The following is a 113,897-nucleotide window of genomic DNA, read 5'->3' on the forward strand; positions in this document are numbered from 1 at the left end:
CATACTTTGCAATACGTTTATCCATATTACCTGGCACAGTACTGCAATAGAAGGGTAATGTGGAAGAAATGAACTAATGGCTAACTAGCATGGGGAACAATGCCAGCATCAACGTGCCAGTTGTTAACTAGCCAGGAGGCTGGTGAAACAGCAATAATCCAGTAATCCTATATTGCTGGTCTCACATCTGTGAACAGTTTTGACACATGCAAATCACAAAAAAAGAAATCAAAGGGAAAAGAGAATGCTCAACAGTCTGAGCAGGACAAAGTCTTCATATCTGTCTGTTAAAATAAATTGTTGCAATAAACTTCTACTCCTTCAGAACCATAGGGTTTGGATTTTGTTTTTGCCTTTTAAATTGACTATTTTCAGAAGAACGTATTTAATATTTTCACAGTGAGTGTCATCCCCTGTATGACTATGGGGGAGGAAACAGAGTATTATTAATGCTGCTCAATAGTACTTTGATTGAGAAAAGATTTATGAACAAGCAAATCAAATGGCACGGAAGTTGCCTAGAAATGTATGCTGCAGCGTTTTGTATTGCAGCATTCTGGGCTGCCTATGAGCTCTGTACATTTGGGTGATTTTCATTGAAATTCAGCACATTACATTGCAGGCAGTGAAGCCTGCCAACGATTTTATTTTTAAGATGCAGCAGCTACATGACCCATTTATGCCTTCGACAACCAGCAACTTCTCCCTCAAAAGGAAAAAAAAAAAAGAAAGAAGACCAGTGCAGATTTTGGTACCTGTTCTGTGTTTTACTTTCTGCTCTTACCACACAGATGATGTGGAAAAGCAGCAAGGATTGACAGTGGACAGCTATTGAGATCTGGCTGTTTTCCTTTTTCATTCTTACATTTTTCATCTCCACATGTCCAGAAGAAAAAGTGAAAGACTATGAGCCAATCTACTTTGTTAACTGCCAAATGAATTAGCATGTGCCTATTGTTTGATGAGGCCGTTGCAAAAAGAGAGATCTTGTCCGACAGCATCAGGTTAACAATGGCATTTGCCATCCCCTCCAAAACAGCAGGGTGCTCTTCTATCCCTGTACGTCCCAGTTATGGCTTTGGCTGCATGTCGGTCAGCTGGTCCTCTCACTGCAGAGATGGCAGAGGTCTCAGGAGCCCATAATTTATATAACGCGACAGTGGAGGAGAACAGGCTGTTCCTTAGGCTTCCTATGGCTCACGCTTCCAGGAAGAATTGCACTCGCTGCCCGTGGGAAAGCAGAAAGGCGGCTTGTCCAATTCCTCGAGCTGGGATGGACGTGGCAAAGTCAGAAAGCATGAGGGGTTGGCAGTGGGGGAAAAAAAAAAAAAAAATTAGAACCCCACAGCAGATACAGAGCTAACAGAAATGACTGACTGTGCTGCGGGAAAGTATGTCTTGCTCTGCACATCAGTGGGGAAAGCAAACGTGCTTCTTATGCATCCCTGGGACAAAAATACCTGTATGGGGCAGTCTGACTCATCATGACTCCCCACCGGAGTCCTCTAGCACATACGGTAAGCTAACTCACATTTCTAAAACCAGTATTACTAATGTCAAACCTTTAAAACCCTCCAGTGCCCCCCTTTATAATAGACTGTTCTTTATAAAAGATTGGTTTTATAGTTACAGTTTTTCACCTGCTTGGAAACTGTCAGATTCATATTTTCCAGCTTCTCTGTACTGCAATCCGCACACATGGATTTATTTGTTATTACTTTTTTTTTTTTTAAGCTGAAAACTGGGACTCCAAGTGTTTGGTAACTGCAGGAAGAAGCCAAGCTCACAAAAGTTTTTGCAGGAAGTGCAGGTATGCTTATTCCCACTGCTTCAAGACAGAAATCTCAAGAGTTAAATTTTGTGTATCTGCCAAGGTAAATCATTATATCTGATTATTTAACACTGCAATAAAGAAGTACTCCAGTCTTCCTAGACAAGAAGAGTAGACGCTTGCCCCATGATTTACAGATTTACAAGGAATTAACCAGATAGACAGTACAACTCCAGCTGCCAAAGGGTGGAACTGCTTGTGGCTGTTTATGCATACTCTAAAACCCCAGAGGACACTCAAGATCAGTGAATGGGCATGAATGTAAGAGTATCTTAGCAGAAATTAAGGTTACGGATTATCCCAAAACTAGAGATTTGGGACAGGTTTCTTGCTGTATGCCTGCATTTGCCCTCTGTTGCACATACAATGTCCTCATGATAATTCTATTAGCTGCACAAGCACACATGTAAAGGAAGAGCTAGGCCTTATTTATGATCCAAATGTGTCAAAAACAATATCACATTTTTGAGCAGATTAACAAGAGAGTCCTTACTTGATTTTTCCACTGTACTTCTATAGAGAGGATTTGGACTCAACTTGAGATTAACACTTCATGTTGTCTGCTTGTCTTGACTAGAGCTCCAAGCAAAAACAATTTATATACATACATATACATGCACATGTATGAAAGCATATTAAAACATAAAAATCAGGAAGGCCATTGCAGTGGATGACTTTCCAGGAACACATTTGGCCGATGTTGTGAAAACTGACAGGACAACATGAAACAAGGCTAAAGCAGCCCAATTGAAACAGAAGGAACCCTTCTAACCAAAAAGAATCTGAATTAATTCACTTGTTACTTCTTGGAGGTTACTTTGCATCTTTACCATTAGTTCCTATCTTTAAGCAACCAGGCCTTTTTTTTTTTTTTTTTTACCTCAGAGTACAGCCACTATGATTTTTTTTGTTGTTGTTATTGTTTGATTCCATAAGGGAACTTTCTTAAATAATTTCTTTCTTAAAATATAGTAAAATATCTTATCCAAACCTACAAATTTCCCAATTTCCCGATACAGATCTTGGAGATCATAGTGTTCATCCTCCACCCTAACTCTCAGGGCAGTCCTATGTTCAGAGGCATTCCAGTGGTCCACACTCTACAGTTGCAGTTGTGAAAAGTTGCTTACTGCCTCAAATGTTGCTGTGTATAAAAGGAAAACCTCCTGCATGATATTCCCCTTTCTATCAGACTTTTCTAGCAACTTTCCACTGCATTTGCCACTACGATGGTTAAGAGGCAGCCTTCCTAGGAGCAACAATATACATGCACGATGGTGTCTGCGAATCCAGATAGACTGAACATCACTTGAAGCAGTTCCATAAAAAGATCAAGGGACATAAAGATCAGTACAACAGGGCTTGGACTAATAATAGTCAATCCACTACTGGGATGAAGTGAATCAGATCTTCAGAGAGCTTTAACAACTTTTTCAGTCTTTCTATGCTGCTGAATGTCTTTCACAAAGTCAGAAAAATGCAAGGAGGAAAAGGAGGACACTGACTTTGGATTCAAGATAGGAGCTACCAAAGTCCCAAAATACAGACAAAACACCTTAGTCACTTTATAGAAGAAACTGTAGCATTTAAAAATACATCTCTAAATTCACAGAATCACTGACAAAAAGGAGTATTTTGGAAAATTTTACTTGCAAAGCTTAGTTTAATCTGGATAGAAAGCAGAAGCGACATCGGAAACCAGTTGTAAGAAATAATGGCTGAAGAATACAGCCATTTCTACAACAAATCAATGGGCCAGAAATCCTGGTAATTTATTCTGTGATAGCCCATGAGTTTTTGTGTTCCTGGGGTTGTGAGCCAAGGAATTTGGGGGCCTCTGTGCATAGCAGCCAGAACAGAGAATCTCCTTTGTGTTTGTAGGAGTGCTTGCTCTTTTTATTTGCTGTTTTGAGATGGAAGAGCACAAAGAAAGCTAGTGACATAGGCTGTGGCACAAATTATTTTGGTAAATTGTCTCCAGCAAACAAAACCATCCTTGCTTTGGCTGGCTAAGCCTAGAAATCTCTTGATCAACTACTGGACCAAGGACACTAAGGAGTCCTGTGAATGGCAAAACTAAGACGATTCTGTGTCCTGTGACCTCTGACTATTCCTTCTATTCCTGCACAATTCTGTTCCCCACAAGTTCCTTGCTTGAACTCTAAACACAATTATACCAAGATTTTCCATTAACTTCAAATATACCTATGAAATATCTTAAAGAAAAAATCCTTGTAATTGCTATATAGTAACTTAAGGCAGTCACTTAATATTCACCCTTATTGAGTAACCGTTAATTTAATGAGCCCATTTCAAGTGTCTAAACACTCAAATTACAGAGCACCAGTTCTTTTCCTCAAAAACCCTGCAGTAATCTGATTTTCATCATATCCTTGGGTAATCAAGTAACGTTTCATTGTATTTTAAACTAAAACACACTCTGAAAAAGGAAGAGATCACAAAGCAATAGTCTCAAATGGATTCAATCAAGTTCCTGCAGTGAAACTAGTTTAGTTAATGATTACTTTAATCTTATCCATATTCCCTTTCATGTAAAACATTTATTTGCTCTGTGCTACTAAAACAACAACAACAAAGGGGTTTGGTATTTTGTTTTACTTTGTCTTTTCTTCTTTCTGCAAAACTCCCATGTTTCCATTACAAGAACTCTTCAGGAACAAAAATACATTTTACTCCTGAGAACGCTTTCTTTTAGCAAGCAGATTATACACTACAGCATTGAATTCTGAAAGCTGGTTGAATAGTTTGCCTCTATCAATTCTGCCCTTAAAATTCCCACATTCAGTTAACGAAGCTGGTGGAATGAGGTATCCAGGTAAATGTAAAGACACTTTTTTTTTTAAAAAAAAAAAAAAGAAATTCTAGTGGCACAATACAGGGATACAGAAGACATCCAAGCACTGGATCAGCAACAGTGATAAGACACCCTGGGACCACAGGCAAAGGAGACTTGCACACAGAGAAAACATGCAAAAAATTGGAGAGCAAGTGTGCGCCTTTTTTTCAGAGGAAACTATCTGTTGTCTGGCTCAGCTGGATGTAAGAGAACTGACAAAAAGCAGCAGGGACAGCCTGTCAGCAAGCAAAGAGGCTGCAAGTACATAGGAGGCCACTAACTACTTAACAGCCAACACTTTCCCGTTCACAGTACGCTTAGGACAAGCACTAGCCTGTGCAATGCTCAGAGCTCCCATCAAGTAATCAAAATATATCAGAACCAAGAGGACTGCCTAGATGTGAATTGACAAAAATACGACGACTAGCGTAGCTCTAGGCCAGGCAGAGAAGTGCAGAAACACTCCTGCTGTTGAGTCACAGCAACAGGGAGCTGTGAGTAGGTGTGAAGCAGTTAGAAAACCACAAACCTACCACAGGATGATGATTTTCAGAGATGACTAGTGATTTTTGCTATAAAACAGTTTGTAAGCGACCAGTGCAAAAATCTGAACGCTGCCATTTCTTTTAAAGAGAATGCTTGGCACCTTTTAGAGATCAGGTCCCTTTGGCTATGGCAGGTGACTGAAGTCACAGTGAAATACCGGTGAAATACAGGAGGTCAAGATGACTCAACATGAGATCTCTTAACAGGACTTATAGCTCATGACCAGCTGCTACTTTTGTAATAAATATGCAAATTTAAGCATTGAACCACAGTAACAAGTACCTGTTGAAGTGACCCCAGACTTTTTCTAGTATGGAAATATCCATTTTAAAGCAGAGAACAAATGATGGGTTACATGGAGGGGATTTGCTTGAGCCATAACAATGCCACACAGTGAGATACTGCTTGCTGCACATTACACAGCACTGCTCCAAGACTATAGGATTATCTTTCACCCAACAGAAGCATTGAATACCCATGTAACTTGGTCTTCGGAATGCCATGACACTCCTGGCTGTGCAATTCAAGTAAGTACCAACAGGGAAGCATTTAAAAAAAAAAAAAAAAAGTTCCTCAGTTTCTCCAAGTACGCAAACCACGTCCCTGGCTTTTTGCTGCTGGAGATTACTCCTACTAATCTCATGGAAAAGAAAGTCATTCCCCTCCACTCTCCACCACCTGCCAAAATTAGGACAGACCAATAGGTGAATCTAGCAAATATATTAGAAAATAATTGGATCGGAACATTTTCAGACGTAGTCCAGGATGCATTTGCTTGTATAAGGAAAGTAAGTTTAAAATTTTGTCTTAAAAATAGAAATCCTGAGACACGGTCATGGCCAGATATGAAGGGGAAACGGATGTGTTTGGTGGAAGTTGCTTTATATATCACATTAAGAAGTTGAACCCATTAGATACTCATTTTAAATATAAAACTTACTGGACAGACCGAAAGAAATAGTGCCTGGCACCCCAAAGCAATACACTAGATTGACGTTATAAAAAAAAAAAAAAAAGGATGGAATTCATACCCCACTCAGTCATTATGGAAAGAGCTATTTGCATTCATCCTGGACATACCAGTAAAGTGGAAAATTCAAACCAACCTGGATGCTTTTCTGCTTTTAAAGCCACAGAAGAAGAATGGATTTTTTAGATAGATCTTGGAAGAACAGTTGCATCTGGATAAACTGTGCAATCCTTCATATGTTGCTTTTACCCAGAAAAGAAAAAAAAAAGACTAGACATTTCATAAAATGCTTTTCAGCCACCAGGAGTTGTTTGATACTAGATCTGTTGAAACATACGGCATAACAGTGCCTCCTAAACAGAGGTATTTATTAAAGAAAATGGTTATAAATATAGATCCAGATAAACAGCTTTCAATGTGGAAAAAAACCTCCAGCTTTAGCTCCTTTGTTTACCCAGGCTAGCTCTTCCTTAGAGCACTGTATACCACATAGCTAATGGCTGAATGCAAATCATTACGGAGCACCATTATTGTTAGCTTAAAACTGACTTTACAGGTTCGCCTATTGCTATCTGCTTTGGCTCCCTTTTCCAAGAGCACATGCCATGCTCCCAGTGCCACTTTCAGTGTGCTGGCTATTCTCTAACTTAACCCATTTCACTTGGGAAAAAAAAAAAAGGAAAAAAACCAACCCGAAAACACCAGAGAACCCAAGAACCCAAACCACTGTTTACTGCAAAGGGGATAATGAGAAAGAGAAAGGGTAGACTGACTGCTGGCATGGGCAATAGTTCCATGAGCAGACATGGCACACTGGCCAAGGTTAGCAACCCCAACCAGTTGACCCACACCTACTATACAATGGACTGCAAACATCTATGAATTAGCTGTCTAAATCCTCGATTTATAGCACAGCATTGGTTTAGTGTCAGTCATCACTGATGTGCGTTAAAAGGCAAGTGTGTTAAACTGCAGCAGTTCAGCAATGAAAGCAGGGGGACAGGCCAGATCACCAGGGGGTTTGACCTTTCTGGTCTTGCTATTCCCACCCATGTACCAGAACCAAAACATTTCGAGAATCCAAGTTCAACAGCTTGCTCTTTAAAAGATTTGCCATGAATCTTGGATATTTCACTGAGTGGTTTTGTGAACCAGCATGAGCAACCCTGCAGTGTTTCACTGGTATATTGGGGGTAGGGGACAAATACTGCTAAGGCCTGAGCTGCTCTGGAAATAGATAAGTCCAATACCAAGAGAAATGTAAAATGTACATTTGCAATCCAGCTTTATCACCATTCCAGATTTTACAAGCATGTTGTGTAAATTAAACCAAAGGATTTGGAATAAGGCGTCTGCCTTACCATAGCAGCCTGACTGCAGTCCCATGACAGCGTTGCAGCAAGCCAGAGTAATTGATGACTTAGTCTTATCATAGCAACCAATTTTTTTTTTTTTTTTTTTATTTTGCTAAAATGGGATTGGGTTTGGAAGGATTGGACACCTGCCACTTTTCCCTGTCCTTCACTTATTGCCCATCTGCAGCTGACAAAAAGTGTTAAAGAATACAAATAACAGAGGGAAGAAAAGCAGCAAAAGCAGAGAAGCAGATCTTTTCTTTGATTTGCATAGTTACTCCAGACACAAATTCAGTAAAAGGCACAGATTTCCTCTCGCTTATGCTTGTCTCTGTAGTCCAATAATTTGCCAAAAAGCTACTTCTAGAAGAATGGAGCTTCTTATCCTTGGTATCAAGGGCATCTCAAAGGTTTCAACCTTTAATGCAGCGTGAACTTCAGTATTAACTTCACACAGAGGTATAGCAGAACTGACGCGTATAAAGCTGCAAAATCCCAAATGGCCGGATCAAACAAACACTTACTCTTTAATTTATAAGGATGTGGATGTTAAGCAGAAAGTCTCAGGCCCTCTGTAAACAAGACATGAGTTTAGGACTCGTGAGACAAAAGATCAAATACCGCCTCTCCTCACCTAAGGCGTGACCTACAGCATCTTAAATTAGGCCTCCTCTTCTCATCTATCTACACTTGCTCTGTTGTAAGTAGCTAACAAAGCGAGCTTGACTCTGCCCTTTATTTTATATACAGACAGTTCTGACTGAAGAAGAATTTTTTTTGTTTGCTTTTTTTAATAATAACGGGAAATACACATGGATTTTTTTTCCTCTCAAAAGACTCAGACTGGTAGTTAGGGCACTCCCATGGACTGTGGGATGGTGCCACACCGCACAAGGATTTTAACCAGATTCTCAGGCGAATGCCCTCATCAGTAGAGTACTGACTACACCCAAGTGGGGGTCTCCTAACTTCCATCATCCCCTTTTTTTTTTTAAAAAAAAAAAAGCTTATTTTACAGTATTTATTATCACAACAGGGAACAAGTCCAAAGTTAAGTCCCCAATGCATGTTCAAAGATCTGTTAAATTCGCCTTGTGGTCTCTTACTTCTAGCACTTACATTATGAATAATTGAAGACTGCTCCTGCCGCAGCGGACAGTACTCCATCACGGGCCGCCTGTCCAGCCTACACCGTGCTTTGCAGGTGTTATTTTTGAAGCTGTGTTTCGCATGTTTATAACAACTTAGCACGTTGGTTTACACAGAGCAATGTGACCATTTAGGCATCAGGAACCTAAACCATCTTAAAGACTTGCCATTACAGAATAGCCAGTCTGGAGTACTTTTACTATGAAATAAGTTCCCTAGGCAACTTCGCTTGCAAACTTTTGTATTCAGCATTATGACAGTTATCATCTGATTCTGTGAGCTATAGAAGAGATGGCACTCGGTACGAGTGGGCAAAAGAACAGGGACACCTGGAGAATTCAAGGTTAGGACATGCACATCTTTCAGATTTCCTTCCCTGCTGTCACACAATAAATCTGTTTGGATCTTAAGCTCAGCCCTGCTGCTCTGTCCCCAAAGCGGATAAAAATGACCTCCATGATCTCATGATTCTTATGACCAAAAGCAGAGCCTGGAAATCTCTCTCTCAAGCATGGTCCAGGGTCCTAGAGACAGTCCATATAAACACTTTTATATCTTAGCCTGCCATTTCAGTATTTTCACCATGACTTTTAGGTACTGGTGTTAGTCAGAACTAGCCCAAGCAATGCACAGCCCTTGACATACTCCTTCAGAGATCTAAAGTCTCAACCGAGCGCTTACTTGCTTTTGAGCGAGACTTTATTGTTGCTCCGAATACGGACATACCTACAAAACCACACGAGAGGCATAACTGAGAAATAGTCCTAACAGCACCTATTAAAACTGGCAATCCAGATGCAGGCTGACCCAGAAAGTCCTTAAATTGCTGACTGCTAGAAGCTAAGAGAGCAGTCCAGGAGAGTTCTTGCTGTTCTTCCCCCAGCGCTTAAAAGCCACTGTAGAGAATAAAGATAACTGTATCTCATCTGAGAGTGTGCTTACTTTGTCTCATCTCCAGCCACACCTTTTGAGGACAGGGACCATCTTTTTGGTCTGTACCTTGCTTTGTGCCTTCCGTACTCAGTGTCAAGGAACAGACCACGTGGTGGTGGGGAAATAACAGACTTTTCCACACTCCCAAAGAACAGACAAAAAATCTCCTTCACATTCCTAAGATCTGGCCCAAATTCTGAATAGTTCCCTTTTTAAAAATTGGAATAAAATCAGATTTACAGTTTTTCTTACCATACAAGTCACTGTAATCCCCCCATTAAAAAAAGGAAGGGGAACAAAAAAAAGAGCTTGACATACATCAGACAATCAAACGAAAAATAAACACGCTAGTTTTCCAAAAGGCCAGAATCTCAGCACCTCCAGCTCTTGCAAGCTAAGCTGAGTGCACAGCACTACGACAATATCCTCCTGGCACGTTGTTTAAGGCCAAAAGAAACCAGAAAGCATTCGTGCGAGCTCTGGGAACACAGCAGTTCCTGCACCTACTGTCTAGCTGAAGCCGAGAATCTCTTTGGAAAATACTGACTCTTCAACAAAATCTCCTGGTTCCCCAACAAGGTCTACAAACAGAGCACACACAGCCTGCCATACTCTGATGATAACCAGAAACACGCAGACCTACAACCATCTTCAAATTCATCACACGAAGAACCTTCTGCTGAGATAATTCCTTAAACTCGATTTATTATCAACCTGTCTCCAAGGATTCTACCAGCAAGAGGCTGAAGCACAAAGTTTCAGCTTCTGAATGTCTCCTTATGGCAAAAGGCTCACATCTAAGTGACTTACCTGTGACAAAGATAAACACATTCAGCTGGACTTCTACTGATAGCCAGATTCCCAGGTAGGACCAATCTTTTTTTCCTGTGACAGCTATAAAGAGTATGTCTGTGTAGGAATTTAGGCTAATTCTTGATTAAACATTACTGAATGTGACTGACAAGCATATTGGACATAGTTTGCCAGTCTTTACCAAATAAATTTAAGCTTATATATGCAATGCGCTGGTTTTCTGTTCAGGTTTTCGTTCCACTAAATGCACAGTAAAGACCATAGGGTACTTCCTGCACAAACTATTCTATGTTTTTATTACCTGGAAATATCAATGTAATTCTCTATTCACGGAGCCTTTCTACACAATTATGATAAAATTGAGCACTTTCCTTCCCCCCTGTACAGAAATAATCTTTCGGCCTGTGGCTCCAAATCCACTTGCTCCTCTGCATTTCTTGGCTGTTTCTAAAATCGTATTTATTATGCCTATGGAATTGATTTTGTGCCTTACAATTACTGCCGGGTTTGCCACTCACTATGCCTAGTCATCATCTAGGCTGGCAAATATTCTCTATCTGGAGCTATAAATATAAATACAGATAAGTAAGAAAGACTTGCAATTCTAGCAACAGCAAGCCAGTGATGAATTGAAGGCAAAACTCATAGTAAGCCAGGCAGCCTTGCCACAAGGTCTCACAGCAGAACAAAGAAATATATGACTTCCAACGCAGATTTGCACATTTATTTTTAATCCTTTAGTATCACCTGCCTGGCACCTCGCAACAACTGCTGTGTATGACCGAATCATCGTGGCAAAACCCCTCCTATTTCCTAATACAAGCAGTCCTTCTAAGGCTGGTAAGCATATTCAAGAGAGGTTAATATTAACCTGTTAAAAAGGTAACTATGTGCAACATCTTTCAGTATGCAAAGCTTCAGGCAAAATGTCTGTCGGCAAAATGTAAACTCATCTCTGCTTTATCTCAGGGGTGGAACTATTCCTAGCAAAGCTCGATGAAATGTTAAGCCTTGTTTTCTTGTTCAGTTTACATGGACGCCTCTCTTGGAGACCAGGCACTTCACAGCTAACAATTACGTCCCCAAAATTTTCACATGCTGCTCACAGGCACTTCAAGGAACTGCCAAGAACCAGTCAAGGAATCCCTCCCTCCCCCCCCGCCCCCGAGAATCATGTCTAATGCCCAAATTCTTACAATTACTTTTTATAAAATGGTAAGTTAAGGTCTTTTTAATCATGTAATGTTGTTCTGGAATTAAAAGGGGAAACAAAAAAGGGAAAGACAACAGAGTTCTTTCCTTCCCATCCCACTCAAAATAATCACAAGACTCAAAAAATTAGGGTTTAAGGGTCTAAGGAAAAAACCACTTATTTAAAATACCAAGACCTAGTAACAGAATTCAGATTTGCACTTACTGGAGCAGAGGGCCATACGTGCTTGCAAAGCTTTTAAAACAGCAGAACTTTTAATATTACTAAGATCCAAGTCTCAGGAGAAAAACTAATAATTGAGGATTGAAATTCCAGGCAAACACAAAAAAACATATACTTTTGTGTAGTGCCAAAGATATGTACAATTCCTCAGCTTTTGTCTTCTGTAACAACACAGGCTTGTTAAGTCTAATTTTCTTAAACCACAATGATGTGGGGCTATACTGTTACTTTAATTAAACAAAAACAGAACACCACAGTTCTTTTCCCATAAAGTGCATTTTGTTATTGTAAAACCTTTCCCCCCCAGCATAAGAACAACTCCATCTTCCTTCCCCTGACTCAGGCAATAGATTCAGATGTAGTCGTGGGTGACTTTATGCCTAAAAGTTTTAAGGAATTAAGAATGACCTATAAGACATAAAAATCTTGCTTTCTACTCTTGTGTCTTTAGAACCAAGAGCAAAGTAGGCTTTAGATCCCTACCAGCTTACAAAACCAAACCAACCAACCAACACCAGCCACACACTGAAAACCACATTGTCAAGATTACACCGACTGCTCATGGCATCTACTGTGGATTTTGCGGATGCGTATGATCCTCTAACTTTGTGATATAGGTAATTTAATTTTGCCACCTCACCATGAGATTTTTGGCCTATGTTTTGCAGCATGCACTACATAAAAAGTCATGCAAGATGTGCATACTTAAATCAGCACCACTTCAAGAAACTTAAGACTTTCATTTTAGGCTTCTATACATACAAATTTACCATAAAGTTAGCAAACGTAAACTAAGAACACTGAAATTAACTGCTCATTCAAACTCTTTGCTGTAGTTTGCTTAAAATGTTAACTTCGTCCTGACCTTAAGAACCATAATAATGCAATATTAAAGCAATGGCTTAGGAAAATTCAGCCATGCAACTGTGTATTTTTCTCAGTTAATAAATAACTTCACTGTCTTAAAGATAAGCCATGCATTAGAGAAAGGTATATGTTGCTACTCATTGCCTACATCTCTTCATAAATTGGTTCTACCCCATGCCAACACACACAGATCCAAACGGAGACAGTCCAGAAACAGAGCGTTTCTCTAGTACGTAAAACAGCAATCCATGGTTAACCTCAGAAATTCTGTAATGGATTGTATCTATTCCTTAACACACACTATATTAAACATTAGCAGTAATGTCACGCATGAGTTATTCTTGTACAGGAGCAAATTCTTCTCCGGCCCACAGAGAAAGACTGGAGTGACATCTGCTGTTTTGCAAGCACTTGTAGGAGCAAGATTTTTCATTTAGCAGCCATTTTGATGAAGCAGAGGCAATGGATCTTCTCAACACCTAAACCCAGGATGCACATTCATTTGCTTACGGTCCTCTTGGAACGCTGCTGTTCTGTTGAACACCGATATAAAGGGGTCCTTGAGGAGGTTTTACATTCACAAAGACATCAAGTGCAGACAGCTTTTTTTATTTGACATTACAATATTTCAGTACTCAAAGGAGGATTTTACACAGCAATTTTCATTATTAAAAAATCTAAACTAATTTCTCTGCTGCTTTACTTTGGAGATGAATATTTTATTTGGGAAGGCCTGCACCATACCAATAACAAAAAAGACGACTGGATTACTCAATGGAGCGTTCAAGTATTCCACTTTCTTAGCATTTTGTATTATATTCTTCTAGTTACCGACACATATAAACCAATTTGTTTCAAAGGTAAGAGACAGCAGGGACATCTTCAACTATTTTAGCTACTGCCTGATTAATCATGTTTCAGCTGAGAGCAACTTTCAATTAGAAATGTTCCCAGCTGGGGAACATTAACACATTTGAGTGGCCAGACCAAACACTTCAGTGCCTGTGTATAATACTGAAAAAAGCATAATTCACAGACAAATTCATGTTTACAAGTAAAGCAGTTCAAGACCTGATTCAGCAAAGGTATCTGGGCCAAACCAAGCACGGAAGAGCGCAACGCCGATCACAGAACTACACGACACTTCAGCAATACAGGCACAGGCAGTTGCAGGAGACACTTTCTAGGATCACAATTTTAAACACCCCAAAAGAACTCGGGTACAAATTAAAAATGTAATTTTCCTTTTCTCACCTCTGTTGGCTGACCCCAACAAAAAAGTAAAACAGGAGGCCAAGGCTAAGGCATGTAAAACCTATTTGTCCTACTTTTGTTAGCTACAGAAGAAATAGTTTTGCTTGCTTGCTTAAAAATGAAGCGATGGAAAGAAAAAAAAAAAAAAAGACAAAAAAGGCTGGCACAGACAGACTGCCATGCCACACACATCCCCGTTTAGTAGGCACCGTGCCAGTACCAAGTAAATACAGAAAAACTCACTTTTTGGAGTCACTTCATGGATTGCAACGCTCACGGGATGACAGCAGGGCTGCGGGTCGATCCTCTGCCTCCGTCGCGTACACGCTCGTACCCTCAGAGCACGCTCAGGGAGGCTTCCATGGCTGCGGGAAGGCGGTCTTCCCGTCTGAACTCCAGCCAAGGACCCCACACAAAGCGGCTCTCGGGCCGTTCCCCTTCTCAAAAATACCAGGAAGCCACCTCAGCCTTCCCAGAAAGCGCCCATTTCAGGAAGCTCCGTCAGTCCTTAACCTCGAACCCTTGTTCCTCCACAAGCAGGTCCCAGCGATCTGGCTCCTGGGGGAGCATGGCTCCCTGCCACGCCTGCCCTGGATAATGGCCGTCAGCAACCACACCTTTACACCATCCGCATCCAAGAGAAGGTGGGGCTTTCCTTGCCCCTGCTGCCTGTTTTTTGAGGTCAGTCCTTTTGGCTGGTTGATCTCCAGGAGCAGCCCACATGCCTCCTGAAGCAAAAAAATCTCTTTTTCCCAGCACCTCCTCCAGGATTAGGCTTTGCTAACATCTCTAGTGCTCTTCCTTGGCTCCAAGTTTCTTTAAAAACCATCAATTTTTTTCCACATCTTTCAACAACGACGAAGAGAGGGCTCGCAAAATGGCACCCTGCGAGGTATTTCGGAGGCTTCGGCGGGGAGACGCCATTTCCAGCAGCTGCACCACAGGGCACAGCCCAGCCCCTCAGCCATGCCGGTGGCTTCTCTGCACAAACGGGTTGGAAAAAAGGGCAAAACACCGCTCGGCAGCAAGGAGCGAGGCAGGGGGAAAGCGAGAAATGCAGGGGGGAGGGGTTTCTCTTGACCCAGGAGGGTTTTCATCCCGTTACTCTCCCTTACAGTCACCTGCAACAGCGCACTCGTAATCCCATCAAATCTACCAGGAACGCTAAGACAAACCCTGCTGAGCTTAGGGTCCGCTGGCACGTGAACAAGGAGTAATAAACGAGGGTAGAATCGTTTCGCTTCTGCCTCTCAAAGCCACATAGTCTTTCAAGAACTGGAACTCCCACAGTCCTTACAATTCCCTGAAAATCACTGTCATCACCCTTGGGGACACTGACTGAGAGTCTTTTCCAAGTCATCATTACAGACTGAGGAACTCATTTTTCCCCTAACCTCCTATTTTTTTTTTTTACCCAATACTCACCATGTGTAACCAGTCAGACTACCAATATCATAAGCCTTAAGGGAGAAGATACTAAGGATGGCTTTTAAAGATTAAAGACAGGTGATTTGGTTTCTCTACTTGGAAAAAGACTTAATGGTTTATAAAAAGAATTATTGATAAGGAATAGCTGTTGATGATGGGGTACGCTGCCACACAAATGCTTAGCAGACAACATGTAATAGTGTTATAATAATAAGCAGCTAGTATTTAATGTGTATTTAATGTGTACCTGAAGAGAGCTAACGTTGTCAGGACAGAAAATAACAAAGACACCAGTAATCACTTTGCAGAAGCCAGACGGTACACAGCTGTGGTCTTCGAGGCACACAATGAAAGCTGGAATAAAAGGTTTTCATGTGCAAACAGATTCAAAATTTCAAGTTTATAAAGATGTTTGTAGTGAGGTATGAAAAGAAAATTCTGCAGGAGGTACGTCTACAAGGTATTTATGTATGTTTAATGTAAATCTAGGTCAAGAATAATGGAAGTCAGCACAGTTAAAGATAACAGTGCCCAGCCAAATGCTGGAACCTATTCTGCAATTAATTTTATTGGTGTCTGGACTAATGACATGGTGGCTCTATCTACATATGCTGTGACTACATTTCTGCTTCCAGCGTAAAGAATAAATCTATATATACTTTTGAGCTTACAATGTGCATGACTAATTTATACAGCGCAATGTATGTATATAGACAAAAAGTAAAGGTATTTCTTAACTGAGAATTTAAGATCACAGCGTTACTGGCCATAAAGTTGTTTCATAGTACTGTGCCACTTGTCACTGCTGACAAGTGAGTAGAAATAACTCGTATTTACATTACAGGATAAAAGCTACTAAAATTCTCAAAATAAACATTGTAATGTGACTAGCAACTGGCTTCTCAAAAAGCCTGTCTGCACAGATTATATGCATGCTGGAGGCAGTCTCTTTGCAACAGAAACAGACTGTTTCTGCATCTTCAGAAGAGTAGTAAATGCAAATCCAGTTAAAGTTCTTCCTATGACATTGACTGACTCACGGATATTGATTTTTCCGAGATTGAAGAGTGTAGTACTTGCATGACAGTTCACGTGGCACTGCAGAAAATGTGACAAATACTACATTTTGCTACTCAGCACAGCAAAATAAGGGCACAAGTAAAATTGAGAAGTTCAGGTTTTGGTTAAGGTGAATTGTTTTGTACATGCTCTACTGCACTTGCGATATTCCAGGCAGTATTTTTCTTACAAGCTTTGACAACAATAAATACTCTCTTCCCTTACTAGGACAGATCTAACACTGTAACAGCTGGTTAGCCTAAAAATGCCCAAACACTTTGGGGGGGGGGAGGGTGTGAGGAATCAGTGTTACCCTACCAATACAGTAAGGTTAAGTTTCCCAAACTCATAAATCTGTTTCTTACCCTGTCTTCAAGGATTAGCGTCATCTGAACATCTGGTCTGAAACACATGCAGAGCACAGACTCTGAAGACATACACGATACAGTAAGGATTGCTGAGGTGTCTGACAATGCTCGTCTTGAAGTTCAACCATTCCTGCACAGGGCGTTAAGGTCACATTTCTCTTGGTATGTGTACTGAAGATGCAAGGCAATAAGTTAGGTTACTGTTAGCAGCAGTAATATACTGTTGCCGAAATTTCAGAGAAAAAGAAAATGCATCCAGGTTCAACATACAGGGAGAACAGGGGAGTTTTACTTGGCAGACTAGTTTAAGGAGTCTACATAAATCCTGGCCAAAGTTCCCTTAATGAAATGACTATAATATTTTAGCAAGGATTTGAGTTTGTTTTGAATTATTTATTGCTTTGTTCCTGTGCAACAAATAGTACTTGACTTTACATCTGGATCTTACTTAGAACTCTTCACCCACAAACCTCCATGCCTTAAGAAGAGTTATCCTTGTTCCCAATTTTATAGATAGGAAAATAGACAGAAAAAGACTTCAGATATGGCTCAGAGTGACTCTACAAATTCACAAATCGGTAGCAGAATCAGTGAAAAGCAGGTATTCCGCATTCTTTGCCAATGCCAAACTAGCAATGTTTAATGGTATGTCGACTTGAAATAGGATGCAATAATAGAAATATTAAAGATCCCTAAATTAATTAGCATTTTCAGGTCTTCCTCTCTTTGAAGTTTTAAATACCAAATGGGAACTGAAATACCAAATGAAAACTGAAATGCTGAACTGTGGAGCAAGTGTATTAAACCAGCATCTTACTTAATATGCTGACCTGAGTGATTATAATATCAGCACTTCTTTTTTGCTCCTGCTAGGCCTGGAGCACCAACACAGCTGAGGAGGCTCGAGATGAATGTTCTTACTTCTTGTGCATTACCTGTAGAATTATTAAAATTTAAATTATTAGCCTCTGAGCAATCTGTGGAAGTCAACAGACATGACTGAGGTCATGATCAAAAAACACTTGTCTCTTAATAATACTTGTGTAATGCTAATTTTTCCCACTGAACAAACTTTAAATTCTAAGGGGAGCAGGAATAAAACCATAGTGGTTTCGCAGAGGACTTACAACCAGGGATATTTCATTTTATCGATTTCAAAACACAGCAGGGGAAACCCCACCATTTTTGCACCTAAGTTTTATCAGGAAACATGGGAGTTAGGCAAATTTATTTTTATGTTGCTCTTGGACTAGGAGTCAAAATTCTATTTACTTGCATTTTAAACAGTATCCAAAGTTGTATTCCTCCCATAAAACATAGGGTAACACTAACCACTAAAGTTTCAGGAAGACAGTAGCACAACTGAGAACTGAACCTGAACTGCCCATAAGCAGCAGTGCCAGCTGCTTATTTATCCTTTTCAGTCACATTGGGAAACAAAAATTCAGTGTTATTAAAACTGTCTATATATGAAACAATCTTTGGTTCAGGTATAAATGAATTTTTACCTAGTTGCCAAAAATTAATTTTTTCACAATTTTGTAATGTGTGATTTTCTTAAACCAGGGGGGATGGGACAAATGACACACAGAATCAGAGGTAACAAAGGTTTTATAGGAGCTGTGAACCAACCTTCAGATACCAAAAGAACACTAGCAACTACTTCTACTTAAATATTGTTTTAATTTTCACTTCACAGCTGTAGTCACTAAACTCAACATTTTTGCACTGCACAACAAGCTGCTATTATAGGAAGTGAAATACTCTTAATGCAACACTGAGTTAGAGACATATAATTAGATGAAGTATTACCAAGATTCTTCAGTGCCTTAATATATACACCATCATTTGGCTTCATTATTCCTGATGTTTTCACATGGTTCACGGTATATGGGAGGATCAAGATATGAAGGCAGCCTTTTTAGTGAGCAACTATGAACAGCCTCCATCTCAACCCCTGTAACATTCTTCCACAAATTCTCAAAGGATGCCTTATAGCACTGAAGCAATCATTTCAGGTCATAAAAAGATAAAGAACTTTAAATAACTTTTCATTTTTTCCAGTGAGAAAATGATTATTTATGCTCTTAAAATGAAAAGGACTTTGTACAAAAGGTCTGGAAAGATCTGTTTTTAATTACATATTTCAAAACTGAGTTATACAAAACAATTCTACTGCTTATAGTCAGTAAATATATTAAAAACTTAAGAGACCAGGAAACAAATAAGCACACTAGTCTATAACTAAGATGTTTTCTGGAAAACCATGTCACGAACAATTTGTCCCTTGTGACTGAAAACAAAGAGAGAGAAGAAAAGGGGCAAAGAAAATGAGTTTAAGCAAGAAACTGTAACACCCCTTTTGATCTTGCATGCAAGCTGAATATGAGAAAGTTTCACTCATTCAGTCTACAGCCTTATTTAAAGATCAAACCAAGCCCGAGCAGCTTAAAGCCTTACTTCATTAAAAGAAAAGAAACTACGCACAGTCAGAGTTAATTGAATGGTAAGTAGGACATTTTCTTGGAGCTTTGCTTAAATGATAGAAACATCATTATTTATAAACTGTCCTGTACTCCACAGAAGACAATCAAGGTCCACTTTACAAAAGTTTTTTTCCCACACAGTCTGCCATTTCTTTTCCAATCTTCTATTACCTACCTGCTACCTTAAGATCTCCAAGTTGAGCTTTAGTAAGTTGCTAAATAAATTACGTACATGAATTAAAATCTTCCAGACATTTAGAAACAGAAACTGCATACAGTATATGGTGACAAGATCTTCAGAACAAAATTTGAAAACAAGTGGCTCAAGATATTTGCTAAGGAAAGCCCTCCTTTTTACCTACAAAATTAAAAATACCAGTAATAAAGTTCTGCTGCAATACAAATGTCTGTTTGAATGTGTAAAGCTTTTGCTGAGACTACATAAATTCTAATCCGTAACACATGTTTTCTCAGCAAGTGAATCCATTTTTTCCCCCATTCCTTTGAAGATGCCACACAGCTAACAGAAACATCCAAAACTTTGCTTAACACAGGGGGAATATCATATGGAACTCCTGAAATTCAGCACGCACTTACTGAAGGAGAACATTCAAATATCCCAGAAGGACACAAGAAACTCAATTTTTGAAGTGTCATTCACTCTTTTGAGTACACTAATTTGAATACTTGTAAGTCATATGTTACTGTGATTCATTATTTATTTGGCTAATTGTTTAACAGTTCCTAACCAAATGTTAAACACTTGAAAACGCTGGAGGGTACAGCAGATTAACAATCAGAAGAGTATGTCATGGCCAACTGTTTGATTTAAAATTTCTGTCTGTTGTCCATATTCTAACCATTTAAAGTATCTTAACATGATATATATTACTCTGTTTTCAATTAAGTATCTGGCTGTGCAACACAGTTCACACAAGATCAGAGCTAATTTTGATCTTCAATTACATATGAGAGATCCAAAATCAGATTGGCTGTCTCCAGAGCTACTTGTAGGCCACTACACTTTGCAGCAAAACAGTCCAGTGTCAGAAAGTCAGCAACCCTTAGTGAGGGGTCCTTAAGGCCACCCTGTATAATAGGAGAGCCAAACTGGCCTTGCAAAAGCCTCCAGTTGAGATTCTCAGTGTTACCATTAATCCCACAGCCACATTTTGAAACTAAATCTGACCAATTAGAGACAGAGGGAAAACCTGATGGAACAAACCAACAGTGTCCATAAACCATGTCTGTAAGAATTTCTCCACCATCATGATTCAGAGAGCAAGCTACAGACTCCAGGGAACGACAAAAACTATCAGCAACCAACTGGTATTGTGTCTGAGAACAATCCATATCTTTAAAACTGCTGGTGGACACACTGCAACTCTAAAAAAACAAAAGCAGAAAATTAGAACACTCACAGAAATAATTTTAAACAAACACATAGTACTGTTGCTTTCTTTTAAACAGATGGTTTAGTCTTAACTAAAAAAAAGTTCACGTGATTATTGTTCCACAATAGGAAAGATTTCTAGACAAGTCAAAGCTGATTTCTGCACGATTATCTTTCAATATAAAAATTCTACATTTTTATTTTAATACTTAAAAAATAAGCATTTACTATAATAGATACATAAAGATTAACAAGTACAAATACAGTATTAACAAAAGTCTGAAAAGGAGTAAGAGAGTTAAGTGAGTGTATCTGAATTTGTTTTCTGTGCAAATGACTTTTCATATATTAATATTATGTGGCCAGAACATTTTTGTCTTGATTTATAAATATTAGCTCATGCAACTGATGTCCCTGCCTGCGGCAGGGGTGTTGGACTAAATGATCTTTAAAGGTCCCTTCCAACCCAAACCACTCCAAGATGTCATTAGCACCAAGTGTTTCAAAGACCCCTTTGTTTCATGTTATACGGCAAAAGTTCAACATTTATTAATCTAGAAAAGACAAGTGTTTTAACTGTAGCAGTGATTCTACATAAATTCTTGTTTCTTAAGTATATTAAGCAGCATTAAAAAAAACCTTACATCTTACATACCTTGTGTCTTATGTACGAAGCCAAGTGAGTTTCCGTACAGCCACCTCCTAACAATGCCAAAGGTTCCTTGATTGTTAACTGTAACACATGCTCTGCAGTTTCACAGGCACGCTGAAAACCGTATGAATTTGTCATTAGACGTACCATGATTAATAGGATTTGCCCCCATTGAAAACTACTGGAATAAAGTTTTCAGTAGTTTCCAGGACAAACTTCATAAACTTGAATTACGTGTGGATACAGAGGCACCGAGTGATTTCCAAAACCATGTTTACGTAATGGGAAATTGTCCTTATTTGTCCACACTCGGTATGGAAAAGCAGAAATAAAAAAGCTGTATTTTACTCTGACTTTTTGCAAAACAGGGTTGTATGTAAAAAGTCAATCAGTATCAATGACATTTCTAGAGCAACTATTGAACACAAAACTATGCTTGACTACCATTGCAGGTATTGCTGCTGGCCTTTTGCTGGGCAATTTTTTCTCTATGCTTTCATAGAGCAAGTAATAAGAATGTTTATCCAGCACTGGCGTCAAGAACAGGTGAAAAATGCTGCTGTCTCTAAACAACTTCCTGTATTAAAATAAAGGCATTAAATGAACACACGCACTTCAAGGATTTTGACATTCTGGAAACAAGGGCATTTCTGAATTGCTTTCTTGAAATTGTATACCTAAACTCTAACTAAGTTCCATTTATGTACTGAAAAAACACTTTTCTAAACTTACCATACCTATATTTCTCATTACGTTTTAATTTTTTCATTAAAAACATGACTTTGAGAAAGATTTCAAGAAAATTTAAGAAAATTTGCCTACCTTCAATTCATCCCATGCTGTCTCATTTCTGTTACAGAGTATCAAGCTGCAGACAACTGTGTCGTTAGGAATTAGATGTACAAAATGTTTTGAAGCAAAACTCTCAATGCGCACATCTTTCAAACTGCCATAACAACTGGGAGACAATGAATGTATGGAAGCTATCGGCTTTGAACCTGTCCAATTAAGAAAAGCAGAAACCAGTACATATTACTGTCATCAGAAGATCTATCTGTTGCATTTCATAAAGCATGAACTTTTTTCCTCTTGGCTTTTTAAATTATATATATATATTCTTCAATACCTAACATTTCAATCTACGCAGGAAGTCACAAACAGAAACCAGCATGTTTTCAAAGTGCAAGACTTAGTGATAGTTTAAGACAGAAAGTAATTGTTTATTCTCGTTAAATTAGAGTTTGAAAATAATCTACATTTGCAAACAGTTACTATAATTGCATATTCCTCATGCAGCAATCAGTAATTGCACGTGCAGTACATCATCATTAGAGCCTGCAAAAGACCAATCTCACCTCAAAAAATGGTTTTCAGACTAGAAAAGAACAACTCTTGCTCAGCTGCTACGGTAGGATACAGACAGAAGTAAGAGAATCCTTACTTTGCAATGACACCAACCTAGACAGGTTTTCATTACGAGATAGACATTAAGGACAACTGTTTAGTACAGCAAACTCACTTGTTACCTGTCATCCGACTCAGGGGTTCCATCAGAGATAGCCCAGCTCTGTCCACTGCAATGATGTGGTTCTCTTTCAGATACTGTTTCAAAGATGGATGGATAACCTTCTGGCACACCACAAGGCCAACCTCATCATTAACCAGCTGCTTTCCTACATTAAGCAACTGATTCAGCTCTGACATTTCTAGAGAAATTCCATGATAGACTGTTACAGTTCCTTCTTCGGGGTTGAAGAGGTCTCCTGACATGGACACACAGAAAAGTGCTATCTTGATCATGTTTGAACAAGTTCTTTTGACAGCAAGTGGTTTTGCCAGTTGAATTTCTGGTGTTTCTATCAGTAGTCCAGGAAGAACCGTAGAATCTGTAACTCTTCTACCTTTCACAGGTACTATTATACACTTTCCTAGAACAGCATTAGTCTCAACATGACATGGAATAGTAAACATAAAAGCCTTTAAAATCAGCGTGGTGAGATGATCAACTTCGGGTTTATTAAGCATGCAAGCAGGTTTGCTTGTTAATATGCTACGTACCAAAGAAAGAAGAGTCTCAAGACTGTTAAAATCCACAGACACTCGGCAAGCACAGGCCTCAGATTTGAGGTAGTCCATACATAAACTCAAAAGATGCTTGCTTATTTTAATGACAGTGCAAGATGCGACATTTAGGCTTTTAAAGTTTTCAACCAAACTACAGCAAAGAATGGCGGTAAATAAGCCACAGTCACTGAAGCGGGATATATGGTTCTGTACAGAGGCCGTCAAGACACTTAATACAGGATGACTGACAGAAAGACGACTGAGTATGGCTGAAGACTGTGAAGTTGTACAAACATAGCCTCCCAGGCCATTGTGGAGCTGTTTGAGCCTACCAGCAGGACCATAGCAGGATTTGAAAATTCCACTTAGCAGAGACAGTGACTGAGTAACTGCATCTTCAGTTAAAGGTTCACTAATAAATAACGGAGGCTTTTTAGCTTCAAGACGAGACATTTTCAAATTAAGATTTTAATTCCAGCCAACAAAACATATTTCATTTTTACTTGGATCTATAATTCATAGCACTTTTAAAATTCAAAGTAGTACATTTTAATTCTTTGCAGCCAAGGATTATTATTAAAGTATGAAACAGTACCTACACTACAATAACAACATTTCTGTGACTGCTCATCATCTATCTCTTAAAATGATGATGAAATCCTATTATGAAATCAGTACTTAATGATAGCAGTAAACCATTTCATTCGTGATCTTCCTTTTTAGCTTCTGAATGTGATCGAACAGATTTTTTTGCAACAAAGTTTACAAGCATGCTTCCAAAATGGACACCTATAAGTGACAGTCCTGCCACAAGCAGAAAGTTCTTTCTACTCCAGCTAGCTTTCCTCATCTCTTCTTCTGGCAAGACTCACAGGTGAAAAGCTTCAAAGTTAAATATACCTACAATAAAACACATGAGGATATTAGGACAATCTTATGACAGTAGTGCATAGCTTGAATTGCTATTTTATTTTTCACAAAAAACCTCACATAAGGACAAACACCAAACTATAATGCCTTTTTTATTGAGAAAACCTAGTCATATTATACTACAAGCACCCAGTACACAAATTATACATGTTTGTTAATAACTTCAATTCCAGCCACCACTTTATATACTGTTTTACCCTGTTATGGTAACAGGGAACTATAAACTGCACTTAATTGTATGAATGTGTCAAAACTATAGTGATGTTAAGCTGTTTTTACTCAAGAACAAAAGAACTAAACTACTCATCACTGCTTCCCAGGCAGCCACTTCAGAAACAAAAGCTTTTAGTGTTCAAACTTTAAGAAATCTCTGCCTCTGAAAGCAAGGTTTCTTACTTTGAGATGCCCAAGATATAGAATTTTTTTCAGTTCTTAAACACTTCAAAACTTAAAGTGGTATTTATTTACATTTCTGTGCAAATGTACAGTATTTAGACTTCTCTCATACTTGAGTTTCTTTTCTATTGCAATCACCATCCCTACTAACACCACAGAGTATGTTACTACATAACGTCACAATTATTTCTGGGCAGTTTAGAATCTGAAAGGACACTTCTGCAGATCCAGTCACAAGAGTTTGACTATTGCCTTGAAGTTACTGGGGCTTGGTTTTAAATATCTTTAAGACCTATAATACCATCACTTAATTGATCCTATCACATGGGATTTAGCGGTAGTTTGAGATGCATGATGCATTTTTGGGTCCACATAACTACCAGATTAACTCAGTTGCAAAAAAGAATAGAACTCTGGAAGACTAAAGTTAGAGCAGCAAGACTGCATCTGTTTGAAAATTCTCATTTAATTGACTCATCACCTGCCTCAGAGATACAGACACAACTAATTAGGCAACTTACCCACAATACATAGCACTAATGCTATTTTTCTTTATTTTTGTGATCACCTTGCATCACGTATGTCACAATCCCAGGTTCCGGAACAAAGTCCTCTGTCTTCACTTGGAAAATAGGACTGGACTTGATGTAAAACCACCCCCAGTGCACCAGCCCAAGGCTAGTTCCCATAACAATCAGAACTTTGTAGTCCTTCCAGATGGTTTTAAGACCCATTGCAAACTGGTATCTACCTAGGTAAAAATAATTTATTATTTTAAATATATTGTAGAAATCCTTTTTTTTACTCTATAATAGCAGCACAGATGAACATGAAGATTAACATCTTTAATTACAATGCAGCAGGTGATTAAAACACAAAATGACACAAGAAAGTCTTACTTTGTGAACTTAAAAACAGGCTATAAAAATAACCTCAATTCAGACATCTTGAAAAGTTAATTGCTGCATTTGCTTCAAGCTTTGGCATGCTAAATCTTAAAGCTTTGTTAATTTGTTGTTTATCTAATTACAAATGCTACCACTTCAGATGGTAAATATTTGAAGTCTAAACCAAAGCAGTTTCAAAACACACCATTTTTTCCCCATAGTTAATAAAATTGAGTGACTAAGTGAGCTCCTAACAATCTAGAACTTTTAACTTGCAGGCCAGACAAGCTGCAAGGCTTCTGACATCGCCTTATGTTGCCCAGAGTAGCAGCTATGCCCAACTACCTTAGCCCTCTTTGCCCTTGATCTTCAGAAACTATAAAGTATCAGTAACAAACATAATAAATACATCCTTGCCTAAAAAGAATAAGTAAACCTCTACTTTCAGTGGGATTTCATTAAGAATTACCAACTATAGAAAAAAATATTCAGGTTTTATATCAAAGTAACTTCTTGGTTTAAACAGCTACAAAGGTACAACTCAGAGGGTAAATGTTCCTCTGCCTGCCCAACTTCATCTAGCTGACAGGAGTAACATGCCCTACTAAACCCCCCTCCATCACGCTGTGAAGATTTCACGGCTTCGCACCACTTGTCGCACAAGGCACAGCAGACTCGAAAGCCACAGCAGCCGGCCGGCATGCGTGGGGCAGCCACACTCAGCCGCAAGCCGCAGCCTGCCCTCTGACAGGCGAGCCGGCAGCTGAGACCCCTCCGCCTTCGGCCACACTGCAACACGTCCCCAGCCGACCCCCACCCCCGCGACCTGGCGGCGCGGCCGCCCGAGGGGGAAGCAGCTCTTCCTCAGGCCAGAGGCGGCTGAGGAGAACCGGGCTCTTCCTCAGGCCAGAGGCGGCTGAGGAGAACCGGCGCGGCGGGAGGGCCGGGCTCTTCCTCAGGCCAGAGGCGGCTGAGGAGAACCGGCGCGGCGGGAGGGCCGGGCTCTTCCTCAGGCCAGAGGCGGCTGAGGAGAACCGGCGCGGCGGGAGGGCCGGGCTCTTCCTCAGGCCAGAGGCGGCTGAGGAGAACCGGCGCGGCGGGAGGGAGGGCCGGGGGCGAGGGCCGGCGCACCCGAGGCTTCTGCCCCCATTTCCTCACACGCCAAGAGGCTGCGGGTGGTGAAGGCGCTGCCCGGCCACCCCCAGCAGCCCCGCCGGCGCTCACCTCAGCTTTGCCCCAGAACAGACGAGAGGAGAACCCGCCCGCCACCGCCTCAGCGGGACGTTTAAACCCCCAACGCCAGGAAGCGGCCTCGCGCAGCCCGGAAGTGCGGCTCACGCCCCGCCCCCCCGCCCGCACGGGACTGAGGCTGGCGCGGGGGCGTTCCTCCTCTCGCCCGCCATTGGCTGGCTCTCTCGCGGGGCCCGGGTACGCCTCAGCCGCCGGCGGCCATTTTGCGTTCGGGCAGGGTAGGGCGGGCGGCGGCTACAGCCGGCGGCCATTTTGGATAGGGGAGGAGAAGCTCGTGCTCGGCAGCCATCTTACTTGGGGGCAGAGGAGCCGTTAGAACCGTTGGAGGCCGGCACGGCGCCCGGAGGAGGTACGGCGTGGCGGCAGCGCTGCCGCTGCCCGGCTGGGACCCTCCGCCGGAGGCTCTTGGGGGGAGCGGCCGCGCCTCGGTCTTCAGTCGTGCTTTCCTTCCTAGATAAACGTGTGAGGCGATGGTCTGGGGGAGCGGTGGCGGTGGCGGTGCCGGCGCCGGCCGGCTCCCGCCGCACCTCCCTCAGGCGCCGCCTCACCGGTTCCCTCCTGCGCCGCCCCTCGCCTCAGCACCCCCTCCCGGCCCGGCGAGGTGCGGCTCTCTAAAGCTCCGGCCAGGCTTAAAAATATGTCTCTCTCTGCTTTTTCTTCCTTGCTTAACTCCTGGTGCAGTCACTCCGCGTTACTTCTGCGTGCACCTGTCTGAGCCTTCCTGCAGGCAGGCAGCGTTGCCCTGACCAAAACGAGTTCAAGAAAACTTCGTTGCCTGACCTCTCCTCAAATTTTTTTAACTCTTATTCTATTCTGCACCTTTTCTGTAGTCGCTTTTCTCCTGTCTTCCCCCTATCCCTGCCGTCGCTGTCAAGAATGTCTTGTATTATATTAGTGTTAACGTATGAGTTTATTTTTAATTTTGTGCATAGTTGCAGAGTTTGCAACTGTAGCCAAAAGACAAGTTTTTAATGCCTAATCTTCATACAGAAAGGAGTATAACTTTTTTTTTTAAGTTTTGTGGAACAGCAATGCAAAAAGGTAATAGCTGGTACCTGTCTGTAATAAGCACTCAGATGTTCCTCAGAGTCTCTCATTCCTCTGGTTCTATGCAGTTGTGTGGTGAATGGGTAACATTTCTGAAAGTGAATTGTTGAACTTTAAAGTTGCATTGGCAGTTCATAAATGAAGGAGTGTAGATAGCAATGAGCTAAAAATGTGCTAACTTGTTGGAAGAGTAGTTTCCAAAGGTTAGGTGGAAAATTGGGAACAGTGGGCCTGAAGATCCTGAGACTGCAAAATATAAAGTTTCTGGTATGTCTTTCCAGAAACTAAATATGTGGATTGCTGAGTATTACACCGCTCATCCCAAGCTTAGGATCAGCTCTCAGAAACTGACTAAAATCAGTGTTGGATCTGGGCTGGACAGTGTTTGACTCGGATATCTAAGGACTGAAAAGTTCAGAAAAATTCTCATTTATGTTGTCATAGTTAATTTTGAACTATAAAACTAGTTAATGTTAACTTATCCTAGGGACCTCCTTAATTAGCATTTGTGTGTTTTGTTTCTGCTTTTTTCAGGTGCCCAACTCTCTGCGCACATGGTAAAGGCACCCAGAGGTGGCACAGTGTGAATAGTTTGCAGCTGTTGTGTTAGAAGCTGCTGTATCTTCAAGTGGGCATGTGCGGCAGGAGTTTTAAGTTCCTTATTCCTGCTGAGTTCCAAATTCCCTCACCACAGGAAGGTTCTTGTTTGCTAAGGTAAGATGCTGTTCATCAGCTGGCAGAAAACACTTTAGCTTGCTCTCTGGGAGGCTATGTTTCCTGACTTCTCCTGAGTTCTGCCATTCTGCTTAACATCAAATTTAGGAAAAGGTATTCTGCCACATTATTTTTGAAGCATGTCTCACTCTAGCTACAGGGAACCTATGTGTTTAATTCTAGATCAGGTTTTCTTTTACAGGCTGTCTATCAAAAATTTAGATGATTAAATACTACAAATACCATATAAAGACTTCTTTTAAAAAAAAAATATATATGCTTTCTTGGAGGAGTGTTTCTACCTTATTTGCTTAGCTTCACAGTTCCTTATGTATAGTTTCCTTTGGAGGTTCGCATTAGTTTGCAATAGATACGGTACTCCATGGAACAGTCTTGGTAATAAGTAGTAGCAATTGTAATAATAGATCTGTGTTTCTTGTGGGTTTTTTCAACACAGAAAGTAGCAAAGTATTTTGGGGCTTGCTGGCCTTTTTTCTTGTGCAATTGGTGGGTGTTTTCTCTTACTATCTGATGTCTTAGTATTGGGTATTTTTTCATCTGTGACAATTCAGTGACTTTCCTGATGGTTCACACATCAGGTGTATTCTTTTTCGTTTTCTAAGGATTTGCTTAAGTTTATTTTGTCTGCTGTTATTTCCTTTGTCTTACCTATACGGTCAATGCAAAGAGTGGGGTAGTTGGCAAACTCCTGAAGTCAGCTTACTCAGTGAAGAGCAAATTGAACAAAAGGTAACTTTTCTTTTGGTGTTTCCCACCCCCCCGCCCCCCCCTTATTTTGTAAATTGGATTTGGAGATGATTTCTGCCTGCTAGTAGTCCTTCTCACATCAGTAGTAGCAGACTTGTTTCAACAGTAGTATTCTGGATGGCAAATTGTTATGAAAAAGAGGTTGGTGATGCCAGAGTAAGTTCAGCTGATTTATCCCTGTCCTTTGTTTGTTCTCAAGCAGGGCATGAGCATTTGGAGAAGTGATGCTCTGGCATGTTTTGTTGCAACTCTTCTTCGCATTATTGCTACTGTAAGGATTGATGATAAAACAGCAGTCCAAATACTTCAGTTCACAAGCCTGCAGCACCATCGTGAATTGTATGCCATATGCAGCTCAAAAATGGTGTACAATCTAGGTGGGCTGTGTTCCTGGAAGCATGAGGCAAAGTACCTTGTGTTCTGCCATATCCCAAGGTACAGGTAGTTCTGTGTAAATGTTAGGTTTATTCAATGTTATCATTGCTGTTGTAAGAGCCCGTAGTTGGTGGTGCGCTCCATAGCAAATTGTGTTCGTAATTACAGACTTCCTAACTTCAGGTTGTGATTCTAGCTACTTGGAGAAGAGACTATAGCATTTAACACTGTCTTACTTTTTGCTGTTTTCTTGCCTGCTGTTTTTCCTATTTTAATTTTTTGGGGGGGGGGGGGGGGGGGGAGAGAGGTAGGGATCATTAGTAAAGCTCTAGATACTAGCCTTTCATTAAAATTAAAAACCCAATCCTGAAATGCTTCTGTGAGACTTTTTTGTTTTTTAAGAGAATCTGATGATCTGATAGGTTGTACGTGCCCAGGTTTTGTGGTGTTTTGAAAGGTGGGGATTTTTTTTTGATATACCTTACTATTTGCTTTTTGGTTTTGCATGATGGGGTGGGTAGTCCTTCCTTGGAGTTCTTGAATGCCAAGAATACTATGTTGTACACCATTACAAAGAACTGAGAAGTGCAGTTGGCTTTCACTGGGTGGCTGCTGTTTCCCTTTAGCATCTTTTCTGACTTAGTTCTAGGAGCTGCTGTTTCAAGAATTTCTGTGTTTTGTCTTGTACTAAGATTCTTCTTATAGTTGTTCTAGTATGTTTACTTCTATAGAGTAGCACCTTACTACCTGGCTGAACTGAAATATGATGTTCCAAGTGGTCCAGAGTGCTGTTCCTTACATTGTGTTTCTCGAAGTTGCTATCGGTAAAGTTGACAGAATTTACTCCAATAAGATAGAGAAGTTTCTAGGGCTATCTTATGCAAGGAAGAAGGATAGTCACGTGGCACAAGGCACGATATTCTAGCTTCTGTCTGCATGACTGTTATTTGAAAATTCAGTTTGCTCTGTATAACTTTCTGTTTACTATTACTGTGCAGCTGATCAAAGCTCTAACTTTGAGCTTTTTCAGAACATAGCTGAAACATTTTATTAGCTATATTAAAGCTTATTTTCAGTAGTTACTTGCAGAATGGTTCTCAGTTCAAACTCATTTTAACCTGGTTACAGTAACAACCATTTTACTTCTCACTGTTTACAATCCTTTTACTGTTTCTGTTTCTCACTGCTTGGATATTGATGTAATATATATATATAAAGAAAAAGACTGAAATAATTGGGAGTTTTCCTTGAGCCAGTGTTGTGCCCTTGTTACTTTCACATTTTCTTGCAGTTGTTTTGAAATCTTAGGTCTCAGCATTTGGATATTTGGAATGGAAGCACTGCATAGAAGTGTTTATTTAGTTCAAAGTGATTACTGTTGAATCTTAAGATCAAAATTATCTGTACTATGGTATGTAGTTGTAAAGTGGGTATTTATCTTGTTTTGTACTTTTTTGAAGTTAAATAAGGATAAGGACTGCATTTTGAAATGTGTAAGTGTAGTGCCTGACAAGAGACACCTATCACCAACCTGACTTGTATCCTGAAATTTTGACAGCTCTATCGCAGTGCTTTACAATAACTTGAAATATGCAGTGAGAAATGGGTACATCTTCCTGCATTCTTACTATTTCCCTATACTATCTCTTAAAAAATTGACCATATTTGTCTCTCTTATTAAGAAACTAATCCTTTAGGAAACTTCAGAGGTAAAAGGCAGCTCTATTTTCAGGGTAGTTTCTGTTGCAGTTCATCTATTGGAGGCAGCAGCTACTGACACTTGTTTTCTTCATTTTGAAGCTTGAAATGTATTGTTTGTGTACTCTATCTTCTGCCAGTATACCAAGACCCTTGCTCACCTGGTTTTCTGTCCAGTCCAAGTTTTTTCCTTGTCTGTTGCCTCTGTTCCTATCCTGTGTGAAAATAGAATGTATCTTAATTTTTTTATTCCTGGGCTTTTGTAGATATTAATTTGGTACCATAGGGCCCATTCCATGTCCCTTCTGAATCCCAGCATTGTGGGGTTAGCTGGAAAGACTTTCATGAACGTAACCTAATCTTCTACCTTTTGACAAGAGAATGTTTAGCTCCCATTTATGTGGAGAATGATGAATTTCCCCAGTAGTTTCAGTGCTGTGACCATAATTGTTGTCCAGTTTGGGGGGGTGGGCAGGGGAAGCAGTTATACTGAAATCAGTGTGGAAGGTGACTAGGCTTGTGGTTTGGCTTGCAAGCCAACTTGAAGCTTGTAGTCATTTGAGTGAGATACAGTGTTCTTCTGCGGAGGGGGGGTGGGAATCTTAGCAGTTCATAGAAGGTTTCTTCTTGCACCCAGAGGAGGGTGCATTTAACTTCCAGCATGAATTAATGCTTCCTGAGTTACTTGGAATAGTCTGGGTCAGGGTCTGTGCAGGTAAATGTACCTCACTCAATATCCCAAATGAAGCAGTCTAAATCCTGTTTGGGATAAGCAGGTTGTCTAAAGTTCACTTTACTTTTGTGCAACCACAATAATGCTCAGGTCGCATTGCTTTATGTGTGTAGCAGTCTAAAATTTTAAATATAATGTGTGTATGTATGCATACTATGTGCACCAGAAGCCATAGTTTCTTACTGTTTAAAAAAAAAAACAAAAAACCAAACCACAACAAAAAAACAAACCAAAGTGACTGTGCTTTGTTCTTGAACTGGTTTAAACTGATACTGCTGATAACCAGAACTGCAGGTAGTGGATACTACTGATTACCAGAACTGCAGGTAGTGAATGGGTGTCTCAGTTCTGAAGTTTGCTTACTGCTGCTTGGTCTGAAAGCAAGTTTTGAAATTTGCTTAGTGTTGCTGAGCCCTTGTAGGGCCATTGTTGTATACAGGCGTTGTGGGCTACCTAGCTAAGTAGAAATGGAGTATCCACAAGATAGGAAGGGATGAACTTTACGTTGAGAGGTTTGAAGACTCTCTTGACTAGAGCAGGTATTATTTCATGTATAAAGATTGTTTTTTCTTGAAAACAATACTTTTTAAATTTTGTGCATTTTCTTCCCTCTTCTTCATTCTTTGAGCTATGCAAAGGGATTTTGTGTGAAGCTATTAATTTGAAAAAGAAACTAGGCCAGGGGCTGTATACATGGTGACCAGTGGTTGAGACAGTAGTAAAGGAATACCCTGGGTTTAGTTTGCTGCTCTCTGAAATGCTTCTTGAGGATAAGTTAGGTGGGTCTGTCTCTGTCTTGGTACTAGTCTGAAAAATAATTCTAATTTTGTATTACATGTGTTGAATGCTAAGTGCCTGAACAGTTATGAGTTCATTAAAAGAAACCAATACAGGTAGCTGAGTAATTTTCCTTTAAATAAGAGTTTTCCTTGGCTTTCTTAAAGCAGAGTATAGGGTTTGAAGAACAGCAATAATGAAAAAAAAATAGTAATAGATTTTAAAAATCCTTCTCGGTTGGTGTAGAGATCTGAGTTTTTCTTTAGTGCTGATCACTTTTAATTGATATTTTTATAGGACCAGCTTACACTGACCTGTCATGGCATCCAACAAATTTGTCATTAAGGTAAGTAGAATGTCATAGCTTTCATTTTAAAACAAACAAACAAACAAACTGCAATTCTGCTTAGTACGTGTGTATGTTGATTTTAAAGTTAATAATGAAGAGGTGCACCCTTCAGGCTTCTGGTCATAGTAGCGTGTTTTGTATCAGCTTTTCTCTCTCTTTGGAAGCAAACTTCTTGAATTGCTGCCATGTCATGGCAGAGTGTGTCTGAGGAATAAAATCATGTAACTAAAAGTGGTTAGTTGTGTAGTTAGAGACTGCATGAATTTTCAGTAAAACAGTATTTACTATGTGAAATAAAATTTATGGTTGATTGTTCTCTTACTGTAATCTTGCAATATTATTTGTGTACTTCCCAGGTAATCTAAGAGTTCCTGGTTTAAGGTGTAGCAATGTTATTAAACTCGTCATCACACTTGGCTCTTTATTTGCATTTTTTTGCTGCTTTTCCCATTTTCAGGGATTAGTTGTCTTACATCCAGTAAAATGCCATTGCAGTTTATTTTGTAAACAGTCTCTGACTTTTTGTTATATATCTGAAGAGTAATGCTCTTCAAAACATTCTGTAATGACAATAGCACTTCATAATTCTTCTACCATAACTGTATCAGCTTATTAATAAATTAAACTAGTTGTTCAGTAAAAATTGTGAAATGTTCTCTTTTGGACCTCTCCTATTTCTGTGTTCCTGTATGCCTGGGGTAGTTTAGGGAATGCATACATTTCAAAGTGATTAGCGCAATATATTATTCTCTTGGAAATGTTTTTTCCAGGAATTTTCTTAAGAGACTTTTTCCTCTGTGGATTAGCTTGGGTTTTTTGGAGGGCAGCTACAAAAACCTTCCTGACTGATCAGGCTGTGGAAGCTGTTGAAGCTTGGTTTTGTGGGTAACCAACCTGTTCAACAAGTAGACCAAACACTGAATTTTTATGTGCTATGTGTTTTTTTCCAAGGAAAATGCTGTCATTTAGTGGGATGTTTGCTTTAATTTTTTTACTTGTTTAACATGATTGTAAACCTTAAATTGTCAGCATCATGTCTATACTATTCACTGCTTCTGAATTGATATAGGGGTTAGGACAAATATCTTTGAGCACATTTTGGCTGATACTCTGAGTCTATATGCCACTGATGTGGGTAACAACAGGAGTGGAGGCTGAAGGCATTGTTTTTCTCAGCTGAGAACTCTTGATATCATCAATATTAATGTAAATGCCCAAGAAAACAAGTGGTGTGAGTTGAAATATCTTCACCCGGTAAAAAGCCTTAAAATATTTGATTACTGACCTGCATTATTACAGCTTGCTGATTCATCGTAGACACTTTACAGATAGTCAGCATGTACCCTGGCATTCACTACGTAGTTTAATATCACTGATTATCTGAGCAAATGGATAGGTTCTCATTGAGCATGTGTTTGTAGGTAAGCAGTGTCACAGATACAACTTTTGAGAGTGCCAATGAGATACAACTTTATTTTCTTTCTGATGGTATTTGAGAAATGAGGATAAGCTTTTGCATGTACTGAATGCTAAAAATTAACTTTGCCTTGACTAAAATGTGTCAAATATATAATGTAAATATGTGGAAAAGCTGATTGGAATTCACTTTGCGCATAGATGCATAACATTTTACTTGTTAGATTAGGGATTGTGTGTTAATTTTTGCTGCTTTACATTCACTGGATTTGTATTTAATGTGAATATTCCCTTTTCAAAGACTGTTCAACTTTCACATAAATTTTTCAAGGAAGAACCCTGTGCAGAAGATTCTCCATTAAAAGGCAGAAAATATTCTGACTCCTCTCTGCAGAGGGAGTATAGAAAATACAATGTTCTTACATTTAGGTTCCTCATGTTTGAAATTCATAGGGATATTTTACTGAATCTGAAAACGTTTCATGCACGCCTTGTCTTCTACATTCTCTACTTCTAAGTTTTTAGATTTTGTGAGCATGTTTATGTTAATCTTTTTGGTAAGAGAGCAAAAAGTACAGCTTATCAGTCTTTCAAGTCTTAGCTGACTGGAACGTAATTAAGAGGAAACCATCTAGAATGTGTTTAATGGCTTTGCTTCTTAACAACACGTATTTTATATGAGATTCTCTGTACCCCTGATGTAATGGTCAATTATTTTCAGTAGAGGGAGTAGTTGGCCTATTTTTGAAAGGCGATCTTAAGGTTGGTTTTATGGGCAATTAAGAACGATTGAAATAAAATAATTGATGCAGTAAAATAGCTTTAAACCTTAATACAAAAACTACAGTTAGGTCCTAAACACACTGTCTTCACTTGCCAAGTGGCTGGATGCCATAGTGTTGTGATGTGCAATAGATAATATTTTATGCAAGTTAATTTGATCAGCAATTTTCAATTTTAGGAAATATTGATACTTCATAAAGCACTGCATGGTAAAATACCCCCAAATCTGGAAAATAAGACATATGAATTTAATTAAGCTTTCTCTGTGTGTTGCTAAAATATTTTACTGCTGTTCTGAGAAATAAATCTTAACTTTAATTGGTGAGGCTTAAAGCAAAATCATGAACTCTGTATGGATTTGAAAAATAATATCACTAGGGCCTTATTTAAAACTTTGGACAAACTAGAAAGAATTGCTCTTCCAGAATTGTGTAAATTGACTTTATTCATGCCAAACTGCAAAACTAAATATAGTAATTTTTATGGCTGTAATAGAAAAATTTCATTTACTGTTTTCTGCAATTTGTTCATTTGCCAGACACTGAAGACTTTAAATTGTTACTACATTTCAATAGCTCAGCTCAAAGGGAAGCTTTTTTTACTTTTCCATTTCCTACTTTGAGAATAAAGAGCTCTCTTCTGTTTCAGATTTGTAGGCCTTTGCTAGCACATATCTTAGATTAAGACAATTATAGTTTCAATGTTCCCTCTGGTCATCCAGCACATTCTGCAATTGATTTTTCAGCAGTGTTCCTTGTTACCAATTTAAACGACTGCATGCTGGAAGTGTAGGTGAAACTTTTTGGTCCTTCCTACTTCAGACTTTTTGCTTGCTTTAAATTGCAAGTTCCTTTGAAGCAGCGAGCATATTTTTCTGTTTTATATTTGGAATAAAGATGGAAGTACTCAATATGATTGGACAGAAACATGACAGTACAACTGTAATGTGGTCAATTTTCCCCTTCATTTTGCTTGTGTATGCATCCTTTACTTTTTTTATGTTTATGTATCTTAATGTAATCATTAAGATATTGATTTATAACCAAAGGCATCTTAACCTCTGTCTTTGCATGTCTTAGAAGTGCTCAATGAAAGGAAGTGCACATAGAAAGAATGTTGACTGTAGGCCCTAACAGTAGGTAGAAGGGAATGGAGAGATATCTTCCTGTCAGACAATATGCTAGTATGTACTTAGAGCGCTGTGCGGGTCATTTTAGGGTCTGCTCATGGAAAGGTATTATTGTCTTTGGTCTGGAATAAGAAAATGCGTGGTTTATTTTGAAGGCGCCTTCTTTGGTATCTCCTTGTGTGTTTAAATACGTTAATAGATTCCTAGTGGTAAAACTTCGCTGTATCTCTGGGCTTTCCAGCGCTTTCTTTTTCTTTAGCTACCCGTTGAAATGTAATACAGTGAGAGCATGTCGACAGAGATTTCTGTATCAGATATGTCTGTTTGGATGATTCTTAGATGACATCTAAGTGGGCAAGACAGATCAAAGTTCACATTTCTGAGATGTGTGTCCATTGAATTAGCTAATCAATATTTCTGTAAATATTTTGCTCTATGAGAAAGTGGTGTGTTTGCTGCTTCTTGCAAGTTGTTTGGAGAGAGAAAAAAACTAGAGATGAGTAGGTTTTCTTACCTAATTTTTAAATTTTTCTCTGATTCCATATAATGAGTAGTGGAGGACAGTAAATGCATTTTACTGCTATATTAAGTCCATAGGTGCATGAATGCAGTGCTCTCAAGTGGAGAGCAAGAATAAGGAATACTGTTTGTGTTTAAAGTAATTTTTTGTATGTTATGACTGCTCAGTTACTAGACTGATACTACAGATGCTTTTTTTGCATACGTAGTTTTGAACTGTTTAGCATACTGATTTCTAGTTTGAGAGCTAGGTTTTTTTAGAGTGCTAATTAAAATAAGTGATAAAAACGATATTTTCTGATGTCCATTTTTTTTTTTTCCCCATTGCAAAACTTAAGACACTTGTATGTGAAATTCCCGTAGCTGGAGTACTTACAAATGTTTCAGTAGAATCACGCTAAAATTAAGTTTTCTACAATCAGATAGAATTTGTAAAAGTTTTCCAAACTGATTAAAGGTTGTTGAATTTTATGTATACTGTATGTTCTTGTATCTACTTTTTGGGTCTTTTAAAAAATAAGAAATAGTTATATTAACCATTTAATAGTGGATTTCTAGGGATTGTGTTCTCCTAAAGCGGCATTGCTCAGAACAACTATAAATACAGGTGGTTGGAATTGTCATTATCAAGTAGCATCATGCACTTCTCAGCTGTGATGTTTGTTTCTATATGAATGGATAAAACATGATACTTGTCTGAAAGGTCTTAAATGTCTTAAGAAGATAACAAGGGACCTGGGGAAAAATATGATTTAAAACAGGAAGCAGAAAATAATAATAGTGGATGGAGGGACACCTATTTAGTTTTCTTTCTTAGCTCTGTATTTAATTCCCAATTTCATGGGACCCAATATGGAATGACTAAAGTGATGAGTAAATAAGTTCCAGAAGAAAAGAGGAAGTTGGGAGGTAGAGGGGGGAGGAAAATTAAGTGTACGGTCTAATTCTAAGCCTCCTGGAGTCAACGGAAGTTTCCTCACTGACCTCAGAGGATTAATTTTCAAGCCTAGGGAAATGATGAGTGGATGAAGAGTTGAGAGATTAAAGTGTTAGCAAAAGGAAAAAGGAATAGGAAACTAGAGGGATAAACATCAATAGTGGAAACACTGCTTTCACAGGGATCGCTTCAAATAAGGAATAAAAGGGTGGTTCAACTTGCATTACTTTTTTGGTAATTCAAATAAATCTGATTAGTTTTAAAAGTACCAGTTGTGCCAGAAAATTAGGGTTTTGCTAATTGTAGCACTGTACTACTGTGACAGTGATACGGGATTCTAAATACACACCATACCAAGTGATACTAATTTTTTTTAGACATAATTAATTCAGAGATGTAACCTCCATGATATTTGCCATATGCCTTATTTTGACCAGCACTACCATATCTTCACATCTCCACTGTTCTGCTTCTTGGAGATCTTGGTGGTGCTGCCTGCTTGACCCCCGAGTCCAGCGGTGAAGGAGGAAGGGATGGGAAACTTAGAAGCAGACTTCAACTCTCAGAGTCCAGCAAAACATCAGGGCTCAGCAGAGATGCTGCCATGGGGTCACTGAATGTCTCTAGGTCCTGGGAGAGGCTTCAGCTTGCACTGTAGGTGAAATTCTTCGATTCTTTCCAGTGAGTTCAGATGGAGGTTAGTAGGCTGGGAGGTAAAGGGATCCGTGTTTCATATAGTACCTGGTAATGTCATGTACAAACAACTTAATGATGCAGTGATGCAGTTTTTGCTCTTGATGTTAGTATCATGAAAATTTAATACAAAAAAATTTGTATTCTTTCATGTAGCCTCTCCCCACCCTGGACAATGTAGATGGATTCTGGTATGTGGAAGTTACCTGAGTATTTGATAGATGAGTGTGTTCTGACTGGTCTATGGGGTAAAAGGGAGAAGAGAGACTGAAGACACATTTTTATTCTTTCCTTATGTTTTGTCCATGTGGTTCACAACTTCCTTAAAAGGAGTCTATTTTTAAAAGCAAAATTATTGCTTGGTTTCAATTCTCAAATAAAAGCTTAGTTTCTGGACATTTTGTGTTCATTGCAGCACTTACTCAACCGTGACTTTGCAGTATTTTTCTTGACTCAATAGCCAAACTTTTCCTTAAATAATGGTACCACAGGACATGGCACCTTATTTCTGTATTCTGCTGCAGTCATTGCTAAGCATGAGCACTGATGATGCTGGACTATTGTGAAAACCCTTTAAACTGCTGATAAAATGATGACTCACGGTCACCTGATGAAAACAGATTCATTACTATGACTCCAGAAACTTTAGCTCCCATGTAAGTGTTTCACTTCCCACACTAGTTATTCTAAAAGGGATGATGATGCAGTTATTTTCTAACAGTTGACAGCTGCTCAATTAAGCTATGACAATGTGGTTGGCAAAAACTATAAATTCCAGACTTTTTTAATAATAGTTTAAGGAACTAAAATCTGTATGAGCTGTGAAGAAGTCACCAACATTATTCGCAGTGTTAGTTGGAGTGTTTTCTAATCAAATTATACAATTTAGATTTCATTTACCACCACTGAATTAAGTTGTTCCTATAATGGATCTGACCCAAACCTCACTGAAGTCAATGGGCTTTGGATCAGAGCCTATAGGAGTGTATTGGTAGCACACTGTAGCTTAACTAGGGATATACTCATTTATTTCATAAACAGCTTTCCTCAGTTCAGTTTATCTGTCTTTTTTTAAATGCAGTCTGTCTATAATTTCAATGTCTAAAGAAGTTAGGTTGGAAAAATACTGAAAAGTGATACAGCCAAATAATAAAATATAAATCAGTTTTAATTCCAATATGAAAAGAGTAAAATGAAAACCCATGTGTTGCCAACTTGTGATTACCCAGGGACTGTGAAAAGATGGATAAAGTGAACATAGAACTATGCAAAAACATTAAATTAGACTCTAGTTGTGTGTGAGTCTATGTTGTAAAGCAGAAGAAGGCTCTCAACAAGTAATTGAATGTAGGGTGCTGTGGGATAGTTCATTCACTCTTGAATGATCAGGAGTCTGGTGATTTTTGTCTTACACTAGTTTCCCTCTTTTCACTGTAAATATTTCTAACTTGAAATGCTGTGAGACACCACACTTAAGAAAATCAAAATATTAGGTGATTTCAAATATGTATGTTTGAAACTTTTGCTAGGATGGATAATGTTGGTGTGTGTATGGGACTGACATAAAAATAGTATTTTCCTCTTTCTTTTTAACCAAATGTTGACTAAGTAAAATTCATGCTTTAAAACTTAACATGCAGACTCCTACAATTTCTGTTTTTTCCATTTGTTTTCCAGCTGACTCATTTCAAAGTTAGATGATAAACATTATGTATTTATTCTGTGCTAAAAACTGGGACTCATGTAGTTTGAAAAAGAATGGTCTGATCAGAATTGGATATTAACTTTAGATATTAAGGAAAAAAAAGGTAGAAACAAGATCAATTTCTTATATGCTGTAATATCAGTCATACGAACTATGTCAACAAATTACATATGGGAAAGTCATGGCTTGTTTGTGTGGCGGTGGTTTGTTTGTTGTTTTTTTTTTTTTCTTCCCTGAATCCCTCTCCACCATTTTCATTACCACAAGCAGTATGGTAATGAAGAGGCAAAAAGTTGTAAATTTAATAAAGAAATTTAGTAATAATGTCAGAAACACATTTGAAAAACAAGCTACAACATGGGGTGAAGTGGTATCTTAATTGACAAAAAAGAACTCTTACTACAGAAGGCAAGTTCTGTAGAGTTTGTCCATATTCTAGCCCTTTTGCTGTTGTGTTTCGTTCTGTCCTTCTGTTTTTTAACAGAATCTGTCTGCTTTTGCCCTAGTGTGATACTGCTTGGCCAAATGAACAGAAAGAATAAACACCTTTAATCAATAAAAATCAGATTAGCTCTATAGGTTCATTTAGTCATACAAAGAGATGGTAAATGAAGATAGATCTTGCCAAGCCATACCTTTCCTTATTGAACTAAACTATTTTTTATTTCCCTGCTTCATAGAATGCAGTATTTTTAATGAGGCCTACACAAAAGACAACTCTGCCTTCTTACTACAAAACAGTATTTGTAGCTGAGACATTTTCACTTGGGAAAGTAGGAAAAGAATTGTTTGTGGTCTAGGTCATGTGCAGACGGTTTTGAACCAAAATCTTAACTTCAGTGATTTGAGTGCTTCAAGATGATCTTTTCCTGTTGGCTGTGTACACTTTGCTAGGGAAGTGTGGTCCATTTATGAAGCCTTAAGAGCAAGCGTCATCTTTCTTGGTTTTCTATGTTCTTGTCTTTGTAGCTTCATTGAGGCTTCTTTGCTGTTTCTGCTATCTGTACATTTTACAGACAGATCCTCTTGATCTTTCCTGAAATCCCAAATCTACAAGCTTCAGAAAAGCGAAGGGTTTATTCCCTTTTCTGTGTAACTTGCCATGTACATGTGAAATAGCGTTCAAGTGGAGAGTCGCTGTAAAGATGTTGCATCAAATGCTCGTTGAAGAATAGTTAGTTGTTAGTCTTCAGGGAGAGTGAGTAAAAGAACAGATGTAAGGAAGAATGACATGGTGGTTTCCACACGAGAAAATGTGACATAGCCACAGAACATTTTCTCAGCATTTTCATACTGTTGATGACGGAGGTTTGAGGGTATCTGTAGAGGTACTGCAAGAATTCTATCCTCATTTTACTCTAAAAACCTGTGCAATAACTAAACTAAACTAAGCTCTATTCCACATGCAAGGTCCCCTTTGCAAGGCCCTGCTTAGTTTCCAGGAAGGAGTAAGGTGCCTGGCATATCTGACACTACTCAACTGGTGAAACAGTAGTTTATATAAGATACAGTTAAATACAGTCTTTCAAGTTCAAGCCAATATTCTCCTATTTTAAACTCAGAGGGTCGTCTTCATTCATTGAATATATCAGTGAGTTAATAGCACTCGTAATTAACCAAATATACATGGTTGTGGTTTATCCTGCTTTGTATCATACAGATGAAGGCTGATAGAAGAGAAGTGTATAGCTCTGAATGTAAAATATTTGCTGAACTAAAGAGTTGGGAAAGAGCTAAATCTTAGGCCATTAAAGAGGATCTGTTCAATGCCAAGATCCTAGGATTTGACAGTTAGTAGGGTCATGCAGTATGTAACTTTCCCTTCTTTATTTTGACATTCCTATAGTATAAAAATAGGAAGGAGAGTAATGTAAGTAACACTACCATAGTGCATTACCTTGCCATAATAAGGTAATCTTCAGTAGTGGAAAACAAGCTTATAAAGCGTTACTGCCTTTGTGGTGTTGTCTCTAAGTCTCTGGTTCTTATTTTGCTGAGTGTTAAACTGTCGCATTGTCGCAATCCATGTCTCGGGGAATTTACAAACAATTTGGATGATAGGAGTAAGTCTGACACATCAAAAGTTGAAAATGAAGCCCGTAATTTAAAAAAGCAATCCAACAAAAACATATGAAATAGGCTGAATAGCAGTGACTGCTGATTAAATCATCATTGGCTGCATGGGTGTCCCAGCGGAGAGAAATCTTACAGGAGGATTTGGAATAAAAGAACAACATTGGTTTATAGATTTCTTCAGAAAATTGTTAGAATTTGTGATTAGTTTTAAATCTTTATATGCCACTTTATGCACCTTAGAAAATTGAATTGAATGTTTTACTTTCCTTTTATTGTTTGGTGAAACAGAGGGTGCTGTTCAGAGATGACCTTAAAAGACTTCAAAAAAACATTAAGGAAAATGTTTCTTTGCCTATATCCCTTCACCCTGATAATTCACGGGAATTGTGATTTGATTTGCGGAATGTTTGGAGGATACAGCTACGGGTATTTGCTGATTATGAACTGAAAAGAGATTTAATTACAGATCCCCAGCATATTCTACATAGTTCAGAAAACTCTTTCCTAATTTGAAGCCATTTTCTGTAGGGATATTAGAAATGGTTCATATGTCGTTGTCGTTGTTTTAGAGAGGCCTACATTATTAAGCATGTAGGAACTGTTGGCATTTAGTCTTGTTTTGCAAATTCCTGTTTGAAGTATGATACAAATCTTGGGAAGGAAAATCTGGTGAATAAAAAATACTGTAAGTTCAGAAGTGAAATGATACTCAGATACCGATAGAACCTACCTTTTTGTCAGAGTATCTTTTGCAAGGATCAAGAAATCTCACAGTATTTCAAGCTGTACACCTAGAAAATCACTTAAAGCTCTCTTGTTGGTAGCCAGTGTTGTGACAGGGTGGGCCAACTGTTATTCGCATACCATTGCGAGGCAGCATTCCCACTCCAAGCAGAGAAAACGAAGGTGGCAAAATACAGTTACCGGATTTGTAAGCTGGTTAGGCCATTTGATCTGTAACAAAGTGTTACGGGTACCACTGATGGTCACAGACTGTTAAAACATAATAGAAAGTTTGATCTTCACAGTGGGCTACAAATTCAAGACTAGTTTAGAAGTAGAAAATACTTCTGGAATTACCAACAGCATTGCTTGTCATTGTTCCTTGGAGACCCATGTGGAAGCAGAGCCTCGTTTCACATTCTGTTGCTCTGCCAATTTGGTATTCCTCCTTTACACAGAGATATTGGGAATAATAAATTGTCAAACACTTTAGCTTTTTTTATCAAGAACCAAAAATTGGAGAACTTCACTATCACCATTAACTGTCATTAGCTGTGGGCTCTGTTTTATGCAGCTTTTTGAAATGGTGCCTGAATAGTAATACAGAGCTGTGCCTACTCTTCAGAGAGTACAGGTGTTCCACAGAATGGAATAGAATCATTACGGTTGGAAAAGACCTCCAAGATCATCAGTCCAACCGTCAACCCAACACCACCATGCCTACTAAACCATGTCCCCAAGTGCCACGTCTGCCTGTTTTTTTTAACACCTTCAGGGATGGTGACTCCACCACCTCTCTGGGCAGCCTGTTCCAATGCTTGACTGCTCTTTCAGTGAAGAAATTTTTCATAGTATCCAATCTAAACCGCCCCTGGCGCAACTTGAGGCCATTTCTTCTCGTCCTATCACTAACTACATGGGAGAAGAGACCAACACCCACCTCGCTACACCCTCCTTTCAGGCAGTTGCAGAGAGCGATAAGGTCTCCCCTCAGCCTCCTCTTCTCCAGGCTAAACAACCCCAGTTCCCTCAGCCGCTCCTCATAAGACCTGTGCTCCAGACCCTTCACCAGCTTCGTTGCTCTTCTCTGGACATGCTCCAGCACCTCAGTGTCTGTCTGCTGTAACTTTAGCTTCTATCCTCCTGGGTATTTTTATTCCATGTAAGAAGTGGTTGTGTCCTTAGCACCAGACTTCAGATACTACTGACTTTAAATTGATGCAAATGGTAGTTTCAGAATAGACAACATAATGGTATTTAAGAGGGCAAGCTTATTCACCGTGAACATCTACTTTGTAGTAATGCCCACAGCAAAATCCCTGCTGCAGATGGCTGTCATCGTGTTGGTACTTGATTTTGAAATGCTACTTCTTTCTCTTTGGGTTGCCAGACAGATCTAGTGGTTAGACCTTGATCAGCAAGTGGCATGCTCATGTCCCTAATTTGACCATCTGTAAGTTAGTTCAGTGATCCTCAAGATGTTTAGGTTAGTTCCCTTGTCTTTTCAGTAATAGTTTGGATCTCTTCAAGAAGCCAGTGTGCTACATGTTTAAATGTTAAGTGAGACATTAGTACAAATCTGTTGAAATATAATGTAGTTTAAATGTGATGCTATCTATTATCTTACTAGTGTGGTGAAAACCAGCAAGGTTTTCTTCAAATGGTAGTTCTGTTGTGGGCTGCATGATGGAGGTTCCCATGTATTTAAGGTGAGGATTCCAGGCTTTTCCACAAAGTGAAAAGGCTATGAAAATTCTGTTCTGTGAAAGCTCATTCTCAGGAGCAAAGATCTCTCTTGCTTTTGTTTTCATGTTCATAGCAGCACCTTATGGAGCCTTACAGATCAGACAGAACTAGGGGAAGAAGGAGTAAAATAAAAAGTGTCAGGGTTGTGGAACAGGCTGTGGAAGGTCAGCGTCCCATGGGGGGGGATCAACTTTGGGATAAGCTGTCACCCGTGTAACTGTTGTTCAGTAGCAGGGGTGTACGTTTAACTTTTAAATTGCAGATAAACTGCAGATTATAAGCATGAAAATGCAATAATGCGCCATTAATATTCTAAGGAACAGATTGCATTTGAACAGGTAATGGGATTGGAATGATTATGCTGCTACCTAAACTGGAAGAAAATCTGTCACTGAATACTTGTGTATTCTGGAGTTTCCCTCTGTGACTTCCATAGGCAGCTTCTGCAATCTGGCACTACACAGAATAAATTCTTGGGCCTTTCTTTGTTGCTTGCAGCTGTCTTCAATCCATTAGTGTTTTGGCACTGTCCTGGTTTGGGCTGGGATAGAGTTAATTTTCTTCCTAGTAGCTGGCATAGTGCTGTGTTTTGGATTTAGGATGAGAAGAATGCTGGTAACACACTGATGTTTTAGTTGTTGCTAAGTACTGCTTATGCCAGTCAAGGACTTTTCAGCTTCCCATGCTCTGCCAGGTGCACAAGAAACTGGGAGGGGTCACAGCCAGAACAGTTGATCCAAACTGGCCAAAGGGCTATTCCATACCATACAGCATCATGGGCAGTATAGAAACTGGGGGGGTTGGCCGGGGGGCAGCGATCGCTGCTCAGGGACTGGCTGGGTATTGGTCGGAGGGTGGTGAGCAATCACATTGTGCATCACTTGCTTTGTATATTATAATAATAATAGTAATAATACTATTATTATTATTATATTGTTGTTGTTGTTATATTGTTATTATTATTACTACTACTATTTTACTTTATTTTATTTCAATTATTAAACTGTTCTTATCTCAACCCAGGAGTTTTCTTGCTCTTACTCTTCCAATTCTCTCCCCCATCCCATCGGGGCAGGGGGAGTGAGCAAGCAGCTGTGTGGTGCTGAGTTGCTGGCTGGGGTTAAATCACGACAGGGACTAGAGCAAAAGCTGAATGTTTATAAATAACTGTACACTGAAGAAATGTGTAGCATAAAGCTTTATTTAGCTAAAAAAAACCCCAAACCCAAACCAAAAAAACCAGTTAAACTCTGTTAAAGAGTCTGGTTGTGGTGGGATACAATTCTTGCATTCCTCCTTTGGTGCAGGATGAAGTTTGGTGTGAGGACGTTTGGTCTAGCTGGCCAGTGGTATAAAAGGAGCAGGCACTAAAAGTGAGGTGGTGGCGGCGTTAGGGGCGGGGAAGCCGCCCTCGGGCCGCGGTGCGGGGGGTGCCGGGGGTGGGGACCCGGCCTGGCGGGCGGGCGGGGGGAGGCTTCAGCACCAGGCCCGGCTCGGACAGCGGCGGCCCCGCGGCTCTCGGCCCCGCAGAGCCCGGCTGCTCCATGGACCGCGTCCGGCGGCCAGCGGGAACGGAGCAACGCTGCTCGGTTTCCTCCTCCTCCTCTAGTTTAGCTAACGGGTCCCCCTCTTCGAAGCCAGAGAAGTGGAAAGCGGCGTTAGCTCATTTCGGTTCTGCCTAGCCCCAGAGCCACGCCGCTGCCTTTGAGGAAACTCAGAAGAACCCCTTTCAAGGGTCATTTGCTGTTTGTTTTTATAGCGAATTACCCTTCATACATCTTTCGTTTCTAATGACTTCTTGGTCATTTCTCTAATTTGGGAAGTATACTTTTAAAGACTTTTGGCGACGTGTTTATTTTTCTTAAATGCTTATGGAACGGGAACTCAACCTCATGAGGCGTGTGTGTCCCAAATGGAATTAGAATGGTCCCACAGTGTTAATTCTGTTCATCCATCATATCTCTGAATTTTTCTCTTCTAACTTTAATCCTGTAATTTTAGAGAAGAAACTGTTTTGAAGAACCTTGCTTTCCATGCACACATTAAAAATAGCAACAGGATAGAGGCGTATGGAAAAATCGTAGGCAATTTCTCCTTCCCACATATGCAAGTGAACGTTTGGGGGGGGGGGGGGGGGGAGGAGGTAAATAGAACCAGAAATCTGTCACTGACCTTTTTACACCCACATTCTTGGTAACAACCTTGTACTTTCAATCTACCTTTTTTTTCAGTGAGGTCTTAGAAATTTCAGCCATGGGTAGTGGGGTTCACAGATAGATGCTGGAAAGGTGATGGCCTCTCCTTTTTATTGCTGGCTGTGGGAAGAAATCTCAATTGGTGTGAAAAAAATTGAGAATTCCTGTATTGAGTGATCAAAGAAAATATTTTTGATTTATACTACTTGCCTTTTAAAACTGTATGTTTTATTGCTAGACATAGAATGGGAAGATGGGACAGTTTGATATGCTTTAGCTATGGCAGTCTTTAGATATAAGTGTGTGAATGGTAAAGCTACTAATTGATCTCCCTGTGTTGCAGATAGCTTGCATCTTCTTTTCCCTAATGGTTTCACAGTGCTCTCCTCAGTAAACCATGAGAGCAGTAGGGCTTTTTAAAATTTTTTTTTTTAAAAAGTTATTGGTAGTTGCAGAAGACTTTCCAGTGATTTCTAAGTAAATTAGCAACAACAATTTACAGAAAAAATTTGCTAAAACCCAGCAAATTAGAGATTTAAGACATTAATGTACTAAAGCTGTGATATAGTTACAGTTTTAATAAAAATTAGAATAGTTTAATACATCTTACATGCCAAGAGAATATGAGTGAAGCTGCCATAGTTTCAGAATGTCTTGGCTTTTAACAATGACAATGTTTGTTATTTTTAATTTCTTGATCCCCCTCCCCAAATTCTTTTCCTTTCTAAACAATGTAAAGGAAAGAAAAATTAACTTTTGTGAAATAAGAGTCCTCTGTTTACTTTTAGAAAAGCTTTTTTTCAATTTATTTCTTAATTACTTTTATAAAAGGAGGTAAAGATGTAGATATATGTATGCTGTAATGCTCATTTTAAGAAACTTAAATCTCAACACTTCTAATATTGGCAGTCTGGCATTCATTGTAAGTATAATAGGTTATTTCATGCTGCTTCTCTTTATATTCATGGTTATGATACTGAAATGTTAAGACCACACACAGACAACAAGATCTCTAGCCACTTACGCATGTAAACAGTCTGGCTTTTTACAAAGTGGAAAAATATTTCTTGTGCAGTATTTTAACATGATCAGCATGTTAAGGCTCAATCTGCAACTGTGTCAACATTTCTTTGGCTGTAACCATTAATTCTGTAGCCTCTTGATAATATGTAAAATGTGAAACTGGTTTGTTTACTACTGGGATTTGTCAGCAATTACTGTCTGCATTTAGCTTAGTACTTTCAAATAGATAATAGATCAAAGAGTTATTTTGCATCATCACTCTGGTTTTAGTAAAACAAAGGATTCCCCCCCCCGCCCCCAGCTGTCTTTAGGATCTTTAAAGGGACATTGGAGCAATAAATTTCATAAATATTGTTCTTATACCTGTTTGATGTTAGGCGCAGGTAAAATACATTAAATAAGATTCTGTAACTACTATTTGACATTAATTTAGCTGTGGAGACAGGAACATACATCTCTTTCAGGCTTCTGTTATCGTGAGACCTGGCATAGCTTCAACATAGCTAGGATTTTTTGTTCGTTTTTTTATTTTTTCATAATTAATGCATGTTTTCAGCACTCTTACTACCATTAGGAACTGCAAGTGCAGTGGTCATGTGCCATATTATCTAAGCACATCTTCATCACAAAATTGTGAAGACAAGTTCTGATAGACTGTTCTTCATTTGTTTATAGTATGGAGCTAATAAGAGTAAGATGGCATAGAAGCATTTTTATGGACATCATATCTAGTCAAATAAAAAAATACTTGTTTTTATATAGTGTCTTTTATCTCTGTTCTCAAAGCGTTATTAATATATTTATGAATTTCATTTCAGTGTATCTTTGAGGTTTTACAGGTAACAAAAAATGACAAACAAACCCCAAAATTTACTAGACATATCTGCAGAACTTTGGTAAGGATTTTTTTTGTTTATTTTGAAGTAGGCTGTATAATCGCTAACCAAAACTTGCCACTGCTTCCGAGAAGGTTGCCATTAATTAATTCTGTGATCTCAGGGGCACTTTGTTAAAATATTTCACCTAAGCTTTTCTTACAAGTTTGTACAAATCTAAATTATTCATTTTCCTACTCGTATTTTATTTAAGAGGTAAAAATAACAGCATAATATAGTATGCACACCAATCCATAAGACTACCACTTTAAAAATCTCAAAATACAGACCAAATGCAATATGGATGAGCTAAATTATTGGGGAGAAGTTCAGTTTTAGGAATAGTCAGCTGATAGAATAAGCTATTATATGAAACTCTTAAAAGGCAAACCTATATTTTTAAAGTCACTATTATGAAGTATTTAATAAATGTGTCACTGTTACTATAGGAGGTTAGTAAAGCTTTCAGTTTGTAGGTCACTATCTTTTCATTTTTAAGACTTAAATGCTCTTTGCTGCTTAAATTCTGTTACCATTACTGAATACCACTCAGACCAGATGTTTTGTGAGTGCTAAAATTTGAATGAATCTTTTGCCCAGTAAAAACCAAACGTACCGTCCTCCCAAACAGCATATGAACAAAGAGAATCAATGTGTTTCATCATTCCTGTTCAGCTCTCTGGCCCAGCTTCATTTCCTTTGATGGAAAAATGGTAAATATAAATTACAAGGTGAGGCAGCACATGATCTTTATCTGTTAGCTAAAACTAAATTCTTGATACCAGTTTTGTTTTCCAAGATTTTAAACATTTAACTTAAATTGTGAATTTTGTGCGAAGAATTTGTTTAGTACAGTAATTGGAACAGAATATTTTTTCCAGAACCAATAGATCTTCTTCTAGCTGCATGTTACGGCATAGTAAAGGAGCTCCTTTAAAACTGCTCCTAACCATTTTGGTTTTTTTCTCCCAATGTCAACTGACAACATGTTTGGCCTCTTCAACATGTATACATACTGTACAGTGTTTATATAATGTTTCTATATTAATGTATATATTAATACATATATTAATGTTGTGGTTTAACCCCAGCTGGCAACTAAGCACCACGCAGCCACTCGCTCACCCTCCCTCCCCCCGTAGGATGGGGGAGAGAATCAGAAGGGTAGAAGTAAGAAAACTTATGGGTTGAGATAAGAACAGCTTAATAATTGAAATAATAATAATAATAAATGGTGAAAAGGAAAACAACAAGAAGAGGAACAAAACCCAAGGGGGGGGGGGGGGGGAAACAAACCCCAAACTAAAAACGAAGTGATGCAACTGCTTACCACCCACTGACTGATGCCCAGCCAGTCCCCAAGCAGCGATCGCTGCCCCTTAGCCAACCCCCTCCCCCCCCCCCCCCCCCCAGTTTATATACTGAGCATGAAGCCATATGGTATGGAATAGCCCTTTGGTCAGTTTGGATCAACTATTCTGGCTGTGACCCCTCCCAGTTTCTTGTGCACCTGGCAGAGCATGGGGAGCTGAAAAGTCCTTGACTGGCATAAGCAGTACTTAGCAACAACTAAAACATCAGCGTGTTATCAACATTCTTCTCATGCTAAATCCAAAACACAGCACTATGCCAGCTACTAGGAAGAAAATTAACTCTATCCCAGCTGAAACCAGGACAATTAAAAAAGAAGTTTTTTTTTTTACTTGTTTTTTTTCCCTGCAAATGGTAGATTTTGGACATACCTACCAGCTATGTATTGTAGTCTTTTGAACGGTAACAAATTGCAGGCTTTAAGAAACAATGGTAATTGTAAGTTGAGTTTTTTGTTGAGCCCTTTGCCATTGGTTTGGAAATCTCCCCACCAAGTTATACACATTTAAGAAAATCAGTTTACACTTGTTCAGTAGATTCAATTTTTGGTTAAGAAAACCCTCTACTGAGAGTGACTCTCCTGTGACCTTAGTGGCCCCTGCTGGACTGGAGATTAGAAGGGTGAAGATGGAGTCTGTCTAATTTGAAAGTAAAGCAGAGAAAGGGTGGCATGACCTACTTAAAAAAAAAAACCCAACAACAACAAAAGGCAAACAGAGCAAAAACTGCTGAAGATCCTTACTATTTATGGGGCAGAGACGGGGGGGTGGGGTGGCATGAGAATGCGCTGTAGGGATTCAGTAGTTTGGGCGAGGAATGGAGACTGACTTACGAGAGCAGCAGAGCAGGAATGAGGAGAAAATTAATGATGGATGTCAGCACTGGAGCAGGGATGTGCAGGTGGTGTCAGACTGAAAGCTGAACCAGAAGGTTGAATGGGGAGAAGGTTAGGAACAGGGCAGTAGTCTCCTGCTTGCCCTTTCTTTTTCCAAAGTATGGAACAGGGGGAGTAAAACAGGAATTGGTAATGGCTCAATAATGAGATGAGGATTAGGAGTAGTAAACGATATGCAAACTGATGGGAAATCTTGAGTGGCAAGATTAATTGGTCGAGAGACTGGTTTTGGCAGCTTGAAATTAGGGAGGAGATCAGGAAAATCCAGATGCTGGAAAGTGTCATTTTTGGGGGATGGTGGGCACAATTGTCTCCTTTGTAGTCTGTGCTCTCCTTTGCACCCTGGAAAGAGAACCTAAGGCTGCTGAAGTGAAAGAAAGTGGCAAAATGTCTTATCCTTCTCCAGTACTAATCCAAAGAAAGGGTGATGGTTTACTGTGGGTTAATTGTATTGGTTCAATTGGTGGAGCCTTCTGTGGTACTTCCAATCCTGCTAATTTTCCTGTGGGAGTCAACGTGTCACCATATGGTAGATTTTCCTTAATCAGTTTTCCGCCTGCCCTTACCAAGGTCGCGTTCAGAAACTGTTTAACTTAACAAATCTACCTGCAGTCATCTAGGAGCATGTGTGATGTCCTTGGCCTTTTTTGAAGTCTTTCTGTAGTATATTGTGATTGTGGCTTTAGTATATCATTGCTTCGCTGTGTGCATTTTTGTTACGAAGAGATGAACAGTATCTGTGTAAGGCTGGAAAAAATAAAGTTCACTTCAGTGTGGTATTCTTACAGGAGCAAGTCTTTAAAGGTGTACTTAGCTGGAATATAGGTAAGGTATTTCAGGAGTCCTTTTTTCAAGACTTTGTTAGAAAGGTCAGACCTGTTCTTGAACATTTATCTCCTAGCTATTCCTACTTTTAATCAGTTAATGGAGGATAAAATAAATTTGGATAATCTCCACATACTCAGTAGTATATAAGGACACTGCTTCTTTAAAAAACAAATCCAAACCCCTTTTAAAACAGAAAATCTGTATGAATAGATTTTTTTAAATTTTGTTTTTATTATGTTGTTCTCATCTACAGTTATATAAAAGATCTAACATTTTATCCAAAAAGTGTGTATTTCTTTTAATGGCTTTTGAACACTTAAATATTTCCCTGAATGTTTCAAAAATGCTTGGTTGATAAAATTGCAGATTTTTTTGTAGGTTGTTATTTTTCATTGTTTTTCTGAAGCATCAAATGTTAAATTTTGGTCTGTGAAAGACTTTTCACTGAATACTATCAATTAAACTTTTCTTTTGCTAGTCGTGCTTATTCAGCTATTCGTGACCTATTGTATAATTTCAAGGAGATGTAACTTTTGTTAAGCTCAGGATGACTTTTTATCTACTGATTTTTAGTGTAACTATTTCACAGTGATCTTCAACCTAATGAAGGAAGGTTGAAGGCCATATTGAAAAACTTTAAAGCCAGCAAGATTTGGAGCATCTAGCACTTTTATCATGTAATAATCATTAATATTAATGAATTAAAACATTTACACACCATGGTCTCTAGTGTTCTCTTTGATGTTAATTACTTTACAGTAGATCACATAAATTCATTCTTGGTGTCAGACAAGTAGGGAAATATTTCCTCTTCATTTTAACTATGTCCCTTAGCAACATAGTAGGCCTTATTAGTTGATTAATAACATGTATTTTTTGCTGTGTTTACTATATACAAATGCTTGTCTTTCTGTCTTTTTAAAAAGCTCTGAGTGGACCCTTGTTACTAAGTTCAAGCAAAAAATAATATAAAGATATATATATGGCTATATGTAAGTATAATGAGGCTTAACAACTTCATGGACATGTTAAAGCAAAGTTGTGGTGTGGTTTGTTTGGTTTTTTTTTTGGTCTTCCTCTTACTAATGTCATTCAGATAAAATGGAGAGCACGTTCACTTGTTCCTGTGTCTGTGGTACTCTGCGTTCCTGACATCCAGGAACTGTAATCTGTCATGTGCTGTCATCTCTGTTTCTTCATTCCTTTTAACAAAGATAGTCGTGAGGCTAGCATACTATCAATTTTGTTTAATTAAATGATGAGCTGTTGCTTTCCAAGGGGTAGTTCCCTTTCATTCTGTAATGTGTGTGTGTGTTCTGTTGTAATCCATGGAAAAAATTTAGGGGTTTTTTTTGCTTAATTTATAAAGTGTACTCTTGCCTGCGTTGGCTCTTTAAAAAGATGCAGACATGTAGGAAGTGAAAACAGCCATAGCAGTCTAGCTTTGCATTTATTGTTGAAGATGCTTAGTTGGCACTGTCTTATCAGCCATTGTCTTTGGTAGATGATTTTTTTCAGCATGTCAGAGTTCATCCTTTGGTCTTGCTCCTATGATTTTCACACTTAAAATTTCATGACAGCTGTAGCTTTTTTTTTTAAACTAATGAAATCACATTATATTAGTAGCATCTATCATCATGTATTTTAATATAAAATTTCTGACTACGGGTAGGCATTGCTCAAGTTCTATCAGAAATGTTATTGCTGTATACAAAGAGGCCTTTCCATCTTGTCAACCTGTCTTTTTGAACTTTGTGGGTTTCCAATAACATGGGTACAGGTGAATATTGTAACAGGAAGAAAAGAAACTTTCTGACCTGTAACGTGATCTGTCTATTGGAAGAATGCTTCATAGGTCTGTTTATCTATTGCCCACAGAGGGTAAAACCTTTACACAGGATACTATTGTTGCACTGCCCTTTAGAAGAAAGGGGAAGTGTATTCCCTAAAAACGACCCTGAAATTCATGGCTGAATGTCTTGAGCAAAATGCAAGTGGATTTATGCTATTGAAGCTGATTGCAAAACTTTAAAATATTAGTTGCATGTTTTCTGGGATTATTATTCCATTTATTCAACTGTTTTAAAAAACTAATCAGGAATGTGAAATTTCTACTGCATCGGCTTGTTTTTACCTATTGGCAAGTTTAAAGATCACGAAGGATATCTTTTGTCCTCGAGTACAACAAATTGTCTCTAAGTGTGTGTAAACCTTTTCTTGCATCTATTCATAGATGTTACAATGGCAGAATTTGACCTTGGTTTTTAAAATCTATTCTTTTACATGTGCTACTATTGTTCGTATCCTTTGTTTCTGTAGCTGAGATGGATTTTTTTTTTTAATGACACTTAAAAAAAAAAAAAAGTCACTCTTTTCTTAAGCAGCTATAACCAGAAATATATAGGGATCTTTCTTTGTTAACAGGGATTGTGAAAACAAGGTAATTAAACATAATGCAGCATTATAAAGACTGTAGTCTTAAAAAAACTGCTTCCGTATGATGCCAAATTGATCTTTAGTTCTGCTGTTTCTATATAAGTAAAAATGCTATTGGCAGATATGATTTACATATATAGATTCATGGAGACTCTTCTTCGAAAAGGTCCAACACTTTCTTGTAATGCTAAACTGTAGGGATATTTAAAGCAGTTGTTATTTAATTTCCCATGCATATTGAGTGAGAGTGCTTTTTAAAAATCCCTGGAAAGCAGACCTAAATACAAATCTTGTAACATTAAAACTTCAATGGAAAAGACTCTGGCAGGTTACATTTCTTTCATACTTGTGTTTCCTTTGAAAGAAAAGCTTTCCCAGATGGTCATTGCAAGGTACTGAATGTGACCAGTAATTTTATGTAAGTGTTTAAGTTCATAGCCCCTGTCAGAATTCCTTTTTTGGTTATTGGATTCTTTGTAAAGGGGTTTTCATTTTTCTTTTACCACTATCTTCACACTATTAAATGAATGCAAGTTGAGGGTAAGATTATCTGGAAGGTCATAGGGAAACTTAAAGCATGATGGACAAAGTATACTTACCAAGGTTGGAACTAGAAATAAACACACAAAGGAAAGTATATGGCCATACTGATAGTTATAAATTAAGTGTCAAGGTTTCAAATCTGGGAAAGTATCATCAGAATTTATAAAGTTCTATTTAAATAGCCCATTCTCCTCACTTCAGACATCTGTTACTGGTTATTGTTTGAGTGACCACCATGTACATTATACAAAAAGGAATGTGTTTTTTGTAAGATCTCTGCTAATGTGGCAGATAAAATCCCAGTGTTTGATAGCAATGCCAGAGGGCAAAGAGGTGCTGAACAATATTCCTCATCTTTACCATAACTTTCCTTCCTGGAAAAACAGGCTTTGACAGTGGGAAAATGAAGACCGAGATAAGGAGAGGTGGAAAGAGGCTTGGGAACTGAGAGTGATATAGACCAGAACTGTGCTTCAGCAAGCAGGGGAAAAAGTCTTCTCTTATGCTGATGCACCAATAATTTTTTTTGGTTGTTGATTACAAATTTGAGTTATATCTCCTTGACATGGTAATAAATTAAAAGGACTAGCAAGTTAAGAAACAGCTGTTTTTGTTGGCATGTAGTGCAAACTGGGCATAGTTTTTACAGCTCTGGCTACTGATCATTGACTTTTTTAAAGAAAAATGCACTGTTTTAGTTAATGCAAAATGCTGTATCACTCTCAGAATTTTGTTGTTCAGAGCAGCAAAATCAAAACTGATGAAAATTATTTACCCCTTGTGGGATGTGAAGCAGTTGACAGTGATGGTTGTCTTGTTACTGATTATGAGCATCAAATTGCAATACAGCAGGTAGGGATGTTTGTTGCGTGTAAACTGTATTTCTTTCCCCCTTACAGAGCTAAGCAGGTAGATATAGGTTATGGAAAATTAGGTGTACTGCAGGCATGTTAAGTAATTCAGTTTTACATTTTGACGTGTTTCTGGATAGAGATAAGCATTGCAATTAAGCAAGGTTTAATTCAGCTAGGTGACATCTCAGATGCTCGTTATTAGATGGCATACCTTGCTTTACTGAGCTGCTTTCTTCTGTCAGTTTTACTGTAACACTCACATGTTTAGAAGATGCATTAAGGAGGAATTGTGATCTTGGCAGGCATGGAGAGTCTTGAATGATGAACTTAAATTCATGGAAAATGTCATGAAGCATTAAGAGACCTATGGTGATTTTTTTGCAATAGGCTTTCTGATACAGCAAGGAGAGAAACAATCTGATAAATGTAGGAATATAAGTATTTTTGGCTAGAAAATGCTAAAAATAAAAAAATGTTAAGGGGCTTTTTTACACAAGATTATCACCTTATAAACAGAAGATGGAGGGGGTTTTTTAGTAGTTTGGTTCAGTATGGGGGGAATCTGGGAGACAAGTGAAGCAGAATTAGCCTCCTGAAAGAGAAGGCAGTAGCTTGAGCATGATTTTCTCTCTGTATTTGCACACAACAGGAGAGGGTACTAGGATGCTTTTGTAGAGTTTCGCTATTTACTAAGACGTCGTTAAAAAGTCAAAATTTTTGGAACACCCACGTTAACTTTGAAAACTAATTTTCCAGTTTCATAGTGTTCTTAACTGCAAAAGAAACAATGGGTTTTAAGATAGTTGTCTGTTTTAGTTAATTTGTACTCTGCGCTGGAATAAATACCCAGAAAGCCAGATTTTAGCATATGTGTGAATAATAAACTTTGGCAGATCTTGTTCTTTTTAAACTGCCCTGATTCCATGTATTTGAGAGTGCCTCATATGTTAGGACTAGAAAGTTGTCAGATCAATGTCTGACATCTGTAGTAGGCAAATTAGCACAAACTCCATTAAGGCAGAATAAATTGATGTACAGATTTGTGTAGTACATTGGGGAAAAAGTCAAAACACCCATTGTAAAGAGAAGTCATGCATCACAGCCTTCTGGCTTCTTTACAGGAACTGGTGAGTGTAAGGAACAGGGAAATCTGGTTGCTATAACCCATTCAAGTTCTCCAAAAGTGATTGACAAAGTGCCTCACCAAAGTCTCTTTAAGTGAGCTGAAAAAGAAGGTCCTTGTATAGATTACCTGGCTAACGGATAAAGGTGGATGGAGGCAATACTGGAGTCAAACAGGGAACACTAGGGCAGGCACTGTTTGTATTTGTAAATGACCTGAAAAGGGAGCTGAATAACAAAGGCTTATGGTGAAGTATTGCAAAAAATCTCAGTATTGAGTGACTGTACAATTAAATGACAGATGACTACGTAAATGCAATGTATGTGGGGGTAAGGTAGAACACCTTCAGACTTACAGATGCAAATGATGGGTCCTGAACACAGGACCATGACACAGGAGTGACTTCTTAAAGTTTATAATATTTTCTGAAAGCATCAGCTCAATTCACAGCAGCATTTTAAAAAGCAAAGTCAATTTGGGGAATTAGTAGGAACAGTGAAAAAAACGTAAGTAATACCATCACTGCGCCATGCTACAAATTGAGGGCACATCTACTTTTTAAACACTACGTATGCTTATAGTTCTCCGTAGTGGAACTAAGAGAATTAGTGAGAGGTGTGGAACTTCTTCAGTATAAGGAACATTTTAATACTCTTCAGCCTGGAAGAGAGAAAGCTGGAGGTGGGTGGGCGGGGAATAATAGTGGTCTATTAAATCATGGATGGCGGGAAGAGATAAATAAGAAATGACTGTTTGTTCTAATTTAACCACCAAGGGTATTTAATTAAACCAACACGATAATTTGAAATGAACAAGAAGATACAATTCCTCATGCGTGTGTGATTGGTTTGTGGGACTGCTTGCCACAGGATATTGTGGATGCAAAAATTCATGCAGTTTTATAAACCAGTTTAACAAATTCTGGGAGAAAACAATCACCGATGACTTCTAAATACAGATACAGCCTTTGGGACGTAAAGCTCTGGAATCTCATGTTGCTGAATGTCTAATACATCTACTGAGGAAAGTATCATTATTTGCTCACCTTTTTTTAACCTTTTCCTGTAGGCATCTACTACTAGTCGCTGTCAGAGCATATGGGTCACTGTGGACCTTTGGATTGACCCAATATAACTTTTTATGTATTTAAAGTGTACATTTTGTTACATAAAATCAACACTATTTATCATTTTCAGTGATTTTAATGTTTTCCAGATGTGTTAGGATTGCTGCTAATTATCACTGGAACTTTTATAAATGTAATTGTGGGAAATATTTCCCACGTATTCACAATTAGTAATATAATCCACGGGAAATTTGAAAAAATTGGCTTTGAAATTTAAAGCTTCAACTTTTTAAAATGCATTCCCAAATATCAGTTGAAATCCTAGGTACCCATAGTCCTTTTTAACATTACTAAAATTATGTCCTTTCTGCTTTGAGGCAACAGCTTTTTTGATCTTGGTGAAATAGATAAATATTTTTTGAGAGTAAATCAGTCCTTCTTGCCATTCCCCCCCCTGCAGCTTTAAAATAGGACTTCTCTGAAATCTTGGGAGCACGTTGTTTCTATTATACTTCATAATAGGTGAAAATGAGCAATGTGTTACTCATACTGTCTGTACATTGTATTAAAAACAAGTGTTTTCCCTTGGGTTTTCATTACTTGATTGACCACATGTGAATATAATACCTATCAATGCACTTAGTGTGAAAAAGAATTATAGAAACTGACAAAACCAGTTACAGATTAAACTATACTTGTGTAAAGTATACACAGTTTGTTTCTTTCTGTGTCCATTCAATGTTTGTTTTCAAGTTAAAAACAGTTGCACTTAGTTTGGACTTTCTTTTCCCCTAGTGGAAGAGACTTGAGTTAATTAACTCAGTTTTACCGATCTTTGGAAGAAAAATGGTAGGCGCTTAACCCCCCAATCTGAGAAATTGAGTTGTAGAAAGAGGAATATTTGCAGAAGGATTTGCTTTTTGCTGTTGTTGCCGACTTTTTATGTGCCTGCTAAGTGCATGTAAATACTGATTAACATGTGTATGATCTAATGCTGTACACGTCTGCCTGCCTTAGAGGTAGGGGAAGTGTTACTGGGTGCCTCCTGGAGGCCTGGTGTTAGAACAGTCAGGTGTACCTCTTCAGCTGCATCTGATTTAAGTTAAAGCCCAGTCATCCACCGCCTGCTTTTCATTGCCCTATTCTCCTACCAGAGGTTCCCACTTCTTAAGTTTGCTAGGAGAGATATATGAATAGTCACTCCCTATTTATTTCTATCAAACTCAGTAGTTTTTAGTATGCATTTTAAAAGAGATGGTGTATCAAAACTGGTTTAGTCAGGGGACACTTGTGCCTGTTCAGTTCTGGAAGCGGTAACCTCTGGAAGAAGCAAGATGGAGGCAGAATAGGCAAGGACAGACAAATGGGGAAATAGCTTGTTTAGCAGGTTAAGTTTTAGTCTAAGTAGCCTTTCTAGTGACGAACACCTCCACCAAGACTCAGTGGTACGCTTCACAACTCATTCTTGCTTGTTCGACTCTGTTAATACTTTACGTATTTTTTATAAATCAGTTGTTGCTCCTATTGCTTTTGTACCCATTTTTATTATGCACAAAGCCTATTTATTATATACTCTGTTCAATGCCAGATGAAAACAATTCTTTTCCTTGGATATTTAAAAAAAAAAAATCTATTCCTTTGCTTTTCAGCTGGTAATTCCTTGAGGTTTTTGCTGATCTGTTTCCATTTTGAAATACGATGTATTCTCCATCCATTTGATTCTGCTTTTTCAGCAGTAAGATTTAGAGGATCGCTTGTTCACTTGAAAGGTTCATCTGTTTCTTTGTAGATAAAGCATTGATTATCTTGTTGAGCTTTCCTCTGCTTTATGTTGACTAAATATGCTTCCGCTTAATAGAAGAATTTTGTCCAAAGGGTGTCACTTCTGTAATATGCCTTTTTCAGAAGTGAATCACTTTTTTCTTACGTTATTTCTGAAAGAGCTTTCATGCAGTTCTGAAACTTTCCTGGCTTAGCTTTGTTTCAAAGACGAATCAGTTAAAATGCAGAGTTAGAAAGTACTTCTTTTACGCACTTGGAAAATGTATCATTTTGAGCGCTTAAGCAAATTTAACAATATTAAGAAATTTGGCTTCTTAGTCCTCTTTTGCAAATAAAAAAATACTTTTGCTTTTATGTATTTGTCTTAAAGTCTGAGCACGTGTAATCAATGTATCTTTAATCTGTTAAATTATTTTGGCATAAAGATTTAACATCTGCAAATATTTTATATTGAAACATGGACTGCAGATGTTTGGTTTGGGTTTCTGTTGCCTCCTGCTTCCCACTTCAGTAGCTGCGTGCTGCGGTAGGTAACATCTTCATGAGAGGGAGGGAAGGAAGTAAATTTTAGGGCAGGTGAGACCTTGTCTCTTAGTATAAAAAGGAATCAGAGGCTTTGTGAAATAATTGCAAAGTTGGGGAACGTGGAACAATTTCCTGTGTGGGACTTGCCCTCACTTCCCTGTTCTGTTTTTGTGAGAGGGAAGTCGGCCCATCCCTGCAGCTGTTGTACAATAAACTCAAGAAATATGTTGCTGGGTGCATCATATGCTTGAGAACTGCTGCTCCCTTCATCTTAGTAATGCGCACATTACCTTACCAAGCAAACTTTGGGGTGTATCTCTCCTTCACCTTCCGAGAATTTTGTAAATTGTGTTTTCCATGCTATCAATGGCTGGATTTATTTCCTCTGACAGAGTTTATATCAAAAGATACTGAGGGTGGTGTCTTTTTACCTTACTTTTTACTGCACTTAATTTTCTAGTCACGACTAGCATATGCAGGAACACAGAAAATCAGGTCATATATTACTAAGCTCCTTAGCTGTCCTGTGTAGTGGTTCTTTTCATATGCTTAACAAATACATCAGCAGCTTGCCAATACACATACTTGGTGATCTTTGTTTATACTTTAAAGTTTGGCTCATTGATATTAAAATATGGCATGTAGAGCACGTATGTGAAAACCTGTGAAAATTATTGAACAAGTTAAAGGTCTGAAAAAGGCCCTTAGGCCTTTTTATTACTGGCTGTAATTTCTTCACAAAAATATATTGTCACTTTACTGTTGTGATTTTTAGGTTTGTTGGAAGCTTTTGTCCTCCCTGTGTTTCTTAGCAGGACTTTAAGCAAGCCCTTTTATGTATTATGAACCTCTAATCATTCTAGTTCTTTTAACCAATCGCTAGACTTGTGATAGCTAGAAATAGCTAAATTTGAAATTCAGTTTAGTTGCAATGAGGAAGTATTGAAGAAGCTGGTAGTGAACTAAGTACTTCTCTGATCTACAGTGCAGAAATCAAAAAAAGTAACGATGATTGTTAGGGTTACCAGTTCTCAATACTTAATATGATGATACCTGTTACTGTTGTATCTGGTCATTACAAAATGAATGATTCAGACGTGCAGAGCTTTTTGTACAGAGTGTGTACTAGTTCCTTTGTCTTTTTCCACCTGAGTAAGAAACTAAAACCCAGCACTGACTTTCTAAAACCACAGAGGACGTCCCAAATTCTGGTATAGCACAGCAGCGATGAGGCCATTCTTCTCATCATGCATCACTTTCATAACACCAAACTTTTGTTGTTGATAGCTTAGGGTGAGAGCTAGGCAAGGTAGCTCTAATCTTTATCTGCACCAACTTACCAAAGATCAGGTGACACTTAATAACATGTTATCCTGTGGCACTCTATTGCTGTGTCCATGCCCCAAGAAATGTCCTTAAAATTTATGATTAAGAATTACCTACATTTAAATAGATTGTGAGTACGTTCACCTATCCAGTTTATATGGCCTCTCACCCTCCCCAACCCAAAGCGTCATAAATACAGGCTGCTGCAGAGGTTAGTATTTCTTCATGGCTTGCCAGCTATGATTTTAAAGATACCATAGTTTTAATAATAATATTTTACGACAAAAAGGGTGAAAGCAGCTTGTTAGAATCTCAAATTATCTTTCTATTATCTTGAACAAATACTGTGCTGCTATTTCTGTTTTTCTGGATCAGTTCTGACACAGGCAGGGACATGGTATATATCCTTTCAAAACAATGTTGAGATTGCACTGTTACTTGGAGACTTTGCCCTGAGGAAAAACTTGCTTTTTGCAATTGTTTGAGCTCCAGCTACATGGCTCCTTTCAATATGCAGGCTACAAAACCTCCTACGGAATTGGAACCAGACCAGCATAGATTGACAACCTAAATTAAGCTTAATTCTCACATGCAATTTAGGCCTCTTTTTCAACATTGTACCTGATAGAGCAGTTCTCCTAGAGCAGTTCAGATGTTTAGATTAAGTAATTACTGCTTAGCCTGACTGTGGGTGATGAACTGAAGGGCTCTGCACTGAAGCATTCTTATATTGCTGAAAAACATGCAGATCTTTTACCACAGCAGATACTTAGGGTGTCCTTGAAGGGGTTGTCTTGATTAATTTATTTTAATCTGTTGATTTGGGTGGCTGTCTCACAATTATGTGCTTTAACAATAGTGTACTAGTCCTTAATTTGAAAGTCTGCAGTATCATTAATCAGAAAGTTTGCAGAAAGATCTGCAGAGCTCCATCAGATTTGAAACTACTTAGATTTCTTTACATTTTCCTAGGGGTTGAATCATCCACACGTATTTCTTGTTTTCTTTTTCCCATCATTTCTTACGTTTAATATCCTGTTTATCTACATCTTCTAAGAGTCTGACATATTGCCTTGATGTTGCATCTTAGTTTCTTGTTGTGTTCTCAGACCACTTTTCACAAAAGTTTGTGCTAAAGGCTTATTCTCTGCTTGCACCTCTTTGCTTGGCATGGAAACCCCTGAATGTGATCTTAATAGTCCTATAGCTCATTGGTTGAATTTTCAGATACTACTTCTTTCATTTGACTAAAACACCAGAAAACTGCACACTCCTCCCTTTAGGAATTTCTCAGACATAAACTGTACTCCTAAAAAAGCAAGCCAACCACTTGCGAAAGATTGCTTAGCTATAACTCGTGTTCAGCTTATAAAAGGGGGAATTTCCTCCCTGCTTTTGAAAAGTCTGAATGCATTTTAGATTGACTGATTCCTTCTGAATCGCTGTATAATTTAGTACTGCTGTCTTTGAGGATAGATCTTGAAGTTAGAACTCCCTACGTCATTACTGTTGATCTGCTGCTCCCTTTTCACTGTTGCAGAGTGATCCCATAGATTTTTGAAAGCAGGGGACTAAAAAGATCTAGGTGGTGTCAGCTGATGGCTATAATCCTTCTTTAACAAGACCAGCTATTTGTCAAAACTCTTCTACAACTCTAGCAAATAAAACACAATCCCATTTGAGATTTCCAAAGGGCAGCCTGGTTGTTTGCTGGAGGCTCATGAAACTGCAGGTGCTGTAAAGTTTTTCTGAAACATAGCAGAGCTCAGTCTGTAGGTATGAATTACTAGTTACTCTTCCAGTTGTGCACATCTTCCATCTTTTCCCATTTTTGTGATTCAAGATCCTTTAGTCCCATTTTGCATCTAGTACAAGCAGCTGTGAATTCCCCAATAATGTAGTGAATGGCTCAGCGCTGAGGATGGTTTTGGGTTACAACTCATCTCCTCGGAGCCACACAATATTTATAACAAAATACAAGATTTTCAAAATTTCCAGGACCAAGCAGTTCTTATCCAGAAAAGATGAAAGGTCAAAAGTGGAGTGTCCCCCTGTGGTGGGTTGACCCAGCGTGGATGCCAGGTGCCCACCAAAGCTGCTCTATTGTTCCCCTCCTCAGCTGGACAGGGGAGAGAAAATATAACAAAAGGCTCGCGGGTCGAGATAAGGACAGGGAGATCACTCGCCAATTAGCGTCACGGGCAAAACAGACTCGACTTGGGGAAAATCGGTTTAATTTATTACCAATCAAATCAGAATAGGAAAATGAGAAATAAAAAACTAAATCTTAAAACACCTTCCCCCCACCCCTCCCTTCTTCCCAGGCTCAACTTCACTCCCAATTTCTTTACCTCCTCCCCTCAAGTGGTGCAGGGGGACGGGGAATGGGGGTTGTGGTCAGTTCATCACACCTTGTCTCTGCTGCTCCTTCCTCCTCAGGGTGGGACTCCTCACACTCTTCCCCTGCTCCAGCGTGGGGTCCCTCCCATGGGAGACAGTCCTCCATGAACTTCTCCAACGTGGGTCCTTCCCACAGGCTGTGGTTCTTCAGGAACTGCTCCAGCGTGGGTCCCTTCCATGGGTGCAGCCCTTCAGGAGCAGCCTGCTCCAGCGTGGGTCCCCCACGGGGTCCCCAGCCCTGCCAGCAAACCTGCTCCAGCCTGGGCTCCTCTCTTTCCACGGGGCCACAGCTCCTGCCAGGAGCCTGCTCCAGCGCGGGCTTCCCACGGGGTCACAGCCTCCTTGGGGCACATCCCCCTGCTCCGGCGTGGGCTCCTCCCCGGGTGCAGGTGGGTATCTGCTCCCCGTGGGCCCCCATGGGTGCAGGGGCACAGCTGCCTCGCCATGGGCTGCACCAGGGCTGCAGGGGAATCTCTGCTCCGGTGCCTGGAGCACCTCCTGCCCCTCCTCCTGCACTGACCTTGGTGTCTGCAGAGTTGTTCCTCTCACACATTCTCACTCCTCACTCCAGCTGCAGCTTTTCTGTGTTCCTTTATTTTTTTTCCCCTCCTTAAATATGTTATCACAGAGGCACTACCACTGTTGCTGATTGGTTCGGCTTTGGGCAGCAGTGGGTCCATCTTGGAGCTGGCTGGCGTTGGCTCTATCGGACATTGGGGAAGCTTCTAGCAGCTTCTCACAGAAGCTAACCCCGTAGCCCCCCTTGCTACTAAAACCTTGCCACACAAACCCAATACACCCTCCCCCCTCCTCGACTTTTGCTTCTTAATTCTTGACCATTCTGAAGAATGGACTTAGATCATAAATTCCTTGAGGGTTCCTGCTTGTGGCTTCTTCCAGAGCCTTCTCTCTGGTCTGTGCTTCACTCTTTCTGAATCGGCTGGTGTGAAATCCTTTTATAATCACCAGTTCCTCTTGTCAGTTGACCTGATTAATCTCATGACAGTAAAACCAATCACTGGTGACCTGTTGTTTTCTAAACACAGTCCTGAAATTCAAAGTTGAAAACCCACCTTGCTTTGAACAGTAACTAGAGAGGCACTATTTCTGTGCAACTTGACTGTATGGTGAAAATAATTCTATCCTTTTTTCTCTCCTCTCCCTTTTTTTTTTTTTTTCTAGGACAACCCCCCCCCCCCCAAAAAACAAACCCTGGAGATTCTGGAGAAATATATGGAAAAGCTATGCACATATCAAATTGTAACTTTACTTCTTAAAAGAATGGGAAATGTCTGATGTTAGGTGTCACCAAACCTCCTTTGGTCCCATAAAGCCATCAGCAGTGGTGATGGCATAAATAGCTATCCTGAGCCATGGGTTTATGCAGGTTGAGGTATTTGACTACTTGAAGTGTGTCCTGCAGTTTGGGAAACTTGGTATATTACCTTGAATCATAGTGCTCCTAGACAACTTATAAATGAAAGGTAAATGAATTTTGTATAATGACAAATATATTTCCTGTGCTGTATGCTCACTTGCTTAAATGATTTTTGCCTGTTGCTGTAGGAGAGAAAATGACAAAATATTGAAAATAATTGGTGCTAAATGTAAAAAAAAAAAGACAAAAAAAGGACATATTTTCTTTGGGGTCAGAAAGATAAAGGAGAACAAACTTTTGCTTCTAAAAAGCCTCGAAAAAGTGCGTGTGTGTATATATAGTCAATATAGTTGGCACAGTGTATAGGCCAATGACAATACGTACTTGTACTGAGTGCTGTAGATGTTTGAACTTGCATAGTTGAACTTAGAACATTTACTGATTTGAGAAAGAACTTGGAAAGGATGGAATATATTAAAATTTTCCTGTTTATTATAAGAGAAGATATTTCATATGTGCTTCCCCCCACCTTCTCCACAAAATCTCTTGGCCATGCTTTTGCCACCTGGAGACTGATGATACCTCCTATCAGTTATGTCTTTGGAAGCCCTGTTCAGTATTGTGACATGTTGAGTGGTCATCAGGATCCAGTCTATTTTTTTTTTTTAACTGTTGACATCATCTGAGAGTGGAATAACATTATCACTGCAACTGAATATCACACCTTTCAGGGAAGAGGTAACATTAGAAAGAAATAGTCCCTGTATGCTTAGCCTGGAGAACTAAAGTTTTACAGCGTAGGGCGTGCTTCTCTCCCGGTGGAACTGGGAAACGTATTTCAAAATTGTCTTTAATTAAAATTGATTATAAACAAAGTAAGGTTTACAGGGAAAGGTGTTGTCTTTCTGTAGACCAACTACTATAACAAACTTCCCAAGCTTTTGGTACGACAAAGACCATTCTGATCTGAAGCAGAGACGGTGAACTTCAAGCTGACTATTACTGTTAACGCTGATGGTGTCACCTATGTTTGCAGCCATCCTTCTGGAAAGTGAAAGCGTGTGTGACAGTCACAGCTCGCCTCCTTCCCGCCCGCCCCCAAAAGCTAGCCAAACTATCATATTTCCTTTTCAACTAAGCTTCAATTAATTCTGACCCTACAGCCCACATCCACAGGATAATCACAGAAATGGGAAACGCTAATATGTGTCTTGGGAGACTGGCTCTCCAGTCCTGTCTGGTTTAATGATACAGCACATTTGGAATGATGTAACTGAATACAAACTCACCATGCTTATCCCCAGCATGCCAGGTATTTTTGTTTATAATGACTGTTTTTACGCTATTTGAAGTGATGCAGCTTAAAGAAATGAGGGTACCCATGTAGGAGCGCCCTGATTGTAAAAATGAGTATAGCAACAAAAAGTATTTGTTTGGGTTTATCTACTCATTGGGGGATTTGAGGTAATAATCCACCATCTAATACATGCTTATCCTGGGCCAAATTTTTGACAGGTTATGAGCAGGTGATTTTCCTTGACTGACTTACCACTTTGTGTTGGTATTCATTCTGTTTACGTTGCGTGTCTGGTTATCTTTTCCATTTGCAGAACCTGTGAAGTGTTTGATGTATTTGTATAAACAATTCAATTCCTGAAAATATGTTCTGAACTAGATGCCATTACTGTACAACAATACACTAACAACATTCTGAGATCATTTAAAGCCCTTTGTTTAGTAACAGAGTGAATGTTATTAGACTGTTACAGTAAGTACGTCAACATTAAAAAACAGCTTGTGAAAATGAAGAGTTTTTGAATTCTAGAATTATGGAGGATATCAAGTTGGCGCATCTGTTTCTGTCTCTAATTTTTCAGTGAAATGTTTTTCTATTGATTCTTGACAAAAGCGTTTCCCATCAAACCAGGCGTTCGGGTTTCAGTTTTGACAATTGCACCTCTAAAAATCATTTCCAGTTCAAGTTTTTGAGATTGAGGTTGAAAACATAAAATTAAAAATTTCTGTTCCTTTTGTTTGCCTTTCAATTACAGTACTTAAAAGTCATGAGTTGCTCCTTGCAGCCACAATGACTGGAAACGCATCATTTCCTCTAAAATAAAAGCTAGTATTTTCATGGAATTGCATGTCTTCAGAGTAAAGATAAAAAATATTTAGAAACTTTTACGAGATCATCAAATCTGTTAATATAAGCAGTATACATTTTTATTCCACTTCCCCCTGTTCCCCACAATTATTTGTATTGGAATTTAGTCTGTACAAAGAACTCTTCCCTTGCTGCTGGAGCAACCAAAGCTGTATTGAGCTGCTTAGTGTAAATATTGTATATAAAGCTGTACCATGTGAAGGCATATCAAGTATAAGTACAGGTGTAGGGTATACAATGTATTGTATAATTTCAGAGAGCAAAGGAGCCTGCATGGGAGCTGTTGCTTGTGTTCGGGACTTAGGCAAATAGGAGGTAATGAGACCCAGAAAGATTTGTGCTTGTATTCTCTTGCTCCCCATGTTCCTCTTTGTGACAGTTATGCTTCCTCGTGTCCTGTCCCAAAGCTATTCTAGTTGAGTGGCAAAACTGTTGGCTTTTGGATGTTGAAATAGTTCCAGGTGTGCTGTCTACAAGAAGAGTGCTCCAAAACTCAGAGGGTTAGAAATCTCCCATTGGGAAAGCTTGCGTATTACAAGGATTTACGCATTATTCATCTGTATTTGTTTTTCTTTGAAGTACTACAAATGTTCGGTCTGTTTGTAATATTTTTAAGATAATTTTGAACTGTTCCATTATATAGTTTCAAATATGGTTCGTTATTTTCTTTTTTCCAGTTGTTTCAAGACTGGCAAATGAGACAAGTATTGCCATTCAAAAGAAAATAACTGCAAACATTATCTCTCCTTGAAAAACAGGTTTATACTTTGCCTCTGTATCTATATATAAAGTTTCTGTAGTTGATAGAAAATGATGCAAGTTAACATGTAGCATGTGATAATTTCAGTTTTCTTGATGTATCAAATACTTGTTCGTTGTCATAAGTGCTGAACCGTGAATAATTTAATGGCTTTTGCTTTATGATATGAGGTGTCTGCTAACTTTGAAGTTCAGTAGTCAACACAAAAGTTTGCTGGAGCTGACTAATGATTCACCAGAGATTTTTGAGAGATATTTTGTCATCAATTTAAAGCTTGGCGAGGTTTGCTGTTGCAGCCATCTGGTAATTCTTCCTTCTCTGGAGGAAAGAGAAGCCTTTTGATAAAATAGATCAAAGCATTCTGCTCTTTCAGTGACTGATACCTATAAGTAACTTAGAAGTTTCTCAAAATGACTTCACAATGCCGGTATCATTTGCCAAACTTTTGCATTCTAGTTACAATTCATGACCAATATTGTATTGTATTTTAATTATATTTAAATCATTATTTAAATACTTCTGCTTGTGGGTAATTTACAGATCTAAGTGTTTTGTAAACCCAGGGATTTCTAATTTAGCAAATGCACTGTCATGATTAATAAAATCGATGCTAAATCTTGTTGTTCTTTGTACTAACTGTACAGGTAAGGGTACTCTCAAAGACTGTACTTCTGCTATACCATAAGCCTAAGATGTAGAGGTACCTCTTAGACTGTAGGTGATGTACAACTATAGTGTAAAAATACCTACCATACTATTTCTAGAACTAATTCTGTTAGCAATTTGAATTCTGGTGTGGGGTTTGCAGATGTTTGGCAGTGAAGAGCAAATATGGAGAGAGTTAGGACGGGAAGTGTGCGCTGCATCATCCACTTGAAATGGGACTAATCTACCACTGGTTTGTACGTACACATTTGAGATTTGTCTGGAATCAGGATGTTGTTTCTGTTCCATCAGACATTCCGGATGTGCAATTGCCATGACCGCACATGTCCAGTCTTCTCGAAGAGTGGGTTTATTGCATCATAAGTGCGGCACAAGCAGCCAAAACAGAATGATGAAATTGGCTTTTACCTTGCAAGTTGTTTAGTTAAAGGATGTCTGAGTGAGATTTGGTGCTGTGTTACACTAGAAGAAAGGGAAAGCATTAGCTTGTAATGTACCATACCCCTGTGTTTGAAAAGAGGCAGTGTTTTCTTACTAGGGGTGAGTTAGCGCACAGCGGAACTAAGGAGATGTCTTTGTGCCGTCCACTCTTCCTTATATTAGAAGGTTGTTGTAATGATTGATGTACTGACAAAATAATTAAACCTCATATGTCACACTGTCCTCAATTAAAGCCTATCAAGGAATTTCAGAAATAGTTGATGTGTCTTGGGATGTAGCCTGTATCATCCTAACAACTATATATAGCGTTTATTAATAGGTTAGCCTGATTATCATTTAACTGTTCCAAGTATTGCATTGGCTAAATGACAGATGTCAATGAATACTAGGTAGTTACCACAAGTTCTTCAAACTTGCTGTTCTTTACATTAGGTAGTTTGGAGAGAGGAAAAGACTTTTAAAGAGGCTGAGTTTTTAAGGACTTAATAAATTTAAAATGCAAACTAGGTAACTAATATGGTACTAAATTCTCAGAAAACAGAATGATGGGCGTTTGGTGAAGGAATAACTAATTTTTCACATGTTAAAATTTGCTTGAACTCAGATGTAGAAGTGGCATATAGGTAGCAGAAGAAAATTCCATGTACTTGTGCTTGTTGTTATTGTTTAAACTTTTCAGTGAGCTATCCGAGATAGGTCTGGTGCTCTGATTTTTCATTAAGTCCACAAACAATGGCAAATTTGTAATCTCATATTTCATAGTCTTCCACACTTTTAAGTTCTGCCTGGTGTATCACTGAATGGGATGCATATGCTTACCTGATTGTTTACCTCCTTGTCTGCTCAACATGTGCTTCCTAGCAGCTACAGTTGAACATTTTTCTTCTTCTTTGTTTTTTTTTTTTCAGTGTGGGAACTTTGCTGTTTTGGTGGATGTTCATATTTCGCCTCAAGGCTCCAGTAAAGACACCAGCTGGTTTTCAGATCATGAGAAAGAGGTACAACAAATCTCAATTCTACTTCAAAAGCATGTGGCTGTAGGGAAAAAGTTGGATTGCCTTGAACTGTTCAGAATTTTTCAGTGTTATGAGGATATTGTTAGTTATACCTAACTGTCAATGGTTGCTGTGGGACCCCCGAGTCAACCATATGTGCTTTTTGGGTCACTAATGACCACTTTCAATTTGCCTGTTAATTTTTAAACTCTCTCTGTGTGCGTACATGCATGTGTGCATGCTGTTTTGATTCTTCTGATGTGACTTTTAATTTTAAAAACATATTTCTCATGAATGTCTGTAAATTATCCTGAGTGATATAAACCAGATTGTGACAGGTATCATTTTTGCAGAGCTTGTTGTTGAAGTATCTTTTGATTAATTGGGGGGGGGTTTTGTTGCTAGAAATGTGAATGATGTTGCAATTAGAGAATGCAAGAAAACATTGGTATGTATGATAAACTGTAGTAGAACCATTGTATCTTATGAAAAGAAACTCCCAATCTTTATTTTTAAGTGTATCATTTGTATATCCTGACAACAGATGAAATTTTGGAAAATCAGTGCATCAGTGACCAGCAAAATCACGAATGTAACTTTCATGAGATTCTGTGTGATTTCTGCTACAATCTTGTGATGAGTTACTGGCAGGAATTTTCCCCTATTTCAGTCTGTGGGAACTTGAGAAGTTCCCTATTGAAAATGAATGCAGGACATGTTTCAAATGCCTGTGGACTTTCCCGCAAGTCTCTGTTACGGTAATTTTCAGCAGATAGCTTTCCTAATAATGGCATAATTAACTTGTCACTGCAGAGCATCCCCATACGTCTCAAAGTAGTATGTTTAAATAAAATTAAAAGAAACAATAAATTAATATCCTGAGGGAGTGAAAGCAGAATATTTAACAGCATGTTGTTCATCCGATTTGTGCTTTATTAAGCAGAGAAAGAAGAAAATAAGGGAAATGTTTTAGACTTCTTTTCTGACTAAATGAATACTCATTGGCCCTTCTACTTATAACCGGTTTTACTATCCTGGTTATATGACTTTTACGTGTTTTCAAAATGTATTTTGTAAGACTGCCAAAACAAAAGATATGAATTTCAGGAAATTAGATCATGATTGATTTAATAAAGAGGCATGACAGGGCAGCATTCATGATATTTCTGTGACCACACGTTTTGAGTGAAGTACAAAGGTTGCGTGTTTTTGACAACTGAGAAGTGATTCCAGTAGCTTTACAATCCACTTCCTGAAAGTCCTATGCAGGATCTTTGTTAAAGTGGGAAGAACAAGGTCAGTAAGGTGTTATAGGCAAACTATGCCTACGTATTTTGTTTTTTTTATGAGAGCTTTTACGTGTTCATCACAAGCAATTTTCTACTTTTTTGTCATTTCCAAATTCTGGAAAATACTAACGGTGGTACAGCCCTCTTTGCTTGTCTGTGGAAAAAGCAGATGCCTCTTAGACCCCTTGTAACACAAACACGATTTCTGCTGATGCCCTGCTTACCCTGGACGAAAGTCAGCGGCTGCTGTTGGTGGCGAATGGAGCCTGGCGATGCGGTCCCGGGCGGGAGGAGGGAGCAGCACTGGCCTGTGAGCTGCCAGCTCCTGCTGGAGCCTGGGTTGCGTACGCAAGCTGGGAAGTAAATGAGTGCCCATAAGCATGAGGCTGGTGTGAGAAAATACAGTGCGCGTTGTCTAGCTGGGCATTGTGAAGGCCGCAGTTTGCACGCTGCTGTCGCACGTCGTACGTATATGGAGTCATCTTGGGATTGCTGCGAGATGCGTATTGAGGCATTTGGGAGCTTTTCACTCCTGCCCTTCAAATTGCCTTGCCCTTTCTGTCCTATCTCTTTTCCCCTGGCAAAACAAAGTCAAAGTTTTATCTTTGTACATCGAGAAGCATTTATTAAACTGATTTCTGTTCGCGTCATTGCCGTGATCTCTCCATACGCATATAGAAAGTCTCAGTTACGAGTTCTTTTTAGCGGTGGAAAGTACATAGGGACAATTCTCTTGAAGCCTGCTCTTGTTTATGCTTTCTTAAATATAGGTCTGTATAGTTCTTTGTGGAGAACCATTTAAATAATATTTCCATAAGCATAACAACTAAAATATTTTCCAAGTAAATTAAGGAAGTGCACGCTAATCTTTATTGTTGCAGAAGGAACCAAATGCACACTATGTTTCCGCTGCTTTCTAGACCTTTTCATTCTAACCTGAACTATAGTCCTGTGAAGGAATGTGTAATGAGATCACTTTAATGAGTTAAACAGAAGAATAAGTAAATATAGTATTTTATAATTGTACTCTTCAAGCAGAAAGGAAAATGTATTTCTTACTGTAAGGAGAAAATACTGTTTGTGGTTGACCCAATATATGTGCATTGCTTTCATTTAGAGCAATACGCTAAAAATTTGTTGCTCTACATATTTTCTAGATTAATCAAAAGTAAATTTCAAGCCAAGATATTTTAGTTTAGATAGTACTAATATAGTCTATTGTCCAAACACTGTAAAAAGGTAAAATGATATTTTTGTGTGCCGCAGAGTATCATTTCTGCGAGCACATAGCTATGCACAATGGAAAATGAGACTACTGAGGGAAAAGTCTCAAATATGTGTGTAAGTATTAATCTGAAAACTTAGTCTGGTATTCAAGAGATTAATTTTTTGCTTTTACTCCAAGTTTTTTTTCTATGGTTATTCTGGCTGAAGGGTTTGTTCTTCTTGAGTTGTGTGTGGTTTTTACTGTGCTTTGCTGAAAGAAGTATGAAAGACATGAATGGTTATGTTTAGGAGCAGAAAAATCAAAATGAACTAGAGAAATTAGGTTGTTGTGACCTAATTAGGTCTGAGTCTTCCCCCAAAAGTACACTGAATTGAAACAAAATATCTGTTGTGGTTTATAAGGATTCTTGCAGAGAAATAGTGTGTTGACAATTCCCAGGAGGATTTTTACTAATATTTTGCTTAAATATCTAATGTTATGATACATTTTTAAGATGTATTTTTTTCCTACTTTGCATACAAATGAAACTAATTTGTTGTTAAAAAATTATTAGTATTGTAATATAATGTATTTCATCTGCCAAGTGAGAATTTCATAACGTACTTCCTCTCTTGTTCTGTAAAAAAATTGTTTGATTGCCCCCGCCTTCTTCATTTCCTGAGTTATGTGCTTTTCACCTCTATGTAATACCTCAGCACTGAATTGCAGATAGTGTTTTTCTTTTTTCTGTGAAAGGGAGTGATTTTTGTATTGATTTTTGCTGTGTGTCTGTGGGCATGTATGTAAATTTAGATCTGAATAGGCCAATGGTTACTCTTTCAGGAGGTCTGCATGCTGCTAGAAGAAGTTGTTGCTTCAAGGGTCAAACACTACTTGGAAGCGCCTAAACAACGTGGTCAATGGAAATCAATGGAACATGCACCATCTGGTCCTTTGTTTCTTACCGGTAAAATAAATTATTAACTTACTGTGAAATAAAATAAGATAAAGTGTGGTGGAAACTGCTGTTCTTTATTTTTTCCAGGAGGAATTTGCCATTGGGAAAGCCAGTTAGCCTGAAATAGCTGGTGTTTGGGTCTGAAATTACTTCAGCTGTGTTATTGAAAAAATGAAGTGGGTTTGAATTTTCTGTGTTATTGAAAAATGAATATAATGCTTGTACAATTCAAATGAGAGCCTATCATTAGGATTAAAAAGAATAAATGGTGTAATCCTGGGTCCTCCAAAATTGATGGAAATCTTGCTGGTTTGTTAAGTCTCCTTTCCACTTGAACATTTAGTTTAGAAGTTTTTAATTTAGGGATATCATCTTTACTTCTCCGTCTTCTAGACAATCTGTTCAGCCTTAAAAAGTTGCTATGATGTGATGAATGGCATTTGTTGTTTCACCAGTGTTACTGCAGGTTTGGCAGTAGCGTCGATGACCTTGGGAGTAATTATTGTGCAGAAGAGAACAGTAGTAAGAGCACTTAGCCAAGTGGAACTTTTTTTTTTATTATTATTATTATTTTTTGTGTGTGAAGTTTGTGAGACTAATAGGTGCGATTTCAGTACATGCATGTTTTAAACTGAGGATAATAGTATATTAAAGCACTATAGCTTGTGCTTTAATTTTAGATCAGCTTTGGGGCGAAATGGCTTGCCAGTTTTTGTTTAATATTATTGCACTAGCTGTTCTGGTCATCATGGTGGGTTTTGCAGTTGATAGGCTTATCTGCTGGCATTATATCACACAAGCAGTTTATTTTTAAACAGTTCTTAGGAAATAATGACTTTTTTTATTACCAGCCTGGAGCATGTTGTAAACTTGTCACAGAAAAGAAGGGCTGCAATAGTAAAGCCCTGTGTTGGCTATGCTTTCTCACGTTTCCTTAAGTATTTTGAAATAGATCTCTACTGAAATATGAATTCCGCAATGCATATAATTGCATACTTACAATATACAATCAGTATACTGATAGAAAATTTTTAATTCAATGTGTATTAACAATTTTAAATCTGAAAAAATTCTTTGCCTCTCAGAATGTTTTCAGTTATTGAAGAGGTATATTCCTATAGAATTCTAGTTGATGGCTGCAGCTTTAAACACTATTATCAATATTAATGAGTGTTCTTAATAAAGGAAACATAGGCTAAATACTCTAGGCTTGACTTATTGCAAAATTTTAGGCATATATGGGAGCCAGATTGTTACGGTATGACAGGAGGGGTTTTTTCCACCCACAAGAACACAATACCGCATAAGGAAAAAGTGCTTCAGGACACTGAAGGATTTTCAAACCCTTTTTTTCCTTGCAAGTTGTAACTACATTTTATCCCTTTAAAGTATTATTAATGCTTATAAAACACATGAACTTTCAGATCCCTCTGCTTTTCTGGTTTTGAGTGAACAAATAGAATTTTCTTAAAGTGAAAGCAGAGGGACGTTACAGAGGGTGGGATCAGAATTTCTGAGATTTGTTGAGGTTTTTCTGTGTTTTCTTTTACCGAGTGATTTTTTTTTGTTATTACTTATTTTTTAAAGTTTCCTGCCTCAGTAAAAAGTAGGTTTCCAAAAACAGTGATTTTGTAAGATAAAACTGCCAGACATAATAATTGGCTTTCTATATGCAGACAGATGCAACACTAATTTGAGGGTGTTAGTGAGATTTTAGTCTTAGATTTTCATATAATTTATATTCACTTATATTATGAACTTTTCAGTAAAAATACTGCTATGCTGTCCTAGGGTTGTGAACTGATCTTCTGCTTGACTCTTCCCCTTATTTCCTGAAAATTAAAAACTTAAGGATATGCATTTGAGGAGGTCATCAGAAATATCTGTGACAGTTTTAGATTAAAGAATATTTACTTTGGATGAGGCAGAATTACCGTTCCATCAGTTTTCTGCAGTTAATCTCACTGTCATTAATTAACACTAAACAAATAAAGGAAGAAAACAGTCTGTGATAACGAACATTCATGTTGAACTTAATTTCCAAATCTCTCTCTCTCCTCTTCTCTCAGCCTGCTTTGCTCAGGGCTGTAATTTGTAAGAAAGGAGTGCTTTGTTCAAGTCCAAGAATCAAGTTTATTCAAGTTACATTCAAGCCTGTTCTTACCTGAGGAGGAAATAACAGAATAGGTGGGTGTTCACTGGAGCAACTGAGACCTACCTCTAAGGGGCCGACCCTTTTAGGTGAGCCACAAGTCTAATAGTCCGTAGCAGTTATCATCACTCAAATGTAGCTCCAAAACCTCTTGAGTTTTGCCTTCCTCTCTAGGATCACAGGTTCTGTTTGTAGAGTACAAAGATATGTTTTTGTGTTTTTTTTTCACAAACAGACGAAGTGCAAGATATCTGGCCGGTGTTTGGCTTATAGTGTTTTGTGGTATACAAAGAAATGTGCAAGCTTGGTATGTGGCTAACTGCATACACATACTTTAGGTGCTGCTGCTGAAATGTTTCAGCTTGCTGATATTGTTGCATTTGGAGGTTATTAAAAGTTTTTGAGCTCTTCAAACTGAATGTGGTTTCCTCAAAGTTATGCAAGTCTGTGTCTAGAGTTTCACTGCTGTAAAGCCCCCGCTATTGTAAGGAAGAGTGTATCTATAGAAGGAACATTAAGATGCTTATTAGCTGGTTATTTACTACCTCAAGTATACCAGGTCAGCATTCCACCCCTGTTTGAACTCGCATCTTTTCAGGTCAATTTTAATTAGTTTTCTCTCCATATTCCAGGATGTACTCAAAATTTATTAGAATCAGATTAGACCAGTATTAGTAAGATTTTAGACTACCTCTAATATCAAAACATGTTGTATTAGGATTTTCTTCAGAAATTGAAGCCAAGCTACCTTATTTTGATGAGCAGATCTCATCATGCTGTGTAGATCTGTTGAGCAGAGATGACTGTTGTTAAACTGGCAGCCATAAGTATTTTGAAGAGAAAATTTTCACCTATCACAATTTCTTTTCAGTATTAATGTTATATTGTGTTTAATATTAATATTGTTTAATACCACCTTTTGGTTTTTTGGCATGTAATATAAATATCTATGCATGTTACTTGTTAATTTACATTTCTTTTTCATTTAAGTTACACCCACACAGCAGTGTGTGGTGGGTCGCATACCATCTCATTACGAAATCTGTGGGTGTTACACACAGGAGAAGAAAGAAAGAAAGAACGGAAAAATGAGAGAAAGTAGCCAAGACAAGCAAGTTCTTCCTATTCTTCCTTCTGTCTGAACAATTTCCCCACCCCTCCCAAATGACCAGTATGAATAATTTGCCAAAGTAAGCTTTAATTTAGTCTTTGGACATAGGCTTTAGTATAAACTCTCAATTTCCTGTCTTTAATTAATGTCCAAACGTGTTTGATTTGGGATGTTTTATTTTTTTAAGAGAAAATTAAAACAGGGTAGATGTTCAAAGATTTAGTTTTGCCTGCATCCAATTTTCATGGCTAAAATCATGCAAGAGGGGCACCGATCAGGCATGGTTCACTTGCATTATGTGAAGTTCAATGAATGTAATCCATCCAGTACAAAACCCATGTATTAATGAATTTCTCTCATTCATTAAAAAACCCCACTACTTCACTTGACAAATGTATAATCTTCAAAGTTAGAACTTACGTTTTTATATATACGCGCCATACGTTTTCACTTTGCGCCACTTGTGCTACTTAGTATCACATGCTTGTTTTTAGTGATGTCAAGCATCTTAGTGTGCCATAATGCTCGCCTATTGTAGACTTAAACGAGCTAAAAGCAGAGCCTGTTTTTTCATATTCCACAGCAAGTGGCTGTTTTTGATTAAGAGCAATGAGAATTAAGTAATAAGAGGCTATAAAGAGGACTGAGTGGAGATGTTAAATACCAGAGAATGACAAAGGGAGGACTGTGGAAAATTAAGGAAGAAGGCAAAGTTTACATGGGCACAGAGGAAACAAAAAGGAGGATGCAGAAAGAAAATATGGCTGGTAGAAATGGAAGGAAGGAAGAAGGAATCTTGTAAACCGAGCTTCTTCCCCATCTTGAGGGGGAGGGACAAGTTGACTATGTTTATCCTACAAATAATTTTCAGATCTTTTCTCATTCCTTCCCTAGCATCCTTGTTGTTTTTCTTGGCTTGAAGGTGGAACATTTTTGCTCTGGTTTCAGACTTTTTATTGTACAGTTTCTTCTACAGTGAAAATAATTAGAGAGCATGCTGTCACGTGGCATAGTGAGCTCTCAGCAATCGGCTTTCTCTGGGATTCTGTATTTTTTTTTTTAATATTTTTAACCTAGTTTTCTAAGGAAATGGGGCTTATTGTGATCATGTTTTCTCTGTGTGTGTCTGTCTGTCCGTCCATCTTTTCCCCCCATTGCTTTTTGCAAATGCGATTGCGCTTTATTACAGATAGAAGTCTCAAACATAACTTTTCAGACATGAACTTCTGATAAGCTTACTAAAATGAGGATCTGGAAGAAGTACAAGCATTATTGTGAATAGTTCAGCCTTACAAAGATCTGGAGTCAAAGTTCGCATCTTATTTAATAAAAAATGTGCATAAGATGCGATTTCATAAGAAAGAACATTTCTCTTCTGTTGCTTATGAAGCTATTTGTTTGGCTCCTGTAAGCACACAAAAATATACAATAAAACATGACAGTAAATATTCTGAACTGGTTTGGCCTTGCATTTCAATTTGAACGTTATGATGTTTTTAAGGAAAACATCCTTTTCAGACCGCCCTCGTTTGCTTCGGGAGTGTTCACTATCACTGTAGAACATGAAATGTGCAAGATGTTCGTAGGGTATGTTCCATGTTACAATCCTGTAGCAGCAAAACTGATTTATTCCCATCCTCCCAGCTGTTAACTCTTACTCCTCTGCTGTGAAACAGTGTTTTGTTTGGTTTTAAGTAGAATTGTTTCACCTATCTTGCTTAAAGAGCAACTCCACAAGAATTTGATGGGTGCAACTAGAGGGAAAGTAAGCTATAGCAGATAAGCTACCACAGGGGACTGAAGAGGACAGAAGTCTTTTGAATTAACTTTGATGTTTGCAGTTGCATTGTCATTTCTGTCTCTCAAAAGAATTATATTGCAGCTTCTTTACAATGGACTCATTTATGATTTGTGGCCAAGTGCTGCAGATCTTCGTGAACTTTAAACTTACATTCATCTGTCTGTGACAACAGAGCCTCATAGCTCTCTGAAGTATGCAGTAACTTATGCAATAACTTATGAAAGATGTTTTGATTAGTATCTTGTACTTAATATTTCCTGTATTTGCCTCAGATTATTTTTTTCCATTTTTTACAACCAGCTAATGGGGAATAAAGGCATCTTTTTTTTTCACCAAAACGTTTTTCTTCTAGAAGATCAAGGTTATATATCTGAATTTTTTTTTCTCAGGGGAGAGGATATTTTACAAGAACAAAAAACCCCATACTTATGCGCTGTTTGGGTATTTTCTTTTTAGTGATTTTTTTCCTTACTTTAGATTATAATACAATAGAATTTGGAAAAACTCCAAGAAGGGCAACAAAGATGATCCCAGATGAGGAAAATGCAATACAAGGAACATACAAAATACAGGGAACAGTTCAGTGTTCTAGGAGTCTTCAGCCTGGCAACTGTATGAATTGGGGAGAATGCAAGAGAGATCTACAAAATCATTTCTTCTCTTCTTCTCTTCCAATTTGAGAACAGGAGGGCATGAAATGAAGATACTGGAAGCGCCGTGGTAGCTAGCAGAACTGTGGAACTCTTTGCCAGAGGATAATGGGTATGATAAAAGCTTAGGCTGAGTCCACAGAACTGGACAAGAACATGGGAGACTAATCCAGGAGGGTTCAGAACTCACAGAAATCTCCTTTGGTTTAATAAAGGCCTGAGCTGAGAGTGCTTGGAGTCTGGGAGAGTACTGGGGAGATAACCATGTGCACTTTGCTCTGGTATTTAGTCTCCCCTTGTAGCCATTTATAGCAACTTTTACGTGCAAGGCATTTACCTATATTGACCTTTGATCTTACCCAGTATGGCCTTCCTCATCATTGTACTTTTCTGGAAAAAGCCTGCACTATAAACTGAAAACTCATTAATATGTCAGAGAGAGTCAGTGTATTTCAAAGATTGTCGGAGAAACTTCTGCACTTTCTAGATTGAAGGATCTACCTTTGTCTTCCTGTTACCACACTGATATTTGCAGAGACTTTAGCAATTGCTATCCCTGACTTCCATGGGACATTTGCAGCTGCAGCACCAGGTGGGTCAAATGTGTTCTCCTCATTTTACTTCTTCCCTCGTTGCAGCTCCCATGTGAAGTTATTTATGGTCTTGGATAGGAAATGAAATAGTGTATTTATTTTAAAGATACCCTTAATAAAGTGTTTTATATAGTTAGTATTGTATTGAAAAGAAATCTCATTTATTTAAAACAACAGGGGAGTTGTTTAATTTGGTGTATATTTGTGAAAAGATTTTTTGGTGTTGGTTTTGAAAACAGCCTTGACCTTAACCTTTAATTAATATCTGCCTTCATTCATTCTGTTTCTTTCTCTTGCTTCCATCTTGTTTCCATCTTTTGTCTCGTTTGATTTTTTCATTTTATGAAAAGAAAAAAAATTATGAAAATTACTCTTAAGTATGTGTGTGTGCAAAACAAAAAAGTGTGTTTGCATGCACAAATGCTGCCAGCTACTATCTTGTATAGCTATAGAAACTATAAAGGTCTTTCTATAGCATCCAACTAGATCTACATAGTAATTTTGCTGTTAGTACTTCAGTTTATGCAGAGACACATATATTTATGCAAACTTAAAGTTGATCTTTGGAATTTTCAGGCAAAAAGTCAGTATCCATTAATCATGTATTTACAAAGTGGAATTATGTCTCCTCTTCCAGTTTATCAAAGTTGTTTAGAAGTTAGTAGGCAATTAATCTCTATCAGTTAAAAATGAAGTTTAGGATGCTACTTTGATGTTGATGTTGCAAGTTAGGCAAGCTGAACCCCACCTTTAATTTCCGATTTGATACTTACTTGAGAATATCAAAGTGACTCTCATCTAGGCCAGGGAATGTACAGCTACCTTTTGAAAGAGCCCTTACCATCTGTTTGTCCCAAGTGGGAAGCCAGTATTTTTGGAACCCACATGGAATGATTTTGAAAATCTCTAAGCACTTGTCGTTTCTTATTGAATTGCCTGGTTCTTTTTTGTGTCTTTAGGTACTCTTTCTTGTGTGCACTGTATAGTTTTTTAAAGCTTCTATAGTTACTTGGTAGCAGGAATATAGAGGATAGGATATCAGTGTACAGCTTCTTTGGACCTGTTTAAGCACGAGGCACAGCTGGAATAGGTAGCAGATAGGTTTGGGGGTTTTTTGAGTGCTCACTGTTTCAGTTGAAATTTTCTGAAGAGTAAGTTTGACTTTATCTTCTCCCATCCTTTGTGAACATGGCAAATAAGATTTCTGCTAGAAGGATTTTATAGATTCCGTGGTCTGCATTTAATGCATGCTCAAATTTCTTGCATTGGAGTGTCTAAAATATCAGAGAAGAAATTATTTGGTCAGTATGATAGACCTGACTTTCCTTAGCTGTCTGACCTTTACCGATACACGTGTGGGAAAGCTCAAAGACTATGCTGCCTGGAATATGCTACAGATAAAGTACAGGAGTCATCCTCTTCTAGTGAGGGCAGTTTAACATAGTATGTGCCTTCTGCTTAAGTAAGGTGTTTGCAAATAATATCTGAATCTGGTCATATCTTTTGTGTTTGGCGAAATATTTAGTGTAATATGAATATGCCTTTAGGATTTCATTTTTTTTCACCTTGGGTACGTATGATTGCATATATCACCTGCTAACATACATAGTGGGTTTAGATGCATACCAGCTCTACCTCTCGTGTGTTACCAAAACCCCATACTCTGCATTCCTGTTGTGCTTGTTGTCCATGTGCAGATAATGCTGTGTCTGTGTGCAGCTGTGGTGGCTGTGTGTTTGGGACTTCTGAAAAAAACTCTGAAAAATCTGTGTGTTACAGGGCAGAGATTCTATTTTTCTTAGACCTAAGTAGTCTTGTTGGGCAGTGATAGGAGTCATGAGATTGTTGGTTATGTTTTAGCAGCCACATCAGTGTTTACATCAGGACCAGCGTCAACATCTTAAGTTTGAGGGTTTTTCATATAACTGCCTGGGAAGAGGAAAAGCGCTTGATTTAGTAAAAAAACCCTGAAAACCCAAACCAAGCCCTACTATGGAAATACAGGTAATGAAAGTGGATGAAAAGGGAAACATGATTCCTAAGGGGAAAAGAAAGACTGTATGTATTTTTTAAAAAATAACTAGGTTTGGTAGCTTCTTTTGCCTTCTTTTTTAATTAGTTCAACTGTGTATTATATGAGATGGAAAAAACTAAGGATTTGATTTTTATTTTGAGATGAAATGTCAGGTTCCTTTAAAAAAAACAAAACAAAACAAACCAAACCAGTAAGTACTCTTTATTAAATGTTTGTAAAGAGAGCAATATTGTTTTGCTTACAACATAAGCAAGAAAGAACAGGGATTTGAAATAAAACCTAAAAGAAATATGATTTCCCTAGAAATGTTTAGAGGAATTTACTTAATTGCAACCAGAAGTTTGACCTGGAAGTGTAACGTTTTGACCTTTTAGCTGTCTGGTTTCCTAAATGTGTTGTTTTGCTCTCTTTAAACTGTGAGAAAATCTGTTTTACACATCTTTAACCCTTGCATTCCTTGAAAGTCTCAAAATAAAAGTTCCCAAACTATCACCAGCAGTTCAAGAAAAACAAAAATTGTCGTTACATTTTAAGGAAAAAAAGTCATTACAGACATGTGTTGAACATTGAAGTCCTTTCTATTTTCATTATAACTGGAAGTAATTGTGGGTGTAATTCCATGGTAAAATATGAATAGGAATTTCTTTTAAAGTTTGCATGTTAACATATTACACAATAATACTCTCCTTTGTTCTTTTGTTCTTAAGTTTCATTATCATATGACAAAAGTAGAGAGAAAATACAACTTCTTAAGTTGCAAACATTTTTGTGGGTTTATTTATATTTGGAGAATTTTTATAAGGCTTTCCAGAAATCTGTCCAGATAGAGATGGAGGGCCAACTCCCGAAAAAAGTTACGTGTGCTTTCTTTGCGTAAGTAGTTCAGTGAGAGCAGTTATGTGCATTTGATTGACCATTGAAGGTACTCGATACGTTGTGTTTATTACACACTGAGTATTTCTATTGACTACAAAGGCACAAGTGACAGATCATAAATGAAACTACACCAGCAAAGCTTTGCAGGGCTTGGGCCTTAATTTATTAAAAATGTGTAGAAGAAAATAAAAAATTCAGTAGTGCAGCAAATAATACAGACTTTTACTTGAAAAGAGGAGGAAAAGAAGTCCAGCGCAATCTTGAATATGTGTTGTGGGCATAGTAACAGAACTTGATGTATTCCATCGACTTCAAACAGATAAGTGATCTTCTAACACAGAGCAAATTGCATGTATTCAGAAAGAAACATTCTACCTATGAAATAGTCACTATACAAATCTATGGAAAACAAAGTTGTTTAAATGGCAAAGCTTGCTTTAGAGAGGATAGAAGGTGCCAGTCTTGTATTTGTTTACAGAGTATCTTTCTCTTATTCTTTTAATTAAGATATTTAGGGTCTTTTGTGTGCGTGCATGTGGGTCATAGGATATGGGCAATGCTTGTCTGTTTTTTTTTTTCTGTTTGCTTCCCATAGGCTTATGCTTCCCATAAGACAGGCTGATGGTTTTTGGTCTTTTGCATAAAAAAAACCCCTTAAATTTGATATTTAATACTGAGAAAGAGGATGTTCTGTGTACTTTTTTTTTCACTTAGCATCTGTTACACTAATGCCAGAACCTGCAAGATACTGAGCTGCGTAATTCAGGTGGTCCCTTATAACACTGCATTCTTGAGTAAGCTAAAATGAGTGGTGTGTTACAAACCATTTTGTAGTTGGTCTCCAGCTCTTTGCACCATAACCAGTACCTGCTTCATTGCTAGAGCTGAGTGGCACTGATCAGATGATCACAATCATGGGTTATTCTTGGTCTTTTTGGTGGTATCCTCTTTGCAATAGAGCTTGTAAGAGCAGAAGGAGATTGAGACTTATTTGGAAATAGAGCCTTGCAGGAGCTGACTTAATTATGGTCTATTTGCCAGCATTTAAAAGGAGAAAATACAGAAGGCTTCATTGTGGTGACTTTCTACCTATTTGCTATGCTCTAGATTTTCCTTATATTCTGAGTTGTTACAAACCTAACAAGAATCTGTTGTGTGAAAAGACAAAAAACCTGTGAACCTCTGGCATGACTTGCTTTATTCAGACAACAGTGTGAAGCCCATGCTGGTTTGAGTCCACACGTGTCTTTTGGAACTCACTTTCTTTTGAAGTGTCCTCCAGATGATAGGGGAGAAGAAAAGAGGAATCATGACCATCAACACCTACCTCTTAGCTCCACTGGGCTATCCTAACAGGAGTCTCAAAAAAGAAAGACAAGAACATTTATTGCTGCCATATAGCAAGATCAGCTTTGAAGAAACTACCTTTTCACATTCATGCCATCTTTTTAAAGTTCTGCTGAAGATACCTGCTACTAGCTTTTCTTTCCCTCTTGTTCTCTCGCATCATGTCTCTGGTGGCAGACTGTCAGGCTTTTTTCACCAGACCCATAGGTTTTGTAGCCATGTGATGCAAGACATTCCTGACATTTTTAGTGACCCTTGCCTAGAGACCTTGTTGTTGGTAGAAGATGAAAGTCTTGTCACCTGTGGGAGCTATAGGGTTAAAACCCTTTCCTCTCAGGGAAGAAGTTTTGCAGAAGTTATTTCCTATTGCCAGGGGAAAAAATAGAACCTGGAGACCCTTGAAAGGTTTGACTGACTTTATTTGAAAATCTTTCAGCGTTATAGAATTGGCACCCATGATTATGTTGTTCTAATGAACAATAAGGGGAGCTAGTTAAGTCTGTTAAATTCTGAAAGGCTCATTTCCATATTTTGGTTGAGTGAGTGTGCTAGAAGGGACTGCTTTATAGAGATTCCTGACATTTAAAATATAAAATCTGCCCTTTCATGTGTTTCATGGTATCAAAAAATTTCATGAAGCTCATGGATATCCTCAAGGGAAAACCCACAGAGACAGGCTGAAAGGACATTTTTTGAAAGAGGCATGTGCTTTAAACGCCAACTGTATGCATTCCCTAGTGCCCTGGAAGTCAAACTTGTCACTGTCACAGTGTCTGTGTTTCATTTTAGCTAGAATCTACCTTACTTTTACCACTGTGAGGAATTACAGCTGTGTCTGGCCAGTTTGGGGGAGATGCTCAGCTTGATGTGCAAATGTAGCATCAGACAGTTTTTAACTAAGCTGCTCCTTCATGGTGATACAGCCACTCTGAAGAGACTTCAGATTCTCCTCTGCTGGTGACTTGTCAGGCAGCATTTACCACAGGGTTTGTTTTCCAATTCTCTGCCTTTTGGCTGGTAGTGACAGATGCCTTTCTCGGCCTTTCTCTCAGTTGTTGGGCTCATTCCAGTAGTTGAAGTCGTCCAGGCATGTGGCTTTCTCTGGAATACAGTTTATGTGTTCAAAGTGGTGAGCTTTCAGTTCATGTGTTGAAGCCTATCACATGCAATTAATAATATGGTCATTGAGTCTGAGAGATCAACAAAAGGATGAAATCAAATCTTGTCTCCTTAGAAAAGAGTTGTCTGCAATAATGGTCCACTGACCATCAAATATATTGCTCTACATTTATCTGCTTGAATGCATTAGTATGTGGTGCTAGCTATTACTGCTTATATGTTATGAATGGGCATTGAGAGCCTGTATCTTAAGAGCTGTTTTCCAGGACTGGATCAGCCTGCCTTCTCCATCTCAAGTATTAGTGAGGGGAAGATGGTTGTCTTCCTTCAGAGCTGGTGTGCTCTCAGGACCTCCATCAGGTGCATTTCTCATCTAGCTGCCAGGTGGTCTCATACATGCTTTTCTTCTAAATTCTTTCCTCCAGAATACCCATGACAAGCAGGCTAAGAAATGACTTATCCTGGATCCAGTTTGGCCAGTCTAGTTCTGATTTCGGAGTGAATTCCACACCTCTTCTGCTAGAGGAGAACCCTACAATCCTGCTCTTGGATTTCATAAAATGGCTCAGTCCAGTTTCACTGTGAATGGCTCATATTCTGCAGGTTTGAGGTAGTGTGCCATGTCCAGCTATCAATGTTCTGATAGCAGAGAGGATTCTGCTAGGCGTATCTCATCCTGTCTTGATCAGATTCATTTAAAGGTTACTGTCTTTCTTCCAGTCAGGGACCCTGTTCCCTGAGAGGAACTAAATCTTGTACCTGCATCCTTGATGGGACGGATCTCTCACCTATTTGTGTTGGCAACTGGCCTGCGTTCAGAAGATTTAACAGATAGAAGAATAGCACTAATACTAATAAAATTGTGAAACAGTAAAGAGAAAAAAAATCAGTAATCTGTTTTTGTCTATACTTGGTTTAAGCTGACTGTAAGGCACCCTGGGAAAAAACAAAGGGACATTACATCACTGAATTTATTTGCAGGTATAAGAGTTTGCAAGATCAGACCCTGCAGCAATACTCACTCAATATCAATACTGTACCCAAGTCTTTTTTTTTTTTTTTTTTTAGTCCATACTTTATGCATATAAATTTAATGCCCTGAATGTTTTTTTCTTAGGTAGTAAATATTTTTTTAGAGATTATGGGCTTTATTTTATGTTGATCAGTACACATTTTCCGGTGTACTTGCTTGTGATTATCACTTGAAATAATGAAAATTTTTTAAAAAAATTCTTTGAACTGACAGCAGAATGGATGGAAAGAACAGATGCCATCCTGAGCTGTTTAAGTTTTTCTGAAACCCTTATGTATAAAAATTTGCACGAGGTGAAGATGCTGTTGTCATTAAATATGAAGTTGGGTTTTTTGTGTGTGTGTGTGTCTGAGATGATACAGAAATTCTGTACCCATTCTCAACACCAGAAAAGGCTCAGGAAGTCTCAACAGCTTTTTATATCTACTGTCTTGAGTCCGCTGTCCCTGGTATATCCTAGACTTGGACTTAAACTTGCATGCCAGTGCTTGGTTTTGAATCTCTTCTAAATTAGAAATGGCAACCTACTCTGGACCACATGCTATGAACATGAACATTTGTTTTGGAGAAGGAAAGCTGCACGATTCACAGTAGGTTTAGAATAAAATGTTCCTCTTGTTTTGTTTACAAACCAACAGGAATTTGGATTTGGTGGTGAATAATTTTAAGTAGAGAAATAGGACTGCTGAAAAGCAGTGTAATAATATGTCTGTAGAGCACTTTGAAGATGAAAAGCTCTATATACTGTAAACATTATTACTAGTATAGCTTAATCTGTGTGGAATAATTAATCTAGCATAAGCAAAATGTAGATTTTTTTTTTTAAATGTACAATATAGTGTTTCAGAAAGTCTAATGCACCCACGTATTTACTTTCACATTGTAACATAAGAAATTCATCCTCTTACTTTTTTAATATCTGTGTGTTGCAATGATTTACTTTGTTGTTACTTTCCAAATGTAGAGGCAATCCTAATCCAGAACAACCTGTCATAAATGCGAAATGTCTAGGCTGGGAGGAAGAATAGGTGTTCTTTTAAAGATGGTATAAAAATACTGTGTGATGAGAAATAGGTGCCTGTCAGATATGGAAATGTTTGGGGGGCAGTTGGCCTTCTTAGGCTTGTACTGTGGCTTTGGAGAAGACTTCACTGAATTTAGTTACAGAGCCACGCAGGTGCCAGATTGCGCTGGGAAGTGAACACCTGCCAGGCTACTCCAGATAACTCAGCAGCTCAGAGGCATTTTCCCAGGCTCCCAGATGAATGGTCCATAATAGCCGTGGGAGAGGGCTTCCCACTGCTCCACACTGTGCCACAGCCTCTTCTTGGCAGCCTTCTGGAAGCGCAAGTCAGCTTGGCTGTGACTCCTTTGGAAAACAAGTGTTGCTGGATAGTCTTACAGTAGAGAGCCAGTGTCTGGTGCTTCCTTTCGGTGTCGTGGGACTATGAAACATAACAAGCAGGGCAAATTACGATTCCCTTAAAAGGCAGCACTCACTGGTGCGTATTTCAGCTGAAACTGAACTGTTCCTATTCTAGAACCACTTTTATTCAGTCACGTTTTGGGTTTCAGGGTCTATTTATTTTGTTGGGTTTGGGTTTTTTTGTTTGGTGTTCTTTTGGTTTTTCTTCTTCTTTGTTTTTAGAACCTGAGTCTGATGATTTAGGTGCACAGTTTAGAAGTACGAAAAACAAAACTCCAAATCACTAATAACAATTTTATTTCTGCTTCTGTGTTGGTAATCTACAAATGGAGCTTTGTCTACGTTGCATGAGGAAATTGAAGATTGGGCCAACTGGGTTTGCCGAGCCTAAGATTTGTGAACTTTCTCTCTACGTGACTGTCTGGAAAACACTCTATGTAGCTGGAGGTTAAAAACTTCTATGCTGTGCTTAAAAGGAGTTCGTGATGGATCATTTGGTACATATCAGTTGGACCCTCCTTCCAGGTATCATGAACAGCAGCTTGCTGAGTATACACTGGCCATCTTCCCTGGAGCATAACCCACAGTTTGCCCAAAGCCAACTTTAGTATATGCTAGTATATAAACAGTGTTGATGGTGGACAAGTCTGGAATTGAGAACAGACTTAGACTCTTGCTGAGTAACTGTGTAGAAACTTTAAAAAGCTGCAAGTTGCATGAGGTTGTTGGATAAGGTTTTCTTGAGGGGCTTATTTTTTAGTTTCTTATTTCGTGAAGCAGAATGGTTGATTGGATAATATATTTCTCTTGAAGGAAGCAGAAAGAGGATATCACAGTTTTTATAGTTCTGCAATAACTCTGGCAACTTTAAAACTAGGGAAGTTTTGCAAACTCCAGCTGACTATGGATTAGCTCAGATAGAATCATGTCACATACAAGAGGGTTTCAAAACATTTGATGAGCATAGCTGTGTGATACTTTCAAAATATAGGTATCTTGAATGTAATGCATCTTAAAATTTTCTCACAGTTAGCAATAAGTAACAGCAAATCATCTGTGCAGGCTTTTTCAGCAAAGTGACGTAGTAAATAGTCATGGAAACTGAAACTATTTTCTAGTGTTAGTCCCTCTGGGCTGAGCTTATTAGCTCAGGTGCAACTCCCTGTGAAGGCTTTATAAGACTTTCAGACTTGAGCTGACACTGCAAAAATAGTGTAGAGGTGTCTTGATCTCTTACGTAATTATTTATTTTGTTAGATCTGAGGTAGGTGTTCTCTTCCAGAGAACAGTAGCTAGCTGAATCGAGGGCCTTTAAGGGGAATTTGAAACTTTGTTCAGGCCATTAGTCAATCAAATATGATTAAACACTTAATGTCTCAAAGACTACCAGGATAGCAAGAAAATTAAACAGATACACATGTCACTGATTCGTAAAAGAATTTCAGGAATGAAGTATTGTGCTTCTGCCTTTGAAAAGTAAAAGATTCACGCTTTTTCATTTTAAGTTCCTTTCAAGAAAAATACATTTGGAATATCCCAGACATATGGAGGTGGAAAGACTCTCTTAATATTTACTCTCCGTTTGAAGATCTGTTTGCAAAGTTGTACTTTAGGAATGTTACTTTTTCAGCGTTGCAGAGGTCACAGCGGAAGTTGCTATTATCACACTAATAACTTACAGGGCAAATTCTTTGATTTGGCTAACCCTACTAACAACGTTAAAGAACTGTGGGTGCCAAACTGGAAATAGCTAAAAGTAATTTTCTTTAATTGTGCTCGTAAAAATACAGTTAATAAAGCTGGTGGATTCCATCCAAATTTTTCTCTAGCGCTCATCATTTTTAAGGGATGGTTCAACTTGTCACATCTTGACTTGATCTCTAAAGGGAAGTCAAATTTTAGGTATCTTCCTGAGGGGAAGGAAAAAAGATGGCTGATAAATTTCAAAGGGATTGATTGTGATCAATAACCATAGTTCTTAATGAGAGGTGATGCTGAACAGCGCTTGATGGTGAGCTCCAGGAGATCTTGTACACGTAGGAGAGTTGTAGACTGTGCAGGAGAGGACATGCATTTTGGGGCTTATACTTAGAAATAAGGCATGCCTTGGCACTTGCTCAGTAGAGGTTGAGACTGGAACAAACAAGCTTTCCTTACTTCTTTTTAAATGGTTAGATTAGAAGAACAGCAGCGGCACTTAATTTTCTAACTTTTCTGTGGTAATTGCACCTAGGGTATCTGACTGTCTTGGAAGCAGCAATAATTTAAGTCTTGCAAAACCCATCAGAATTAGGGGAAATACCACTAACCCTCTTTTGCACATTAATTTTAGTGAGGTGTACAGAGACACCTTGAAGGAGGAGTCACAGATGCTAACTTCTTTAAATTTCAGTGGGAGTTAGGTTGCTAAATACCTTTATGAATCAAGTCCTAACTGATTTACTCAGGGTCATTTGGGAATTTAAGTAGAACAAAAGTAAAACCTGATTTCCTTAGCCATAGTCTAATAGTCTCTTCACCGTAATATAATCCTTTCTGTCCTTCTTCTTACGCTCCTGGTGCACAAGGGTTTCTGTTGTTCTCAGGAATAGAAACTGAAGAAGGCTCTGTGTATGTCACAGGCATCTGCTGCGCAGCCAGGCTGGATCTGTCTACTTGTAGATCCTGAGGAGTTTAAATGTATGCATTTCTCACTTAATTCAATGGAACTGTAGATAGCTAAACCTTTCATGTTTGTTTGGGGTTTTTTTTATAGCCAGCATTTTTTCTGTCAGTTCTGAGTATGTCACCTTTCTCTAGACGACAGTTAAATAAATGGCCATTTGTAGTGTTTTGGTAGAATGCATATGAAAACATGGCAGTGAATAGGATTCTAGCCTGTTGGACTAGTGACTGTGACACTAGACGATTAAGTGGATGACATCTCTGATCAATTAATTGATTTAAATTTATTTCTGTGGTTGGATACCAGAACTTGGTGGTAGTAATTTGTTTAGATTTTTCTCCTGTTTCAGATACTAATTTCTTGAGACTTCAGTATGAGCAGTTTCTTCTTAAAAATATTCCTTTAAAATTATGTTTTCTTTTGTATTCTTGAGCTGCTGCTGCTGCTTTCTCTCAATCCTGTCTTTGCAGATGTGCAACAGTTTGAGACCAGAATGGCCAAGATAACCTTACACTTATTATTATCCCTTTGTTTTATGTTGCAGCCAACAGTTTTCACATTACTGCCTACTTTATGAAGAGATGGGTTAATCTCCGTTGTGCTGTAGGGAAACATTATCGTGGTAAGAAATCAGTTTCTTATAGTGTTACTTAGAATTTTGCATTTCTGGGAGGGAAAAAAGGGAACATAAACTAATACTTTGTTGGATTTTGGTCTACTTAATCAAAGTTTGTTTCAGAGCTTTTTTGTTCCCCCCCCCCCCGAGAGGATGTTTCCTAAAAAAAAATGAGAAGTGTTTCTTAACATATGATGGATTTTTCTTTAAACTTAATTTTAAATTTGTGTATGCCTTGCCCCAGGGTAATCAGCTAAGCCACACCAAATTCTGTAAGTATGATGAGACTCAGCATTTTACTGAGTCTCTGCAGGGTGAATCAACCAGAGGTTGCAGTATGAATCACTTCGTTATTGCTCGAGTGTCTTGTGACATCAACTGTACAGTACAAGTGTATGCAAGAAAAGGCTTTCATTCACCTCAGTGCTATAAAATCTTTACATAGGTGATGTCACTGGACCAGGTCTTTTTTTCATGTTTTCTCAAGCCAAGATGCTCTGTAAGGAAGTGATATCAATCCTGTCCTGCCAACAGCAATAAAAAGGAGCTATAATGATCGCTGCCCTTTGTGTTGAGCTTTTTGTCTTAAAAAAAGCAAAATAAATCAATTAGGTGCCCTTAAAAATACTGAATACTTGAATGGAAATTTTTAAAGAATTTATTTTTGTAGGAATTAATTATATTTATAAATGTTTAAATCTCTCTTCAAATGCCGACTAGTTGTTCTCTAAGTCCATATTGGTTGAAGAGATTGGAGTGTTGATTTTAAATATTTCATCAAACAACTTCTCCCAGCCTCCTGGAAGAATAGTTAAAATAGAATAGCAGAGTGTCTGCATTGGTATCTCAGCATTGGTTTCTGTGTATTAAACTTGGAACTTTTTAAAAGCATCAATGAATACCTAAAGATACTTTCATTTTGTTAGCCAGCAAATGAGATTGTTATAAAATGTAACAATAAAAATGTCTAACTGGAATGAACTTGCCCTACTAGTGCTGCCAAAAACAGAGGCTCTGATGCTGCAGTCAAAACTTTGCTTCCACATGAAGTTCCTAACAAGAAAGGGACCTCGTTTTGCTGGGTTTCACTCCCAATAAATAGCAAAATAAGCATGTATCCTAAAAAAATAAATCATTTGTCACCAATTTCCTTTCTGTAAGATACGCCTTCTATTGAGCATAATAGAAGAAGAACCTTGCATACTTTAATTGGTGATGCTCACTCAGTATCTAAAGTAAACTTACCTACGAGGCTATTTATTGGAACACCACATAATAAATTCAGTCCTTGGAACAGTTGTCCGGCTTTTCTCTCGTAGCCCATTTGGGAGATGTCTGTAGACTGCTTGCAGTTTGAAAGCCTTTGTAGGTGGCTTTTCAGGTCTTGAGGATACAAGCAGAGAAGGAGTAGTCTGGACATAAGGCACAGCATGAATGCTTCCTTGGACAAAGTTTTGCTAACAGACTTGACATTTCTGAAAGGATTATGAAAGGCTCATATTCATAATCAAGTTATAGTAGCATAACAAGCTGTTGTGCCAATACAGATGCGTCTGAGGTCTCTGTGTATGCTTTTTCAACCAATGGCAAGTGCAAGGTAATCTGGTGTTTCAGCATCCCCGTCTTTCATTGTAATGACTCTAGAAAAGTCACTGCTGGCACGCACTCAGAGGGGTTTGTCAGATACTAATGGAGATCCTCTGTTGGTGAAGAAGCAGTACCTTGTACAGAGGCAGTAATCCCTATGGAGGACCTGATCGTCACTGGCAAATTGTGCACATCATGCCTATACTCAATTCGTTGTGAGATTTTCTATCAAAAAAACCCCATGGGGTCAACTCCGTGTTTTTTCTGTATGACTTGTCTCTTCCTTGTCCCAGAAAATAGGGTGTAACGGCTTGTTTTTGGAGTATAACAAACTTTAAAAATTAGTAACTCTCTTTTTATAAAACCAAACCAAAACAAAAAACACCAACAAAAAAGTCTGAGCTGAAAATATGAAAATAGTAATCTGGAAATAATCTGATATGTAAAATAACAAAATATCCAGCTATGCTTTTTTCATAGCATTGCTAGGAACTGAATAAAGCTTTGTCTATTCTGTTCTAATCTGAGAACCCTTCAATTTTCAATCCTTTATAAATAGAAACTTTGTTGTGTTTATAAACAAACTGTGATCTTGAGTAAAATATGTAATTCGGTAGTAGTCAACCAATTTATTTAATGACTTCAAAAATCACTGTAGTCGGAGTTTGAAACACTTAGCCTTATGCTGAGTTTTTATGCCAAGTCCTGATTGAATACGTTGTGCTGTATTACAAATGTAATTTACAGCTTTTGTGATGAAAAGACTCATCACCAGAATAGCACAAGAGGAATCACTGTTAAGTGGTTTGTCTGTTGGTTCTGTCTGGTATATTTGTCCATCTCTCTGGTATAATTTGCAGCCATGATTATCCTCTTGGGAACTAAACTTACTCCGACTTACTAATTTTTTTGAATGATTTGAAAAAGCAAAACAAAAGGAGGGACGGGATGTGGAAGAGAGTAGGTAAGAAATTAGTGGAGTGCATGAAGTGAGTTAGTGCGCAATGTAAAAAATAATTTTTTTTTTTTACTAAAATAACATGGATATATATTGTCATTATGTGTAGTTTTGAATATGGTTATAATTTTTGTAATCTTTTTTTCAATTATTTTTGTATAGAGCTACGTGTGTTTCCAGACAGATTTATAGTTTGTGTCAGTAAACTTGAATCTAATCCAAGTGCTTGGACATGTGAAAATGGTGTATTGGTATGTACAAAACCATTCTATAAGTTTTCTTTATTTTATAGTGGTAAGATGAATGTTTATATATAGATGTAGTTATTCACATATTTGTGACCGTCATCTTGGAACCAGAAAGTCACATTAACTGTTGGGCCAAAGTATTCAAAAGGACATCCTGAAGCAAACAAAAATAGGAATTTTTGGAAGTTCCACATTTTCTGACCTGTATAAGGCTCAGAAAAAATGACCACGTATTTTGAAAGCTAGGTATGATTTTAGCACCTTGATTTTAAGGATCTTTCTTTGTCCTTGTAACGTTTTACTTTCCACAGTTATAATGGGGCAGTTCTTAATGTCCATGCATTTTTTGTATGTTTTCTTAGCACTTGTTCTGCAAAACAACTCAAGTGGATCAGTGCTAGCCCTGCTGGGAAAACAAAATCCCCAAACATTTATGGAGAAAAAGGCACTGGTGTGTAGTTAAATACCATAAACAATTCTACTTAAATATTTCATCCTGAAAGCTTTATCAGGGTCAAAGGCTTATGAATTTTATGCTGCAGTTAACTGCTGATTGTCTCAGGAGTGCTCACGCTGACCCAGCTGGCCTGCTGTATGGCAGGCAGTCTCTTCGGTGCTCACAGTAAGAGTCAGAATTACATGCTGAGGTCTATGTATATTTTAGTAGTTTATCTTAGATGTATTAAAGTATATTTGACCCTTGAAAAAAAACGTTTTCTTCTACTCCAACTTAGTATTTTTTTAATATCAAGCAGGGTGTTTTTATTTATTATACTAAACACAGATTTTATTATCTTGATTCCTAGATTGGTGAGTATGCTTAAATGTCAAAGGATCAAGCAAATATTTTTCTCTCTCTCAGGAGAAAAAAAAAAATCTAACTGCTTTAGGAGTACTTGGCTATTTTGAAAATTATTACTTTCTCGGTATTGTCTTGAAAACTACTTAGATGCTTTAAGTAGAAAATCCTGTCTTTGCATTTTGACTGAGAAATAATTACCTTTTTTTTCTTTTTTCTTGCTTAAATCTCTCTTATGAGATATCCAATTCCTCCATTTAGTATTTTTGTATATATTTGGTATTCTATGATTCTATTTTTAATCTTTCCATAAAATAAGAGTTGAGAAGTTTTCTTTAGTTTCTTTCACATGATTCTGTCTAGGAAGGTGAAGGGAAATGAAAAATCTAACGTTATGGACTTCAGCTTGACAATTTCAAACTTTGATCTTGATCTATGGAAACTCCTTGCTGTCTAAAAAGGGCGTTTAAACACTTTCATGCATGTTTTTTAAAAAAAAAAAAAATCTCTTAGTGGGATCATAACCTAATCAATAATCAAGTCTTGGGAGTTTGCTTTACTTACAGATGCAATACATGTGCACAGAACTGGCTGGAATGGTCAATGTAGTATGTTGGTAGGTGAGAGTAAGATAAAGTTATCCCTAAGCCATCTCCCCTGATTTGAAGAACTAACAAGATGTGAACAGACCCTCAGCAAATGTTTTGGAGTATCTTTTTAATTCTTACCACTCTAACTTAAAGGGTCCACTCCAGACTCTTTTGTTGATCCAGAATTTCTACAGCACGTTAGTACCAAATTTGTCATATACTCCAGTTCTGTACTTTGCCAGACTGGGGGAGTGTTTGATTGCCACCGAGAGGTAATTTGAAGTTTTTGGCACTTTAGAAGTAAAGGCTAAGGGTCTGCACTGTGTGTGTGTACTTTTCTCTATGCAATTTAGCAGTGAGTGTGTTTGAACTCTAAACTGGACTACAAAAGACCACCCAGAAGACCTTTCTGTTGATATACTCCAGTGTATTCTGTCATGGACTAAAAATGAGGCATATGTTTTGTTTTCCTCTGTATGTTGTTTGGGTTTGAATAATTTCATAATGTTGCATGCAAATTCTTTTAAATGTTTAATCAGCTCACACCCTTGGTTTTCAGGGCCTATCTGTGTTTTAGAAAAGCAGTTGATTATATGTTAAGTGGAGACTTTGTCACTTTTCAGTGTTGCTGAATGTCACTGTGATTGACTTAGTCAAGACTTAAAAATCTTTTTTTTTTCTTTTTTTTTAAAATTGCTTTTATGCTGGTTTATGGTTTAGGTCAAGCTTTCATTCCTGAGCTCTGTCAAGACAAGTCAGGCTCAATGCCCTGCATTGCCATTACTTGGAACTAGTTTTATGTCAGCCTGATATATATTTCTTTCACTCACTGCAACTCTGCCTTTTTTTGTGTATCTTCACCACTTTATTCTTTGACTTTTCACTGCCTTTTAGGCTGTTCTCTGTATCTCTGAAATAGACTGTGCTTAAACCAGGAGTTTCAAGGGATGTAGCTAGATACGAAATTAAATTCTTACGTCCTACATCTTAGGAAAGATCATAATTAGACTGCTTTTGAGATATTCACAAGCACAAACCTTAGCATTAATTGCTGAGAGAAGCAATTTGAAGCCTTCTGTGATGCATCTTCTAAGACCAAGGAAAAGGTGGATTAGGCAGTCTGTCAAATTAGCTTTAGGCATAAACTAATAAAAGATTTGAGAGCACTTCTAAGGAGTAAAGATGAAATAAAATAGAACAAAATCTATTGATATGTAATTTTCTATTTTCTAGAATCTATTTAGAAACTGGTGTTTCTGTGGTTGTATCCAAAAATCAGGCTGCAGGCAGGAATAATCATTTTGGAAGAAGGGAAATCTCGATTAAAGAAACAATTCAGCGAGTTATTGAAAATACATAAACAAATTGGAAGTCTCAAGGAAAAGATGGAAGAATAGCCTGGCTGATTAATGCTAAGTTTAAACATAAAAACATTGTTTCCTGTTTTGCCAAACTGTGTTTGTAATCTTGAATAGTTTTATCTTGAAAGAGAAGACAGTTTTGGGAACATGGCAAAAGAGGAAACCCAGGGAAATATATGAGAGCTCTGGAGAGATTAGTCATCTTTGTCAATGACGACATTTTCTTGATGATTATTATGTAGAGAGCTAAAATGGAAAATTGGAAATGGGTTATCTGAAGAAACAGTGGAAATGGAAATGGGTGGAAGGCTTATTGGAGGCTTGTGAGCGTTTGAAAATGCACTAACAATGGAGTATTCATTGATAATCACATCGGCTTTATACTAGAATCTATGAGAGGAAGCAGTTGTAGGGAAAGCATGAAGGAGGTTAAGCAAATGATGATATTAAAGTGGAGATTTGGAATTACCGTTCATGTGAAATCGGAAAAGAAAGTGGGGAGTTAGGAGATCCTGTCTTGACTAAAAAGATCTCAGGGTTTCCACTGAGCCTTGTTAAGTTACAGAGAATATTATACAAAACTAAAGATTCTTTTCCAAACAGAATATTACTCTTAAAAAAAACCAAACAAAAAAACCCCACCAATCCAACCAACCAAAAATGCCACATAGGTACACAAGGAGAAGAAAAGTGCTAAAGATATGCCCAGTGCTTTTTAAAGCCCCAACAGAGAAATAAAAGTGAATGATTTCATCTTCTTCATATATGTCTGATTTTATAAATTGTGTCATTGTCGCATACTTCAGGTACATTAGAGAATTCTCTTTCTTAAAACTCATGAGAGTGTAAACAATATGATTTGCTTGGCTTTTGGTTATGCTGGGAAGAGGCTTCTGGTTCTTTCATGAAAACATGTACACTTAGCTGTAATTAACAGGAGACTTAACATTAGAGTATACGCTGCTGGAATAGCGTGTGTGTTGGAAGGTAGAATGAAAACTTTTTTCAGATAGCAGCAATTTGTAAAGATTAGTAGAAGACTACATGGAATTTAGTTATCTTAAATACTTTAAAGACTATTTTATTGTTAAGTGATATCAGATTGGGTAGGGGAAGAAGGAAGCACTGTGAAATACAATTGCACAATTCACACTGTGTAAGTGCTAATCTTGGCATGGAACTGTGTGTGTATATATATAATATCACAGTTAAACTGCTGTAATGGTGGGCTACTACTGAAAAGGTCAGTCCACATCCCCTCTAGTTCCAGCTACGTATTCCTTTCCTTCCTGGCTACAATGGACCAAGTGATTCTTCAGTTGACAATGAATTAGTTCATTGACTTGATCCAGCAGAAAAAGATCTATTTGTGAAGTTTCTCTGGTTTTTATTGGAGGATTAGTTTTCTGTCATGTCAGTTCACTGAACCAACTCATCCTGTACCGACACAGTTGCCAGTTGTGGCACAAAAAATGTTGCAGGAGCATGCAGCCAGGATTTGGATGAAGAGTGCAGGACCACCCCTTCAGGTAGCAGCTGATTGTTACCCTGATTTGGAAGTAACATCCAAAACATACATTGGGAGAGAGAATCAGGAAAAAAGTAAAACCTGTGGGTTGGGATAAAGGCAGTTTAATAGTACAGTAGAAGGAGAGAAAGTAATAACAACGATAAAAGAATATACAAAGCAAGTGATGCACAATGCAATTGCTCACCACCTGCTGACCGATGCCCAGCCAGTCCCCGAGCAGTGACCGCTGCCCCCCAGCCAACCCCCCCCCAGTTTCTATACTGAGCATGATGCCATATGGTATGGAAGAGCCCTTTGGGCAGTTCGGGTCAGTTGTCCTGGCTGTGCCCCCTCCCAGCTTCTTGTGCACCTGGCAGAGCATGGGAAGCTGAAAAGCCCTTGACTAGAGTAAGCACTACCTAGCAACAACTAAACCATCAGTGTGTTATCAACATTCTTCTCATCCTAAATCCAAAACACAGCACTATGCCAGCTACTAGGAAGAAAATTAACTCTATCCCAGCCCAAACCAGGACAATGTTGCATTCGTTATAATACTTGTCGCATTGATGGTTTTTTATTTCATTATCCTTTTTTAAATTTCATAAAATCTGTTCTCATGGGTTTTCAGATAATATGCTTAATTCTTTTCAATCGTTATAGGAAACATAGCTAGAGGAAAACAATATTAAGCTGTAGTTTGGTAACTGTATGAACAGGGTTCACTACTTCTTTTCAGAAAGGGAGAGAGGGGAAACTGCAGACTAATGAACTCTATCCAAATACTACATAGTAGAACAGGTGACGAATTCCTTTTCTCTTTGGTGAGTTTTCACTTTTGACACTTCAAGCTTGTGTCACTTTTTCTACTCATCCTTCATAATCTGCTCAAGCTGATGCAAGACTGATGATAGTGAAACATGCAGTCCCTCCTGCCTTCTCTTACCCATGTATTCTTGTCCTCTGTGTCTGTCAGTACTGGCTTGTGTGGGGAGCTGGGTTAATTCATTGATCCCTCTGAAAACAAGGGTGGTTTTTTGTTTGTTTTGGATTTTTTTTTGTTGTTGTTGTTTGCATGGTTAGCTTTCAGCTGGATGGCTTTGGTCAGCCTCTCACTGCATGGCTGCATAAACACTTGTGTTGATACAGACACTTGGCAGGACCATGGGCTGGGTAAGGGTGAGACTTCCTTTTCAATGTTCAGATAGCTTTACATTAGCTTGAATCATAAGACTGCTCTCTCTGAGAAACTACATCACAAAGTAATGATACTAACGTCTTGGACTTGATCATAAAGAAGAAGGCTGCAGCAGTTTTACAATATTCTCTTTTGTCCCAGCTGTCTGCCTCTTCTCCTTGGAGATTACCACTCCTACAGCAGAGTTTGCCAGAAGGGCTGTGTGCCTGCATCTCATCTCACTGCATATCACAGTCTTGTGGATTCAAGCAAACCAAACTTCCCTAGTTTTTAAGCTAGTGCATTGAATTGAGGGTGGGAGCAGCTGGGGGGGGTGTGTGCTCCCTTCTTTCTGCCAGCCCTGCAGTGGGGGTAGGAACCTCCTGCAAAAGGGGAGGGAGGATACCTGGGAGCTGTAATGCTGTGAATTGCCTCAGTGAGATTTGTCTGAACTTGTCTTAGTATCTTCTTATAGCTTACAAACTGACTGATTTATTTTCTTCATGGCAAAAGTCTAATAGCTGTCTGCTGTTTTGTTATATTAATGATCCAGAGAAGTGGACAAATGATGAAATGAAAGCTGACACAATTATTTCAATTAGTCAAGACTGGAGAAGGCTGTGGAGAATTTCAGAGATGGGTAGAGGGGCACTAGGACTGTAAATGAAAATCATCTGTTGATAAATGCACGGTATTTTTACAGAAAAGAGCAATTACAGTGTTCATGCATACTGCTGAGTGAATTAACTGCACGATCTCTGGAAAAGGGCCAAGATACTGCTACAAGGAACTGATCTGCAAAATCTTTGCTCCGTAGCATGAAAAGCAGACAGAATATTAGAGTATCTATGGAATGAAAGCAAAAGTAATACTTAAATTGTATTAAAGCCAGTAAGTTGAATACGTATTCAGCAAAGATTATGTACCTCTCATTGTGCAAAATCCAGATGAAGGATAGCAGAAATACAAAAGGTCCTGTAAGTGCAGTATAAATATTAAGCACATAAAATGACTTCCATATGAAGCAATCTTCAAAAAGGAGGGACAAATTGAGTAATCTTTCACTGATTTGGGTAGTTGCTTCTTATACGAGTGCTCCAGTTGATTTAAATGTAACTACTTAGCAGCGTTCACAAGATCTCATTTGTCAAAGCTTTGTGGTTATTTAAGATAATATCATCTGTCATCATTCTTTCACCTCCCTCATTTTCCTCTCCCCTCTCAGTCTCTTGCTGTCACAGCTTACGCTGGTGGTTAATGTGGATTTGAGCTAAGATTCTGGACTTTGCGCTGAATGGTGTTCTTTCCTCTCTGCAGACTTTGAGAGGCTGGGCACCTCCAGCAAAGGTGCAGGGTGGAAGGCTGGCAGGGCTGATGTTTAATGCTACAGTGAGCTACAGGTTTTATTTAGCTGCTGTGCATCTGCGAGATTTTGATGACTTCGGGACTTAAAAAGGTTTAAATTAGTTTGGTTTTTGATAATAGTTCTCTGTATTCCTGTTGGGCAAAGAATAGTTGATGGATTTTTTTTTAAATTGTTTTAAAGAGCAATCCTTTCCTCAGAGTTCAGCAGAAATCTGTTACAACTAACAGAAATTTCATAACTTGACTGAACAGTAAGCTGAAATATATGATGGTAAAGTTCACGGAAGGATTTTTTTAAAAATTTGTAATTATTTGAAATTATTTGGAGGGATAGAAACCCTAGTATGAGCTCAGAAATTGTGGGGGCTTTGGGGGTGGTGGCGCTCATGTTTGTTTTGGAAACCAAGCTAAAACATTGACTAAATTGTTGAACAGTAATTATCTCCTGGGCTGTGCAGTTCTGCCTATTTTACATATTTTGCTGCTGTATAACCAGCAAGATCAAGAGTATTGGTTATTCTTTCCAAGATCTCCTACAGTTGTTAAACACTATTGTAATTGTATAAAGAGAACAGTTGTTTTTTAAAATCGATGTATTCTTTTCCAGACTTTTTTTTCCATAAGAATTGAAGTTTTAAGTATATGAATCATGTTGTATACATCGTGTACTCTAAGTAGTGTTCTGTTATGTCATATAACCCATGCTATATCTGGAAGGATAAATACAAAGTTTACTTCAGTATTGCTGATAGGTGTTTAGACATCTGTACTTGCTGACTCTGATACCCATTTAGATTTGGTAGGCAGATAGAGGATCCTCCTGTCAGACTGTTAAAAGCTGTAGTACGGGATTACAGAAGTGCCTTGCTTTTTCAGATACTCGTGGCAATCGAGTAGTACATTCCTTCCCTCATGGTTTGGAGGTTGGGGAAAGGGGTCGAGATCCACATGAAATTGCTATCTTCTTTTATAAATAAGTCTTGAAAGTATAAAAAATTTATATCTTGCATGCATGTCCTCTTTCATAACTACTGGAGGCAGGAACCTTAAAATTGATGGGAAAGGCTAGCTAAAGATGCATGCTTTTAAGACATTGGCTTTCTTAAAAAAAAGAGATTCAACAGTAATACGCTTTATGTTTTTCTTCAGTGTCATTGAGAGAAGTTAGTTTGGTTCAAAAGTTACTGTCTTTTCCTCTGTTTCTTATCAGTGGACACTTTTTCGGAAGATAGAATCTGAGTCTTGTAGCATCAGTATATAAAATCAGAATGATTAATAGCTCAATTACTTAACATTAATTTTAACGCTTTTTGCCTTCAAGCAAATACACAGAGCATGTATCACGTGCTTCTCAGTGTGTAAATAAATCGTTTGTTTCGGGAGCACCTTCTGTGGCTTTAGAAAGTGGGATGTATGTTCTTGCTGTCTGTGTTACAGATGTGTATCAATTTTTTAAAAAGGCCCCCCCGCAACTTCAGGTTTTTTATGAAGTATTACATTTTACTTTTTTTATGCCACTTACAGTTTATTAGGAATTTTTCTATTTTGTATTATCTAGCAAGCGTTCAAATGCAAATCTAAAGAACTCTGAACTTCGTACATTCAGAATAGTCTGGGATTCCTGCTATATGTAAAATATGATTAAAATCCAAACAAAAGACTTCAAAAGCAAGAAGGCATTTTCCTCATAGAAGTCATATCCTCTAAGCTAATCTGATGGTGCTTTGGGGACCTTTGGAGTGTTTGGAATTGCCAGGACTTATGTATTGAGGGGGAAGCCTGGGTTCACACCTTGTGTTCTGAGAAAGTGGAATGTGTATCTGTTGTGGTTTAGCCCCAGCCAGCAACTAAGCACCACGCAGCTGCTCACTCACTCCCCCTGCCCCGATGGGATGGGGGAGAGAATCAGAAGAGTAAGAGTGAGAAACACTCCTGAGTTGAGATAAGAACAGTTTAATGATTGAAATAAAGTAAAATAGTAGTAGTAGTAGTAGTAACAATATAATAACAACGATAAAAGAATATACAAAGCAAGTGATGCACAATGCAATTGCTCACCACCCACCAACCGATACCCAGCCAGTTCCCAAGCAGCGATCGCTGCCCCCCAGCCAACCCCCCCTCCACCCAGTTTCTATACTGAGCATGACACCGTATGGTATGGAATAGCCCTTTGGGCAGTTTGGATCAACTATCCTGGCTGTGCCCCCTCCCAGTTTCTTGTGCACCTGGCAAATCATGGGAAGCTGCAAAGTCCTTGACTAGCATAAGCAGTACTTAGCAACAGCTAAACCATCAGTGTGTTATCAACATTCTTCTCATGCTAAATCCGAAACACAGCACTATGCCAGCTACTAGGAAGAAAATTAACTCTATCCCAGCTGAAACCAGGACAGTATCACAGGGGCTTGTAACAGATTGGGCCAACTCTTGGACTAAATAGTACAGACCATAGGGACTCTGGATGGCTAAAAATCTAATAGTTAAGATCCATGGTGTCAAATCAAAATTACTTTTGACAGTAGATAATGAAGTCTGTACTGGTTCAAGAGTTAGATACTGCTTTCTGTGCTAGGCCACGGGCAGGTTATACAGCTCTGTTCCTCACTCGAGAGTTGCAGTTTTCTCTGGTTGTTTCTCCAGTTTCAATCTTGAAAAGAATGTGTTTTTTAAAACCACCAGCATTCCTTAAAAATACCTATTTCAGATGAAAATTCAGTACTCCCATGTGTAACATGGAATGATCCCCCAGTGTTTTTTACTGGAACTTACTGACATATAGAGCAGAACAGTCCCTTTTAAAATGTAGAGCAATATTCCACAAGTCCAATCAAGGAACTCTATTTCAGGTTTGAGAATAATATCCATTTCTGTACTTGGAAAACTTCTATGAATGTTTTATGATGTGGTAAGAGTTCATAAGTAGAATTGCTAGGACAGATGCATCACTATGTTGGAAACGCTGAAAAATTTGCATCGTGAAATTGTGGGAAGCTTTTCCTTCATGTGGGATGGGAGAGGGCAGAAGACTAGACCCAAAGTCCTGTCTCTGTTGATTTTTTATCAGTTAGATTACAGTATCTGATTCATCCTTCACCAGCAAGCCTCCTCACTTGCTTTAGGAGCCCTTTTCTGTTTATCAGATTGGAAAGAGTCCTGTCTGACCTCCCTGATCTGCCAGTCATCTATTAGAACAGTTCTGAAACCTAAAGGTTATCTTAGATGGTTGAGCTCATGCTACTGCTTAGAGCGGCATTAAGGGAAATCATGCAATTGCAAGCTTGCATAAAGCTCCCCTAAATGTGTTTCTGTTTGATTTGTTTTACTAATTTTAATTTTATTCACTTGTGTGTGCCTGGGATAATACTTTATTTCATTGCTTCATCTACATTATTCTATTGTATGCCCCTCCCGTATGCCACTCTGATACTGAATTTGATTTATTGGACCCATTGATGTTTTCTATTAAGTATTTTTGATGAGCAAGTTGAGCCACATTGATAAATGCAATTCAGAAACAGTGTGTGTTTTTAATTGTGGGAGGGGTTTTTTTTTTGTTAACCAGACACGAAATTTAATTATCCCTTAGCGTTACTTTATTGGTACATAAGCCTGTGCAACTGTTATCCTGAGCATAGGAAGAGACAACTAGAAAGTATGAAACCAAACGAGAGGCGGGAAGGGCGGCAGCATTGTGCACTTTGGAAATTTTTCTTTCTGCCCAGCATCCCAAACGCTAGACTGAAGAAAAAATTAGCATTTGTGTGAGTATTATGATCAGGCTGAGAAGGCCAAACCCTTCAGTCTTCTTCAGGATAACGAGTTGTAAGGATTCTTTACAAGTGCACATCCATGAGTAGTTCTTTTACAGGTATTTAATGCTGTATTGCTGACTTCAGCTGTCCTGGAAAGAGCTGCAGATGGCAGTCACCACTTTTACATTTTTGAGGATTTATTTTTCATTTTTTGAGTGAGATAGTAAGTTGAGTAAGATAGTAAAAGAATGATTTTTCAATTTGATAAGCCTTAAAACAAGTATTGTGCACCTAACAGTCATGTTTCTCTAGGTCTTAACAGAGTTTTTTTTCCCAGGCGTTTCTTTGGATAAGTACTAAGGATCTTAAAATTGGGTTTTGAGAAGTCAGTATTACAAGCAGGTAGGGTAGCAAGACTTTGTAAGCTTCATTTCAGCAGGCCCTTCTTTGCTGAGTTTTAGTGACAAAAAGGAGTGAGCTTACCCTAGGATTTTAAGAGCACATATTTCTAATAGAACTTGGCAGTTCAAGGGCTAAAGAAGCATTTTAATCTTTTGTGCCCACCCAGTCTCTATACAAATGTAAATATGTCTGTCTTTAACAATTTGCCAAGAAATGTGGTTTTAATTTGTTAGCAGCAATCCCACTCCCTGCAGCTCTTTCAGAGTCAAGTCACAAGTCTGGCGGTGCTTTGACGTTTTTCTCTGTCATGGTGTCATTGTTTATATGATGTCTGTTTCTGCTGTCCTCCTTTTTATGCCTGGAATATTTTTCTTTAATTATTTCACTGCCTAAAAGGAATTTGGGATTACTAGACAGGATGAGAGCAGATTAGCTTTTTTTCTTTCTTTAACAAGTCCTGAAGTTCCCATAGGAAATAAATAGTATTCCCAAAACAGACAGTGTTTTTTATTTTTTTTTAATTAACTAAAATTATTAAGTCTAATAAAGAAAATAAAGGAAGTATCACCAATAATGGCTGAGTGTCTTAGTATATGGAGTGCCCATTGTTGTTATTTATGACTCTCTTTGCCTTCTATTGTGGACTTATTCCAGCCTTAGGGAGTTTACATCACTCCTAATAGCAAAAGGCTCTCTGGTTCCCACAGAGTCTTTCAAAGACTGACTCATATGCCTTATGTTAATTGTTCAGCTCTCAAAATACAGCACTTACAGGGTGTGGTTCCAAGGGGAAAATCTACTGTACTTAGAGGGCATGTTCAGAAGTGTTTCACATATAAATCATTTTGATTTTTAATTTTTTTAACACCTTAACCCTTTTCTGTCACTCCTTTATGTGATAAGTTAGTTGAAAACAAAATAAAAGGTTGACGATGGCATAGTGAGGGAATGCGTTAGCTCTTCAAGTCTAGGCCATTAACTCAGTCTGACTCAACTCACAAGTGACATGGCTTCATCATCTTTGCCTCTCTCCAGGGTCTGCTCTTCACACCCTGGCGTGACGGTACACTCCAGGCAATGATCATGCACTGCTCGTAATCAGATGCAAGTTAGAACCGAGGTTTATTATTTTTCTGTAGTAGTGAGTACGTGTGGACAGGAACTGTCCCCAGTCCTCCTCTGGATTTTGTACAAAGTGCTGCTTTCCACCCATTGTTTACCATGTCTACAACAACTGCCTTAGCGGGCTGGTGGTCTTGTCCCAGTGTGCCATGTTGATGTCCTCAGCTGAGGACTGAAGAAGATTTCATAGAATTAGCCTCACCATAAAGCAGAATAAGGAAAGGTCAAATGCTTCTGCTGGTGCTGCTCTTCTCTGCCGAGTAAAAGTGCTCTCCAGCTGCTTTGATGCAGAATGATTGTGCAAGATCCTTCAGTCTGAGTTGTGTGAGTGTTACTGGAAATTGGAATAGTTTCTACAGACTACGGTTAAGAGCCTCTGTCTTCTCTTAAAATCAGCAAAGCTCTTGAGTTCTTAATATATTTCCTTCTTTAGTAGTTTACAAAATACAAAACCACATTTGGTCAAATTAGGGGAGCCCATACCTCTAACAGAATAGAAGGAGGATTTAATCCCTTGGATTAAACTAGTTAGGCTTGATTTCTGAGGTTGAAATCACATTGCATGCATGTCCCATGTGTTTTCTGCCTGCTGTGAACACATGTGTTGCGGCATTAGTGGACAGAACTTCATGCGTCTGTCAATAGACACAAACATGTTTGCGTAATTTGCCTCTGAAAGGAAGGCTCAAAACAGCTGTAGTTTTTTAAACTGTTGAAATGGCTTTGTTTCTTTGCCCGACTACCCTCTTTTGCTTACAAAACAGGAAGTTGTTTTCACTGGCTTATTCTTCTGGCAAGAGCGGTGAGGTTTTACCCTCTCTCCTTTAAAATAGAAATAAATATAAAAATGGGCAGGGCTTAATCTCCTATAAGTGACAGGTTCCTGAGGGGTGTTCCAGGCAGCGGTCATGTACGCGCTTTGGCCTTGCACCTACGCAGTCTTTCTCTTCTTTCTTCAGTTCCTTCGCACCGCCTGGCTCCGTTGTGCTAGCTTCACAGTGCAGAGCAAGAAACGGTATAAATAAGCACTCCCTATGTTTGATGAGCCCCAGTCAGAAGTTGCATCATGTAGGCTGATGAAGAAAAACGCTATCAGAGAAAAGGAGATGCACAAAGCCTCTTCTCTTCTTGACTTCGCCACATTTTTTTTCTCTCCTCTCCATAGCCTCAGAGATAATACTTTTTTGAAGTATGTGGTAGTTACTAGTGAAGTCGGCAAATGGCCCGTCTCTCATTGAGATTGTTTCATTGTGAAAGGAAGTGCTCACAGCTTGAAGAAAAAGAGCATTTTCCTTCCCTCCCTCTCGCCCCAATCTCGTATTATATAAAACCATGGTGCTGCTGTTAGCTGAGACCAGAAAGAATTCCCCTGTTGTCCTGTAGTAGCCAACCACTACAAGCTGTGAGCGTTTGAATGTTAGTATCAAAAGTTTTAACCCTTGCCTTCTTAAATGAGCAAATAACACTCTGCATATTTTTTTGTAAGTATGGAAAATTATGGGAATTCTTCTGAGAGTAAGTGTATAGACCGCTGCGCCAGTCAGTCTCTTCAGAAAAAAACCTGACAAACATGCTCCTGTCTGCAAGAGAGATTCCTGGCATTTGTCACAGTTTGAGCCACAAAGATGTCAAATATTTGCCAACAGCTTCCTCAGATGGTTTGGAAAGCTACATCCTTTACATTACAGTCTTGTTTGTTTGCGGTGTATTTTAGCATATGAAATATGTTTGTTGGGAGTCTGAAAGGGGAGGGAACTGACTAGACTCCCAAATATGAAAAGATTAAAAATAATTCTGTTTCTCTTAGACTGCTCAGATCAAAATAATAAAGAACATCTGTAAGTCTTAGTATTAGAAATGGCGTTTTATGTTGAATAATCATAGCTTGATGTGTCACGTTTTAAACCTGTATTTTCTTTTGGAGCAGAAAGAAGAACTTTCCAGTGGGACGTCTGAATATTTTGCTGAATCTGCTGAGAACAAGAATCTTAAGATTAGTCTGAATGAACAAATAAAGCAAGACATCTTGAAAAAAATGTACGTCACTACTCTTTTGAAGGTGTTAAATTTATAATCTGGTAGAATTTGGGTAAATAGAATCTAGCCTATGTAATAAAATTTCAAATGCTTATAAACTCCTTTACAAAATACGATTTTAAATTATTAAAGGCCTGCTACTCTAGGGTGAATAAGCACATAAAATGATTGTTGTTGTTTTGTACGGCAAGAAAGAAGTTATTTCAGCCCACATAGATATCCCACATAGCGCTAGGCAGAATCAAAACAGGGTGTTTTTTCCTTGAATGAAGCTCTGAGCCAAAATAAATATGTGATGTTTGAATCTGGTGAAAAACACTTTGCAAATATATTTTTTGTTCATTCTGAGAGTCTGCAGTGTACCGCGATACTAGTCTGGATCTTTGGTCAGAATTAAGGTGTGTCCCTGGTGTAGCAGATGGGGAGGGTTAGTCGGTCAGCTGAACGTTTTACTGGTCCTCTGCTGTACCAGGATGCCATTCTTACTTGCGCAAGCTGCCAGTAGCCCCAATCAACTGTGGAATCAGGGCTTTGCTGTGAACCCTGGCAACTTTTCTTTTTACCCAGGCTGTCTCATCGGTGTTGTCGTTAGAAATGAGATTAGAGTTGGACGTATGCTAGCTCTACCTATTTTGGAAGAGCCCTCTGCCTAAAGAGCTAGATACGCCGACCTGGGAACTGCTCGGCATCAGCAGAGCAGCAGAAAGCGGTCTCAGCGTGGGACGATCTGTAGTACTATCTTTAGACTCAAAATCTTACATAGGCAGCTTCAGAGCTTGCGCATAAAGTTCATCTTACAGCCTCTGTGAAATCCAGATTTGTAGGTAACGTGCTGCTGAGGAGTGTTTATGTACTGACTGTCCATTAGGTCCCTTGTGATCCCATTTTCCTGTATAATTCCTTTCAGAGTATCCTCTACTTGCATTACCTAAGTCCTTCTCAGATGAATGGGCTTGATGCTAGATGAGTAGTGGTTAACTTTAAAGTAATGCTTTGAAATGTCCTGGGAAAAATTCCAGAGGAACATTCTAAAATAGAGATTAGAAACTCTCACACAGAGACGCGCATGCTGCCTCTCCCCGCCTGCCCCCCTCTATTCTTTAGACATACATTATGCATGTGAATATATGGGAATGGTTTGAAATCATTTAGGCATTTATGAAATACTATTTTATCTAGCCAGTTTGGGAAGGAATTCGATATACTTATGCCGTGTTGACCTTTAACATCTGTAATGAATCCAGTTCTGCCTCTTGGAATAGAATGTGAACTCCTTCATGGCTTAGTCATTAATAAATAGGGTTCCCCTAGTGCAGTGGAAAATCAGATGGATAACACTTGATATTGTCCGCGCTACACAAACATTACTGCTTGTCAAGATGATATACAGGGGTTTTTTTCCACATTCAGTCTAGGTTGCCCTAGTGGTGTTTCAGAGTTTGTTAGAAGGGCAGATTGAGGCAGTGAAGATTCTTTCTTAGTTTAAAAACAAAATTCCTTTTTATTGCAGTGTGAAGAGGACAAAACCAAGGAAAAGTAGCACAAGCAAACCTCAAATCAGCAAGGACTCCAAGAAAGTGTATCTTGGCTCAGTGGACTCGCAGACGGGGAACAGAAAGAACGACTGTCAAACTTCTCTCAGTCCTGAATCTGAAGTGAAATGTAGGAGTACGGGACTGCTAAAGGGTTGCATAAATACAGCTGAGAGCAACTTGGAGCTTCCTGTTTTAGAGCTGGAAAATTATGTTAATCAGAGACAGCCAGATGATGTTAGCAGCCAGCAAAAACCTCACTCTGTGGAGTTGTTGAAGTCGAGTCTTCTAAGCGAGAACCCTCCTTGTAGCTCTGAGTCAGCACAGCTAGGTCCAAAACAAAGTCAAAAAGTGACCAAAACACAGGCTGAACAGAAGATCTGTGGTTCAGAAGAGAAGTTAGACCATTTCAAAAAAGTATCCTCTGAAGGGGCTCCTGTAATTCCTAGCAATACAGAAATGAGGAAATGTGATTATGATTGTTTAGGTCCGTTCCTGGAGGAGAGGGCCCCACTTAACTCCAGGTTGTTTTCTAAACAAGACTTGACAGAAACTGCATCCGGTGAGGAGTCACTAAATTTGGGAAAAAACTTCTCCCGTCCTCTTTCTGTGTGCAACAATATAGTGCAGACAAACAAAAATGAGCCAAGCACAACCACTGAAGAATTGCCTGTGATGCCATCATCTTGTTTAGAACTGCAGCCTGTGTCTTCAGAGAAGCTTACCCAAAAAAGAAAAAAAGAAGCTGAAAATGGTCTCAGGAGGTTAAAACTGCGAAGGCTTAAGAAGTCATGAAGTCTGAAATATTACCTTGATGGCATGGGTGGACAGCCAAATTTGTGTTCGGAAAGTATACGCAAAAAGTAGGAAGCACTTTTTGCTTCAAAATAATTCAAAATAATGAGAAATAATAAAAATACAAAGTCAAAATTAGATAAAACTTTTTAAGAAAATTTAGTTAGTTAAGTATTTTAGTCATGTGGAACTGTAATGAAGGTAATACTGTTAAGTCTTTAGGAATTAGACATAAATATTGTACAAACCAGTGTCGTATTTATAGAAAGAAAAATCTCTTATAAAATAATATTTAGGAAGCAAAATTTTAGATCTATGTATGTTTTAGTACTATTAAAAAGTCATAGCAGCTGATGACAGCAAAAGTTAAAACCACTTTCGTGATCTGTTAGCAGCTGCAGTGTTTTGCTCGTTTCTGAGCACACAGTTTATTTTAGTAAAATTTAATCCTTTCTCTGTGTTAAGGAGTTCATGGTTTGTTCACATGATCTTTACAACAGTAAGGCAAACTGAGGTTCTTTCAAATAAATCTTTAACCGGGATTTAACGTTGCTGATAATTTAAGGCCCACCTTTTCAGTGGGGTTTCAAAATAACTCCAGTTTGTGCTTGTGCAGTTTTGATGTGAACATGTATTTGTCACCGGAATTGTGGATACAAGTGATCATGCATTCAGTCTTTGGAGAAATGAAGATTGGTTTTATATACGCAGTCACCTGGATGTGCAAATGTCGCTATTGGGAAGAGTTCATACCTAAACGTGCGTATGCGTCTTCATGCGTTCATGTTTCAAAATCAGGCCTTGTTTGTGTGCAAGGACTCTTTTTCATGTGTTAGCAATACTCAAGTTACTTCTTATTTTAAGATGGAGGTAACTTTTAATTGTATGGTGCTTTTTGATACTGCTTTGGTAACTTCTAAGCTAATGCGCTAAGGAAATGTAACTTTTTATTTGATGTTTATCTTTTAAAAATGTTTAAAATAAAATTACAAGCAATTTTCTTTCATCGTTCTCTCAAAATCAGTGCGACCACAGACGTTTTGTGTGAAGCAGTTTTGAAAAATCTTACTGACATATACTGATGACTGTGGGTATATCCTCATTTAGGTTAATAAGAAGACTCACATCCATAAACGTTAGAGTCGGTAGTGTAATGCAGGTCCTTATGAGAGTTAGCAACTCGGCAGTTGACAGCGAGACACTGTCAATTGAACAGCATCTTTCTGCTATAAACAACTTCTGCTTTTGTGACGAGTCAAAAAGATGCCTGCTAGAAGACATTTTCTTTTTTTCTTTCAGCCTGTTTGCGTGATGTTTCTCACGGTGCTTTGCAGTAAGGTTGCTAATGCTTACCAATCTTCAGGCTCTGCAAAAAGGTCTTTCCTAGTAACAAGCAAAACCAAGGCTGCAAATGAACCTGGGTTTGGAGGAGGGATAGCCTGAGGTATGTTTACTGTTGTCTTTTGTACGGGCTCGAGATACTGGGCCAGCAAGGGAGTAAAAAGCACCTTTTTGATGGACTTACAAGAGCTATAAGGACATTTAATGAAGTATTTATCAGAAAAAAAGAAGAGTAATTAAGATAGAATCATGTAATAGTTTATATTAAAGTTTTAGTGTATATTTTCTGCATGGCTTCTTTAAGTGCTTACAGTGAACAAGCTGATAAAAAGCGGTACAAGCACATATTCTAGACTGCAGTTTTAGCTTTCCATTATTTCTGCTTTGCCTTTCCTTGGATCTCTGTGAATTTCCCATGATATTCTTGGTTGCAACAGATACCTACAGGAGAGGTTTAGATGATTATGCAGTAACAGACACATGTTGAGTTTACAAAATCACTTTGGTTACTTCTTTTCATTTTGTTCCGGTTACAAAAAAGACCTTATGCTTGCTTTTGCAAACTGGCACACACACTGATTGTATCTGTGGAAATTACGGATGGTCTTGAGAGAGTACGCCCCAAACTATTGTTGCTAGCAGTTTTGGATTCTGAAGCTTCCCTTCTTCTTGACTTTCTCCTCTCCAAATCCATTTAATTCAAGTATTGGAAACCAGAGGGCAACCACATACAGTTTGTATCATTGCGTACCATTATTCTATATAGTTCAACCTTATAGTTACAATTTAGTTTCAATCTTAACTGAATAACATACCTGCATGCACCCTTACAAATGAATGTTGTACACTTACAGGGGGTTTGGGTAGATCAAATCATTGTCTACGTAGCTAAGAACCTTTGATTGTTTGTTTAGGATATTTTGTTATGTTACTTACAACACTGTTTCCCATCACCTCAGTGATAGCCTGGGAACATCCTCTTTTTAAAACAGTGATCTTGTAACAATAAGAAATGCAGGGCTAGATTGATTAAAGGTGTTAGAGCCTAGAGAGTCAAAACAAATACAAGTGGATTTTCTCAAAAGTGCGTAGTTGCGTCATTCTTACTGTAAATACTGACTTGTGAGGTTCTTTGTAGCTGTGTATTTAGAGTTTAGTTACTTTAAAAAGTTGTCTCTTGGATCCTCTCAGAAATGCAGTTATTCAGGGAAAAAGCTTTGAATTCATGGTCATTTCTGGATTTTAGATGGTGTCGCTGCTCAAAACTTCTTTCTTTTCTCTGTGCAGGAGGATTTTATAAAAGTTTCCCTTCTGCAAACCTTACGGGTCTTTTACGTGATGCTGTGACATCCAGGCTGTATTGTTACCGTATGTCTCTGTTATCTCTGTACTTTCAGCCCAAGGTTGTCATCTCAGTCTTTGCGTTTTTCTTTATCAACAATCCACCTGCACCCAGATGACTGGCAGAGGTGTGGTCTGACATGCTCCTGAACCACAAACCTGATTTCCTACATTAGGTTTGCGGGTGGGGGGGAGCCGGAAACTGAACTAGAGTAAAATTACCAGTTTGCAAGTTTTGGCTGTGGCTTTCTATAACCAATTTACTTGTGAGCAACATTAGCACAACTTTCTGTTAAAAGTAATAAATAACTGAGGCTCTGTTTTGTTCTGTTCTGAAACTG

At 38.4% G+C, this 113,897-nt stretch overlaps 4 protein-coding genes across 6 annotated transcripts; 1 reads left to right on the forward strand and 3 right to left on the reverse strand.

The window, feature by feature from the left end:
- Nucleotides 1-19,070: 19,070 nt before the first annotated feature.
- On the reverse strand, nt 19,071-23,915 carry MKKS (MKKS centrosomal shuttling protein). The gene is made up of 4 exons (XM_009482650.2): nt 22,923-23,915; nt 22,219-22,394; nt 21,400-21,510; nt 19,071-20,737 (listed from the first exon to the last, which is right to left on the reverse strand). The coding sequence occupies exons 1-4, from the start codon at nt 23,911-23,913 to the stop codon at nt 20,297-20,299; spliced, it is 1,719 nt and encodes a 572-aa protein (XP_009480925.2). The 5' UTR covers nt 23,914-23,915; the 3' UTR covers nt 19,071-20,296.
- A 12-nt stretch (nt 23,916-23,927) lies between these two features.
- LOC142593223 (uncharacterized) lies at nt 23,928-24,310 on the reverse strand. Its single transcript, XM_075707370.1, has one exon. It carries the CDS (start codon nt 24,308-24,310, stop codon nt 24,161-24,163), a length of 150 nt encoding a protein of 49 aa, XP_075563485.1. The 3' UTR covers nt 23,928-24,160.
- Nucleotides 24,311-24,321: 11 nt separating this feature from the next.
- On the reverse strand, nt 24,322-26,984 carry LOC142593222 (uncharacterized). Of its 3 annotated transcripts, none has more exons than XM_075707369.1 (3): nt 26,898-26,984; nt 25,308-25,533; nt 24,322-24,360 (listed from the first exon to the last, which is right to left on the reverse strand). In XM_075707369.1, the coding sequence occupies exon 2, from the start codon at nt 25,518-25,520 to the stop codon at nt 25,329-25,331; it is 192 nt and encodes a 63-aa protein (XP_075563484.1). In that variant the 5' UTR covers nt 25,521-25,533; nt 26,898-26,984; the 3' UTR covers nt 24,322-24,360; nt 25,308-25,328. The 3 variants fall into 3 exon arrangements, with proteins under 3 accessions (XP_075563484.1, XP_075563481.1, XP_075563483.1); XM_075707366.1 differs by having other exon boundaries at nt 25,308-25,537; XM_075707368.1 differs by lacking the exon at nt 24,322-24,360 and adding an exon at nt 24,384-24,393 and having other exon boundaries at nt 25,308-25,537.
- Nucleotides 26,985-27,212: 228 nt separating this feature from the next.
- On the forward strand, nt 27,213-110,903 carry SLX4IP (SLX4 interacting protein). The gene is made up of 9 exons (XM_075707155.1): nt 27,213-27,273; nt 28,506-28,685; nt 33,334-33,382; nt 70,672-70,761; nt 74,098-74,221; nt 91,565-91,642; nt 94,344-94,432; nt 108,438-108,547; nt 110,058-110,903. The coding sequence occupies exons 3-9, from the start codon at nt 33,356-33,358 to the stop codon at nt 110,872-110,874; spliced, it is 1,335 nt and encodes a 444-aa protein (XP_075563270.1). The 5' UTR covers nt 27,213-27,273; nt 28,506-28,685; nt 33,334-33,355; the 3' UTR covers nt 110,875-110,903.
- Nucleotides 110,904-113,897: the final 2,994 nt, after the last annotated feature.

This window comes from Pelecanus crispus, chromosome 3 (assembly GCF_030463565.1).
Source record: "Pelecanus crispus isolate bPelCri1 chromosome 3, bPelCri1.pri, whole genome shotgun sequence".
NCBI classification, from domain to species: Eukaryota; Metazoa; Chordata; class Aves; order Pelecaniformes; family Pelecanidae; genus Pelecanus; species Pelecanus crispus.

What these genes read in the sequence shown, in the direction of transcription:
- MKKS (XM_009482650.2), bottom strand. Translation starts at nt 23,913, where the DNA reads ATGTCTCGTCTTGAAGCTAAAAAGCCTCCGTTATTTATTAGTGAACCT. An exon ending in CAGCATGGGATGAATTGAAG is followed by an intron (nt 21,511 to 22,218) that starts GTAGGCAAATTT and finishes TACGGTTTTCAG; the next exon opens with CGTGCCTGTGAAACTGCAGA. An exon ending in CTTCGTACATAAGACACAAG is followed by an intron (nt 20,738 to 21,399) that starts GTATGTAAGATG and finishes TTGTTTTTTTAG; the next exon opens with AGTTGCAGTGTGTCCACCAG.
- LOC142593223 (XM_075707370.1), bottom strand. Translation starts at nt 24,310, where the DNA reads ATGAGGAAAGCTAGCTGGAGTAGAAAGAACTTTCTGCTTGTGGCAGGA.
- LOC142593222 (XM_075707369.1), bottom strand. Translation starts at nt 25,520, where the DNA reads ATGGGTCTTAAAACCATCTGGAAGGACTACAAAGTTCTGATTGTTATG.
- SLX4IP (XM_075707155.1), top strand. Translation starts at nt 33,356, where the DNA reads ATGGCATCCAACAAATTTGTCATTAAG. An exon ending in TTTCAGATCATGAGAAAGAG is followed by an intron (nt 70,762 to 74,097) that starts GTACAACAAATC and finishes TTACTCTTTCAG; the next exon opens with GAGGTCTGCATGCTGCTAGA. An exon ending in CATGTGAAAATGGTGTATTG is followed by an intron (nt 94,433 to 108,437) that starts GTATGTACAAAA and finishes CTTTTGGAGCAG; the next exon opens with AAAGAAGAACTTTCCAGTGG.